Below are 144179 nucleotides of genomic sequence, written 5' to 3' on the forward strand. Positions count from 1 at the left end.
TAATCATGATTAATCTCAGTTTTGGAAGCACTGTTAAACAATAATAGAATACCAATTGAAATAGAATACCAATTGAAATTTATTATAAATATTTTTGGATTTTTTTCTACATTTTCAAATGTATTGATATCAGTTACAACACAGAATACAAAGTGTACAGTAAAAAATGTGTAAATTACATTTGTGATTTAACTCCTTGGGGGAAAATTGTATGTCTTCTGCTCTGTGGTATTACCCGCATTCTGCCATATATTTCCTATTATAGTAGTCTCGGATGACAACCCAGCACATGTTGTTCAATTTAAGAACACTTTCACTGCAGATTTGACAAAATGCAAAGAAGGTACCAATGTGAGATTTCTGAAGCACTTGACCCAAGGTTTAAAAATCTGAAGTGCCTTCCAAAATCTGAGAGGGATGGGGTGTGGAGCATGCTTTCAGAAGTCTTAAAAGAGCAACACTTGGATGCGGAAACTACAGAACCCAAACCACCAAAAAAAGAAAATCAACCTTCTGCTGGTGGCATCCAACTCAGATAATGAAAATGAACATGCATTGGTCTGTACTGCCTTGGATCACTATCGAGCAGAACCAGTCATCAGCATGGAAGTATGTCCCCTGGAATTATGGTTGAAGCATGAAGGGGCATATAAATGTTTAAAATATCTGGCACATAAACCTTGCAATATTATACTATATAATACTGATTATAACAGTGCCATGCAAACACCTGTTCTCACTTTCAAGGGACATTGTAAATAAGAAGTGGGCAACATTATCTCCCTTAAATGTAAATAAATGTTTGGCTGAGTTATTGGCTGAACAAGAAGTAGGACTGAGTGGACTCGACAGCACTAAAGTTTTACATTGTGAAGTTTATGTAACAAAAATAATTCTACATTTTGTAAATTGCACTTTCACAATAAATAGATTGCATTACTGTACTTATATGAGGTGAATTGAAAAGTACTATTTATTTTATCTTTTTTACAGTGCAAATATTTAATCAAAATAATATAAAGTGAGCACTGTACATTTTGTATTCTGTGTTGTAATTGAAATAAATATATTTGAAAATATAGAAAACATCCCAAAATATTTAAATGGCATTATATTATTAACACAGTGATTAAAACTGTGATTAATCATGATTAATCTCATAATTTATTGTGATTATTTTTTTAAATAATTTGAAAGCCCTACTTCTAAGAACTCTACCCCCCCTCTGGCAAAAAGCTAAGGTGCTTGCTTGTCTCTAAACACTTGACTTGCCCCATTGACTTCAGGCTTAAATGATTTTCTGGATTGAATCAGAATGCTGACTACCTTGCATCCTCAACTGTAAACTCTGCAGGGAAGACACCATATCTACTATCTGTTCCCACAGCACCTAGAACAATGAAGCCAAAATCCTGATTGAGTCATGTGGGCACTACAAATAATACATCCAGTATTATTGCAAAGGGAGGGAGACAGGTCCCCCTGCCTAAGGATGGTTGAATCATATTTGTCAGATAATTTATATGGTCTCCATTAATTTTTTCAAATAATATTAGATTATTTCCCCCCATTATTCATCCAGCTCTACCCATGAATCGGGAGGGGTTTAGATAGATACTTCGGCTATGAAGTAGCTCTCCTGAATCATTTTCACCCTTCAACTCTGCTTTCTCTTGGCTGTGTCAGTGAGATGGGCAAAGCTCCTCCTACCCCACAGTAATGTTTCAAACTATGCCCAGGGGTATTCTTCACTTTTCAGCAGGGTTTGGCAGTAATAAAGCATTACTCATTTCTCTGCTTTATTTCTTTGAGACACAAGAGCAAACATACAGTAAGTGATAGCTCTGTTCAGATGTTACTGTATAAAATAAGTGAGCATGGCTTGCATACATTATCCCATCACAGAGAAGGAATAATTTGCTTGGGATGCCATGAGAATGTAAATTAACTACAAATTTTGCTTTTACCAGGCTTCTTCCTATAATTCACCCCAATAATTTGGAATAAATTGCTATTTATTTTGATATGCTGTCCTCACACTTGGGACTTTTTTAATGTGGAAGCAAAGATATTTTTTAATTATTAGAATTATTAAATTTAAAAAACACTCTTGTAAGAGATTACAATTTATCCTTCTTCAAAGATAATGAACCAACTTTTACAGAGGAGTCATTTTCTACCCTACCCCAATGTCTACCATGAAGGAAGATGATGATTTTCTTAACTATCATAACACCTGGAACATCATGAGTAAAACTGGGAAATTTCTCCTGGAGAGCAAAAAGGCAAGTTGAGTAAGTCAAAGAGGTGTTATAAACCCCAAGGAAAACAACACACTTTACTTTTGCAGTATTCCCAGCAGAAGTCTGGGAAATCTTACATGTCCTTCCTCCATGATCCATCATTATAACTTAGCTATTCACAAATCCTCAGCGGGTCATCATATTTTACACTTGCTAACAGTAAACACAACCAGGGACTTCTAATTACTGTAGATAGTCTCAGAAACTTTCCACTTTGATAAGCACACCGAAAAGTATGGGAAGCTAATGTTTCACATTGTCATTACATTTTGCTAATGTATATTAGCATAACTGTCACTTTTCTGGAAATCTGGCTATAGCGTAAAAATTCTTTTTTGTATATAGATAGCACTTAGCTTGTAACAACCTGGGAGATGCTCACTTGTTTCCTGTATAGCACGTTGGTTTGCTGTGCTTTTGCTTATTACATTGTTTAATCAAAGTGGTTCATACTGCAGGGTCTGTGAATATATACTGTAAATATCATCAGAGAAAGTGATTCATATTTACTTCAGTTGTTGCCAGGAACAAACCTGGGTTATATTAATTAGCAATTGAAGTCTCTATATGTTAGAATTTGTTGCGTATACTAATGGACCATCATATAGGAAAACACAATAGAATGTAAAGATCCAGTTGAATCTGATTTTGATATTTATTTCCAGTAATTGGATAGAAATTTTTTTAAAATATTTTTATTTTTATTTTATTTTTTTAATTTGGTATAATTTACACTAATACAGTTTAAGGCCCTGATCCTGCAAACACATAAGTGCTTAACTGTATACACACGAGTATTCCCAATTATTATTATTATTTCTTATTTATTACATAGGAGACTACAGACTACTGTACTTACTAAATATAAATCTTAGGAAAACCGATGAATAAAAATTAGTATAAACATATTCCTTACTAGTATCATTTAATTTGATCTGAACTGTTATCCATGGAGCATATTAGGAATAGAACTAACTTTGGTACATTCTATATGTATAATATGTAAAAATAGTGATCACAATTTAAACTCTTGAGAGTTTATCATTTGCAGATAAAATTAACTTTACTGTCATGTTCAAAGCATTCCTATAGCTAGTCTTTGGATTATTGTAGAATGCCTCAGTAACATTCCACAAATAATTGCATGATAGTAATCACATTTTAAAGGCAACCACTGTGAAACAGATTAATTTAATTATTACTTATTAGCTATTTTAGAATTATGTTCGTGAGTTTTAAAAAATTAAACATTGACTTCAATGGAGTTCTGCAAAATTACCAAACTGAGTGTATGATCCCATGTCATCTTGTGTTTCTAATACACCACAGAGCACACTGTTGATAGTTAAATTAATAATAACATACACGCATGAGAGCTTCAATAGGTTTTGCAAGCATACTGTCTCTGGGCCAGATTCTGCCAATCTTTGGGTACCTCCCTGCCAGTGAACTAATGTACCAGTGAACTAATGAATAAGCTCTTATTCAGTGTGAATAATGGTGGCAAAATAAGTACCTCTACTTTTTCTTGTGCCCTTTTGTTCTACTGAATAACAGAATTCCCACAGTTCAGATTTTGCTACTTGTGATGCAGAGGTTTATATCTGAGTATAGGAATTGAGAGACGTATGGCGAACGTGAGACCTAGTCAGCAATTAGGAATGATTGATTCAGATTTGGTTTATCAATTAAGTGAGAGAGGAGTTTTAATCTTTTTTATTTTAATCTGGAGGTTTCACTAGAATATTATAACTCCTATAGCCATGCCAGCGACAGCTGACTTGAACCCGTAAACTTTGGTGCTTTGATCTATTAGTTCAGCTACTTCAATAAGTTGTCTTTTCAATAAATACATCCAGGTTCTGACTTTTTTCCTCATCATCACCATAGTTATCCCTATTCTGCATGATCTAATATGTACAAGCGTATCTGCACACAATCTAATATCTGTTTTGAGTAGCTATACATAATTCACTATGAGTAGAGAGGTTGTGAGGTATCCTACAGTTAAATGACTTAGTGTTGTAAGCATTTCTCTATTCCTGATGGAAAGAAGCAGTGGTAAACCTCCACGTCTGGATTACCGTCTGAAAACGTCTGGATTACCTTGCCAAAAGGATCTAAGCTTCTTCCTTGTTTGTATTTTTATCCTATGTCCCTTTCTTGGATTGATTCGCTGCCTCATGTCACTGTACTGTGCTGACAGCAATTCTTGTAGAGAGTTGAATGGCAAGATTATCTTCAAATCCTCCCTTCCCCCTACCTCCAGCCCCTGCCTGTCATTGTATCTTCCTGAGTAAGCAAAAGTGAATGTGGTCAGAATGGTGTGGGACTGTGTTTTTTCCATTCTCAAGGGCAGCACCTTTCTCATCAGCAAATCCATACTAGCTCCTAGAGTTCCACACATTAAACTGCTTTTCAGTAATGAGGTTAGTTTCTCACTGTTGAAGCATCAAACCAGAAAGGCTAAATTACAACATCAGGTTAAAAAAGGCATGGAACTAGCTATTAACACTGCCATAGTAATGAATAATAATTATAAGAAATAATCAAATACTTATCAATGTTTTAAATGTGATTGTTTGTACTTATATAGCTTGTAAGGGCTGTTGGATACTTGTATACCTGGATACTTTGAGGTGTCTTGGACCAAATGTGTCCTATAAGAAATAGTTAAGGTACAAACAAACACATATATGCATATTATTATAATCCTAACCAAAGCCAATTTTATCGACCGTCGACTAAGTATAAAAGCCTTCTCATGTCACCCACATGTTACCAAAGCACAACTCTACACCCCACACCTCAGTCATGGTCCTGGGTCTAACATTCCTAGGTTCACTATACGGAACTACACATGATTGGAAAATAAAATCTGTCCATCAGTCGTACAAGGGAGTATGCAGACTAAGGGACAGAAGGGGCATGACTGTATGGATGGGAAAGTAAGGTAGCCAAGTAGCAGTGTTTAGCCCGCTGTGTCATCTTCAGTCCATGCATTATGTTTTTCCACAACGATGGGTAAACATCCTCCCCATAAAAAAAACCCAACAACAAAAAGCAGGGGAATGTAGTGTGAAGAGGTCCTGAGACATAAGCCCTTGTATCAGAGGCCTGGTATGAGGCAGCAACTGCTCACAGAGTCTGTCAAGAACAGGGCTGATATTGCAGAAATACATATTCCTAAGAAGTGCTAAGGAGAGCGTACTCACACAAACACATCCCGATATCAGTTGGTACCAGAACATCCTGATATCAAGGATGGTACAAAAACATTCCCCAAGGATAACAGGAACACACTGACCCCTCCTAAAAAATAAGGTCAGGTTGACAGTACATAATAGAGATTTTTTGATCAAACCAAGATGTACAAGGTGATAACTAGCCATGTTAGGGGGCAGTGACTAATGATGTCAGAGGCAGCACTAACTTGTTTGTATCGGAGTATAAAGATGTACCTCAGAGGGAGTATCTTTGTCCATCCTAGGGGGGAATGGAAAGTCCTGACATTCACTGAGCTGTATCCATTGTCACAGCACATACGTCTTAATATCCTCGCAGAGTCTGCCAGGTGCTATTACCATGCTTTGTCGACAATATACCTAGCCTGGCGCCTTCATACCTTAACGGATCTTCTGGTCATTGGGCGGTTCGCTCAAGGTCTGCTGTGCCGGCTGGCTGTGCCAGCTGCCTGTGCGGAGCTGAGGATGCACACAGGGAGAACACACATATGCAGCCAAACATCTAACTGCAGGCACATCTACATTCATTATTTTGCGGTCATATTCTCAAATTATTACTGCTTCTCTTTGAAGGGACGGTGGTAAGATATGCATGAGGATGGAAAGCTAGATGATCAATGTTGACTTCAGCACTCCTGTGAGAATTCTCATAGCAGTGTTCAATTGCACATCAAGAAGTTTCATATATATTCTATATGGGTGAGCAATATTCAGCTGCTGAGAAGATGAGGCCCAAGTTGGCTGTCCACGAAGTGCGAGCATCTGCTCCTCAACTATTCCCCATGTTGGTGATCATCTTTATTTTGGCAGCTGTCTTCATCAGGTGTTGGCAGTATGTGAAGCTATGATCCAGAAGTACTCCAAGTTATTTTGAGAAATCCTTGTGCGTGTGTTTGGTGTTGCAGAAAGTGACATTCAGGTGCTTCTTTGCATGTTGGTTGCTCAGACATACACAAATGTTTCCGAGGGTTCAGTCAGAGTTGCCATCACCGGTAGTATTCCTCCAGTTTTTTCCAATCTTCGGTAAGGTTGCTTTCCATGTTGGTTAGAGTGCTCACTTCAGTGGTGAGCATGAAATCATCCTCATATCCATATTTATGTGACTGGGTGGAGGGCATGTTGCTGATATAAATATTTCAGAGTGATGGTTCCAAGACAGATCCCTGTGGGAGCCTGTTGTTCAGTAGATGAGGTCGCTGACTGGTTTCTTTAAGGGTCTGCAAAGTTTGCATGTGGTGAGCATAGTTGTCAGTCGGCACAGTGTTGTTCTGCAGAGGACTATTTTCAACACTTCCAGAAGCAGGCTATCCTGCCAAACTATGTCACATGCTGAGGACAGAGCCACAAAGGCCACTGTTGTTTTGAGCTTGCTTGATATCTGGCCAAGATGTAGATCATCAGTGCAATTATCTCATAGCATGTGCTTCGTCTGAGTCTAAATCCAGATTATTCTTTAGGGCTGTAGTCCTCAAAGATGGATATAAAACTGTGGAGTAGCATCCTTTCCAAAAGTTTGCACATTATGCATAGGAATTATTTTTGGCTAGTAGATTTTGGGGGTTCATCAGCTGCTTTTCCCAGTTTCAGGATGGCAGTTTGTGCATTTGGCCAAGGGCACTAAGGTTGGTAAAGAAATACATTAGCCAGTCACAGACATGCTGACCTATGTAAAACTTTAGTGCCATCAGGGCCTGCAGACTTGCCAAGGATTCATGAAGGCTACTGAAGTCTCTAATCCGTATTGAAGTTTGGCTGTGATTTGGTAGAACTAATGTGGGTCAGGGTGACTTTTGGTGGCTTATAGATATTGGTGATCATAAACTAGCCAATTCTCAATGAGATGGCATAAGGCATTGAAAGGTACAAGTCCACAAAGTCTAGCTCTTGACTCATGAATGTCGCCAACCCATGGTTTGGGTGGTGTTGGCTTGCCACTGAGTGGTATCCTGGAATGCAACCTATTGATGCTATTTCATTATCTGTAAATGAGTCTCTTGTAGCAGAACGACATCAAGCTGTTTTGCATAGCAGCTTGGTCAAGTAATCACATTTTGCAGGAGAGAGGCCTTGTACATTGAGTTGGCATACACGTAGGTATGAGCTTATGTTTCAATGTTTGCCATGAAAAAGAGGAAGATGGCAACCTATATGTGGGCATCCCTATTAAGCGTTTTGATGCGACCAAATGTTGATTGATGGCCTTGTGGTCTAAAAAGTGAAATGGCCCTCTTCAGGGCAAACTATATGTTTAATTTTTTAAAAATCCAAACCCAGTTGCTATTTTTATTTGATCGTGATTCCCATGTTTTATTTGAGTTTTACCTGATTCATTTATTTCCATTGTCTTGTCCTTTTGATTTCTTTTGACAGTAGGCATTTCAATTATTAAATTCCTTGTTTTCTTTTAAGCCTGTCAGTTGTCTTAATCATTCTGTTTTGTTGCTTCTTTCTTTTCATCTGACTTATATTTCATGTCAATATCCAGGCCCTGATTTTAAAATGTATAACATGTTTACTTCAATTTCCTGCCTTTTTTTCCCTTCACTGTGCACTGATTCTCACTATTGGCCCCTGTTATTGCCTGTTGGTTATTAGAGAACCATTCTTGTACAGTATATTTTAATGTGATTTTGTTTTAGTCCTTTTTTAGGTCAAAATATTTTAGTTCTAGCAAATATGATGTATATGTATATATATAGCACATATATATGTATGTCCCTTTCAAAAGTGCCATATTCCACTCTTTGCATGTAAAACTTAAAGACATGGGAGTTTTGTGCAAAAGTACAGGGCAGAACATGGCTCAAAGGCAGTATTTTAGAGTGTTTATAATATCGCATCCTCTCTTTGACAAAAAAACAAACAACCAACCAAACAAAAAAGAACTCTGTGCTTCAAACACAGGTATAAAACCCCCATAACCAAAGTTTATACAAAATCATGCCTATGAAAAACATTGCTTTCTAAATCCAGATGTTTAGCTGGTTTTTCTCCTGAAGCATGTGGTTTGATAGTATTTATTCACTTCATTCCTATCTAATGAAACTGTAGGTATGAAATAATAGTTATTATTCATAATAATGCCCAATCCTCTTTTGAATCTTGCTAAGCTCTTTGCTGCAATAATATCTTGTGGCACTGAGTTCCAAAGGTTAACTATGTTGATTCTGTGTGGAGATCTATACACAGATCATTGGCAGGATATGACCTATACACAACTCCTAGTTCTTTCATTGTGGAAGAAGTGGCTGTGGAATTTGTCACTGACCGAAGAATGCATGAGGCCATGAAGAAATGTGTCCACGGGAGCAGGGAAAAAGTTCAGAGCCTGTCCTTCTCTCTTTCTTGTTCTCTTCATGGACATTTACATGGAGAAAAGGCAGAATTATGGGTGGAATTTTTAGAAGTTCCCAATTGCAGCCTAGCTCTGTTCCCATTCAAATCAATGGGCGTTTTGCCATTGACTTCAATGGAAGATGAGTTAGTCCAATGCTGAAAACTTTTGAAAATCCCAAACTAATACATAGGTATTTGAATGCTTTCTGATATGCTGATGTTTAATTTAACAGAAATTTCTGATGAATCTTTAAAATGTATTGTATGTTGCTGTAAAAATTTCATTTTGCTGAAGAATTTAGCAGTGGTCTTGTAGAATAATGTACAAGTGTCACACAGAGCACATGTATGCACAGCCGGAGAATGCAGGAAATGTGTTCAGGAAAGATCTGCAGGGGTACACAGCAGAAGAGGAATTCTCCTGTTCTCAGATTGCAGACACTGTCATTCATCTCACTCTTGTTCTTCCAGTTCGTCCTACTCAAAATATAACAAACCTATGGGCTTGTTGAACAGATCTGCATAGTCACCAATAGATCATAGAAACATAGAAGATTAGGGTTGGAAGAGACCTCAGGTGGTCACCTAGTCCAACCCCCTGCTCAAAGCAGGACCAACCCCAACTAAATCATCCCAGCCAGGGCTTTGTCAAGCCAAGCCTTAAAAACCTCTAAGGATGGTGATTCCATCTCCCTAGGTAACCCATTCCAGTGCTTCACCACCCTTTTAGTGAAATAGTGTTTCCTAATATCCAACCTAGACCTCCCCCACTGCAACTTGAGACCATTGCTCCTTGAGCTGTAGCTTACAAAAGCTTATGCTCAAATAAATTTGTTAGTCTCTAAGGTGCTACAAATCCTCCTTTTCTTTTTGCTCCTTGTTCTGTCCTCTGCCACCACTGAGAACAGCCTAGCTCCATCCTCTTTGGAACCCCCCTTCAGGTAGTTGAAGGCTGCTATCAAAGCCCCCCTCACTCTTCTCTTCTGCAGACTTAATGAGCCCAGGTCCCTTAGCCACTCTGTATAACTCATGTGCCCTAGCCCCCTAATCATTTTCGTTGCCCTCTGCTGGACTCTCTCCAATTTGTCCACATCCTTTCTATAGTGGGGGGCCCAAAACTGGATGCAATGCTCTAGATTTGGCCTCACCAGTGCCAAATATTGTCTTTTGACAATAATCACTTCCCTTGATCTGCTGGCAATGCTCCTACTAATGCAGCCCAATATGCTATTAGCCTTCTTGGCAACAAGGGTACACTGCTGACTCATATACAGCTTCTCATCCACTAATCCCTTACAGGTTTCAGAGTAACAGCCGTGTTAGTCTGTCTTTGCAAAAAGAAAAGGAGTACTTGTGGCACCTTAGAGACTAACCAATTTATTTGAGCATGAGCTTTCGTGAGCCACAGCTCACTTCATCAGATGCATACCGTGGAAACTGCAGTGGACATTATATACACACAGAGACCATGAAACAATACCCCCTCCCACCCCACTGTCCTGCTGGTAATAGCTTATCTAAAGTGACCATCAAGTTGGGCCATTTCCAGCACAAATCCAGGTTTTCTCACCCTCCACCCCCCCCACACACACAAACTCACTCTCCTGCTGGTAATAGCTCATCCAAAGTGACCACTCTCTTCACAATGTGTATGATAATCAAGGTGGGTCATTTCCAGCACAAATCCAGGTTCTCTCACTCCCTCACCCCCCTCCAAAAACCACACACACAAACTCACTCTCCTGCTGGTAATAGCTTATCAAAAGTGACCACTCTCCCTACAATGTGGATGATAATCAAGGTGGGCCATTTCCAGCACAAATCCAGGTTTTCTCACCCCCCCCACCCCCATACACACACAAACTCACTCTCCTGCTGGTAATAGCTTATCTAAAGTGATCATTAAGTTGGGCCATTTCCAGCACAAATCCAGGTTTTCTCACCCTCCCCCCCCCCCCACACACAAACTCACTCTCCTGCCTTGATTATCATACACATTGTGAAGAGAGTGGTCACTTTGGATGGGCTATTACCAGCAGTAGAGTGAGTTTGTGTGGGGGGGGGGCGGAGGGTGAGAAAACCTGGATTTGTGCTGGAAATGGCCCAACTTAATGATCACTTTAGATAAGCTATTACCAGCAGGAGGGTGAGTTTGTGTGTGTATGGGGGTGGGGGGGTGAGAAAACCTGGATTTGTGCTGGAAATGGCCCACCTTAGTTATCATGCACATTGTAGGGAGAGTGGTCACTTTTGATAAGCTATTACCAGCAGGAGAGTGAGTTTGTGTGTGTGGTTTTTGGAGGGTGGTGAGGGAGTGAGAGAACCTGGATTTGTGCTGGAAATGACCCACCTTGATTATCATACACATTGTGAAGAGAGTGGTCACTTTGGATGAGCTATCACCAGCAGGAGAGGAGTTTGTGTGGGGGGGGGGGAGGGGTGGAGGGTGAGAAAACCTGGATTTGTGCTGGAAATGGCCCAACTTGATGATCACTTTAGATAAGCTATTACCAGCAGGACAGTGGGGTGGGAGGGGGTATTGTTTCATGGTCTCTGTGTGTATATAATGTCCACTGCAGTTTCCACGGTATGCATCTGATGAAGTGAGCTGTAGCTCACGAAAGCTCATGCTCAGATAAATTGGTTAGTCTCTAGGGTGCCACAAGTACTCCTTTTCTTAATCCCTTACACTTTCTTTAGTCTATGCCCAGAGGCGCTTGGCATTGGAATACAGAAAGTCTGTGATGTGGTGTGGAACACTGTGGTGTGCAACACTGGACACCCATATCTAGCTCCTTATGCAAGAGAACTGCAATAATCTCACTCCATTCAGAGCACTCTATGCCTGCAGAGGAGGCTCCCTTTCTGCCTGCAGAGGGGGCTCCCATTCTGAGTCTAATATTTTACAGGATCCATATCTAGCATAAAACACATCTGAAATTCAAAAGTACCATGCTGCTTCTGCTATGGGGTGCTTTTTGATATTTGAAGAAGGTGAACTTTTTATTTTGAATTGTATTTGATCAGTGATATTAGGATATGCATCTGAATAGCACATGCTTTCAGTATGGTCTTTAAGCTCAAGCAGGCTAGTTTTCGCAGTTAGATTTTTTATATGAAATACTGTATATGCGGCGGTAGAGAAGTATGGACACATTTCATAGAATCATAGAATCATAGAATATAAGGGTTGGAAGGGACCCCAGAAGGTCATCTAGTCCAACCCCCTGCTCGAAGCAGGACCAATTCCCAGTTAAATCATCCCAGCCAGGGCTTTGTCAAGCCTGACCTTAAAAACCTCTAAGGAAGGAGATTCTACCACCTCCCTAGGTAATGCATTCCAGTGTTTCACCACCCTCTTAGTGAAAAAGTTTTTCCTAATATCCAATCTAAACCTCCCCCACTGCAGCTTGAGACCATTATTCCTTGTTCTGTCACCTGATACCATTGAGAACAGTCTAGAGCCATCCTCTTTGGAACCCCCTTTCAGGTAGTTGAAAGCAGCTATCAAATCCCCCCTCATTCTTCTCTTCTGCAGGCTAAACAATCCCAGCTCCCTCAGCCTCTCCTCATAACTCATGTGTTCCAGACCCCTAATCATTTTTGTTGCCCTTCGCTGGACTCTCTCCAATTTATCCACATCCTTCTTGTAGTGTGGGGCCCAAAACTGGACACAGTACTCCAGATGAGGCCTCACCAATGTCGAATAGAGGGGAACGATCACGTACCTCGATCTGCTCGCTATGCCCCTACTTATGCATCCCAAAATGCCATTGGCCTTCTTGGCAACAAGGGCACACTGCTGACTCATATCCAGCTTCTCGTCCACTGTCACCCCTAGGTCCTTTTCTACAGAACTGCTGCCTAGCCATTCGGTCCCTAGTCTGTAGCTGTGCATTGGGTTCTTCCGTCCTAAGTGCAGGACCCTGCACTTATCCTTATGGAACCTCATCAGATTTCTTTTGGCCCAATCCTCCAATTTGTCTAGGTCCTTCTGTATCCTATCCCTCCCCTCCAGCGTATCTACCACTCCTCCCAGTTTAGTATCATTCGCAAATTTGCTGAGAGTGCAATCCACACCATCCTCCAGATCATTTATGAAGATATTGAACAAAACCGGCCCCAGGACCGACCCTTGGGGCACTCCACTTGATACCGGCTGCCAACTAGACATGGAGCCATTGATAACTACCCGTTGAGCCCGACAATCTAGCCAGCTTTCTACCCACCTTGTAGTGCATTCATCCAGCCCATACTTCCTTAACTTGCTGACAAGAATACTGTGGGAGACCGTGTCAAAAGCTTTGCTAAAGTCAAGAAACAATACATCCACTGCTTTCCCTTCATCCACAGAACCAGTAATCTCATCATAGAAGGCGATTAGATTAGTCAGGCATGACCTTCCCTTGGTGAATCCATGCTGGCTGTTCCTGATCACTTTCCTCTCATACAAGTGCTTCAGGATTGATTCTTTGAGGACCTGCTCCATGATTTTTCCAGGGACTGAAGTGAGGCTGACTGGCCTGTAGTTCCCAGGATCCTCCTTCTTCCCTTTTTTAAAGATTGGCACTACATTAGCCTTTTTCCAGTCATCCGGGACTTCCCCGGTTCGCCACGAGTTTTCAAAGATAACTTTCAGGAGGACTAATGCAACTGGCTGTTACATTTTCTGGTTCTGCTGTTGAAGTTCATGTTCTCATACAAGCAATATTAAGGCAAGAAAAAGGCATATAGGTTTGCTCTGGAATAAAAAATCTATTTATTTTCCTTCATCCCTAATCACATAGGCCACTTTGCAAACCCACTACTCACACCAGTGAGAAGTTACTTGTGCAAATAGTGCCATTAGGATGAATGAATGAGGCCACTTTGATAAATAACTGCTCACCAGTGTAAATAAAGGGTTCACAGTCTAGCGCATACACTATTTTCTTTAAATGGAGAGCTGAAATCTGGTGGTCTTTGTCTTTTTCAAATTCAGTTTATTTATTTATTTTTTCTATTTCAGGTGTCCCTGCCTATTTCTTGTACATTTAATTTTTGTAATCAATCATCCATTCTCCTATTTGACTTCCGTTTATTTGTTTTGTTTCCATTCTCTTGTTCTTTGCTGTCTTTTAACACTGTGTTTGGCTACTCAGTGTAGTTGCCAAATTTGAATTTTGAAAAAAACAGAAATAAAGTTTCTTAAGGTTTCAGGAAGTACTGGTACCCGAAGGATTTGTACTGCATGCCCAGGAAACCACTGGAGACCACACTAACCCTTCTTAGAGTCCTTTATAAGAGAAAGATGAGTCTGAGGGTAGTATAATGCCTCCTAGAGAAGATGATATTATCATCATTATTGTTATTTTCTCCTAGCACAGGTCTTTTTTATAGAGGAAAGATAGTCTTGTTATTAAGACACGGCACAGAGAATCAGGAGGCCGGACTTCTATTTCCTTGTCTTCCACAGCCAGTCTTGTCTTTGGGTGAGTCAGTCAGACCTAATTTTCAAATGTGTTCAATAAATATGCGTGCCTTCATTTTTGGATATTCAACCTGAGATCCCAAAATGGAGGCATCCAAGAATAATGGACACTTTTGAAAGAAGTGAGCCTTAATGTCTGTGCCTCCAGTTTTCTCATCAGTAACATGCGGATGATGATAATAATAACAACAACCAAGTTCACAGAGATGTTGTGAACCTAAATAACTGTCTGTAAAGCACTCTGAGGGTATGTCTACTCTGCAATTAAATACCTTTAGCTGGCCCGTGCCAGCTGAGTTGGGTTTGCAGAGCTCAGGCTAAGGGGCTGTTTCATTGTGCTGTAGATGTTCAGGCTCCAGCTGCAGCCTGAGCTCTGGAATCCTCCCACCCAGCAGGGTCCTGGAGCCCAGGGTCCAGCCCAAGCCCGATGTCTACACCGCAGTTAAACAGCCCTTTAGCTCAAGCCCCATGAGCCTGAGTCAGCTGGCACAGCCCAGCCACAGGCACAAAAGATTATTATTTTCTGGACATGAAGATCACAGGTGCCAAATGTTGTCATTTTCACTTAAAGTTGTGAAAACCTGTGCTTTTGTCTCAAACATTTTATGAAGCAAAACTAATGTGTCTCACATAGTTTGAGAACTCCTTTCTTTTTGGCTGATTGTGTTCAGCAAAAAGGAATTGTTGATCATGAATTACTGACATATTTCAGGATCTAAAATGTTTAACCTTCATAGAAACAAACATTTCTTGATAACTTTTATCATTATTGGTGCTGGAATGAGTTAACACCTTGATTCCTATAATCAATTTTTTGGACAATTTATATTCATAAATACAATCTGTTGTAGACAAATAGAGGTTAGAGAAATTCAAACAAACTGTTTGAACCTCTTCATTAAAATGATGTAAGATCCCAGTCAGGTTCTGGTATACAGTGTTAGCATTAACCCCAGATTAATTTCTCCCTATGATGTGATTGGAGAAGATGGACATGGTCCATTAGATGTCCGAATTACAAATTGGCATGCATACGTTGGCATGGTGAACAGTTTGTGCTAACAGAGGCTCAAGGTTAGAATAGCAGAGGTGTCACACCGTTGCAACTTAAGATTGTAGTGCATTAGCAGAACCAATTGAGAACCTTAGCTAGCTCATACTCCACTTGTCAGCATTATTATCAGTACAATTTTATGTCCAACATCTCCATCAGTAAAGCTCACAACTAGTTTGCACATTAATTGACACTATAGATATATGCAGTGTAGTTATAGCCATGTCGGTCCCAAGATATTAGAGAAACAAGGTGGGTGAGGTAATATCTTTTGTTGGACCTATTTCTATTGGTGAGAGAGACATGCTTTCAAGTTTACACAGAGCTCTTATTCCTTTCTGGGAAAGGAACTCGCAGCATCACAACAAAATGCAAGGTGGAACAGATTGTTTAGCATAAATAGTTAGTACATAGTTTAAGAGACCATTCAAGGTAGAGTGGCCCATTAACACCTCTGCAGTCATAGGACAAAGGGAGGGGATCAGTGGGTTACAGATTGTTGTTAACCACCCTGAACACACCAAGAAATCTACAGCCAGGCACGCAGATACCACAGAATATGCTCTGAGGAGAAAGTCCAGGATTCACACCTTAACATACTCAAAACTGCCTTCACCAAACAAGGACACTCCACCAGAGAAGTAGATTGCATCGTAGAATAGGCTCACCAAATACCTTGCGAGAACTTGCTTCGTTATAGAAATAACACCCCGCCCCCTGACCACACACCCCAGTTGTCACATACCACCTCATGGGGTATCATCACTCCATTCAGAGCACTCTATTCCTGCAGAGGAGGCTCCCTTTCTGCCTGCAGAGGGGGGCTCCCGTTCTGAGTCTAATATTTTATAGGATTCACATGGAGTATCATCAGACAACTACAACTCATGCCCTATGGAGACCCTATCCTGAAAGAAATTTTCTGGCCCTCAGCCTCACCAAGCTCATCATCAGAAGCAAGCTTCGCACAGAGCAGGACACACCAACTCAAAGCAGACCCAGACCCTGCCAGAACAACAGATGTAAAACCTACAGACTTATCTCCACTGCTACAATGATCAACACTCCCCACAACAAATCTTTCAAGATCAGTGGATCCTACACATGCCAATCACAACACGTGGTAAACCTCATCCAATAATGACTATGTGGGTGAAACCAGACAATCACTACGCTCTTGAATGGACTCACAGAGGAAAATGATAAAAGATAAACACACTCTATCATCTGTGGGTGAACACTTTTCACAAAACGATCACTCTATATATGACTTCTCAGTCCTCATCCTCAAAGGAAACCTGCACAACACCTTCAAAAGATAAGCCTGGGAGTTTAAAGTCATTACTCTGCTAGAGACTGAACAGAGACACTGGATGTATGACTTATAACAATCTGTAACCCCCTTTTTTTTGACCTATGACCGCAGAGGTGTTAACAGGGCACTCTATCTTGAATGGTCCTTTACAATATGTGCTAACTACTGATGCTAAACCATCTGTTCCACCTTTGTGGGAATACCGTTCCCAGACCTGAAAAAGGGCTGTGTGTGGCTCAAAAGCTCTCATCTCTCAGGCCTTGTCTACACTACAGAGTTTTGTCGATGCAAGTTATGCCGACATACAGCCACTACTATAATTAAACCACAGTTGCACGAGCACACTATGCTCCTTGTGTCAGTGGAGTGCATCCACAATAGTAGTTCTTGCATTAATACAGAGAGCAGGGCAGCATGGGTAGCTATCCCACTGTGCAGGGTGCTTTGGGTTTGCAATGCCTCTTGGGGGCAGGTACAGCATCACATGATGAAGGTTTCTCAGTCCCATCACTCACAATAGATATAATAAATCAGAAGCTGGTGAAGGTGACATAATAAATAAAGAAAACTTGGAGAGAGTTTTGTGACCAAGTACTAAAGTGCTTATAATTTTGTAAAGTAAGAAGCAGCAAAAGTCAAGCAGTTGAACCGTGTGATAGAGTGTGCAGAGAGGGCTGGAGGCCGTTGCACAGACTTCAGGGACTGAACAGGTTATACTAATAATTTGTAATCATCATTTGAGACAGTGAGTTGTAAAGTGAAGTCCTTGTCTTGGTCTGTTTGCAAGTGCTGTTTCTGTTTTTTGGTATGTTGACTCCATTCCTCAGTCTACCCACTTTTTCTCTGTACTCTATCTTGTACAAACTGTCCAACTCTGTGACTTCTAATTCTTCCCAGCAGCCTATTGACAAAGTGGTTTGCTCTCTGTTTGTGTGTCAAAAACACTCATATATGTCATTGCAGGCTCAATAATTACACAGGGAGCCTTACACCGTGATGGGAAATGATGCCAACTTTATTCTCTTTTGTAGCAATTTCATTTGTACTTAGTTATGGGAAATTACAACTCAGGAGAAGGGAGTGGGTAAGTGGAAGTAAAAATGCCCATTAACTTATTTTTTGACAGATGATATGAGATTATTAATACTATACAGGTAGCCAAACCAATTAGCTTTCGCTTGTTTCTATATTTTTTACATTTGTTAAGGGAAAAAAGCTAACTATGATTTTTTTTTTCTTGAACTGAGATCCCCTGGGAATCACAGACCAAAATCAATGGGCTAATTCGTAGCAAGTTTGGGTTATAAAAATTTAAATCTGATTTTCAGGTTGAAGCTTCCTATCATGAACAAGAATGTGATAGATAGGAATTGGATGTGAAGTACTGATGAGTTAGCAGTGTGTCAGCACATAAAAATCACCTCTCTTCTGCAGATATCTGATGTATTACTTGAAAAAAAAAGTTAACTTCATAAAACAAGCTTTTTGTCAGGATTATGTTTCATAAGCAAAATAGAAAAAAAGTTTTGGATTTGGATTTGAAACAATTCTCCAAACTTTCTGTGGCTCTCCTGTCTCTAATCAAGTCACTTAGTTATAGTTAGGGATACTGATTTTTGGTTTAACCAATAAACACCAATTTATTGGTGAACACCCCTAGGACAAAAAAAATCAGTGTTTAGCCAATAAACACTGGAAAAACAACAGAAATGGTTGCTTAATTTTGTTAACTTCACCTCTTTCTCAGTGCAGTTTGTTTATATAGGTGATATCTCTACTCCCTAGCTTGTATCTAAGGCTATGTCTACACTGCACTTTTGTCAGTAAAACTTTTGTCAGTCAGGGGTGTAAAAAACTCACGCAACAGACAAAAGTTGTACCAGTGAAAAGTGCCAATGTGGAGAGCACTTTCCCACCGACAAAGTTACCGCCACTTGTTAGGGGTAGTTTTATTTTGCCGGCAGGAGAGCTCTCTCCCGCTGGCATAGAGCAGCTACACAGGAGACTTTACACAGCTGTGCTGTAGTGTAGACCTAGCGTAAATGCTTGTCTATATGGAGCAGTCATGCGGACTACAAGGGTATGATTTCTAAAGCGCACTAATGTGTTGTGCTTTAATTAGTCTGTATAGACCCAGCTGGTGCTCGCTAAAGGTTTCATAGAGTGCTTTAACATAATGCTATTTGAAACAGTATTACAATAAAGCATAGTAGGAACAAATGCAGTAAACACTAAACCAGGGGTTCAATAACAAGGATACAACATTTAAACCAACATGTATGTCATTTTTGTACATACAATACAAATTAAAGTAGATCCTATTTAGATACATATTTTGGGAAGTACCCAAGAAAATCTTCTCATTACAATATCAAAGAGAGAGCCCTGAGCACCTCCCCTCCCATTTTTGGACACCTACATAAAACTCAAAAAATGCTAAAAATAAAACGTGAAAAATGAAATTAATGAACCCTGGAAAACAGAAGTCCTAACTACAGCACTTGCGATTAAATAATGACAATGTTCTATAGCCTCATCCAAGAAAACTACATAAACACATACTTAAATCCATCCCTATCCAGCAAAACACTAAGCATGCTTTGTTCTTTGTTGAATAGGGATGGACTTAAATACATTCTTAAATGCTTCGCTGAATCTGAGCCTATATTCAGAGGATCAGATCCTCCAATAGTATAAATTGACATAGATGCATTGGCTTTAATAGATCACATCAGCTAAGGAAATGACCCAGACAGTTTTAGAGGGATAAGGTGGGTGAGATAATATCTTTTATTGGACCAACTTCTGTTGATGAGAGAGACAAACTTAGCTTAAATGATTAGGGGTTTTGAACGGGTCCCATATGAGGAGAGCTTAAAGAGGCTAGGACTTTTCAGCTTGGAAAAGAAGAGACTAAGGGGGGATATGATAGAAGTATATAAAATCAGGAGTGGTGTGGAGAAAGTGAATAAGGAAAAGTTAATTACTTGTTCCCATAATACAAGAACTCGGGGCCACCAAATGAAATTAATGGGCAGCAGGTTTAAAACAAATAAAAGGAAGTTCTTCTTCACTCAGCTCACAATCAACCTGTGGAACTCCTTGCCTGAGGAGGTTGTGAAGGCTAGGACTATAACAGGGTTTAAAAGAGAACTGGATACATTCATGGGGGTTGAGTCCATTAATGGCTATTAGCCAGGATGGGTAAGGAATGGTGTCCCTAGCCTCTGTTTGTCAGAGGGTGGAGATGGATGGCAGGAAAGAGATCACTTGATCATTACCTGTTAGGTTCACTCCCTCTGGGGCACCTGGAATTGGTTACCGTCGGCAGACAGGATACTGGGCTGAATGAACCTTTGGTCTGACCCAGTATGGCCATTCTTATGTTCTTATGTCTATAGTTACATGTAGCCCACTTACAAAATCGTCATGGACTCCCATAATATGACTGGATATGAGTCAACAGTGTTCCGTTGTTGCCAAGAAGGCCAATGGCATTTTGGGATGTATAAGTAGGGGCATTGCCAGCAGATCGAGGGACGTGATCGTTCCCCTCTATTTGACAGTGGTGTGGCCTCATCTGGAGTACTGTGTCCAGTTTTGGGCTCCACGCTACAAGAAGGATGTGGAAAAATTGGAAAGCGTCTAGCGGAGGGCAACAAAAATTATTAGGGGACTGGAACACATGTTTTATGAGGAGACGCTGAGGGAACTGGGATTGTTTAGTCTGCGGAAGAGAAGAATGAGGGGGGATTTGATAGCTGCTTTCAACTACCTGAAAGGGGTTTCCAAAGAAGATGGATCTAGACTGTTCTCAGTGGTAGCAGATAACAGAACGAGGAGTAATGGTCTCAAGTTGCAGTGAGGGAGGTTTAGGTTGGATATTAGGAAAAACTTTTTCACTAGGAGGGTGGTGAAACACTGGAATGCGTTGCCTAGGGAGGTGGTGGAATCTCCTTCCTTAGAAGTTTTTAAGGTCAGGCTTGACAAAGCCCTGGCTGGGATGATTTAGTTGGGGATTGGTCCTGCTTTGAGCAGGGGGTTGGACTTGATGACCACCTGAGGTCCCTTCCAACCCTGATATTCTATGATCCTACGATAATGCTTTTGAAAAACCAAGGACCCAACTGATGATCTGAAAATACTGTAAAAAAGTTTGGCCAAATACACAGAGATTAACTGAGTCCAACCATTCTGCAAAGCCGTCTTCTGACAAAGTGTTTCCACCATTACCAATAGTAGACCCTCCTTATCTAGAGAAGAGAGCAAAGAATCATTCAGATTTTAATTATTAATCATATACTATAATGATAGGTGCTATAGTAAACTCTAAAATATATTTAATTGCTCATAATTTTTTTTCATCCAGCCACCTATATTTGGTTTTCAGCTTATTATTATTTTGTTATTTTTTACTTAAGGCGTTTGAGTTTAGATTTGTGCTGAAACCACACCTCCTAAATTGAAATACATCTCCATTGGGACTGCCACTACCTAACATTTGTGTATTAGAATTTTGGCACATTTTTGCAGTGTGAAAGAATCCTGAGACCCTCCTATGACATTTTGGGGTTCACCCAGGCCAGTAAAGGGAGTCAACGTCTGCTTTGTAACCCTGGGTGCCTTGTGGCTGTGTAGCTTTTGTTCAGATTTCTGACCCCAGCAGCCTACCAGCAGGCCACAATCCTCACACTAGCTTTGCCCAACTTGATACTCCTTGCAGAATGACCTTTGCACCCTTCCAGCCCTGAATTTGCCCCAAAATTGTCATCCTGCTGGCTCCAGTCCTCTCACTGGACCCTCAACCGAAAAAGTATTAGGTTTGCTGCCTCTACAGAGACAGTATAACATTCCAACCTGTTAGCTTACTGGAAGCACACTCTTTACTGAACTGACCCAGAACTGGTGATTTAAAATGAAAGCAAAACTAGTTTAGACAGAAGAGCATGGATTAAGTGGTGCCAAGTCAAAGAGCACAAGTCTAAAAAGATGGGTACAAGCAAATAAAAGTGAAAACATGCATTTAAAAGTCTAAAATTTAATGTAGTGAGATATAGTTTTTGTTTAAAATAGTTTCCCTCACCGCCAGTCTCCTTTCCAGCATTTTACTGGCTGGCCTGGCCTGGACCCATCACCGAGATCAAATTGCTTGGTTTCTTTGTCTCCTTAAAGTGAAAGACAACCTAGGGGTTCACTCTCCCTCTCTTTTATAGTTCGATGAACCTTTGAAATATATTCTTCTGAAGGGTACCCCTAGAGAAATTTAATTAGTTCATGCTGAGTAAAGGAGTCATAAGGTTTGGCAGATAAGGGTCTAGGGTCACATTTCCCTTTAGCATTTCAACCTGGAACTGACCTCACTTGCAGTAACGGTGTTTAAAAAGTATCCTTTGTCCTTTTTACCATTTACCATAAGGTGTCACCAGTATAAGCAGGTATTCCTATTGTTGAGCCAAAGCCCATGGAAAGACTCCCATTAACTGCAGTCTGTTTTGGTTCAAGCCCTTGGGAAGTAGAATTGGAGCTGAGTTTATAATTGACCTATCCAAGATCACTTAGGGAGTCTTTTGGACCCAAGGATAGAATCTCTCAGATGTGCTTCCTCTGTGCAGCTTTGATTGTCAGATTTCACCTTAAAAATAACAACAACAAAAAGAGAGCTACCAGAAAACTAAATCCTAGATACCATTGGAGTATAAAATTCTTACGTGAAATTCAGCCCTGTGTAGAAGTTCAGCAGGCCTACACATGCCTTAATTACTACTTAATCTCTAATTTGAGGATTTAAGATAGGCCTTGTGATAGCCCACTGAATAGACCTGAATTTCACAATTAGTGCTTCTTAATTTTCCATATTAAACTCATAAATTAAACATATACAAGAGCAGATTTTATTTTATATTGGTGATCGTTCTCTTCCAATTGGCATGTCATCACATGGGAACAAAATCAGGTGATTCTGTCTCATCCAGACTTAAATATGTTTCCAGTCTAATGAGTTTAAAAAGATGCCATTAGATCAGGGATCGGCAACCTTTGGCACGCGGCCCGCCAGGATAAGCCTCCTGTTGGGCTGGGCTGGTTTGTCCGCAGGTTCAGCCGATCGCAGCTCCCACTGGCTGTGGTTTGATGCTCCAGGCCAATGGGGGCTTTGGGAAGTGGCGCGGGCCAGGGGTTGTGCTGGCCGCCACTTCCCACAGCCCCCATTGGCCTGGAGTGCTGAACCGCAGCCAGTGGGAGCCACGATTGGCCGAACCTGTGGATGCGGCAGGTAAACAAACCAGCCTGGCCCGACAGGGGGCTTACCCTGCTGGGCCACGTTCCAATCCCTGCATTAGATCAGGTTGCCGATCCCTGCATTAGATATTGTTATTAATATGCCGCAAAGGAACTGCTTATTTTTGTTTATGGTTTTGTCTTTTAATACTTTTTTTTAATATACCAAAATAGAAACAAAGTATAAACTTGCCACTGTCCCAAGCATGTCATTTATTATTTGCACAAGCTGAAATGTAAAATATGAGAAACTCCAGCCAAATCTAGTGGTTTGGTTGGCTGAACTTTGATGAAATGCAATGGTACTTATTTTGCTTTCAAAAGTTGTTATTTACAGAATGAAAATGTTATGGTTCTCTCTCTCTCTACTGTGAGAGGAGGACATTTTGCATACTGCTTTCACAGTTGTAGTTATCCTTTACAATTAATACTTTTAATAAAATGTAAAATCACTGTTTTCATAGAGACATTATTATTATGCCAATAGTACTATTCAAGGATCAGATCTCCAATAAGTGTGTTAAATAAGGCCATTGGGAGAAGAAATGGAGGCCAAATTGCTGCTGTATGTCAAGTGAAATCACCTGGGTGACCTTGTAAGAATGGCTAAGACCATGTTCCAGACCCTATGACTTGCTGGAGAGCAGGGCTATATTTAGGCATTATTAATGTAAGGTTTTAATAAAGTTGTCTGACAATGGCCAATTTCTCTTCTGAGTCACTCAAAAATATCATTTCTATAATTACTAAAGCACACAGGACTCTGTGCTTAAAAATGACCTCTTGTTTGTTTTCAGTGAAAAAGAGTAGTGGCAGGGAATCAATTTTAATCAATATTTTCAGTGGAATAGAATAGAGAATTCACCAGAATGACTTCTGTCCTCTCCCTTCTATCCTTACAGGTCACAATTCTGCCTTCATAAATGCAAGCACAACTCCAAATCAGTTCAGCTGGAGTTGCATGAGTGTAAATGAATGCAGAATTGGGCTCATAGGATCAAACCCTGCTCACAATGAAGTCGAGGAGATGTTTGCCATTGGAGCAGCGAACAGCAGAGCAGCTAAGTTTTTAAGGTCAGGCTTGACAAAGCCCTGGCTGGGATGATTTAATTGGGGATCGGTCCTGCTTTGAGCAGGGGGTTGGACTAGATGATCTCCCGAAGTCCCTTCCAACCCTGATATTCTATGATTCAATGATTCCAAAAGATACCCAGAAAGGCCTCGATTCTGGAAGGTGGTGAGCAACACCTGAAAACATCAAGCACCCTCCACTACCATTGAATTCAATGATAGAACCTTTTAAAATCAAGTGCTAAAGCCCCTATCTTGTGATTAGATGAGTGCCCTGAATTCTCCTGGAGCTCAATAACCATTGAGGATGCTGAACACATCTTGGGGCATGCGCTTGGCCTCTTCTTTAACACAAATGCTCCCCTTACTTAAAGAAATGCTTTAAAAGGGTGTTAACAGGGGATGGATCACTTGATGGTTACCTGTTCTGTTCACTGTTGGAAGACAGGCTACTGGGCTAGACGGACCATTGGTCTGACCCAGTATGGCCATTCTGATGCTGATGCACCCTAAAACAGGCTATTTTAAAAGTAGTATTCTGATTTAAACCAAATGAAAGAGTAGCAAATATTTAGCGTCATAATTCTGTTTTCCTAAATGGTTTGTGAATAATGGTAGTGCTCTAGGCTATTAAAATGCCCTTTCTGCCCAACCACCCAACAAATGCTTTAGGGAGACCCAAATTTTTACTGAATAGGAAACTTCTATAATCCATTCAAGTGTACAGGTGGCATCTTTCTTTGAGTATCCAGGACCCATGACCTCGGGGAGATGTGCTGTGTCATAGACTTGAATGATAGAAAGGACAATATTCCTCCTTCAAACTCTAATTGGAACCATTCTGTGCAGCTAAAGAATTGAGCAACTCTTTATTATTCTATTGAATGGCCTTTTTACATTTACAAATCATTTATCAGACTCATCCCCAAATGAAAAATGGTAATAATAGCAAAGATATTTGGCACAATACATTTGGCTTGTTATCCAAAGGTTTTGTGTGGAGGCACCAAAGTACAAGAGATGATGTCATACCCTGGAGCGGGTGCAAAAGGGGAATCATTCTTTAGTTCTGGCTGACTTCCCAGGTTTTTTCTCAGTCCTGTTCTACCGGAATCTGCCACAGCGGTTTCTGTCACAGTTGTAAAATACTTTTGGAGAAACATAAAGTTTTTATGAGAAGAAGGATAAAAGAGATGACTTATTCTAGGGCTGGGGATTAATATTTTGCACTTGTGGGTTGACTTTGAGGATTAAAATAAAGAGAAAGAAAGAGAGAGTCCTTTATTTCTCCTTGCAGCTATTCTGAAGAAACAGTAGCAGCTGTACAAGCTTTTCCTTACAAAATGAAAGACAGTGAGGTGCTCAACTTGGGGATGGTGAGTTTATTGGTGTATATGCCATAGTGCTGCTGATTTTCTTAAAGGAAAAATTAAAAAGAAAGTTTAAGAAAATACTATTTATTTTATTTCCAATTCAGTCAGTGGGAACTGGAGACCCTAGAGTCCTCTAAGACACTGAGTACAACGACCAATGCTTTTATAACTTTTTTTTTTTTAGCAGGCAGGTCTGTCTTAGAGACAGAATACTTTCTGCCAGGTGTTTGCCCTTTTCATATAATATTTACTTAGAGCCACCTAATTCAAAATGTCACTGAGGTTTGAGCATCTTCTGAAGAATGGGAACTAAGATACTAAAACTGCATGCTGTCAAAACCATCTTAGGTAGTCTGGTTCATCAAGTAAATACAGTAAGTAGAATTGAATTTGGAGGATTTTTTTATTTTATGATGAACAAGGAACGATTATACTTGACTTTTTTTTAAGGGAGGTAAGTCTCCTAGTTCTTGAAGTTTATTAAAGCTTTAAGCTGTCAGGTTATTACTGTCATTTTCAAAGGAAGGAAAGAGCTACTGAGGTAAAATTAATTTATTGAATGGAATTGTTTTGCCCCAGGGGAATAACATCACCATTTAATTTAATTTCCCCATCATATTGTCTCATTTGCAGAGGAAAAAATAACTTTCCCTTTTAACAAGTAAAGGACATTATGCTGAATGGTGTACTTGTCCTTATAGCTTTTTCTTTTTCTTGTTCGCATTCTCCCTGTACGTTCTACTTCCTGTATTTTGGAAAATACTGAATTACCAGAGTTCAGCCATAGGGCCTAATCCAAAGCCCTTTGAAATCAACGAGCAGCTTTCCATTGACTTCTGTGGGTTTTGAATCAGGCCAAAGGAGGAGAGGATGAAATAAAAAACAAAATATGCTAAATATTAGAAAGCATAGCTGGACCTCTTGCCAGGCAATCCAAGATGCTTTCAGCATCCCAGGCAACCTGAGCTTCTTCATCCATGATTAAATTAGCAGGTGGCAAACCACTCCTTACCATAAGCTTTCGTGAGCTACAGCTCACTTCATCAGATGAAGAGAGCTGTAGCTCACGAAAGCTTATGCTCAGATAAATTGGTTAGTCTGTAAGGTGCCACAAGTACTCCTTTTCTTTTTGCAAATACAGACTAACACGGCTGTTACTCTGAAACCACTCCTTAACAGTTCAGTAGGACGAGACTTAGTTGCCACAATAGTGGAGATACTATGTCAAACCAACATACTGTCAGGCCCAATCTGCTGTCTCACTGAAGACGGAGACTCATAGTTATATCTTTTCTACCACCTGTTTGGTCAGATTGCAGTTAATTATATTGTATATATTTCCATATGAAGACAGCAATTTGCTTGATGGTAGAAGAATGGTTTGTATTTTTCCTGGTTGACCCAGAAGGAAACCATTTTTAAGTGGGGGAAACTACAGAAGAAAGATCTTCACTGAAAAGTTTACCCTCTTCTCAGTTCTTCTCCCTATGTTTAACCATCATGTGGTGCCTTTTGGAAGTTACTAAGAAAGTAAACAAAGTGATCATAGTCCAATCTCCTTGGTAGTCATGGGCAATGTTTCCTCTAGTTTTTGACAGGCTGTGTGTGCAAAAATATCTTCTGTGCAAATTGTTGTGCTTCTGTGCAAATTTTTGTGCCTGCAGTGTTTTGCCATGTGTGCAGGGTTTAGGCTCTGTGTGCATGCGGACACACGCACAGCTTAGAGGGAACAGTGGTCATGGGTATAATTTATAGCAGAGGAAATTAATTCAAGGAGAGAATGTACAACAGGAAAGAAGATATGAATGTTTGGGTAAAAGGTTTATGGTGCAATCATATGTATATTAGGAAACTGGTGAGGGGTTGTGTGTGTTTTGTTATAGAAGTTGATGCGCTAGCTATAGTTATGTGACCCACACCAGGTTCAAATGTAACGCGCTGGTTATCTGAAAATCTTTTAATTTGGATCCAGAAGGCTGAGCAGTGTTAGACACCTGCTGCAGAGCACTGCCTGCACAGGGTTACTATAAAGTTAAGGTGAAACACTGAGATCCAGGATAAATTAATCAGCCTTTAACACTTGAACTTGTAAAGAATTCAATCAGGCTGAAGTCAAGAGAAAATATATCTACTTGGAACAGAAAACTAATTGCTATAGAGATTTTTTGTGCCTAATAGCTGCGTATTCAAAGGGTACCTGCAACAAGCATTACAGACCCTTTCAGTTTTGAAATGGGGGACTGTGATACCTGACACACTCCATCTGAGTTTCCCTAATAAAATGATGTAAAGTCTAGATATTGGGACAGCGAAGACAGGAGGGAAGTTAGGACTCAAGGGAGTTCCTCGTACGCATCAGGGAAGTTGAAAGAGAACACAGGAATTCCTTTGGGAGTCTGAATCATGAAAACAAAGGCAGCAGTGGTTCCTTTCTAACCCAGGGGAGCAGAAAGAAAGGTCAGCCTCTAGGAAACAGAGTCTGCTGAAGGTAACATATCTCCATTTGGGTAGGAAGCTTCTGGAATTTCTAAGGGGAGACCTGAAAATTGAGCCCTACCCTGTGGTCTAATCCTGTTTATTGGCTGTCTGTAGTTTGGTTTATCTGAGTAGCCAGCTCAGAGGATATTGGAAGGGCATTTGAATCTGAAATTTTTGCTTAATGTGATCTAACTCCAAAGAATGAGTCCCTTTTGGGAAGGCAGTTTTCTTTTGTATTCACAGAGAAACCTCTGGTGGTTTGTGGGGGCAGAACTGGAGCCTAGAGTACCATACATAAAATCTCTATATTTATTAGAAGTTGTCAAAAATTTCAATAAAAACATTTTTCCCTGACAAAGAGCAAGGAACAACCATTTTTACAAATATTTTCTCGAGACAATTGCCTCTTTTTTTTTCTTTTACCAACTCTAATATATAGAGAGGCCAACTATACTTCTATATGATTTCTGAAGAAGAGGACTGGCCAGCACCCAGTGTTCTCACTGCGTGATCCCAGCTGCTGAGCACTTTGGAGTATCTGATAATACATTCAAAGGTAATATAGTATAGAAGATCTTTATATAGAAAGAAATTTGTGGTTTAAGTGATGTTAGTGCGATGGTCTCCATCTTGGCTGACACCAAGGATTAAACCTGGGACCTCCAGAGTGGAAAAAACATAAGAGTTAAAACTTTCAAAAGCACTGATTTAGGAGCCTCTCTTGAAAAATGGTTCTCTGAGTCTCTATAACCTAAATTGTAAGTGAGGGCTATTACAGATCAATAGCCTCTGTTGATTGGGCACAAAGAGGGGACATGTAACATTCACAAACCAATTGAGTACATTAGCACAGAGCTGAGTCAGAACACCTAAGTTCTAATTCTGACACTGACTCCTTCTTTGCCTTGAGCAAACTTTAACCTCTGACCTTCACAGGCTTTATTACCCCATCAGTAAAATGGGAATAATAATAATACATGCTTAACTACCTCACAAGGGGTTTTGAAGATTTATTAGTTAAAAAGCTTGATTCATTTCCTGGATTGTTCTGGTGTGGCCCCGTCTGTGGCTCCTCTGTGGTAGAAAGAAAACTCAGTTGTTGCCTGCCTAGGAGAGTGAATATAGCCAGCCAGGATGGGTGTATGATTTGGGCACATTTCCTAGGTAGCTTCTACTGGCATGATTATAATACCTGGGATATACTTGACTTTTTTTTTTTTTTTTTTTTTTTTTTTGAAGGGAGGTAAGTCTCCTAGTTCTTGAAGTATATTAAAGCTTTAAACTGTCAGGTCATTACTGTCATTTTCAAGGAAGGAAAGAGCTAATGATGTAAAATTAATGTATTGAATGGAATTGTTTTGCCAGGGTTCTCATAGAGTTTTGTCTGGGACTAAAAGTTTCCTCTTTGTAGGCCCTCCTTCCCCTCTGGAGCAGAGAATCAGTGCTTTCCTGCCTTCCCTCCCACAGTGGGGAATGCCGTACTGGTACGGTGCCCTTTTACATGCAAGTGCACCCAATGTCCATGGGAATACATCGTGCCCAAGACTGACAACGTGTTTTGCAGGCCAAAGGTGCTATCATAAATCCTGTATAATAAAAAAAAGTTAGCATAGGTTCTATCCAGTGTTAATAAAAACAAAATTATGTCAAGTGTATCAGGATAGAGCCACCTTACAAAGCTAGGGAGAAGACCCAGAGGCAGGTATTTGCGTGTGAAAGAAAAGAGGACTAAGTCACAGAGCACCTAGAAGTGAAGCACCTCCTAGAAATATACCTTAGAGAAGAAAGAAAGAAAAAAAAAGATTCCAGGCTCATAGATAGCAAATCTCAATATTTATCACATCAGGGAAGACCAGATGGATGAAATATCTTTTAGAAAGCTAAGCTGAAAATTTTAGAGGGGGGAATAGTGGGAGCTGATACTTATTTGGAGACAGCAGGAGGAAAATAGCTACAAGTGTACAATGAGACTAGTTGCTGGTTATTGCTGAAATGAAATGGCTGAATAAACAGCACTAAAGCTTCAGTTACAAATTCCATTGTGCTTAAATGAACAACTGAAGCTTCAGAGAAATTGAGTTCAAGTAAAGGATCCCAGTCAATGGAGAGAATCCCATCTGTGTATATTAGAAGATCACCAGAACCAGAAAGAAGGAAAAGATTACCATTTGCACATTACATTAAACTGCATTGTATCAAATTGTCTCCATCCTACCCTAAAGAAAACTGACCCTTTACACAGCTTGCTACTTACTGATTGATTTGTTAGTTTGTTTTTATAACGTGGATTGAGGTAAACTAGAGCCTTGAATAAGCACCCCTTCTTTGATTGTTGTCTGAGTCCAAAAAATAAATAAATGAGGTTTTGTACAGACTCCTTTTGAAATAGACTACTGAGAGTATTAGTATATATCACTGCTTGAGAGGGTTTTTTTTTTCTTATTGCTAAAACTGTTTTCTGTGAGTAAGACAAGAGATGCTCAACTTGGCTGAACCAAGAATTTGGTTTCATAAGAAGAAGGAGGTTCTATAAGGGTAAACCTCCAAATGTTCTGTAAATTGACTTCTATTGGGCTTTGGTTCTTGCCATTCTTGTTCTCCTCAAGGGTCCTGCTATCCCCACAAGTGGAATAGTGACTGGGATTGGCCTGGTAGCTCTTTATCTAGTTATCTATTTAAATTTTCCTCTTCTCTGACACCATTATTTTTAATTCGCCAATCAATAATGAGAAAATGCCCTGGTTAAATTACTTCTTTCTCTTGTCTCTATGTGGAAAAAACTTATACCTAGAGGTGGTTGGGAATTTTCTGTTAAAATGTTTTTTCCTCATAGAAAATGTTTTTCACAGTATTGACATTTTCTAGGGAAAAACATTGATTTGGCTTAAAAATCTTTTGCTTTCCATTGGAAAAACTGAAATATGTAATTGAGTCAGGTTAACTTGAATCAAAACATTTTGTTTTTTTCAGACTGCATCAAATTGTTTCATTTTTTTTCAACTTCACATTAAACTGTGTCCCCCTAAGCCACCTTGATGCCTCTTTAGAGTTTCAGTTCAAGCACCTCATGCCCCATTCCTGCTATGATCTGGGTTCCCTCACTAAACCATAACTCTCATGATGCTGATACATACATCAGTGTTTCTGAAACAATTTTTTTCTGAACTTTATATTCCACAAAACAATTCAATATTTAAACTTTTTGTTCCAATTTGGGATAAAAACACTTATCAGAATAATTGGAATTTCCCAAAGTAGGACATTTTATTTTCCATTACAAAAGATGACAACAACAATAACAACAATTATTAAAGGGAAGACGTATGCATGGAACTAGGAGAGAGAAGCACAGGTTGCAGAAGGGAAGAGTTTGGAGGAGGCACCAGGAAGTCAGTCTGTAGGCACATGGCTTGAATGTTAGCAGTTGAAGAACTGTAAGTATTTCTCTTAATAAAGAAGCACTTTAGTTTTACAAGCATGGAACCCTTTCATTTTATTACTCAGCACATGGTACATGAAACAGTGCTCCATAAGGATGCAGCTAATTTATAGAGGAGGTTGCACAAACCGCCCAGTTTAATATGCTCATACATTTAGAAGAAACTTCCCTCATTACAAATGTCTCGTAGGGCCATAATTAGGCACTTACTTCTTTGGTTAATTTTTGTGTGTGTGTGCATCCATTCCTGCTCAGACAATACAAATGTTAGTAAGGCTGCTGTCCTAGGCAGGATAATGTCAGGGATTTAAACAAAAAAATTATAGTTTGCCTTGTGATTATACTCTCTTTATCAAGCAATTGAAAAGCTGGTAGGTTTCATTTGTGGCTTTAAGCATTTGTCAGCAATCAAATCCATGTCTAGTGGGGGAAATTAATAAAGAATTTCTACTGTGGACTCAAGCTGCCACTGCATTGAAGCAAACCTGTTAAATCATTGAGAACCAAATGTGCAATTGTTAGTTTCACAGTATCAGATGTTTTTCTCACTTTCTTTCACTCCTTATTCTGTAGTATGATTCTTTCAATACCTAGGAAATTAATTTGATGTACCATTTTTTCCCTAATTTATATGTTCTTGACATAGTATCTACTTTAATTATCAAAGGCCTTTTTAGAATTCTGATGTCATTAAAAATTACAAATGGAATTGTACTCACTCTTATTTACTCCCACACATGAAGAGATGGAATATTCAGTGCACAAACACAAAAATATTGCCCCTCATTAACTGTAACAGAGAAGAAAGATGGTCTTGTGGTTAAAACATTAGACTGGGACACAAAAGTTCTGGATTTGGATCCTGCCTCTACCAGAGACTTCCTGTGTGATCTTAGGCAAGCCTTCTACAAGAGAATTTTCAGAGAGGGCCCTATCACTGTTTTCTAGCTGCAGCAGATTAGGAGAAATGTTCAAAGCCAAATATGGGCAGTGCTGGATTTCTGAATATTTACCTCTGATCTCATTGCTCAAGCTGTGACATCAGCTGCACACGCAGGCACTCAGAAGGCAGCTGCTGCAGTAGGCGCTGGGATTCAACTACACTGTGCTCACTAAAAGTTTCTCTCCAAAACATTGAGCAAGAAGATAGGCGTAGATTGTGTGGTGATCAATGCTCAAACTGGGGGTGGGGGAGAATGGTGTTACTTTCCCATTTCCACCCACAAACTGAGCTCCACCTACTAATGGTATAGTCAAACATGGCCACATATTCTGGTGTGTTTCTCAGGCTTAACTCATCCTCAGTGTAGTTCAGATCCATGCGTGGATAAGGGCAGATTAAGGATATAGATCAAATAGGCACATGTCTTAGATCAGCAGTTCTCAAACTGTGGGTCAGGACCCCAAAGTAGGTTGTGATCCCATTTTAATGGGGTCACCAGAGCTGGCTTAGACTTGCTAGGGCTCGGGGCTGAAGCCCAAGTCCCACTGTCCAGGGCAGAAGCCCGAAGGATTCAGCCATGGCCAGCAGGGCTCAGGTTACAGGTCCCCTGGCTGGGGCTGAAGCCCTTGGGCTTTGTCTTTAACCCCTACCCTGCCAAGGGCAATGGGGCTCAGCCTTTGGCTTTGGCTCCCCACCCAGGGCAGTGGGAATCAGGCGGACTCAGGCTTTGGTCCCCCCTCTTGGGTTCGTGGATTAATTTTTGTTGTCAGAAGAGGGTCGCGGTGCAATGAAGTTTGAGAACCCCTGCCTTAGATCCTGGGTCCCTGAGTCATGCAATAGTGATAGAACCTAAGCTTTCACCAAAAAAAAAAAAAAAAAGCCCTGATCTACACTACAAACTGCTGTCGATATAACTACATCAATGTGGATTTTCACATATGCCTGAGTGACACAGTTATATTGACCTAATCCCTAGTGTAGACCGCACGATGTTGATGGCAGGGCTTCTCCCGTCAACATAGCTACCACTTCTTGGGAAGGTGGAGTAGCTATGCTGATGAGAGAAGCTCCCCCAGCAGCATAGATAACATCTGCACTAAGCACTGCAGCGCTGTAAGTGTATACAAGCCCTGAGTCTCGTGATTATGGAGAAAAGCTTTCAAATGTGACCTGACTGAAGCCAATGCACTAATGTCTGCCTGATCCAGAAGACGGAGGAACAGCTATTAAAGCCAGGGAGAGAGCCACCTGGCCCATACCCACCACTGTATCAGACGAGGCTCCCGCTGCTTGATCTTGTTTTTTCTTGATGAGGGCTCAGATGTCCTCTGGGCTCCACTCCTCTCCTGTGGCTGCATAGTTCAGATTGTAGGGAGAAAAAGTAGTGGTTCTCCCCCAAGCACCATCCTTCATGGCACCAAAATTAAATGTCACTCCCAGTAGATTACACATTTAAATGATCATTCATCGATATTAGGCATCTGAATTATAATCCTCAATAGAGAAGTAAAGGCCAGCTCCCAGTAGTTATTTTGGTCTCTCTGAAGACTCATGCAGATGTCACTGCATCAGCTACACTTGGTTCTCATTTTCAAGTTTATTTTCACAACCATAATGGTCGGGGCTTGTTTTTATAAAAACTGAGAGCTGAGATTCTGGAACAAGATGACAGGTTTCAGAGTAGCAGCCGTGTTAGTCTGTATTCGCAAAAAGAAAAGGAGTACTTGTGGCACCTTAGAGACTAACAAATTTATTTGAGCATAAGCTTTCGTGGACTTTCCACTGAAATGCATCCGATGTAGCTGACGAAAGCTCATGCTCAAATAAATTTGTTAGTCTCTAAGGTGCCACAAGTACTCCTTTTCTTGGAACAAGATGGCAACCTAAAATTAAAAATGTACCAGATCAAAACCCTGGAGTGACCCAGTCCAATTCCAGTGACTGCTCAGTGATAGGAGGAACCCACAGAGACTCAGGAAATATACAAGGTAGCAGTAATAAAAATACCGCTCTTGTGGTCACCCAAATCGTATTATCTCTGCTCTACCTAGCTGCAGAAGAAATTGTAGAAACAGACAGTATGCCAAATAAGGGACTACTGTAGTGTGCCTTGATACAAAAAGTATACATTTTAAATAAGAGATCTTATTAAAGCTGCTACAGGCTAGAACCTCTTAGAGATCTTGTTAAGAGCTATCCACTCACAACAGCAGCTCAGGCCAGTGAACATCACACTGCTCCAAGGGGCACGGTCACCTATGCTAAGGTAAGTTCTGGTCGATAATTTGCACGTAGGACACAGGAAGTAGAAGTACTGACAACTTGCTGCAGGCACATAGAGATAGGGAGTTTCAAAACTGATGTCAGCGTTATATATATGGATCCTGGGTGGTAATGGCCCTTCTCTACTTGTTCCTCAGTCTAGAGTGACAACCACCCTTCAAAGTTGGCCAGCTAGCACTTTTAAAAGTGGGCTCACCCAGTGTACTCTCATTTATCTAAGGCAGCAGTTCTCAGACTGTGGGTTGGGACCCCAAAGTGGTTCATGACCCCATTTTAATGGTGTCACCAGGACTGGCTTAGACTTGCTGGAGCCTGGGGCCAAAGCCCAAGCCCCAAAACGCAGGGCCAAAGGTGAAGCCCGAGGGCTTCAGCCCTGGGCACTGGGGCTCGGATTACAAGCCCCCTGCCTGGGACTGAAGCCCTTGGGCTTTGACCTTGGCTCCCCCACCCGGGCTTGGGTGGGCTCAGGCTTTGGTCCCCCCTCCTGGGGTCGTGTAGTAATTTTTGTTGTCATAGGGGGGTAGCGGTGCAATGAAGTTTGAGAACTCCTAATCTTAGGCAACATTAGCTTGTTTGTAAGAGTGATGTTGAAACATTGTCACTTAGTCAGTTTGATGAACTTAACCTCACTACCAAATTTAGGGCCAACCTACCCGAGGATTTGTGTAGCTGTGTAGGTCCATTCATGTGGATTCCTTCATTGAGTCAAGGTCTTAACAAAGTACGTAATGGACAGAGTTTTAAAATTAATTGTGAAGCCGTAAGTGACACTCAGTGAATATCGAACCCCATATTATACCCGCACTGTCTGTGGCAGCACCTGAGCTGTGCTGGCTTGGTGAGGAGAACGTTTGAAGCCTGTGTGGGGTGGAGAAGCTGATCTTTTCAGAGAGAAGCAGTGTTTAAAGAGCAGCTGCTCTTCCCCCCTCCCTCCACCCTTTGATCAGGGCATTTTAAATACATTTCAAAACTTGGCACTAAAGAGAAAATGAGACTTTTCTTTGAAATGCTGGAATTTTCTGAGAAAAATATCCACCCTTTCCCCAAGCTATAGACACTTCAAACAGGCTGAACAAGGAGTCAGAACTCCTTGGGTTGGAGAAGCTGCTATCTTGAAAGTTGCTACAGGCTAGAACCTCTTAGAGGGTCCTATAGCCTAGGTTGTAGGTTTATATTCAGTTAAAATAAGCTAAATAGAAAAAAAATCAACGAATAAACTTTAAAGAGTAAGGCAAAATTCTTCTCTTAGATCCAGACAGCTGCACTCTGATTTTTTTATTCTGCTCTCCCTACATGTTCAGATCTCCCATTGATGTTAAAAGGGGAACCAAAAGAAGAGCAGAATACCAAAGTTGAGTTGAATCTGAGAGAAGGATTTTGCCCTTACTAATGAGGAGCTATGTTATATATGGGATTCTGACTCAGAAACATTTTTGTGATACATGTAAAATATATATATATATATATATATATATATAATTGGGTTAAAAATATATGTGAAAGGAAATTCTTACCATGTGGTAGGATGGTGGCTCTAATGTAACTGGAAGCTTAGTTAAAGCAATGCAGTGTAAATCAGGAAGATGTCTGTGTTCTCTTCCAAGGTCTGCTACTCACTTGATGTGTGGTCTTAAGGAAAATCTGTAGATTAGAAATTTAGTTTCCCTCTCTGTAAAATGGGGATTTTTATTTCTTGGCTTTAGAGGATTGTTGTGGAACTAACTCGTGCTGTAGGACTGCAAAGTAGTACTATTGTCTACATGTCATTAGAGTTGGGGATACCAACCACTCAGTATGAGATGGACCAAAAATATGATACCTGACCCAACCTGTTGTGGAATTAATTAAAAAACCCCAGCTGACCCTTGGACAATGATTACTCAAGTGCCTCAAATTGTAACACATATCCTGCTCTGATTGTTGCTTTGTCCTGTTTAGACGTCTGCTGATGAAACAGTTTGTGCATAAGGTCATATAACACTTCTATAACAAGTTGGGGGGGGGGGGGAATACAGGAGAGTGGAGGGGAGAGAAGAAAATGGCAACTCACTCTTTTGTGTCTGTAATGGATTGCACAAAAGGCACTTGCACAGTTGTTTAGTAGTTATCTACAAGTTGTGTTAAGCAGGTGTATGCAATGGTTTAGGAGTATCTAGATATTCCTTACATAGATTGAATGGTTTAACGGTGTGTTCTCTCTCTCTCTTTTCTTCACCTCCCCTTTTCTTTCTTTCACTCTGAGAAAAAGCAGGTATGAATTTAAGAATAAAAGACAAATGAGTAAATGAACTGAAGGGTTCAGTGGTAAGAATTAAATTAAGTTTCCCTCCCATGCGGCCTGATACAAATCCCCGTGAAATCAAAAACAAAAAAAACCCTCCAACTGACTTAAATGGGATTTCGAAGAGACCAAAGTGAGAGTCCAGGGAAGGTTCAACACAGAAGGGCCCAAGAGCTGGTGTTTTCTGACTTTGCTGACTCTGAAAGCCATTCCTGGTGGAAAGCCTCTGGGACATCAGTTTCTTTTAAAGAGCTATTTTTCTTTCCCAAAATATGAATGTTGAGCCAAAAGCTTTCTGCTTGCAGGAGCTCTCCATATCCTGAGCCTACCTCATGCAATCAAAACCAGGACCAGAGACCTGTTGAGAGTGAAGTTCCTGCTGCACATGCGTTCTGACGTGTGATAATACCAAATGAGAATCCCATATTTATGCAAAATATTAACTTTTTTTTTATTAGAGGGATGCTTTATTAATCTTAATAAATCCCAGTTTCTCGGTTGCTTTCTGACTGCCTCTCAAGTAAAACAAGGATTGACTGCTCAGTAACACTGTTTATGTCATGCTTGACTAGTTTAAGGTGAGACTTTGAGTAGTTTTATTGCTTTTGTTTATATAGGTAAACCCAAACTGAGCATTTGAAATGATTGATGAAGTGCAGTCCCACTTGAAGTGTTTGTCATCACTCATGTGCTGAAGTGACATTTCTTTATGTATTTTGGCATAAACATATGCAACTACTGGCAAAGCATTTGACCCTAGGGTTTGACTATTTGTCATTCTCTTCTTCCACCCACCACCGTCACCCGCAAAGTCCGACAAGTTACTGTACATTCTATCTGCATACACGTTGCTAACTATTCAAGAGCCAGTAAAATAGTCCTGTGGCTGAGATTGCATAAATTGCTGAATGTGCAGTCTTCATTTCACAAGCTAGGTACTATGCAGTTATATAAATAAAGTTGAGATGTGTGTAAATGTCAAGAGCGACAGCCATATTGAACTACAATAGCTTTCCAGTAGAACCTGAAGCCTAGTCTATATCTATAGAATAAAGCAAAACAACATGCATGGAATTTAGCAAATCAAATGCTGGCAGAGATTAAGTAAAATACGTTAAATGTAACCAATAATTCACATTATGTGGACAGAGATAAATGGATGGTTGCTTAACCTCCAGGCTTAGGGTTCAGACTGTGTGTTGTCTTGTTGGAAAACAGCTGATTATTTATTGAGGAAAATGTCAGGGAAAAAATTAAACTGTAAAGTAATTTTCCCTAGAAAGTAATCCATGTCATTTATAGAATACATCAACATTTTTTTTAATCCCAGGGTCATAAAAACACAATTATCTCCTTAAAACCTATTGGGCTAAATATCTAACTTTTTATATCATCTACATACCTATATTTGTCTTCATGTATTTGTCTTATGGATAGTTAAATATATACTCTGGATGACAAATATGGTTTATAGCAAATCAGTCCAATTCCATGCACAAATAACATACATTATGAAAAAAAGTATATTACATGGTATTAATTTATAAAACTAGGGTTTTTTTCTCCCAGATTTCTGAATCTAAAGTTAGGCCCCGCACTCCATATTTAGATATTTCAGAAAATGACCTTATTTTCAGAGATGCTGGAACCCTCAGCTTGCATTTATAGCTGGCCATGTAGCTCTACTATTGCTGTGCCACTTTATTGACAGGACTGAGAAATATCTAGGTTTTCTACAACCCTGAATTTCTTTTATTTGTTTCAGATATGAAATGAGGTCTCTCGTTTTAATAACATTTTTCCCATCTGTATATATGTCAATATTACATGGATATATGTGCAATATTGGTAGGAAATCCAAAAGTTATGTGGTGTAAAGTCAAGCATTAACTAGTATATACTGGTCATATGGCTATGCACTAGCCTTTCTCTGTGTCAAAATTTAAAAAGAGAGAGAGAGAGAAGATAAAAGCATAAAGTAATAGATTTGTTTATCTGCATTCCTTTGTCCTGGTCAGTAATGATGATTGTTGTATTTAATTTCAATGTCTAGCTATTGCATTGGGATTTTGTGTCTCTCTTTGGGTTTCTCTGGTATTATTTTTTATCTTTTTTTTAAAAAAAAATCAATAAGAAAACTTTAAAAAGTTTTTGATTTTCTCATTATCAGATCTTTATATAGCTTTACTACATAGTAGATGCAGGGTAACAGTGGTGCAGATCAAATCTTTGCTCTTCTTTATACCAAACTACCTGCGCCTGTTTTGGAATGTTAGATGTTATTAGCATGACCAGATGTCCCAATTTTATGTCCCAATCGGGACAGTCCCGATATTTGGGGCTTTGTCTTATATAAGTGCCAATTATCCCCCACTCCCTGTCCCAATTTTTCACCCTTGCTATCTGGTCACCCTAGATGTTATTATTTTGTGTTTGTCTTCTTTCTAGAATATCAAAATATTTGTGGGTTTAGGGGGATGGTTTAATTTTTTCCCAATTTTAACTTGTGGCGTGTCAGTGCTTTGGAATATGTACTACATATTGGATATGCAACAAGTCATGTGTAAAACAAATACAGTACCACTTTAAGCACATGCCTCACTTGATAAAAGAATGTATTCCAATTACATTAATCCATCAATGGTTCATTTCCTCGGATAACTGGCTACTTACATGCATCTTTATTTGTATCCACTAAATACATAGCCTAGAGTTACCAGTATCTGTGTTAAGGCTAACGATTTCATCCTATGTTAACATTTCTAAGTTAGGACCACTTTCAAAGAAAGTCTTAAGAGGGTAAGATCAGTAAAAAATGGGAATTGAGCACTGGCTGATTTCCTGAATCAAGTTACTGATCATGGGCCCAATTCTGCAAGGTACTGAGTGCCTCTTATGAGGAATTTTTGTAATTTTAGTGTAATGTGATATTTGGGTGATCACTGGGCCTCCGTTAAACCACACTTTAAAACATTCATGTTTTTTGGTTATTTGTTGATGACTAAACACCTTTAAAATATTACTGCTGTGGCATTTAATTATTGTCTTTTGTATCTGGTTGTAATGGCGTTGGCATCCACCTCTTCGTGAGCACCCCTTCTCTGGCCAATATGTGCCTGCCATCCATCCATTTTAAATAGGGCAGCACCTGCCTCTCGCAGGAGCCCCCTTTCTGGTTGGGTGTGAACCTGCTTTTCTTTTAGGTCTTACAGCACAGATGAAAATGCAGATGCACTTTCTGCAAAGAGTCAATCAAAACGGGAAGAGAATGTTTTAAAAATGATCCTAAGAACACATTAGTGAGTCACAGAAATAGTAATTCAGTCCACCATTTAAAATATAACATACCTGTCCCATTCTTCTATGGAATGATAACTGTTATCATGTATTGCATGGTATGGCCAAGCACACGCTAAGTTCTTGACAATTACATTGAAGGGTTAACATACAAATATTTCAATGAGTTTTCTTCCTTAACACATAACTAAGTGTGTTTTAATATATAGAAGCCTCTTGTATCAGAGTCCAGTTGAGTGGTTGTCACTTCTTTCAGGTGCTGGCTCACTCTTGAAGAACCAGACAGCTACCACGTCCTACTTTTTGTTACGAGGTAAGGAAAGAAACACAACCTTTGATCTGGAAATCCATCTATGACCAGAAATATGGCAATGCTAATAACAATTGCCTCTTTTCTTGAGTGTACAACATTTTTCCTTGCACAGTTTTATGAACCTAACAAGCATATCAATCAAGTGCTTGAAAGTGAAGCAACACACTGTACTGAAGTATGTGATGGATGCTGAGGTTAAGAATATGTTGGCAGTCCTCAGCGGATGACAAGGTTGTTTTTGTTTCTCAGTTACCTTCTTTATATTCTGGTTAACATCTTGTAGACACAAAGTATGCTCAGAGAAGCAACTAAGGTTTACAAATAGGAGGAAAAATATTTAAATGTAAGACCTCACCACTCAAATGCTTTTCAGTTCTTGGATTTTAAAATGTATAGCTGATGACAAGAAAAAACGTCTAACAAATTTAAAAGTAAATTAAATTTATTTTTCCCCACATACTTCAAACCTGTCCCTACTACTTCTACTACTAAATAAGAGCTGGCAACTTGACCTTTTTGATGTCCTCCTTATGGCTGGCCAGCTGCTACCCTTCCTTCTTCACAATTCTTAGGGTGATTGGTTAATTCGTTCCTTCCATTCATATTCTCTATACGGAGGGGCTCACTCCACTCCAAATCCTACTGGAGTTATCTTGAGATGCACACACAATCATCCCACCTCTCCCTCACTTAACGTCCTGCAGCAATGGGACTAAAGAAACACTCTTTAGAGATTCCCAGAGTGCACTGGCCCTAACAGACATAAAGTTTCCCTATGGTCTCATATTCTTAGCCCGACAGTTTTAATAGGTAGTGGCAGTAACAGGGCCGTAAATTATTTACTTCCACTACAGGTGACAAAGGGGGGTATGGTCTGGCCTCCCACTTCTCTGAAGCACTGAGGAAATGAAGAGCAGGTAATTTAAAAAATCATCTTTGAAGCAGAAATAGAATCAGAATCATCATGGAGAAATCCACATTTTCATAGAATAGACCTTTCCCTGAAAAGCTTTGCTACATGTAAGGTGCTTTGGTAATTCCATTGCAAATTATATATGTAGATCACAAGCAGTCACATATTGTATTCTGCTTTTATATTGATGTAGTAAACTTAGCAGAAATCAAAATTTAGAAGAAATATTTCCTGAACTAAAATTTGCTTTAGGCTCTTAACCTTGCTGTTCCTCAACTCTCCCATCAGTAAAATGGAGATAATAATACTTTGTAAAGTATATTTAGATCTACAGATAAGATCTTGTATAACAGTTAAGTATTATTATAACCTATAGTATTGATTTCTATATGGCAAGCAGGTTAACCACAGACCGCGTTAAAGGGTACTAAGCTATTCATGGAGGACTCAAAAACCCCTCAAGATCTTATGCTGATGGGCATCTGATCATCCCCATCTATAAATCCCTTGAGAAAAAGGTGCTGTTAACTAATAATGGAACAATTCATATGATTGGTTCAGTTTCATATAGTGTTTGTCATGGAAAGGACCTCCGGTAAACCTAGAAATATTAAGCACAAGAACAATGCAGGGACAGCAGTGAAGCTGATTTAGTGGATAGGGGGGAATGTAGTGAACATAATATACCTGGACTTCAGCAAGGCCTTTGACACAGTCCCATGTGACATTCTGATAAGTAAGCTGAAGAAATGTGGGCTTGACACCATTAAGTGGATTCATAACTAGTTAAGCAACCCCAAATAAAGAGAAACTATTAATTGAATGATGTCAGATTGGAAGGAGGTCTCAAGTGGGGTTTCACAGGGATCTTTTCTGGGTCCGGTGTTGTTTAAAATCTTTATTAATTACCTGGATGTAGGTATAGAGAGCATACTGTGACAGGGTTGGGCCAGATGGCTATGGAGAGTAATAGAAGGCAGATATATTAGCCCCAGGCTAAGTAGGTCCCTTTTCCCTGGGTAAGGTAACAGGGAAGGTTCCAGAACAATCAGGAACCTTCTGGAGACAATTAAGACAGACAGGCTGATTAGAACACCTGCAGCCAATCAAGAAGCTGCTAGAATCAAGGCAGGCTAATCAGGGCACCTGGGTTTAAAAAGGAGCTCACTTCAGTTTGTGGTGCGCGTGTAAGGAGCTGGGAGCAAGAGGCGCTAGAAGCTGAGAGTGAGAACGCAGACTGTTGGAGGACTGAGGTGTACAAGCATTATCAGACACCAGGAGGAAGGACCTATGGTGAGGATAAAGAAGGTGTTGGGAGGAGGCCATGGGGAAGTAGCCCAGGGAGTTGAAGCTGTCACACAGCTGTTCCAGGAGGCACTCTAGACAGCTGCATTCCACAGGGCCCTGGGCTGGAACCCGGAGTAGAGGGCAGGCCTGGGTTCCCCCCAAACCTCCCAACTCCTGGTCAGACACAGGAGGAGTTGACCTGGACTGAGGGTTCATGAAAACGGCCAAACTGAGGGCTACCGTGAAACTCCAAGGCGATCAAATCTGCCAATAAGCACAAGACCCCCCAAGGTAGAGGAGGAACTTTGTCACAATACTGATCAAGTTTTCGGATGACACAAAGCTGTGAGGGTTGCTAATATTTCGGAGGATAGAACTAAAATTCAGAGGGATCTTGATAACTTTGAGAACGGGGCTTTCAGCAACAAAAAAGAAATTCAACAAAGACAAATGTAAGGTACTACACTTAGGGAAGAAAAACCAAATGTACAAATACAGAATGGGAGAAAGCTGGCTTGGCAGCAGCACTGGTGAGAAGGATTTGGGAGCTATGGTAGATCACAACCTCAACATGAGTCAGCAATGCATTGCTGTTGCAAAAAAAAAAAAGCAAATACATTTTTAGAGGCATAGCATGCAAGTGATAGAAGGTGATAGTACTGCTCTACTCAGCACTGGTTAGACCTCTGCTGAAGTACTGTGTCCAGTTTTGGTCATCAGTGTGTAGAAAGGATGTAGAGGAACTGCAAAGGATCCAGAGGTGAGAAACAAAGATGATACAAAGCCATACAAACCCAGTTCCTTCAACCTTTGCATGTTTAGTTTGGAAAAGAGGAGATTAAGTGTGGGGATGTGATAGCGGTCTTCAAATACTGGAAAGGTTGCCATAAAAAAGATGGAGAAAAGTTGTTCTCTCTTGCCACAGAGGGCACGACAAGAAGCAATAGGTTCAAATTACAGCAGGTTTAGATTAAATCTCAGGAAAAACTTCTTAACGGTAAGAACAGCAGGACAATGGAACAGACTGCCTCAGGAGGTTGTGGAAGCTTCTTCACTGGAGGTTTTCAAAAGGAGGCTGCACCCTGCATCTGGGCAGCAGCGGTGGGAATGACTAGATGACCCCCACGGTCCTTTCTAACCCTACGATTCTATGATCTAGTCTGCTCTGTATAATACAGGCCAGAGCACAACCATAAGAATGACTCTATAGCCTAGAAATTAGAGCACTCACCCAGAATGTGGGAGACCCAGGATCCAGTCCCTCTGCTCTAGTGACTCTTTAATTATTTATTCACACTGCAACAGCGTCAACAGGTAAAACTGAATATCTCATAGCCTCCTGGCAGCCTGGACTTAATTACCTATCTCCATGAGAGGGGTTGGGCTTAGCACACATCAAAGTCATCTGCATCTCCCACTGGCTAGCTTACGTGGCTCCCTGCGTAGCACACTGGCTTTTGTGAATCACAATCTAAGGTACCCATCTCTCCCATTCATTGCGTAGGAGTGTAGGTGCATAACTTAGACTCTATGAACCAGTGATTTTCTAGGCATCTAAAATGAAGGTTCTGGGATATTCAGCATCACAATGCCTAACTCCTTTTTTGAATCCAGGCCTTCCTGCTTACCTAAAGCACGCTTTTCTAATGAATGCTAAGAACTTGCATAACTGAAGCTGTACCTTTGTACTGTCCTTCCCCATATTTTAATAACATAATTAGTGTATAAGATTATAAATTCTGAGAACTTACTGATTTTGGCTTTTAAATCTCACATATTTTCCTGCAGTGAAGTCAGACAGTCTCTCCTGTTTAGGTTTGTATGTTTCTTTGGGATATTTATTACGAAGGGACGAGGACATAGTATTTGATTTCCCCAACATTTATTGCAAACTAAATTTTAGACCTAATAAACGAATCATATGGAAAACCAGGATTAGTGTCAAACTAAAGAAAATTTTCACAAGACTTAGATAATGGAGAATGTGGTTCTGGTGCTATGATTCTTAAGCAGCTAGGTAGACATCCACGACACCCTTCCTATATTATATTGTATTGTATATTTACATATGTGATGTAATTAATTTTAGGGTGTAGATCAGCAGTGTTTGAGTTAGATATGCATCTCTTTAGCTCAGCATACCACAATGACACCAAAGACAATCTAATCTGTTTCAATTAACAAGAAAATCAAAAATACCTGTCCTGTTAGTCAGGGCCAGATTAACCTTTTGTGGGTCCAGTGCCAAACATATATGTGGGCCCCCATGGGAGCAGTGGAGCCTGGCATGGGGGAGTCAGTCCCCAGAGCAAGGGGCCAGCCAGAGGCAATGGAGCATGGCCAGCCCAGTGTGAGGGCACTTTTACAAACTGGCAGTTGCCAGACACACAAATGGCCCACCCAGCCCTGTGCTTCCAGCATGCCCCTTCCCCTCAGGGGTGGGTCCATGCCGTGCCACACAGCCACCCCACCCAACACCGGAACACCCCCCGACTCCCTATGGCCAGCGCTCCCCCAGACCTGCTATGGCGGCACCAGACCTGCCCAGACCATGCCACAAATGCACAGTGCTCTGCACAACACCACCTCTGCCCAGTGACTCCCCCCCACCCCCTCCGGCCCACATCCCCACCACAATGGCCCAGAACCCCCACTCCCTAGTGCCCCAACACACACAGATCTTTCCTACCCCCTCACAGTCCAGCACTTCCCCCCCACCCCTGGCCCTCCAGAGACCCATTCCCCCATTCTCTGCCTCCTGGCCACACTCACCAGCCCTGCTGGGAGGTGGCTGTGTCGGGCTTAGCCGCCCACGCAGTCAAGGCTGGTCCCAGGGCAGGGTATTGCTCCAGCCCCTCGGCAGTGGCACGATCAGCCAGGCCTGGGCCTGCCCCAGCCAGGGTCCCTCAGGACCCACTTGCCTGGAGGGGCCCAGTCAAGCCCCCCACACTGTCCCCTCTACAACTGGCCAGGATTGGCCAGGTCTCTGCACCAGTCCCAGGCGGCTGAGATCTGGGGAGACAGGCAAGGCCCCACAGGTGGAGGGGAAGCAGACACTGCCTGGAGCCGGAGGTTCGCTGGGGTCTGGCCAGGAGGCAGAGAGAAGCCGACGGGTGGGGCCACGGGGTGGAGAGGAGCCCTTGGCTGGCTGGTGGGCAGGCCGAGAGGAGCAAGTGGTGGAAGGGGGGTGGGAGCCAGCAGGCTGGCAGGGTCTTGGGGTGCAGTGCAAGCAGAGCAGGCTGGGACCACTTCTGAACATGGGCCCGGCTCCATGGTGCCACTGGTGCCATTTTAAACCCGGTACTGCTGTTAGCCCAATACAACAACATCTGAGTGGTTTTGAAAATTGCATAATTCAGATTCTCTCTTTCGGTCATAACAAATATATTACTTTTCAGTGTACTTTAAGCCATACTTTGGAACCAACGTTGTCAGGACACATCAGCACTAGGAGCAGTTGAAACTGATGATATGGTGTGGAACAGCTGGGCTATCAGAAATAAAACACAGTCCTCCCTTCATCTGCATTTCTAAGGCACTAAAGCCATGCTTTAGTCAGCACTGTTGCCCCTCTAGATCTTCCATTGCCAAAAAGAGGAAGCGTACTGTCATTTCACTTACATTTTAAAATGGCTTTAAAACTCTAGCCATAACCACAGCTTTTTATTTGGCTCTCAGTTTTATACCCACATCTCTATTGTTCAGTAAATACACAATTCTAACCGTTTCCCTTATTTTTATTTATATATTCTATTTTGTAATAGCAATAAAACACTCCAGGCAGCACATTTCTAAGGGATTATTATGTTTCTCAAGTGGTTGAAGTCACTTGGCCTTCAGTCTCATGTCTTATAACACCACCCAAGGCTTTCTATAATCACCCAAATGCAATGGTCTGTCGTGTCTTATTGCTCAATTAAATGCTAGTGCTAGGGGGTCACTAAACTATAGTGATGAATGCCACTTCCTCCAGTATTATTGCCTGAGAGTGAGGTGCGTTGTTTCATCTTTCTTGAACAACTTGTGTATGAATGCACTGTGTAAGTCATTGGTAAACTGAGTCCTTAGAACTACCACAGTTTATTGCTCTTTCACCTTGTGGGTCTTGGAATGAAAACCCATGCATTGCTGGATTTATTAAAGGAATTTGAAATAAGTTGAAAATTACAGCTAAAGATGTCATTTTTTTCTACATATTGTAATCTTTCCTTTTGTTGTTTTTTCTTTGCAATACCCTCTCTGAGCTGTAGACAACAGAGATATAAATGGGTCTTTCCTTGACCTTATGATTGGTCACCTTTTTAATTATTGGATACCTTTCTGAATCTCGCTTATTCCTCCTTCAAGGTTGCCTCTGCAATTATTATACAAAATTGAGGTTATTCAAAATAATATATAGATTTTTTTAGCATTTCCTCTCCATTGATGTCTTCATTGTCCTTTCTACTCTTTTGTTGATGAAGCACAATTAAAAGCACTCTATGCTTATTCAGTTTTGCTCATATTCTCTGTTGATTGCTGTGTCTTTGAACTCCATTCTTGATTCAGTACACTATACTACCATTAGAACTGAGAAAATAATGGATTTTTTGGTTCACGGGCAAAAAAATAACAGAACACAATTGTTTCAAGTCAACCCAAAAATGAACGCTTTTTCCAACTTTTGGCAAATCAAAAAGTTTTTAAAAAAGCAATTTTGTTTATATTTTGAGCATTTTTAATGCGTTTGCATTTTTCAATAAAATCAAAGGAAATTTCTGAATGAAAGGTCATTTTGAATTGAAAAATTGAAACATTTCATTTGGGAAATGTTAAAATGAAAGGGAGTGTTGTTAAATGAACAATTTGGTGAAACACAAATATGAATTCCTGTATTGGGAATAGGAAATGAAAAGGCTGATCTTTTGATCGACTTGAAACAACTGATTAAGGAACTCTGATAGGCCCCTAAGTTTAATACAATTAAACCTAATGATAGGCCCCTAAGTCCATATTTAGGTACTTAAATAAGTGGCATGGCTCTCAGAGATGCTTTATGCTTGTAGCTCCCATTGACTTTAATGGAACTTGAGGGTGCTTAGCATTTCTGAACATTTAAGTTTTTGGATATGGATTTAGAGGCTTATTTTCAGGCACTCAGATGTGAACATCTTGACCATTGTGTTTGCATACCTGTATAACAACAAGAACATATGACCTGAAGCAAGAAGTAAGAGAGCCTTTGCCAAAATAGCACTTCAGAGATAAAATTCTAGCTCTGAGGGGCTAGGGTTTCACCTAACCAAAGTACACAGTATTGCCTAAAATCACAGAACTGGGTACATACCATGGGTTAAAACTTCATAGATTCCAAGGCCAGAAGGGACCATTGTGATCATCTAGTCTGATTTCCAATATAGCACAGACCATGGAACTTTCCCAAAAGAATGCACCATGACCCTTGGTAAATTGTTCCAATAGTTAATTCTCTCACTGTTAAAAAATTACACCTTATTTTCATTCTGTTTGTCTAACATCGAGCCACTGGATCATGTTATACTTTTCTCCGCTAGATTGACAAGCCCACTATTAAATATTTGTTCCCCATGTAGATACTTAAGAGTGTGATCAAATCACGCTTAACCTTCTCTTTGTTAAGCTAAATAGATTGAGCTCTTTGAGTTTATCACTGTCAAGGCTGAATCCCCACTTTGAGTGCAGAAGGTGGGGGCCTGCAAGGATTCTAAAAATTAATACGTGCCACTCCACGCTTGTATTAAACTTCCAAGGTTACAGCTTTTCTCTGACCTTGGCTTGGTACCACCACCCAAATGCAAAAAAGAACCTTAGTACCCAGGAAGGAGCACTTGGGAATCCCTCCCTGTGGGGTATCCTCAAGCCCTTTCACGCCCCACCCCTTCTGGGGAAGAGTTGAGAAAGAAAACAAAGGAAACTAGCTGTGGCTACCAGCTAATCAAACAATATGCACAAACCTCTTAGGACACCAAAAATCCAATCCTGTTCTTAAAAAAGGTAAATTTTATTAAAAACAAAAAGGAAAAAATTACATCTGGAACTTAGGCTTTTGCTAGATTTTAAAAGAGCAATTCCAAAAATTAAGCACACAAACTTGCTTTCTTGGGGGTTCAGCTTAAAGGTTACAAGCAAACAAAAGCATCTGGGGTTAGCACAGAGGAAATCCACAAGCCAAAATAAATAAAAAAAACCCCACCTAATTGCGTCTATTTAAACATGCCCTGTCCAATAATTTCTGCTAGGTATGGAAGATGAATTTATATACCTGGTTCAAGCCTTACACAGCATTCCTGCTGCCCTCTGTTCCCCTCTTTCCTGGAGAGACACAACACACAAACAAAGGGAAGTTTTTTTCCCCATTTAAAAAAGTTCTAGCCTTCCATTGGCTCTTTTGGTCAGGTGCCCACTCCTTTTCCTTTACCTGGGAAACGTTGGTAACCTTTTACAGGTAAAGCAAGCAGAGAACAGCCACCAAGAGGGACTTTACAGCTAACTGACTGGCTGGGTGTCCATAAAAGGAAGCTACCCCACCCCCTTCATTTATCACAATCACTATAAGGCATGTTTTCTAATCCTTTAATCAGTCTCATTGCTCATCTCTGAGCCCTCTGCAATTTATCAACATCCTTCTTGAATTGTGGACATCAGAATTGGACACAGTATTCCAGCCATGGTCACACCAGTGTCAAATACAGAGGCAAAATAACCTCTCTACTCCTATTCGAGATTCCCTCGTTTATGCATCCAAGGATCACATTAGCCCTTTTAGACAAAGCGTCGCTCTGGAAACTCATGTTCAACAGATTATCCACTTTAAACCCTAAGTTTTTTTTCAGAGTCACTGCTTCCCAGGATAGAGTCCTGCATCAGGTAAGTATGGCCTACATTCTTTGTTCTTAGATGCATACATTCACATGTATCTTTACTAAAATGCATATTGTTTTCATTGCATGTTGTTTGCATGACCAACACTAGACCAATTCTAGAGATTCTAATAGTCTTACACAAATATCTAAGCATTATAAGACAATTGGATGTTACATGGTATAAATATCTAATAGGACTAGCATAGTTATGAACCATCTATCCCAATGGTTAAGAGACCAGTAAATATCTTGAGAATGGCCTGATGAATTGAGGATGATTAAACTGATTTTCCAGCCACCGCTATTACAAACATCGTATTAGAATATTAGGCAACATTCTTCGTAGAAGATACAGATAATTCACTATTATTATGGGATTTTGTGGCAAACATGCAAAATGCTAAATGAGTGCAAAGAATATGTTTGAGTGTTTTAGTTTTGATAATAATCCAAAAAAGCTCATCTATTCATCATTAAACTTGATGCCCTGAAGTTCTTGGCTTTTGTTGGTTTGCATTACAAATTTAATTTTGTTTATATGCAATTACAATTTATGTGGGGTGAATAATTACAAAACAGAAAAGCAGAAAATATAGCCACATGGTGAACCTCAACTGAAAGCTCAGACTGTCTTCTTAAGAGACCTTCCCATTTAAATTGAAATAATAGCACTGGAGAGCCAGATTAAATGGAGGTAGGTGATTGTATAAGTTTCCCTACACATATCTTCCATTGCATATTAATCCTGAAGTTTCTTGGCCCTCTTACAAAAGGAGACTTGAAGATGTGTAGAATTGTTGAAAAATGTGTGGAAATCTAGGAGGACAAATATTCACTGGAATGAATATTTATGTTACATTTATTTTCTTGTTTACCTGCTTTGCAATTTAAATCTAGGTCTCTAAACTGAAAGGGTGATAACCTATTGTGCCACCTAGCCATCTAGTCCCATTCATGTTTAAATTTGGATGAGTTTCTCCCGCCTGCCCCCCAGGCCTTTGGAAAATCTTCAGTACTCTATGTGATTCATCAGATGTGATTTTGGATAAATAGTCCATTAGCCATGTTCTAGAATGTCTATGGCTTATAAAACCCTTTGTTCCTTGTTGATCTTCAGAGGCTTTTATAAGGGAACGTGAAAGGAAGAAAGACCTATTTAATACAGGTTTCTGTGCTGTCTCCTGCCTTTTGCTGTAAAGAATTTGGCTGTAACCATCATTCAGCCACCAATGTTTCAATTAGATCCTAGATAGCAAAGCACAGATTTAAATGCTTATTACTTAAACTGGAAATCATATTTTATTAGCAGTATGCAGAGGATGGAAATTTCATTTCAAGAAGGATTTCAAGATTTTGAAATACGGCTTTGTTCTGAGTCAGAATGAAACATGAAAATTGAGATGTTCACTATGAAGGAAAATTCTGGGAGACAAAATCATTTGGGGTCCATCAAAATGTTTTGTTTTGGCAAAATTGGAGCATTTCATTTCAATTTTGACTTTATTTTGTAATATAGTATATAATACAAATTAAAAAATGAAATGAAAAGTTGTTTGAAAATTAAAAATTGAAACATTTTGTTCTGAAAATGTTGAAATAGGATATTTTGACATTGTTAGGACCTTTTCCCCCCATTTTCTTCTGAAATGAAATTTTGTGAGGCATTTTGCGAAACATTTAGATTTTGATTCAACTATATATTCCAGCAGAATATGGTTCCATTGAAGTTTCTTTGATTAGCTCTATATTTTAGAAAATGAGAGCTTAAGCCTGACACAGTGTAGTTACCTCATTGTAGGCTAAGTACACAAAACATGTATGGTTTTCATACTCGGTGACTATATCTGAATGGTCTTGCATTTTGCTGACCATTCGGATATAGTGTTCCTTTCTTCAAAAAGTCCAAGAGAAGCACATTTTATACTATGTTTTTAAATTGTAGTTCAATGGATTGGGTGCCAGCTGCATCTAAGGTACTGAAATGTACTGTAAACATCTAATGTACATCTAAGGTAATGAAATATACTATAAGCATTTTGAAATTGAAATGTAGTTACACTGACATTTACAATATATTTTCATACATATAACACAACAAAAGAATAATGACAGTCTCACCCCACAGATAGCAGTTGGTGAAAGCAGCACCTGTATAGAAAGGTGAAAATAAAATTGTGTTAACCGATATAGAATCATAGAATCATAGAATATCAGGGTTGGAAGGGACCCCAGAAGGTCATCTAGTCCAACCCCCTGCTCGAAGCAGGACCAATTCCCAGTTAAATCATCCCAGCCAGGGCTTTGTCAAGCCTGACCTTAAAAACCTCTAAGGAAGGAGATTCTACCACCTCCCTAGGTAACGCATTCCAGTGTTTCACCACCCTCATAGTGAAAAAGTTTTTCCTAATATCCAATCTAAACCTCCCCCACTGCAACTTGAGACCATTACTCCTCGTTCTGTCATCTGCTACCATTGAGAACAGTCTAGAGCCATCCTCTTTGGAACCCCCTTTCAGGTAGTTGAAAGCAGCTATCAAATCCCCCCTCATTCTTCTCTTCTGCAGACTAAACAATCCCAGCTCCCTCAGCCTCTCCTCATAAGTCATGTGTTCCAGACCCCTAATCATTTTTGTTGCCCTTCGCTGGACTCTCTCCAATTTATCCACATCCTTCTTGAAGTGTGGGGCCCAAAACTGGACACAGTACTCCAGATGAGGCCTCACCAATGTCGAATAGAGGGGAACGATCACGTCCCTCGATTTGCTCACTATGCCCCTACTTATACATCCCAAAATGCCATTGGCCTTCTTGGCAACAAGGGCACACTGCTGACTCATATCCAGCTTCTCGTCCACTCGTCCTAGGTCCTTTTCCGCAGAACTGCTGCCTAGCCATTCGGCCCCTAGTCTGTAGCGGTGCATTGGATTCTTCTGTCCTAAGTGCAGGACCCTGCACTTATCCTTATTGAACCTCATCAGATTTCTTTTGGCCCAATCCTCCAATTTGTCTAGGTCCTTCTGTATCCTATCCCTCCCCTCCAGCGTATCTACCACTCCTCCCAGTTTAGTATCATCTGCAAATTTGCTGAGAGTGCAATCTACACCATCCTCCAGATCATTTATGAAGATATTGAACAAAACCGGCCCCAGGACCGACCCCTGGGGCACTCCACTTGACACCGGCTGCCAACTAGACATGGATATATGCATATGCATAGGATACCATTTTGTCTTCTGACAATATTTCTCCCACTACAACAGGTCTGAGTTTATCCCACAAAGTACATACCTGAGGTGTCCAAGCTTGGTGTCACTGAGTACCTGTGGGTATCTCAACTGGGAGACAAAAGGGATTCCTTTACTTGTATATGTGCATCCTATTGCCTGTGTTTGTATCTTCTTTCTTATATAAATTGAAATCGCTTGGAATAAGATGTCTGTTAAAAAATGGCACATTTTAGGACTTTATGTCCCAATTTTTTCAAGTTTCAGAACAGTCCATAGCACAGCACAGTTTTAGTGTTATATTCCCTTCTTGATATGCACATGCTACTCCCAGGAGCATCACTGGAAATGGCACACATAATGTAGAAGAGAGAATAAATCCATTTTGATACTTACTACAAAAACACAGACCTCCTAAATTAGTTGGACACTAGCAGCTTTAAGGCAAAGATACTAAATTATCAGGAAAGTTTTCTGCTGTGAATTCCCATTGTTTATTTTGATTAAATTGGTGGTATAGGTTTTAGTGTCTACTTCTTAGAGATCATGTATATTTACAATATCCACAATTCCAAACTTTGAGGAATTTTCAATCTGTTTTGTAGAAATCAAAACAATAATGTGGAAAGATATTTAGAGGAATAGATAAATTCTTCTATCAAAGTACTACTTGGAACTAGTAGCTCAGTTGTTTTCATTATGGTAAGGACTTAATTTAAAAAAATAATTTCTAGGCCCATTTTTACAGAAAGAATATGTTTTAAATGCACACAAAGGTGCAATTATACAAGGCAATAGGTAGAAACTCATTCATAAAAGCAGCTGACATGACTAATTCAATTGGAAAGGGAAGTGTACTGGGCGTGCAATTGTGCGCCATGGTAGACATGACATTGCAATGATGGGCTTCATAGGGCATGCGTACACTGCCTCTGGGAGCGAGCGTCCCAGCCTGGATCCACAGATTCGCACTAGCAAGGCCTCCACTAGCACTCTAAAAATAGCTGTGTAGATGTTGTGTCTCAGGCTCCCAAGCCTCCCTCTCACCCAAGTCTCAGAGCCACAGCCAGTGTGAGTTTGTGGACCCGAGCTGGGAGACTCAAGTGCAGTGGGACGCGTCCTTAAAGGGCTTGGTCCTACACACTGAAGTGTTTTTCAATGCAAGGTAGAAAATGGTGACTAGATCAGGAATAACAGGAGAACCCATTCCTGAATTCATAAGTGTGAAGCCCAGTGACCAAGTTACTCCTCTTTAATCAGGCATAATGATCCAAGAAAAGATACAGCTAAGTTATTTCCTGAGTATGCTGAGACTTGTGATAGACTCACATCTTAGCCAAGCCCATTTTCCACCCAGACCCTGTCCTCTTTTAAAATATGCACTTGAGAGTAAAGGAATCAGGACAAAAGGATACTGAGATTTATTCAACACATACTGACAACAGATAGTGCTTACTTTTGATTACAAAAGAAGGCAATGTATTTTTACAGGTTCTGTGCTGCATGCTACACAGGGACTTGCAGGATTAAGGCGTAAGAGAGGAATGGTGTAGTAGATCGATAGTAGATAAAGGTCTAAGTGCAGGACTGAAAAAGAGGAACTCTTGAATTCTAGTCCCTGTCTTGCCTGAAGCCACAAAGACAGTCCATGGTAGTCACTTTGGCCTGAAATTATTAAAGTCCACATGTACTTAGGCACCTGGATCATTCATTCCATGTTCACTGGCAGAACCTAGGCTTTGTGCCCCTGGCCACAGGGAATCTTTCAAGTACAGGACCACGGTTGCACAATGTGCACATCATCTATTCCATTGCAGAGCCCATAGTTGGAACCCCAAAATGACTGAAGGAGGGGGCACGACTACAATTAGGACATAGGTGGATTCAGTCCACTTGTTAGTCCCTCTCTTGTGTTAATTCTTTATTTAGAATTTAGGTGAGCAGAAACTGTGGTAATAGATGCCTGAGAAGAACATGGATAGACAGACTGATTGTTTAGGCAGACTCCAGCAGCAGGAAACTATTGACCACTGACTGGTAATTAGAGCTGTCTTCTCTAGGTGGAATCCCCATTCAGGTGCAGCTGCCTACCCATACAAATGTAAGGCTTATACCATGTTAAGGTTGTTATTCAGAAGTATGTACAAGTACAAATTCCTGACTTGTCTGAACACCCATGCTTATGCAACACTGAGCATACATGTTGAACTTTCTGCCTCAGTCTCTTTATGCGTATTGTCAGATAATAATACTACTTCGTATCTAACACACAAGGCTTTTGCAAACATTAATGAAGATGGACATCACTATAAATATTAAACTTGGCTCAACTGCCAATGCAAAATGTTATTTTTTAAGAACCTCTTAAAATACTGATTGTTGAATTATTAACAAGTAAGGTTATAGAATGATTATACCTGCACATATGTATTTTCTGGGACAGAAATGATAAAAAAAGATATTTTCTGGGATGTCCCAGATGAAATGCAAGCACAGATGATGACCTTTAAGAGTGTTAGCATGTCAGAAATCTCTCAAAAATCTCTATCTCTCAAAGTCTCAATCTTTCATTGCCAACATAACTGGATCATACAGACCCTGGAAAAGATATACTGGGAAGCAAGCTCAGCGGAGAATAGCCAACGTACAATGTTATGCCAATATGAAAATATATGGCACTGAGGACCATTTCAATGCACCAAGGCCTAGTCCAAGGCAATGGTGCACCAAGCATTGCTTCAAAGTCCTGATCTTTGGTGTACTTCATGAGATTCAAAACATCTCAAGACCTTACAGTTATTATGTTAAATTTGAGAGCGTTGCATCTATAATGGTCACTTTGTGTTAAAAGTATCTGGTGCCTGCACAACTGCTCAGATTTCTGGATGGTAAAACTGATTATTCCTGCTGACAAGGCAGGGAGCGTGTCTGAAGATGGTCTGCCAGAAAACCCCCTTTAACCTCAGAATACACCCATCAGAAAATATGACAGCGCTCCTACTAGGGACTTGTGGTAGCAATGACATCTTATACCACGCTGAAGTCTGCCTGAAAAAGGAACACTGAGAGAAATAATATGAAAAGCAAGTATTATTAGCAGGGAAATTAATGCTGAGAGGTAACAGGTGCCTAATTGAGCATTCAGGCAATCTCCTCATTTTTATATCTTCTCTTTGTGTTGTTTTGTTTTGCTAAGTGCCAAAAGAGAGCTAATGATACTGATAAAAATCAGTTAAAATCCTGAGGAATTCCCATGAATAAACAAGAAACAGCCAAAAGACTGACTAGCTGAGACTGCTCACAGGAACAGGTTTCAGAGTAACAGCCGTGTTAGTCTGTATTCGCAAAAAGAAAAGGAGTACTTGTGGCACCTCAGAGACTAACCAATTTATTTGAGCATGAGCTTTCGTGAGCTCCTTATTCAGCAGCAGCTGAAAAGGAGGTGAAGGCACCAGCAGGCTGTACCTCTTCAACTGTAATTTCAGAATGTTTCACTGCTCTTTAGCTTTGCAAGTGTCTGGCCAGTGACATCCAAGAGGACAGAGACCCAGGAGTGAGAATCCTATGAAATCATGTATTCAAGCACATAGAATTATAAGGTAAGTACTTTCCCCTTCTCTGCATTGTTTTAAGGCCAAATCCATACTCAGAATGAATTGGGTGTATTTAGGTTCACCTGGCTTTACTCCCAGGGCAGTGTTAGCAGGAGAATAGCTGTGTTAAATCTGGCTGGAATTTAGCTATCAGTCTCTTATTTCTCATTCCCTTTTACTTGCCTTCCCAACGCCCAAAAGTACAGTTTTGGGGAGATAAAGACATACTTATTGACTTTAGCAATACTTCCACTGTGGACATAGTGCTAAGAAACAAGATATACACCTAGACATTCTGTTCAGTATTTTGGGCTTGAAACAATATTTTATAAAGCTGGAACAAGGGGTTTCAGTCCATTCAAAATATCAGTTTCCATGTGCTTTCTTCAACATCCCAAGTTTTGCATTCTTTTCAGAGCACCCTTTATTTGGCATGTAATGGTATGAGAGCAGTTGAAATCTTTACATTATCCAAGTAATGTGTCAATTAATGAAGGCATTTTATCCAGATTACAAAGATTTGTCTGAAGTGGCCACTGCGTTGTTAAGGCTGTATTGTGGACATCTTCATAATTAATGGAAAAATCATTAGGAATTCAGTCTTTATTAACCCCTGTAGCTGCAGGGGCCCATTTCATCTTAATTGCATTCATTTGGCACTGGCAGTATTATACAGCATAATCACTAATAAATGATCTTTTAATTTGTACCAATCAACAGAGCTTGCTTTCATGCCAATATTCCTGTTTCTTTGATGTTGACCTGTCTTGATTTTTGATCATTTGGATTTAAGATGATTTACTGGAAAATCGATATCAATACCAGATCTGCCACATTCATACATCTGCGGTGAAGTTTAGTTTGAGTGATTTTGATTGAAATAAGTAGTGCTTGATTATCCATTCACATTTTATAAAATAATCAGGTTGTGAAATCTAATCCTGTATTCTTATTCAAAAGCGAATAATTAGAAAATGTAGGGAATCTTCAGACTTGGGACAGCCTTAGGGGTAACACTTCAGATTCTACTAATTAACCAACTTTGTCTGTAATCTCCTAAAGGTTTTCTCCAATAGTGTAATGTGCTATTACCCATTAGCAAGGCCAATGGGGCTTTGGCTACACTTGTTAATAGGAAAAACTGTGACAGTTTCTCTCATTATCCCCCTGACAGCACTGTCTCTGCAGTGTAAAATGACCATCATTGTTCTGTTGGTCAGCTACCCAGAAACCAAGCTACTGTAGAGAAATACTCTACAGCTAATTGAAAATGACTGAAACATCCCTTTATCAACCAGTCACCTCTCCTTATTTGTGGAAAATATAAGATCTGGGGTGGGAGGAAGGGAGGAATTGAACCAGAATTACTGATTTAGCTAAAAACAAACAAGTAAACAAAACAAAAAAAAAAAACAGCCTTGAAGCTAGTATTTCAAACTCTTGGTTATGTATAAAAAATACATCATATCTTCCCCAATATTATATCACTTTGAGTACTGAATGAATTTCTGAGAATTTATAAGTCAATTTTCTAATTAGTTTTCATTCAAATTAATTTAGGCCTACACACAAATGTTGTACTGCTTTAATTATATTGGTATAGTTAAAGCAATACAACTTTACTGCTGTGGACATAGTTATACCATGATAAAAGTATGTATGTTAGTACATTTTTGGGAATAAACTATACTGGTATAACTGTATCCACAGTAGGGGTGGTAGCGGTGGCATAACTATTTTGGTACAAAATCACATCCCTAACTAAAATAGTTATATTGATATAAAATCTGTGTGTAGACCAGGCGTTAAAAAATGTGTCCATTATGAGTATCCCATGTCAGGCCATTTTTTGTCCCAAATTCTTTCTTTATAACAGAATAACAGGCTCTTCAGTCGATAACTCATTGAAATCTTGTGTACAAACTACCTTTGGCAAAGTTTTTCCATTATTCTTTGTAACTGGAGGGTTCTCCTTCAGCAGATACTGAAGAAAAATCTTCTTCATAGAATTCCATGGAGAACTGTCCATTTTCAAAATGGATGACATATTGTTTAGTTCACAGTGGGACTGAGGCCACAATCTGCAGTTAGCAAAAAAGGCTACTTCCTCTGTTTACCTACCCCTCACAGTGTTCCTTTTTGCCTTCAGTCAGCATGGATAGCTGTCATTTTCCCTGAAGTCAATATGGCTTCACTTTCATTGAAAACAGCAAGCTTATTGGCCATTTTGAAATGCGGCATTTTAACCATATGCAGCTTTTGACTTCAGCCCCATGGAGAAAAATGGGAGCTAGTGGTCATCTTGAAAGGGTGAATCTTTGTGAGTTTCTCTGAAGGGAATATTATTCAGTCCCTGCTGACAGATAAACTTTCAACTGTGAAAAACAACAGCAAAAAATGACCATAAATATTTATTTTTTAAGACTATCTGTTGTACCTGATCTATCAACATGGAGGACTTTAGGGGGAGGAGCTGTGTGTTTGTGTGCGTGTGTGTGAGCGCACAGGGAAATTTAGGGGGTGTAGGATGGAGGGATAAACAAGCGTATGTTCAGGGTATGTAGCAAGTGCAGGAAGGGGAACATTTGTTCGTGCATGGTTGCATGTGTGTGTCAAAGGAGTGTGAAGGACAAGAGGGAGGAGGTAACTTGGGTGAACACTCTGTCTGCTTTGGACTCCTCTGGTAATAAAAAGCAGCTGTAAATGCATCTTTACTGAACAATATGCTGCTGCAGAATACAATAAACCTCCCAGAGCACACTGGTGAAGCTGGTCCTGAAATGCTAGCCTTAAAAGTTAACTTGTTTAAAAAATGATTTAAGGTTAATACTGCATGTCTTCAAATCACTAGAAATATCACATTCTCTTTGGGTTTCTTGTTCAGGGTTCATGTATGAAATTTTAAATATTTTTGAAAAATACAAGAAAATTCCCAGCCAAGAATTATTTTTTAAATTAAATTAAGGTTGAGAGTATGTGTTAGTAATTTAAGGTAAATTACATTAAAGAGATGTTGTAATGATCCTGAAAAAAGCATTCTAAACCCAGGAAATTCAGGGTTATGGTTAAACAGGAAATCCAAACTTCTTAAAATATGCACAGTTAGGACACCCAAACATCTGTAACTCTGCTCTGTATTAACACCATGAGGGAGAAAAAATGAAGAAGTCTCTCTTTAAAAATCAGTTCAATCTTCTGAAACTACAAACACTAAATTGCATTCAACTTAACCGTATGATTATTAAATGGTGTTACTCCAGGGCAAATTCAAGATTATTTGGGTATCCTAACTATGCATTTCTTTAGCTTAACATGTTTGGATTTCTTGTATGTTTAACCTTAATTCTGAATTTTCTAGGTTTATAACGCTTGTTTTTTTATTATTACAGCACCCCTATAATATAATTTGCCCTAACTACTGACTGTGCTCTCAACCTTAAATCTGTCCTAATCTAGTTTTTGGCTGGGACTCTTTTCAAGAGACAATTGTTTATAAGAATACTTCACTCTTTACAGAACTTATGTTTGGAAGTACCATCTGCCAAATGTGTAATCGGTAGTGTAATCCTGCACAAAGGTTATGTGAAAGGTATGCAAGGCCAAATATATATTCCCCCCATAAAGTGTAATGAAGACCCCCATCTGCTCTGTGAATCATCGAGCTATGATACTACTCTCTGTTTCCTTATCTCTTTTTAATTGTTTTGTTTTGTAGACCAGGCTTGTCACAGGTTGACTGTCTCCTTCAAGAGGACGCACTGGCCTGTGCACCTGGATAGATTACCTGCTGCCCAAATGAGGTTTAAGGAGAGGCACCTCGTTCTTAATAAATAAGGAATCTGCCAAAGGGTAGTTGGCTCCAGAAACAAGAATGGCTTCTATGGGCCACAGAGAACTGTTACTGCTCTCACCGCTCTTGAGGGAGATCTATCTAGATAGAGATAGACAGACAGACAGTCAGATCTCTCAAGTGGTAATCCTTACAATTGCTGAAAGTGTGCGTTGATTGAGGGGAAGGATTTGGGCCTGAAAGCCAGAGCCAGAGGGCTGAAGAAGGCTGAGGGCCAGGGTGAGTATGCTTCATGGAAGTAGAAAAGACTCCAGGCAAGAAGGGCTTAGAGAGGCCTCCCAAGGTAGGGAAGAATTGTAGAGACCAAACCCGGAGGAGAAAAGTAGCCCCAGGATTGAACATTGTTTTGTGTTTTATGCCAATATATTAGACTGTGGGAGAAGGGGAAGTACCGGACAGAAATGAAGCCTATGTAGAGTTTTATTTAAGGAGCCCATGAAGGGGGAAATGGAGGCAGGGCCTTAGCAGAGCCACACCTGGCTTCAGGAGCATGGCAGGACAGGGGCACCCATTTACAATGCCTTTAAGCACTTCAAAAAAAGGCTTTGCCCTGATATGTCACTTTGTGCTTGCTGTACAGTGCTATGGATATTTATGGTGCTATATAAAGCTAGATCCTTCACATTTCTGAGTGGTTCCTTTGAAATGCTGAATGCTCTCAATTCCAGTTTATGGGAGGGTCTAAAGGGCTGGGGGGCAAAGAAGGATTTACTCTGCCTCCTCACTCACTTCCTCACCTTAGAGTTGAGGGTGCTCAGTGCTTTCCAGTTGACACTCACCATCTCACCAGAGTAAGCCCTAAATGATTATCGAGATAAATAATGACTGCTGAAATGTATAGCCATTTTATGTACCAGTTAATGTTAGCAGTGTAAGAAGCTACTGAGAAAACTAAAGACATTTTGTCCATCAATACATGCCTCTTTTTCCATTACTCCAGTTCCCTCAGGAGAACATCTACTGTAGATCTCTTCAGAATGACCCCAATGTTTTTCCCTCAACATCCTTATTTGCCAGTCTGGGTTTTTTTACACATTTATTATTCTCATCATGGATGAGTACTTATGTCTGTTCTGAATTTGTTCTCCTTTAATTTCCATTTATGTTCCTCTTGCCCTATCTTCTTGTGCTGGCCTGAAAGTAGCAGTTCATGTTGACATTATCTGTTCCATTTAAAATTTTAAATACTTTAATTAAATCTCCTCTTAAGTGATTTTTCTTTCTAGACTTCATAGATTTAGATGTTCTGGCTGGTCCTCAGAGCTTATACTTTCAACCTTGACACCTTTTCAAGAACACCAATATCATATCAGCAGTATATATTGGGAGTAACATTCTGTTGTTTGAATATTGTCTGTAGCTTTCTTAATGTATTGCTGCCAGGAAAACTGTCTAGGATACCACTGTCTTTGGAATCACTTTTTAGAAGGCCCTTGTCAAATCACCCTGAATTAGTTCAATATTATCTGTCTTTTACATGTGCATTGTATTTCTGAGTGCAATGGTTATTAATCTATAGTTAGTGATGTTGGTTCTTTATAGCCATGTTGTCACCCATTTCTGTGCATGGAGCAAATATTTTAGAATTTAACGTGATGATTATTCATTGCTGTTTTTCACTTCCCTAGATATGGAGGTATCCTGCCACATGTTATTGTTATAGATGCCAGTAGATTCTAAATATGGGGTTCTTAGGCTTATGCTAATACTTCACAAACTCCACATGACACAGGCAATTCAAATCAAGGCCCCACTATAACCCATAGAAAGGAAACCAAAATTACAGAAACATTTTTACATTTTACACAAAACAGTATTATTTCTGCAGAATGTCATTTGCAGAAATAGTGTAATGAAACAAGCTGGCTCATTATTGGGCATGGTGTTATCCCAAGTTTAACATCCATTCAGCAGATGACTCCATAATAGAAGTGGGTGAGTAGTTGATCAGTTTTGGTTCAAACAGCAAACTGAAAAATCAGAAAAAAAAATTGGTTTGCTTCTGAAAATGTCCAGAATTTGTCAGCAAATTGGAAAAGTCTGTTCAGAACAGTTCATTACGGTTAGCTTTAAGAAACTGTGTGAATTTGTCCCCTCCAATTTATAACCTTTACCCCAGGGGATAGGGCATTTACTTGGGATGTGAGGGACCCCATGTTTCATTCCTTACTCTGGAGTAGGCATTTGAACTCCAGTCTCCCACCTGCTAAGTCAGTTCTCTAACCATCAGGCTACAGACTATTTTACTCTCAGTTCCTCCTGCTGAAGCTGTTCCACTCTGAAGAAATACATAAATATTCACTGAGCCAAAGACTCTATAGCCTGGTGATTAAGACACTCATCAGGGCACTCAGAGTTGTGGATTTAAATCCCACCTCCAAATCAGGCAGATAATCTGTTAGAATCCATGTCTCTCCTACCCCAGGCTCGTGGTTAGGTGGCACACCTGGGAGGAGGGGAAAGGTTTGACTTCAAATCACCGTTCTGTTGGGGGTTTCAAACCTGAGTCTCCCATATCCAGCTGTTCAAATCACTAGGCTAGAAGTGATATGATGTCTGTGTTTTCTGAAGCTGGCCCTTTTTCCCAGACAAAATTAATTGGGCCAGATACATGAATATTTTCAGGTCATCTGAAACTTTATTTTTCGCCAAATAAACAATTCAGTGCAGAATTTCACCCAGTTCTATTCCATAGCCACCAGAGTCAGAGGAAGCCGGAGGCTGCGTGAAAGCAAGCTGAAGGCAGCAGCCTGGAGCTGCCTGCTGGGGGAATGCTAGATAGCAGGTCGGCTAGGACTGAAAGGCCTGACATCTGGACAGACACACACCTGTTGCTGGCAGGAGGCAAGCAATCGCTGCAGCAGCATGTGTGTAGTAATGAAGTCAGCATGGGGCTTCAGTCTGCAGTAAAGACTTTGGAAGTGTTACATTTGGACTCTGTTACTTGTACACTGTTGGATTCAACTGCCTCTAGAGACTGGCTTGAGAACTGGTGGGTTTGTTTTGTTTGGCTTGTTATTAAAGCAAGTGTGTTATAGCAATTGTTTTGGTATAACCATTAAATCTTTAAATCAAGCTAGGGTGTTTGTGTCTCTTATTTCTGGCAACTCCAATAAAGAAGTTCTTTTCTTATATGATGTGTGCAAATGTTCTATGGTATTCCTGCCATTGTACAAAGCACTGGTGAGACCTCATTTGGCATACCGTGTACAATTCTGGTCACTCATGTTGAAGAAAAATGAATTCAGACTGGAACAGGTGCAGAGAGAGGCTACTACAATGATCGGGGAATGGAGAGCCTATCCTACAAAAGAACACTGAAAGAGCTTGGCTTGTTTAGCCTAGCCAAATGAAGGCTGAGAAGGCTAAAAGGATACAACTGCTCCCTATAAATTCATCAGGGAGCTGAACGCCAGGGAGGGAGAAGAGCTATTTAAGCTAAATGACAATGTTGGCACAAGAACAAATGGGTATAAACTGGACATGAATAAATTTAGGCTGGCTGTTAGAAGAAGGTTTCTAACCATCAGAGGAGTGAGGATCTGGAACAGCCTCCCAATAGTAGTGGGGACAAAAAAACAAACTGATTTTAAGATGGAGCGAGATAAAGTTATCAAAAATATTATATGACATGATGCTCCAGAACATCCCTTTGAGGCCCATGTCCTGTGTTATAAATAAAGTAGGTTCACAAAACAAACAAAATGAGGAAAATATCACTGTATGGTCATTTTGTTATTTAGAGCATGTTAGCCTCATTGTTCATATTATCATCAAATTTCTGGCTTTAATAGTGAGGACTATTGCTACAGATCCCTCTTGTGACATTCTAAAGCAACGGGAAGCTTAGTGGATTTGTTTAAATATTAGGACAGGGTAATTTTTTGAGGTCTCTTAAAACTGGGATTTAAAGAGAGAATATCTGAGCAAAAGGTTTCCCATCTTCTAACAAACCTCCCGCGTGTGCTCTTGGGCACCCTTTTTGGCATTGTGCTGTCACTGCATTTGATTTGCTACCTGGATGTGATGTTATGTGCCATATTGTCACAATTTAGGAAGGAGCAGTAAATTGAAGTCAAGTCCTCATTGGAATGAAACTTCCATTTTAAGGAGAAATTCAGATCTATTCAGTTTGACCTTGGAACTTGAATTAAATCTTTAGAAACTCAACTTTCTCCAGGGAAGTATGAGGTTTGTGTGAGTGTGGATATATTAAAAGCTTGCACAGCTCCGGTACAGTATGTATGCCGGGGTGGTTAATTTCTAATTTAAAGGACAATGAGAAAATCAAAGGGTTTCACCTGTACTAATTTTCACTGACTTAATTTCTTATACTCAGAACTGATTTATAATCATTTAACATTCCATTAAAACAGTATTAAAGTTCAGTTATGACTGTTGCTAAACCACATTTTTATGTTGGATTTTAACTTGATTTTTGAACTGATTTTCTGTAGTTTGAGGTGGTATAAAAAGCACATAAACCTAGGTTAAACTCCAATTTTGTTTTGTAATAAGCCACATTTTTATGTGTGGGTCGGTGTACACATTCTCAACAAATCATTCAGAAAGAAAAATCGATTGGATGTGGTTATTGAGGATGAGGATGGCATTTTCTTGCTTCAAAATTGATGCATATAATACATAAGGGGACATCATTGATTCAGCCATAAAACAAATCTATTTAAATTGTCAAGTTAGGGAGTTAGCTATTCAAGAACTCAGTATGTCACCACACAATATTGAGAGAGCAATACCACCAACAAGATAGCAAATCCAGTATCCAACTGTCTGCCCCACCTACAACAGAAAATGACCATTCCAAATCCTATCCTTTGGAGCTAACGCAGTGGATGTGAAAATGAAGTTTCCCACTGAGAGGCAGCACCTGAGACGTACAAAGTGTTATGCCCCTTTCCCTGGACATCGATGAGTTTGATAAATGCGATCACATCTTCATTAAATCTACATGCAGGATATCAATACAAAGTTGGGATGCTTGTTTGTAGAAGTAAAGGAATCCTTTTGACATGCTGTTAAGATGTTGATGACTCATTTTGGTTTAACTTCAGGAGATGCCAAGAAATATTGCTAAACTAACCCAAGCATCGCTAATGCAGAAATGATAGGTCTACTGCGACCTATGTGTCAGAGTGAAATGTAAGCAAAATAAAAATCCTCAGTACATACAATTCCTTGCTTTGTAGTACAGTCTGTTTGGGGTTTTTTAATACTTAATTGCATTATACATCTGTTTGTCCAGGAAAAAAAGAAGGAGGCAGCCCTCTCACTCAAGTACGAGGAGCCAAAGAAGTCCCTCCACCTGAACATGGCGAATGCATGAGGGGTAATGCTCTGTAAATCTAGTTAATTTGTGTCCTTGAATGTATGAGTAAGATGTGCATTTCTGCTTAATGGAGATGAGCTTGTTATGTGCCCAAGTGGAGTGAAAGAATGTCCTTGATAGAGCAGTGCTGACACTTTAGTGGTGTAAAATGCCCTTGTATTTTTAGCAGTTGGATGGGAAAGTAACATTGCATGGTCTATTGGGATGGGAGAGGGTGTTTTCTGTTCTGTTATCTCTTTTTTTTGCTTTTTAGAGACCACTTCATAGAGTTCCCCCTCTCAAAATAGCAAAAAATTACTGGATTTAACAGCCCTGGGGAGCAGTGTTCTTTGCTTAACCACAGAACGTTACAGCACAAGCAACAGCTGCACCTGTGCACTCCAACCTTGTTCTAGAACGACAGCCTCCAGTGTGTGAGAGTTCAGCTGTTGTGGCTCCCTCTGCCGAGACTACCAACAAGAGAATCTTAATGCTAATTATGATAGCGTTTTTCTAATGGGGGATAGTTTCGCATTCAGGACTGAACTGAGACCCTAAGTTAAGGTGGGTGAGGTAATATCTTTATTGGACCAATTTCTATTGGTGAGAGAGACAAGTTTGCAAGCTACACAGAGCTCTTCCTCAGGTCTGGGAAAGGTACGCAGGCCAGGTCTACACTACACACTTACTTCAGTATAACTACGTCACTCAGGGGTGTGAAAAAAACACCTTACCCCCCCCCCCCCCGCCCTGTAGACAGTGCTATGTCGGCTCTCTCCTATCGGCTTAGAGCGTCTTCACTGGAAGCGTAGTGTACGCTTGCCCAGCTAAATACAAGATGAACAGATTGTTTAGCATAGGTAGTTAACACATATTCTAAGGGACCATTCAAGGTAAAGTGGTCTGTTAACACCCCTGCAGTCATAGGACAAAACGGGGGTGGAGGGTGGGAGGGTGTCACAGATTGTTGGATTTATGGCTTATTGCAGTGTCTTTATTAAGACCATGATTTTTAGTGTCTAGCAAAGTCATGAATTTAAGCTCCAAGTCTCACCTTTTGACACAGCTGCAACAACACTGCATACGCTAAGATAAGGCATTCAGGTAGGAGTCACTGCCAACAGGGCTGGATCTGAACCAGCAGCCTAGAAGTGAAAGGCTTTGATGAATCTTCTTGAGCTAACCTGTCTGCCAAAATTATCTTTTAAAAAAGTACAGATCAAAAGTGATTTTCATGATTGTGCTTTTTCATGACTGTGTAAGGATATGTGGGATGCCATGGGACAAGACTATAAGGACTATAAGGTGGATAGAAAGCTGGCTAGATTGTCGGGCTCAACGGGTAGTGATCAATGGCTCCATGTCTAGTTGGCAGCCGGTATCAAGTGGAGAGCCCCAGGGGTCGGTCCTGGGGCCGGTTTTGTTCAATATCTTCATAAATGATCTGGAGGATGGTGTGGATTGCACTCTCAGCAAGTTTGCAGATGACACTAAACTGGGAGGAGTGGTAGATATGCTGGAGGGTAGGGATAGGATACAGAGGGACCTAGACAAATTAGAGGCTTGGGCCAAAAGAAATCTGATGAGGTTCAACAAGGACAAGTGCAGAATCCTGCACTTAGGATGGAAGAATCCAATGCACCGCTACAGACTAGGGACCGAATGGCTCGGCAGCAGTTCTGCAGAAAAGGACCTAGGGGTACAGTGGACGAGAAGCTGGATATGAGTCAACAGTGTGCCCTTGTTGCCAAGAAGGCCAATGGCATTTTGGGATGTATAAGTAGGGGCATTGCCAGCAGATCGAGGGACGTGTTTGTCCCCCTCTATTCGACATTGGTGAGGCCTCATCTGGAGTACTGTGTCCAGTTTTGGGCCCCACACTACAAGAAGGATGTGGAAAAATTGGAAAGAGTCCAGCGGAGGGCAACAAAAATGATTAGAGGACTGGAACACATGAGTTATGAGGAGAGGCTGAGGGAACTGGGGATGTTTAGTCTTCAGAAGAGAAGAATGAGGGGGGATTTGATAGCTGCTTTCAACTACCTGAAAAGGGGTTCCAAAGAGGATGGGTCTAGACTGTTCTCAGTGGTAGCAGATGACAGAACAAGGAGTAATGGTCTCAAGTTGCAGCGGGAGAGATTTAGGTTGGATATTAGGAAAAACTTTTTCACTATGAGGGTGGTGAAACACTGGAATGCGTTACCTAGGGAGGTGGTGGAATCTCCTTCCCTAGAAGTTTTTAAGGTCAGGCTTGACAAAGCCCTGGCTGGGATGATTTAGTCAGGGATCGGTCCTGCTTTGAGCAGGGGGTTGGACTAGATGACCTCCTGAGGTCCCTTCCAACCCTGATATTCTATGATTCTAAGAGAGTTACTACAGAAATTAACTGTGATTGTTGTAATGCATGGTAATAACCACAGCAGCATCATAGATGAAGGGTCCAGGATGGTAGTAAGTGGTACACATCTCTTCTAAGACAACCTTTTTAATTTGATCACTTTTCCATATGTAGTTAACGTTTTCTTTTTCTGCTGATTCATTCATTTCCCCACAAATCTTCATCCGTGTGCTGAGAAGTGTTGTCTTACACAGAGGAGAAGGAAAGAAAGATATAATCAAGGTATAAGTCTCATCTTTTAGAAGGTAAAAATAGTTGCTGATTGTTAAATCATTTGCAGAAGAAGGAGGGAATCACGGAAATGAGCAATGATTTTATTATTTTTTCTTATAAATAGGATCCTTTATTCATTGAAACAAATGTTAACACCAGAGTACAGATAACAAATTTATATACAATTAAAGAATACTGGAAAAATGTAAAGTAACCTGGAATCCTTTATTTAAACTGATAAAAAAAAATCATGTTGTCACATTACAAAAAGTCTTGACATGTCTTGTGTGTGACTGAAAATATAAAACACTATGGGAAAGACAACTAATAAAAAGGACTGCATTCTCCTTGCCCTCAAAGCCGTCACAGAAAGAAATTACAAAAAAAAAGAAAAGAAAGAAAAGAAAACTGCATAATTTGATGGGGCAGGGGAAGGGAAAGAAAATAGCAGAGATTCTGATAGGTCATTTTTTTTTCATACATGAGCATTTAGTCTACAGTAATCTACCAGGACTGTCAAATTTGATTGAAAGATAATGCAAGTTTTTTTTCTTGCCACAATTTATAGCCTGTATCCATTAGGAATAATTATGGTTGCATGATTTTGCTAGCTGTTATCTCTACAAGTGTTACTAATGGTTTTATCAATTACTCCCTGTCCAATAACTGCATGGTTGTAACCTAATTTAAAGACACTCTATCACCGGGCTGATTTGTGTAGTAGTAAATGACAGCATTTGAGACACCAGCCAAACGACTCACTTCAGTGACTTAGTTAGTCTCTAATAATTAACAATTAGTAGGTACCTTGGAAAAGCTCATCAGACTAAAGCTCCCATGTTTCTCTCTGTTATCTAAATACCAAAAGTTACAGAGACTTTGTCTTTTGTATTTAGAAAATCTACTTCCTCTGTGGATTTTGGGACATTTAGGTAATAAAGGTTAACATTAGTGGAATAAAACAGAAATGAACTCTGGGATGCAGAGGTGTAATACTACACATACTAGAGAGGAAAAGGTTTGCTCTTTGTGGTTCTGCTGTTAGTGACACAGTTCAAAAGCAAAACCAATGTGCTAAAAGAGGAACAGTGCTGGCAAAATTAGCTATTTTCTTGAACTTTAGAGCTAAAATGCTGGATGTGCAAAAAGAAGCACTTCATTACAGATCATTACTGAGGTTTTATGTCCATCTCTCTCAGAAAAGCTATAGCTTGCTCAGAACAGACTGGAAAGAAGGCTGAAATCTATTTTAAATGAATGTAAAAGATTATATTCCTCAAAGGATGTTATCTCTGAGGATTTAAAAGATTTTTTTCCATTAAAAATCTCTCTTCCAAAATAAGACTTTGAACTTTAGATTTAAAGTAAGATCCAGTATTCTGCATGTAGCTATATCGTTATAGGCACAGAAACATTTAAAATAATAGTGAGTGAACCAGGGTTGAGGTTTTTGCAGTGCACAGCCCTTCTGCACAGTCCATTAGTATATTTGAATTTAGCCTGATGGGGCAAAATTGCCTGGAATAATTCATCATTTGGGTTACTGTGTCAGATCTTAGCACGTCAACCCTTACAAATTAACCAGAATCCAGAAGTAACAATCTTTTCTTAGTAGCCTTGAGGGTTGCATGTTTATAAAATGCTGCACTTTACCTACTCAACAGTATGATGACATTTTCAGGCTTACATACAAAACCGATATCTGCTGAGAAGCTTTCATAGCATTCTTAGGAACATAGGAACTGTCATACCACATTAGATAGTGATCCATCTAACCTAGTCCTCTGTATCTGACAGTAGCCAATCCTCTCTGCTTCAGCGGAAGGTGCAAGAAACCCTGTAGTGGAGAACTGTAGAAAAATCTGCCCATATCGGAAGTTACTTCCTAAACCCCTTTAATTAGTGGTTGGTTTATGGCTGAGGAGCTAAAACTATAAATCACTTGTAGTACAATGGTGAAAGTTGTCATTATCCATAAAATATTTGTTTTTATTTGTATTAACTTCTTGGTCTCAAAGATATCTGGTCGCAATGAGTTCCCTGGGTTATTTTTCTTTCCACAATGTAAAGGTGTTTTAATCAGATTTAAGTCAAATGAAATTTCACCATATGTCCCCTTGTTTTTCATATTGTCAGAATGAGCAAATGAGAGTTCCTGATTTACTTTTTCTATACCATTCATTATTTTATACACTTCTACTTCTTATTCATCTCCTTTCTACATTAAACAATTCCGGTCTTTTTACTCCCTGCTCACGTGGAAACTTTTCATTTTAATCATTTTCTTTGCCTGTTTCTGAACCTCCTCTATTTGTTCTGTACCCTTCTTGAGATGGACTGAATGCAGCATTCTAGGTGAGAACATGCCATTCATTTATGTAATGTCATAATAATATTGTTGGGTATTATTTCCTACTTGGCAAGAGCTGCCGTAATATAAATATTAAATAATAATGTTGAATTTGACAAAATTTGTCTCTCTCATTTTTACTTATGGTGGTAATGAGGTTCTGAAATAGTAATAGCATAAACCTTTGCCCACTCAATGAACTGCTAAGACAACTCCATGTCTGGAATAGTAAAGATCCTGTTCTTCAAAATGTAGTTTTAACCCCACCCGCCGTTCCTGGCTCATCTGCATATTCTTTTGAAAACCACTCATTGAGTATCTGTAGCCCAAATGATGTCATCAGGCACAGCATGAAGCCACTAGAAGTGGGACAATTATAATTTTTGTAGCTGATTAATCATCATGAAAAAGTAACAGTCAATTGACTCAATCATACATCCATGGTGATTAATCACACTGCACTTGTGTTTTTTACAAGTATTTTACCGACAGTGCAGATGTTGGTTGATTTTTCTCCTTTAGCCTTTTACTTGGTCACAGATGTTAAGTAATCGCCTTGTCCTGGTACTTGACTTACCCTAATCTATGCTGCTATCGGCCCTTAAAAGCAACTGTGTCTTTATTACAAGGAAAATATTAAGCTATTATCACATGTTTTTTTACAGGTTAATCAATATCTGAAATAGCCATAATTATGATCTGTAATCACAGATGCTTTTAATAATCACACTGTTTCCCTATTTGTTCCCTGTCAAACACTGATGGCATGATTACTACTAAAATATTAACAGAGACGGATAGTTTGTTACTTTTAGTATTATACCACTTAGATTATATTTAAAGTTAGAGAGTTTAATCTAAATTCATAAAAATACTCACCTGGCTGTAGTTAATTTATAGCATACAGACATGACTGAAAACAAATGGAAAGTTCCTTAGTTATTCACATGAACTTATAGGTTGTTGTCTTTAACCTCCATTAGAATATTGATAGGAATTGATGACCTTTAATAGCAGTTGAAGATGTCTTAATCAATTGCTAAAATACTAGGAGAGGAGAATACAGTTTTAGTTAGGCTGTGTTGGGACAGATTCTCCGCTGGTGCAAGTAGTCATAGCTCTACTGACTTCAATGGAACTATGACAATTTATACCAGCTGAAGGTCTGTTCTGTAATTAGTAGATTATGCTGCTTCCTACCTTATACAGAAATGTTTTATAAAAATATTTTTGTAGGAGTGCAAGTAGCTTTATACATTATTCTAAAATATTGGTATTAATGGACTCTGATACGTTGATCACTCTGATATCCCCAGTATCGCAAATGGACGGACTCTATCCTGAAGGGCAAATAAAGTGTTACCTCAACTATCATGTTTCACTCTTCAAAAAAACCCACCGCTCTCTGTTTTATTTAGCAGAAGCATAGTGCCATCCTCTTTCCCCACCTCTAGATCACTGCTAAGATCAATGCACACACTGGAAATTGCTTTCATGAAAAGATTATATAGCTGCATTGAACTCCATACTTGACTACAGTCTTGATACTGTTAATAAAGAGCCTAAGGTTGGGTATAATTGTTAATACACTAATTCTAGAAATCCACTCAAATGTCACTTATAATCAGGATTTTCAACTGTGCTAGGACCCCTGGGGAAACCTTTGAAGCTGTGAATGGTGTACATGATGACAGGGATGAACATAAGAAGGTAGAAAGCCACCGATGCTGTTTGGCTTAGTTGTTTAAAACTATCACGTACATAGAAGCTTAAAAATACTGGCAGCTAGCAAAGCAAAGTGTGGGACAGAAAAAGGAACAGGGAGCAGAAGAGGGAGCTTATACTAACCCTAGTCCTTACAAAGTGATTGGGGTAGAGGGGAAGAAAGTGTATTGGTTGTAATTTATAGTGGAAGAATCAACGCAGAGGAGCATTTCATTTGAGAAGATACCCATGACATGAAACTACTTAAAACAATTAATGAAAAAAGACTAATTATTCAATTAGGAGAATAAATGAATCTTCTTATATGGGATACGCAAAAAGAGGGATGATTACAAAATCTTTTAAAGGGAAATAAGCATAACAAAGCATCTAAATATAATATTTCAAAAAAACCTCTGAATAATAAGTCAATGATTATATTTTAATTGGGTTTTGCTATATTATAGCTGAGGACACTTATTATCTTGTTTCCATTGTATTCCTCATTTCAATATTCATAACATCTTGAATTTTATCTTTGTATACTTTCTGCCAGTGTTTTTTGCACTTTATTTATGATTACCACTTGGGCTAGTGTGAAGTGAATACATATCTCTCAATAATGAACTGTGGGAGTGTTTGGATTTTTCAGTATCATCAGGCCTGCTATGTTAAAAAAAAAAAAGCTCTTAATGAATCTTTTACAGCTACAAGTAGTATGACATTGATAATAGCTCTACAAGTAAGGGCAATTTAGTGGGAAATGCTTTTTCACAGTTTCTGAAAAGGAAAAAGTGTCAAGGTCAAAGCATGGTGATGGTAAACAGATTTTTTTTCACCAAAACTAAATTTTTCTCAGTTCTGTCTTGGTAGAATCACTATTAGTTCTTTGTATTATCATAGTGCCCAGGAGCCCTAGTCATGGATCAAGACCCCAGGAGTGTGCTAGGCATTGTACAAACACAGAACAAAAAGAGGGTCCCTGGCCCAAGGAGCTTACAATGTAAGGACAAGATGAGAGACAACAGATAGATAGACGGGGGAGTACAAGGAAAGAATGAGACAATATTGATCAGCATGATAAACAGTGGTCTTACCACAGCAGCAGCCTAGCCATTGCCCATTTTTTCATAGGCATTGTGAATGAGAGATGATAGGTAGGATGGGGATAGTCTGTGAAGGAACCTAAAAGTGAAGACAATTAACATATGTTTGATGTGATAGCGAAAAGGAAGCCAGTGGAGAGATGCAAAGAGAGGGATGATATGGTCAAAGCTACTGGCAAGGAAAATGACCTCTGCAGTAGCAAGGACTAAGTTGCATTAGTCAAGGCCAGAGAGAAGGATGTTGCAGTACTCAAGACATAAAATGAGAAGAGCCTGGACAAAAGGTTTAACTGTGTGGATGGATAGGAAAGGGGAGGAGGGGCTTTCACTCTCAGCTTTTGCCTTGGGCCCCAAAAAACTTCTGTGCGACCCTGGTCAAGTGAATGACCTAAAGGAGACTATTGTCGATAGGATCCTGGCTTAATTTGTTGTAGAAATTGGAAGGCGTGTAGTGAATGAGACAGGAAAAGAAAAGGATGGTTTCATGGTAAAGGCAATTGAATGCTGCCCTGGAGAATTGGATTCTATCCCTGTCTGTGCCACAGAGTTCTGGTGTGATATTGGGCAAGTCACTTAAACTAAACTTTTCACAACTGATCCCTGAGTGCATGTTTATCAGTTTTAGGTGCCTGACTTGATACCCTGAGGTATAATTTTTAGAAGTGCTGAGCACTCACAACTACAGCTGAAGTTAATGGAAGCTATGCTTTGGACACATGAAGTGCTATATAATGCTAATTTGTCTGAAAAATCTGGTCCCAGATGTCTCAGAGGGGTACATAAAATTAGTGGATACTTTTTAGTTTAATTTCTCTGTGCTTCAGTTTCCCATCTGTAAAATGGGGATAATAATACACCCTCATCTCACAGCGGTGTTGAGAAAATAAGTTTATTAATGTTTGTGAAGCTCTCAGATACTATAGTGATGAGTGTCATAGAAAAGCCCATAACAAAATGAATCATTTTCTCTTCAGAGCAGGCTTTGAATAGTGTGCAGTAAATAGGGCCACAAATTGAACAATGAGGAGAAAACAAAATGTTGAATAACAGCTCATTAACTGAGCACCATCCATCCTGTGCACTGAATCAGGCAGGAAGCCTGTGGACAAAATAATATGTGGTCATGTAATGAAAGACTTTATCATAATGCATAGGCACAAGGGTTGCACAGGCAATCTTTAATTCTGGCATTTCCTAAGTTTTGAGTGCTTGAGTTTGCAACCAAATAATGTTCTTTTAACATTGTGTGTGTCTGTATGTCATATATGTGTTGCTCAGTGAATAAGCTCTCTGACCCATATTAACCAAATTCTGCACTGGAGTCAACTGACAGCTTTTGTTCAGAATCTATTCAAAGAACTTTTCTAGATGTAATTTGTAGTCAAACACAAATGTTTCTTTTGGGGATGTTAACTGATTAAAAATCATTGCAATTAATCATGAGATTTAAAAAAGTCATAATCCTAGTTTTAATCGCACTGTAAAATCTACAAATCGAAGCATGAAGGGGCATATGAATGTTTAATATGTCTGACACATAAATACCTTGCCATGCTGGCTACAATAGTGCCATGCGGACACCTGTTCTCACTTTCAAGTGATATTGTAAATAAGAAGAAGGCAGCAGTATCTCCTGTAAATGTAAACAAACTTGTTTGTCAGAGTGATTGACTGAACAAGAAGTAGGACTAAGTGGACTTGTAGGCTCTAAAGTTTTACATTGTTTTGTTTTTGAGAGAAGTTATGTGAAAAAAATCTATATTTCTAAGTTGCACTTGCATGATAAAGATTGCACTACAGTACTTATATGAGGTGAATTGAAAAATAGTATTTCTTTTGGTTATATTTTTACATTGCAAATATTTGTAATAAAAAATACTGTAAAGTGAACACTGTATACTTTGTTTTCTGTGTTGTGATTGAAATAAATATATTTGAAAATGTAGAAAAACATCCAAAAATATTTATAATAAATTTAAATTGGTGTTCTGTTATTGTTTAATAGTGTTATTAAAGCTGCAGTTAATTGTGACTATTTTTTAAATCTAGTTAACTTGTTTTGCGTTAATCGCTTGAGTTAACTGTGATTAATTGACAGCCCTAATTTCTTTTTATAATTTTAACTGTATTATATTTAATATTATGCAGTGTTCCAAGTACCTCTGTTGGGATTGTTTTTACATTCATTACGGTTTATGTATTTATTTAAACTTATTTTAATACTAGCTAAAAAACCATTAGAAGTAGTTACATTTCTATGAGTTGTATTCCTAAATAAGATTAGTAGGCTAACCATTCATTTAAGGCTGGGAATTATTTGGTGAGGAAGTTTTGCAACAATTTTTAGTCCTGGCCCCTTACCTCAGGTTGTGGTCCTTAGTATTAACTCCTCTTCTGGAGACATGGAGCTCTTTTCTGCATTAATAGGAACATCTGCCACTCTGACTACTGCTCCTGTATTAGGACTGGTCAAAAAAGACCACATAATTTTTTAGAAAATGTTTTACTGATTTTTTTGTACCAGAAATGTTGGTGAAATTTTTCAAAAATCAAAAAATTCAGTCTGCTCTATCACTGGTCAAAAACCAAAATTGAAGTTTTTTGTTGAAAATCTCCAAGTTTCCCCCCCCCATGTCAAAATTCAATTTTTCAACAACAAAAAAAGTAGCCACTAAATTGAAATTCAGAAAACGTTGACCAGCTCTGTCCTGTACCTCTCCATTGCGTATAGAATTGCTCTGCTGCTTCAGCTGAATAAAAAGAGCTGTGGTTACGGGGATCTTTCTTGCTATACTGTGTACCAAATAAGAAATGGTAAGTTAAATGTGAAGCTTAATTACATTGTAAAATAAATTGTGCCAGCCTGTGTAGTTAAAGCGAAGTCTAAACTTATGATATTCTTATTTACAAGTCAGTCTTTATTCACAACATCTATGTTAGACCTATAATGGCACAGGTACAACATTACAGATGCTCAGAGAGCAGTTACCCTTAGGACATGGTGATATACTATAACTTAATGAATAAAATACATATAATGCCAAGTAAAGGAAAATGGAAACAGTTCCTCGGCTGTATAAATTGGTGTATTCAAAAAGGCAATAACTTTGAGGAGTGGAGGTCTCTGATCTCATAGCTTGGGCTGCCTGTTTTGCCCTTATAAAATTATAAATAGGAATCTTATAGACTCTTAAACACATTCATACATTTCAAGACCAGACAGGACCATTGTGATCATCTAGTGTGACCTCCTGCATAACACAGGCCATAGAACTTTCCCAAAATAATTCCCATAGCATATCTTTTAGAAAAATATTCAATCTTGATTTAAAAATGGTCAGAGATGGAGAATCCACCATGACCCTCGGTAAATTATTTCAATGGTTAATTACTCTAACTGTTAAAAAGTATGAATTTGTCTAGCTTCAACTTTCAGCCATTGTACCATATTACACCTTTCTCTACTACATTGAAGAGCACATTATTAAATATTTGTTCCCTATGTAGATCCTTATAGACTGTAATCAAGTCACCCCTTAGCCTTCTCTTTGTTCAGCTAAATAGGTTGAGCTCCTTGAATCTAACACTGTAAGGAATGTTTTCTAATCCTCATGGCTCTTCTCTGAACCCTCTCCAAATTATCAACATCCTTCTTGAATTGTGGGCAGCAGAAGTAGATGCAGTACTCCAGCGGTGGTCGCACCAGTGCGAAATACAGAGGTATATCAAACTCTCCACTCCTACTCAAGGTTCCCCTGTTTGTGCATCCCAGGATCACATTAGCTCTTTTGGCCACAGTGTCACACTGATTATACCTCATGACCCCCCAGATCTGTTTTCAGAGTCCCTGCTTCACAGGATAGAATCCCCCATCCCTTCATTCTTTGTTCCTAGATGTGTACATTTAGGCATATTAAAATGAATATTGTTTGCTTGTGCCCAGTTTACCAACTGATCCAGATCTCTCTGAATCAGTGACCTGTTGTCTTCATTATTTACCACTCCCCCAACGTAAGTGTCTGAAATTTTGTTATCAGTGATGATTTTGTATTTTCTTCCAGATATTTGGTAAAAATGTTTTAATGTAAGGCCAAGAGCCGAGTCCCATAGGATGCCCCTGGAAACACACCAACTCAATGATTATTCCCCATTTACATTTTCGTCTTGAGACCTATCATTCAGCCACTTTTTAATCTATTTAATGTGTGCCATGTTCATTTTGTATCATTCTAGTTTTTAAGCAAATGTCATGTGATACCCAGTCAAACCCATTACAGAAGTGTAAATATATTATATCAACACTATTACCTGTATCAACCAAACTTGTAATCTCATAAAAAAAAAAGTAGCAAGTTCATTTGATAGGATCTTTTTTTCCATAAACCCATGCTGATTTGCAATAATTAGATTGCCCTCCTTTAATTTTTTATTAATCAAGTCCTGTATTCGCTGTCTCACTATCTTGTTTGGGATTGATGTCAGGTTGACATGCCTATAATTACCTGGTTTATTCCAATTGCCCTTTTTAAAAACTGGCACAGCATTAGTTTTCTTCCAATCTTTTGCAACTTGCCCAGTGCTCCAAGACTTACTGAAAATCAGCTTTAAGAATCCAACAAGCTCCTCAGCCAGCTATTTTAAAACTCTTGGCTACAAGTTATCTGGACCTGCTGTTTTAAAAATGTCTAATTTTTGTAACTTCTGTTTAACATCCTCCCGAGATACTAGCAGAATGGAAAGAGTGTTATCACCATATGATGAGACTCTATCATCTGTTTTTCCCCAAATGTAGAACAGAAATATTTATGGAACACATCTGCCTTTTCTTCATTATTATTGATAATGCTATCATTTCCACCTAGTAATAAACCAATACCATTGTCAGGATTCTTTTTCTTCCTAGTATATTTTAAAATTTCCTTCTCATTGTCCTTAATTCTTCACTTAACAAATTTCTACTATTCCTAACTCCAGATATATTCATTATTATCAACTTCCCCTTTCTTCCATTTGTTACATGTTATTTTTTAATTTTTTTATAACAGCCTTCACTTCTCCACTAAAGCATGGCCTTTAACCAGCATGGCCTTCTTCCTCAATTGTGGGATTCTGGCATTTTGGGCATCTAATAAGATGTTCTGAAGTGATGCGCAATTGTCACATTTTTCTGATTAAATTCTTCCTCCCAGCTGATTTTGCTCATAATTGTTTTCAGCTTTATGAAATTGGTCCTATTAAAGCACCAAGTATATATATTACTGGTCTGGACTTTATTCTGCCTGTGCATTATAAGTGTGATCAAGTCCTGATTACCTGTACCTAAGCTATAATAAATTTTCCCCAGGTATACTAATAATACTGATTCCCCAGATGAATTACTTTTTCTATTGGCAAAAAGAAAAGGAGTACTTGTGGCACCTTAGAGACTAACCAATTTAGTTGAGCATAAGCTTTCATGAAAAGTACTCCTTTTCTTTTTGCGAATACAGACTAACATGGCTGCTACTCTGAAACCTTTTTTTATTGGAAAAATAAAGCAGACACAGAATCTGATTCTCATGTGCACTAAGGCCACTTTATACTGCTGTGGTGCAAAATGGCCTTAAGTGTGCAAAAATTTAATTTACATCAACTTTATGGCCACTTTACACTGCCGGAGTGGTCTAAAGGAGCCTCTGTGTAAATGAGAACAATTAAACTACCTCTATCTCCAAGGACAAAGATTCATAATGGCTCTTGCTGACCTTCCTGAGCACAAGATGTAAGCTCAGCTAACAGGGGAAACACAACCAATACCATTTTGCTAATCCCAGCCAACTCAAAATGCATCACAAAAAGCTGCCCAAAATTCCCACAGGCATCCAGATAGTAGCAAAGAGTCTGTGTTCAAATCCAATTTTTTTCCTTGTACAGAAAATTCCATGCAAAATGCTTAATTTTCTCAAAAGGGGAAAATATGTTGAGTATTTTCACTTGTGCTATGAATAATTCACATGCAGCTCTACTAGGGATGTTCAGCCAGGTAGATCAAAGCACTGGACATACCCTATGAAAGAGTCTTTGGCAGATACAGCCAAAGACATTGGCAGCTTGTTCTTTTTGTCATGTTGAAAGGAATAATTATTTATTGTTATTCAAACAAAGCAATTAAGGATGCTTTGTAATGATATCATCCAATAATTTTCCATTTCATGTTAGTCCCATCCCTTTTCAGCATGTGCACAATGAGAACTGTTCCATTCTTTTCAAGGTTCTTTTGATATCTGTAAAACTAGGCTCCACTCCAGCAAAGACTTACTCACATATTTAAGCACTTGAGTATCTTGTCATCGATGGGACCACTCACACGCTTAAAGTTAAGCACAGATGTCTTTGCAGGATTGGGAGCTTACTTATTTGATGACCCTCTATGGCCCACATCATTTGTGTTTTCTGAGAGGCAGATTAAAATGTCCTTTTTAACCAAAACTTCAACAACAAATACTCAGGTTTGGGTTTGAATTACAGGAAGTTATACCAGTTGACCATAAGGGACCTTTCTGGCCTTTAAACCTATAGAGAGAGACTCTCGTGGAAGCCAGATCAGAAGTCAGTTTTGTAATTAGTATTTGTTATATTGTTTTTATTCTTTAGATCTCACTGAATTACATATCTGAATAAATGAATTAAGTTCTTATCCTAAAAGTACTGGTAAATATCCTAGTAGGTTCAAATACTCATTTCATTTTACTTTTTGGTTCCTAATACTTAAAACAACAACAAAATGCAGAAATTTAGCAGCATTTTCAAAATATAGAATACAAAGTTGGCTGTGGAATTAATATTCTTATTTTATTTTTATTAGATTTTTGCTGTGCTTGCTGGGAAGACCAGGAAAAAAATCTGCCTGTCATTCAGTTTAATTTCTTATGTTTAGGGATCTACAGCATACTCTGTAAAACTAATCAATAGAAAGGATTTATGAGGTCTTGAAATAGAGCAGTCTAAAGGAGGACATTATAGTTGTTTTAGTCATTAAAGATTTCCACCACTGAATTTAGTATAAAGGAAACCTACTTTTTTTTTTTTTTTTTTTTTTTTTACTTTAATGCTGAAACAGGGCATTTATCAAGCACACAGACTGGAGAGACAATTGTGTTTAGAACTTCTGTAACATGTCTTTATTTGTTGCTCGCCATTCATTGTTAGCTGTAGTGAAGCAAACCAAAACATCCAGGGGTGAAATCCTGACTCCATTGAAGTCAATGGGAGTTTTTCCATTAACTTCAATGGGGCTAAGATTTCACCCAGTACGGGAAGCATTACATAAAAACGTAGAAAATTCTACATGTCGGAATAAGTACTATGACTCAGTATCCATCCTGAACTCAACTGTTATGACTTTTCAGGATAGACCCTGGGTTCAAAAAATCTTTCTGAATGGGCATCAAGAGTATAAGTCTGATACCATTATAATTATTAGAATCCAGTTATTACTCTTCTCCATTTATTCTCTATGTAATATTTTCACCTCTACTTTCATTCTCTTATATTTTTGGACATTGTAAATAGTTGCTTAGTGACTGAGTTTTCAGAAAGTGTCTGTACTTTAAGGTGCTGAGACTCCTATATCTTATACTGAGACTTTCACTTAGGGTACCTTTATTTGCAGGAACCCTTGAAGAAATTCCAAGAATTTGTGTTTTTTTGTGTTTTAGATGACAAATGAACAATTACTGTGTTTTAAAAAGCAAATAAAATGACATACGGAACACAAGCTTGCTATCTATATTAAAAGTATACTGTGCATCTCTGTTACCTTAGGATATAATAGCATTAAGCATCTTTATAAGAAAACACTCAATTTATACAATACACAAAATCCATGTAATTTATTAATCAAGCCTTAGATCACACTATAGAGATATGTGAATCTTATTGAAGTCATTCAAAATGAGCAAAAGGAATTTATTTAATGCATAGCTATAATCTAAAATGAACTCAGAAAACCAGTCCATCCATGTAAGTTGGTGGAATTTACCTAACACAATTGATAGGAACAATTTTTCCCCTCTTTGATTTGATGAGTTATTTATTTTGTTGTCATGGGTAATATGCAGACATAACTATTTTACTTTATAGCTGCCATTGTTTCCCTTGTACTTACCAAGTCCCTCTTACAAAATACTGTGGTGTACTTCACGGTAAATTAGTAATTGAGTCAGTCACCACTGAACCATTCATGATTTAAAATAAAAATTTCCTAAGGTCCTGATTAGCAAACAGCTCCCTTCCCCTTCATTCACTTCAGGGAGGACAAAGGCAACATCAGCATAACTGTAACTACCATTATGGGATCCCTGAATGGCAAACACTCAATGATGAAAGGCTCTAAGGCTGATGTCACTTGGCTGTAAAGCACCTTGAATCCTGGCTTATATGATATTAAAGGTGCAAATCATATCAATGAGTTTCTTTTCAAAGCTATAGGGAAGACTTTATAGTTTGATGTTGACAAGCAATTGTTAACTTCAGATCGCTTCAGCATACCAAACAGATGGGAGACTAAGGGTTGCGGGGGCGGGTTGTTTTTTTTAAATATATATATATATATATTCTCCAACAACCAGCTATGTGAGATTTCAAAATTTTTCCAGCTTAACTCCCTTTTAAATTCTCCTTGAACCCAAACCCATTGGTTCATATTCAGGAGATTCTCTTGGACATAACAAAAGGGTAATCATAGAGTGGACAAATAAACTATGTATTTTATTACTATAGTTCAGAATCAACAAGGGGTGGTGATCCACTTTTGTGGTGATTGGGCCTACAAATTTACCTTAACTGTGAGCTCAGCTGTAAAAAATGAGTGTAAGTTCATAAAATGTTGATGGAAAAAGGTGCAAAGTGAGACAGACTGAATTATTCCACACCAAAAGGCTTCCTGACATAACTCAAGAACTCTGTTAAGATCTGGTAAACAAGAAAAGTGTGGAACTGAAAATAAGTGAGCCAAAATTGGTGTGTTGGAAATTACAGCTAATTGGCAAACAAAATAATGAGGAAATGGGCTGTCCCACCCATCATTTCCTTTTGGGTGTGTCAAAAAAAAAAAGACTTGGCTAGGGTAACTAGCAGAGGAGAAAAGCTGTGGCTGCAATGCTGGCTGATTGAAAGATGACAGACTGGCTGTTGGACCGATTTTCACCAATATGGCTGCTACCCACACTGTCTCCTGTGACCCCAGTCCTTTGTCCTAATCTTTAAAGATGTCCTGACCAGAGAGAGGGAGCCAGATGGAACCACCACCACCACCACGAACTCAGGCTAACTCCCGAACACAACCTGGGATGTTAGACTTTGTCTTTTCCTCCTCCCCTGCTTATGTGTTCTCTCACTTCCCCACCGGTGGTTTTCCAGCAGTGAGGTTGCAAGTGAGAGTCAACATCAAGCATGGAAGATGAATTTTCTATCTGTTTGCTATTCTTTTCTCTCCCCTTTTGTGTGTGTTTGTCTGTTTTGTCTTCATTGGAAATGGGTTTGGGCTTTAACAACAGCTTCAGTCCATTTCAACTAACTTCTCTTTTCCCCAAAAGAACAATTATCATCTTTAACAGCATCCAGGAGAGTGACAAACAAGATTTTTTTCCCCTTTAAAAACTTCCTACAGATAAAGGGAACAAGGAACGTTGTTAAAATAAAAGCTTTACTTAATACCTTACATTTCAAATACTTTAACTGTTTTCCCTTCTTTTCTCTATCTCTAATAAAGAATTAAAAGGATTTTAATCGTGTTTGCCATGGTACTAAGCAGGCTCAGGTCTCTGTATATCAAACCCCAAACCTTGTTTAACACTATTTAATGTTGGACAGTGACAGGGTCATGTTAACACCTTTGACTCTTTGAGCCTATATATTCTATCTAAATTAATACAACACGGATAACAACTGAGTTCTTCTAATGCAGCAGCCATTTTGACAATAATTTTTAAAAAGCAATAGATCTTGCTTGTAGCCCAAACATTGGTTACGGTTGTAAAGAGCAAATATTTTGGGACTAAGTAACTGATTCTATGTTTCAGACTTCGATTCAAATATGATGCACAGTTTTTGTATTGCTCTTCTCTATTTACCAATTTTCATATTTCCATCAGGGAAGAATGATCCTTGATTTGAATAAACAATCAACATTTTCTATGCTTATTTGCACATCTCCAACCATAATGAAGCAAGGTATTTTCACGCAGGGGAGAAATATGCAAGTCTTTCTCAAAGATGATGGGGAGTTAGAGTGATGCAAATGAGTATTATTTGGGGCAATAGGATGAAACTAAGTATGAAGCCCCATCAGCCATGTTGTGAAAGTGGGATTTGATCCTAGGTTCCCCACAGTGAGGGTGATGGCCAAACAGGAGAAACTGGCTTCTCTACCTTCACAGAGTTCTGGTTGGCTAAAGAGCTGGCAGGAAATCCCACCCCTTCTCCCTGCAGCTAGTTCTATAGCAATTAAAAAGAACTATGTCGGCTGCTAGAGAAGGCATGTGGTGACTCCGGCAGTGGTAGCTGCTGCTGGGACACACCAGGCCAAGACACTGAGCTGCAGCCTAAGGGATTGGCCCAGGGAGCAGCCTAAGCAGCAGCCTGCACCATGTGCAAGAATTCGCCAGAGTCCAAAGGGAAGAAGGTGAGGGAGGGGGTCTGTATTGGTTGAGAAGGGTAACTGTTGCTGTTAAAGCTGTTTTTTTTTTTTTTTTTACTGAAAAAGGTGCTGGGAGATTTCAGTGTGAATTCTTACCTTTCCAAAAGCTGTAAAAGGGTTCTCCACCCCAAACTGGGAGTTTGGAACAGAGTATCAAGAAGGAGAGCCCCTAGTCAAATAAAAGGAAACAATTCCAGACAGGTTTCAGAGTAACAGCCGTGTTAGTCTGTATTCGCAAAAAGAAAAGGAGTACTTGTGGCACCTTAGAGACTAACCAATTTATTTGAGCATAAGCTTTCGTGAGCTACAGCTCACTTCATCAAATGCATACTGTGGAAACTGCAGAAGACATTATATACACAGAGACCATGAAACAATACCTCCTATTACTAGCAGGAGAGTGAGTTTGTGCGTGTGTGTGTTTTGGGGGGGGGTGAGAAAACCTGGATTTGTGCTGGAAATGGCCCACCTTGATTTTCATACACATTGTAAGGAGAGTGGTCACTTTGGATAAGCTAGTACCAGCAGGAGAGTGAGTTTGTGTGTGTGTGTGGTTTTTGGAAAAAAAGGGGGGGGGGGTGAGAAAACCTGGATATTTGCTGGAAATGGCCCACCTTGATTATCATACACATTGTAAAGAAAGTGATCACTTTAGATAAGCTACTACCAGCAGGAGAGTGGGGTGGGAGGAGGTATTGTTTCATGGTCTCTGTGTATATAATGTCTTCTGCAGTTTCCACAGTATGCATCCGATGAAGTGAGCTGTAGCTCACGAAAGCTGATGCTCAAATAAATTGGTTAGTCTCTAAGGTGCCACAAGTACTCCTTTTCTTTTTGCGAATTCCAGACAGTGAGATACAGTGGACTGAGGAATATGCTTCCATAGAGTGGTGGAATCTCTATAACTTGTGACATTTAAAACTAGTGGAAAACACTTGAAAACTTCTCAGGCCAGGAATATGTTTTTGGATGTGTTTCTATTTTGGACGGTCCCTAACATAATGGGGCCTGGATCCATGATGGGCTTTCTGGACATTACTGTGCTATAAACAATAACAGTTCTGTAGGCGCAATCCTGTACTATTATTGGAAAAGATCCACCATGGTGACTTTCACATATCCTTTTGCATGGCAGAATATTTTTGGGGTGAAGGGGTAAGGTAAGTCAGGGGTCAGGAAACTGTCGTCTTCTCATATGACAGCAGGAGAGGAAATATATGTGCTAAGCACTTTGGTTGCCCTCAAATTCCATAACAAATAAGTTGTGGTGATTATAGTTAGAAGGATTACATTTTTATCAGTAAACATCAATTTCACTGTGTATGCACAAACCAATAAGGAGAAATATTTCCATCAATAATAATCAAACTTTACAAATAGGCAAAATAAGAAAAAATTTGCTTAAGAACTTATCAGAATTTAATTTGAGGATATTTACTTTGTATATGTTTGTGTGATATTGACAATTTGTGTTCTATCAGTTACGAAGCTTTAACTCTTTGAATTTCAATGTCTATGGTCATTAAATATTTATTGTCTGACTCACCGCGTATTTTCCCACAACTGAGAACATTTAAATCAATAATTAAAAAAATCTTAAAATAAACATTGATATTATCTGTCAAAATTATTTTAAAAAATCAAATTCTGTCATACCTAATTATTGTGTTTCAGTTTCCTAGTGCTTGGCAGCTAGATAAACTTTGGGTATTCTGTAGATACAGTGCTGTTACCCTTGAAGATTTTAAGGATTGGAAGAGAACAGAGAGCCTCCCCTACATGTTATCTCTAGTGAAAACAATGAAAGTAGTCACCATACACCCTTCAAAAACCTTGAGGGAGGCACTCACAAAGTAAAGGGAGATAGACTCTGATGGGGTCAAGCTACCTTCAACCTCCTGGAGGCAACATAAGTAACTAGAGAAGATCGTTGGGGCCTGAAGAAAGAGAGTGCTACGGTATTCCCCTTGAACATTTGGGTGAAACTCAAACCCACAATCAAATGGGCAGGTGCCAGCCTTGAGCCTGTAAGGTTACTGAAACTCTGTAAGGTCAAGTTCATGTAGCCCATTAACCAAATGCTGCAGAGTTTGCTTATCCGTAAATTTTGCATCCTTCAAACAGCAGGAGAGTCTTTATCAGTCCTACGCTGTATCCCAACCTTCTCACTCAAAGGTTAAAAAGAACTTATTGATTACACTGTGAAGTGTGCCAATGACATTTCTAAGCTTGTGTAGTACAAATCTATAGATAGCTATGGAGTGTTCATGCTTGATCAAGTTCTTATTATTATTGGGTGAAGTTCAAACCTTAACAGTTGAAAGGTGCTTCTTGCATTTATCTTACTCCACAAAATATTTTTTTGTGATTTTTGTGTTTAATGTCCTCTGCAAAACACAAGACAAATCACAAATAAACCTCCATAAATTACCAAAGGTGAAATCCCAGCCCCATTGAAATCAATAGCAGTTTTGATATTGGCTTCAAGGGGCTAGGAGTTCACACCAATTCCATGATGTAGAAAAGAAGTTTGTTTGCAAGCTAAAACTGATAGAGGTAGTTGTGTCAGAGCTACTCCTGGCATCATTATAGGTAGAGTGACACTGATGGTTATGTCTGTCTGTCTGTCTGTCTGTCTGACACTTCCCAGTATAAGCCCTAATTTGCAGTTGCCTATAACTGCGCAAACTTCATGCTTCAGGCTGGAATTTGGTATGTGTGGGCTCTGCCTCAGGTTCAAATTTAAAAAAAATAGCAGCAGAAACAGTTCAGCCACTTCCAAGAGCTAGGTGAAGTAGTTTTGCCAACGTTAATATTTTTCCGACCAATTATTTGAATAGCTGTAACAGCTCCATGCTTTGCAGCAGGAATATGAAATTTTTTATGGAAGTAACCCTGGTGTCAGAAGAGTGTTTTTACTTTCCTTGTGAACATCCATTCAGATTTGGCCAATTCATAATCCTCTGAAAATAGCCATCTGCACATGTGCAGCAGGACGTTTTCAACACTTGTTCCTTGATTTTCTGAAGAGTCTTGGCACATTTTTTCAGAAATGTCTTATGTCCTTTGCAGATTAAGTTAATTAACTTTCAAAGTGCCTAATTTACTTATATCTTTTGAAAAATTTACCCTTCATCTCCACTGTGCACACTCCCAGTTCTCATTGAGTAGCCAGCCAGCTTCCTTGCTTGCTTACCTTCTACCATGCAAATACTGTCCAGTCTAGAGCAAAATGCACCAAGCTGGGAGCCAAGAAACAATATGCTTAAATCTTAACATGGACTAGTTTTAATATTTCTCTGTGCTTCAAACCCCTTGTTAATTACAAAGTCACTCTGGCCAAGCTAGGGATAGAACTTGGGTCTCTAAAATGGCAGACCCAAGTCTCAAATGGTTAGCTTGCTACCTTTCAAAATCAATGTGCCAAACCTATTCTATTTTAGATGGGTACTTATGTGTCTCTCATCAATAAAATGTCCAAGCACCTCACAATCATCTATGGATGTTATTGTCTCAACACCCCTGTGAAGTAGGGAAGCCATATTGAACTGGTTGGGAAATTGTTTTCCCATCTCATGAAAATTCTTAGAATTTAAAAAAAATTGTTTGGGGTCAATCAAATTGGTTAATTTCAATCACTCTGAAATATTTTGTTTTATTTTATCCTTTTTAATTTTTAAACATTGTTTACTAACATTTGCTTAAATTTCAAAACAAAACATTTCACACTGAAAAAAATAGACATTTTAATTTAAAAAATGTCAAAATGGGATCTTTAGACATATTCAAAACTTTTTTCCAAAAAGTTTTACAAAACAAGAAAATAATCAAAACTGGATCTATCACTGTGAACAGTTTTTGGTTATGATGAATTGACATTTTTTGATACAAATGTTTTATCAAAAAAAATTCTGACCTGTTCTATCTATATCCCCATTTTAGAGAGCTAGGGAACTGAGACAAAAGGCTAATTAAGTGACTTGTCTAAGGTCACACAAGACAGATGTGGATAAATCAAATATCAAACCCAGGTCTTCTACAGTCCAGGCCAGTTCTTTTGCTATTAGACCACCCTTCCAATTTTTCTATTTTGCTATACTAGTTATATCCACTAACCCGTACTCCCCTCCCTGAAACCAGGAATCCTCAAACTCAACATTCCACTACTGTCTTACAGAGTTCTTCAAGCATTGGTCCATGTGGATCCTATTGTAGGTTTGTGCATTCCATGTGTGCAAGTTTGGACATTTTTAGCCAGGTGTGTCATAAATATAAAATGGAAGGGTAAACTCCTTTGAAATCCCTCCTGGCCAGGGGAAAGCTCCTCTCACCTGTAAAGGGTTAAGAAGCTAAAGGTAACCTCGCTGGCACCTGACCAAAATGACCAATGAGGAGACAAGATACTTTCAAAAGCTGGGAGGAGGGAGAGAAACAAAGGGTCTGTGTCTGTCTGTAGTCGTCTTGGCCGGGGATAGACCAGGAATGGAGTCTTAGAACTTTTAGTAAGTAATCTAGCTAGGTATGTGTTAGATTATGATTTCTTTAAATGGCTGAGAAAAGCATTGTGCTGAATAGAATAACTATTTCTGTCTGTGTATCTTTTTTGTAACTTAAGGTTTTGCCTAGAGGGGTTCTCTATGTTTTTGAATCTAATTACCCTGTAAGATATCTACCATCCTGATTTTACAGGGGGGATTTCTTTATTTCTATTTACTTCTATTTTTTATTAAAAGTCTTCTTGTAAAAAACTGAATGCTTTTTCATTGTTCTCAGATCCAAGGGTTTGGGTCTGTGGTCACCTATGCAAATTGGTGAGGCTTTTTATCCAACATTTCCCAGGAAAGGGGGGGTGCAAGTGTTGGGAGGATTGTTCATTGTTCTTAAGATCCAAGGGGCTGGGTCTGTAGTCACCTAGGCAAATTGGTGAGGCTTTTTACCAAACCTTGTCCAGGAAGTGGGGTGCAGGGTTTTGGGAAGTATTTTGGGGGGAAAGACGCGTCCAAACAGCTCTTCCCCAGTAACCAGTATTAGTTTGGTGGTGGTAGCGGCCAGTCCAAGGACAACGGGGGGAATATTTTGTACCTTGGGGAAGTTTTGACCTAAGCTGGTAAAGATAAGCTTAGGAGGTTTTTTCATGCAGGTCCCCACATCTGTACCCTAGAGTTCAGAGTGGGGGAGGAACCTTGACATGGTGGCAGAGGTGGGATTAACCTGAAATCATTTTGAGATCCAGTTGAGATTTTTTTGAACTAGAAATACAGATTTTAAAAAGGAAATTTTTTTTTTCCTTTGGAAAGCAAGTCCGGAAAGCAGCTTGGTTTTTCTCTGCTTTGTGGCCAAGCACAGACAAAAGGGGATTATCTTTGTGAATTGCAGGTTTTCTTTGCCTGGAGGCAGGGTACTTAACTCCTGCAGGGAAATTCACAGTCTTCCAACCCAGAGTTTTGTTTTTTTTTTCTTCCTAAAAGTAAATGGGGGGGGGGTGTGCTCTACCCATTTGCCTGGAGACAAAAGTGGCAGGGTTTTTTTTTTTTAGGATTTTGATTTTTTTGTTTTACAAGGAGCACAGGTTTGAAAAGGAATTTTTTTTTCTTTGGGCTGGGTAAGCAGGTTTCCAAGTAGTTGGAGGTTTTTTGCTTTAATTTGGGCCCAGAGCAGAGACAAGGGAATTGTCTTTTTCTGTAGGCTGACAATCACTATCAGAGAATAGGTATTCTATTGCAGCACAGCAAAATTTTACAGCCAAGTTTTGTTTGTTTATTTCTAAACCTCAGGTGTAAAGTTAGTTAAAAACAGAGAGGTTAGAATGGCAAAATCCGCGGCTCGACTACAGCTCGAATTAGCCAAATTTCAGGCTGAGGAAAGACAAAGGGAACATGAAAGACAGATAGAACTCATGCGGCTGAAGAAGGAACAAGAAAGGGAGGCAGAACAACACCAAGCGGCTGCTCACAGGAGAGCTATGGAAGCGAGGGACAAAGAACTGGAGGAGAAGGAAAAAGAGAGGAAGTATGTGGGGGAGATGGAGAAGATAAAGGCTCAGCAGAATATCCCAACAAACCCTAGTAATCCTTCTCCAAGTACCACTTCCCATCCCAGAAAGTTCCCCACCTACAAGGCAGGCGATGATACTGAGGCCTTCCTAGAAAACTTCGAAAGGGCCTGCCTTGGGTACAACATCTCTACTGACCAATACATGGTAGAGCTGAGGCCGCAGCTCAGTGGACCCTTAGCTGAGGTGGCAGCTGAAATGCCTAAAGAACACATGAACAAGTATGAACTGTTTAAATCCAAGGCGAGAGTCAGAATGGGGATAACACCCGAGCAGTCTCGTCGGAGGTTCAGAGCCCTAAGGTGGAAACCAGACATGTCATTTACCCGACATGCCTACCACATTGTGAAACATTGGGATGCCTGGATATCAGGAGCAAGTGTTGACTCTCCAGTAAATTTGCCCTTCCTAATGCAAATGGAACAATTCTTAGAGGGTGTTCCTGAGGAAATAGAAAGATACATCCTAGATGGGAAACCCAAAACTGTAATCGAGGCAGGAGAGATTGGAGCCAGATGGGTGGAGGTGGCAGAGAAGAAGAAAACTGGTCGCAGTTGGAGCGGAGACCAGAAGGGACCACCCCAGACCACACCCTATTACCGGGGGCCGCCCAAAGCCCCACCTACCTCCCAAAGAGCCCTCCAAACCCCTTATCGTCCCACCACCCCGTTCTCCAGCAACCCTCCTCGCCCCAGTGACCCGTCAGCTGGACGATGTTTTAAGTGTAACGAGCTGGGGCATGTAAAGGCCAACTGCCCCAAGAACCCCAACAGATTACAGTTCATTGCACCGGAATCACACCAGAGGTCCACAGGCCCAGATACCTCCCAGATACCCTTGGAGCGGAGGGAAACTGTGAGTGTGGGCGGGAAGAAGGTCACCGCGTGGAGGGACACCGGAGCACAAGTGTCAGCTATCCATGCTTCCTTAGTGGACCCCAATTTAATCAACCCAGAGATCCAAGTGACGATTCAACCCTTCAAGTCCAACTCTTTCAATTTGCCTACAGCCAAGTTGCCTGTCCAGTACAAGGGCTGGTCAGGAATGTGGACTTTTGCAGTCTATGATGATTATCCCATCCCCATGCTGTTGGGGGAAGACTTGGCCAATCATGTGAAGCAGGCCAAGAGGGTGGGAATGGTCACCCGCAGCCAGGCTAAACAAGCCGTGAGGCCTAGCTCTGTTCCGGAAACTTCTATCAGGACCCAGTCAGAGGTGATGGACCTGGACCCCAGGCCAATGTCTGCAACAGCAGTAGTGGATCCAGTCCCAGAGACACAGACGGAACCAGTCCCAGAACCGGAACCAGCCGAACAACCAACACCAGACCCCGTGTCAGCACTGAATCCAGTACTTGCAACCTCAACACCAGAGGGCCCCACCGAACCTGAACTGGCAGCAGCCGATAACCCGACCCAAGAGGCTCAGCCGGAGCCTGAATCCCAACATAGTGCACCAGTGGAGAGCGGTTCACAGTCAACAGAAACAGCTCCATCCCCTATATCGCTTCCAGAGGGACCAAGCCTAGGTCCGCAATCCAATGAGGAACTGATGTCCCCAGCATCAAGGGAACAGTTCCAGACCGAACAGGAAGCAGATGAAAGCCTCCAGAGAGCTTGGACGGCGGCACGGAGCAACCCACCGCCTCTCAGCTCTTCTAATCGATCCAGGTTTGTTGTAGAAAGAGGACTTTTATACAAGGAAACTCTTTCTGGTGGACACCAGGAAGACTGGCATCCTCAGAGACAGTTGGTAGTTCCAACTAAATACCGGGCCAAGCTCTTGAGCTTAGCCCATGATCACCCTAGTGGCCATGCTGGGGTGAACAGGACCAAAGACCATTTGGGGGGATCATTCCACTGGGAGGGAATGGGCAAGGATGTTTCTACCTATGTCCAGTCTTGTGAGGTGTGCCAAAGAGTGGGAAAACCCCAAGACCAGGTCATGGTCTTAAGGGCGCTCCAGGCCCATAAAATGGAAGCATCGTGGGAAGGGCCATTCACGGTCCAGGAGCACCTGGGAGCTGTTAATTATCTCATAGCATTCCCCACCTCCAACCGGAAGCCTAAGGTGTACCATATTAATTCTCTAAAGCCCTTTTATTCCAGAGAATTAAAGGTTTGTCAGTTTACAGCCCAGGGAGGAGACGACGCTGAGTGGCCTGAAGGTGTCTACTACGAAGGGAAAAGTGCTGGTGGTGTGGAAGAGGTGAACCTCTCCATGACCCTTGGGCGTATGCAGCGACAGCAGATCCAGGAGCTGTGCACTAGCTACGCACCAATGTTCTCAGCCACCTCAGGACTGACTGAACGGGCATACCACTCCATTGACACAGGTAATGCTCACCCAATTAGGGTCCAACCTTACCGGGTGTCTCCTCAAGCTAAAACTGCTATAGAACGGGAGATCCAGGATATGTTACAGATGGGTGTAATCCGCCCCTCTGAAAGTGCATGGGCATCTCCAGTGGTTCTAGTTCCCAAACCAGATGTGGAAATACGTTTTTGCGTGGACTACCGTAAGCTAAATGCTGTAACTCGCCCAGACAACTATCCAATGCCACGCACAGATGAACTATTAGAGAAACTGGGACGGGCCCAGTTCATCTCTACCTTGGACTTAACCAAGGGGTACTGGCAGGTACCGCTAGATGAATCTGCCAAGGAAAGGTCAGCCTTCATCACACATCTCGGGCTGTATGAATTTAATGTACTCCCTTTCGGGCTGCGAAATGCACCCGCCACTTTCCAAAGACTTGTAGATGGTCTCCTAGCGGGATTAGGAGAATATGCAGTCGCCTACCTTGATGACGTGGCCATATTTTCGGATTCCTGGGCAGACCACCTGGAACATCTACAAAAAGTCCTTGAGCGCATAAGGGAGGCAGGACTAACTGTTAAGGCTAAGAAGTGTCAAATAGGCCTAAACAGAGTGACTTACCTTGGACACCAGGTGGGTCAAGGAACTATCAGCCCCCTACAGGCCAAAGTGGATGCTATCCAAAAGTGGCCTGTCCCAAAGTCAAAGGAACAGGTTCAATCCTTCTTAGGCTTGGCCGGTTATTACAGACGATTTGTTCCGCACTACAGCCAAATCGCTGCCCCACTGACAGACCTAACCAAAAAGAAACAGCCAAATGCTGTTCAGTGGACCGAAAAGTGTCAGAAGGCCTTTAACCAGCTTAAAGCGACACTCATGTCTGACCCTGTACTAAGGGCCCCAGACTTTGACAAACCGTTCCTAGTAACCACAGATGCATCCGAGCGTGGTGTGGGAGCAGTTTTAATGCAGAAAGGCCCTGATCAAGAATTCCACCCTGTAGTGTTTCTCAGCAAAAAACTGTCTGAGAGGGAAAGCAACTGGTCAGTCACTGAAAAAGAATGTTACGCCATTGTCTATGCTCTGGAAAAGCTACGCCCATATGTTTGGGGACGGCGTTTCAACCTGCAAACCGACCATGCTGCACTGAAGTGGCTTCACACCGTCAAGGAAACTAACAAAAAAACTTCTTCGGTGGAGTTTAGCTCTCCAAGATTTTGATTTCGACATCCAACACATCTCAGGAGCTTCTAACAAAGTGGCTGATGCACTCTCCCGTGAAAGTTTCCCAGAGTCAACTGGTTAAAATCGTCCTTGAGATGTGGAAAATATTGTTAGTCTTTATGTACTTGGTAGTATATTTAGAGATGCATATGTCTTATTAACTCTGTTTTTCCTAGAGCTCCAGGAAGAAATCCCAGCCAGTGTTTCACCCTAGCTGAGATTTGGGGGGCGTGTCATAAATATAAAGGGAAGGGTAAACCCCTTTGAAATCCCTCCTGGCCAGGGGAAAGCTCCTCTCACCTGTAAAGGGTTAAGAAGCTAAAGGTAACCTCGCTGGCACCTGACCAAAATGACCAATGAGGAGACAAGATACTTTCAAAAGCTGGGAGGAGGGAGAGAAACAAAGGGTCTGTGTCTGTCTGTAGTCGTCTTGGCCGGGGATAGACCAGGAATGGAGTCTTAGAACTTTTAGTAAGTAATCTAGCTAGGTATGTGTTAGATTATGATTTCTTTAAATGGCTGAGAAAAGCATTGTGCTGAATAGAATAACTATTTCTGTCTGTGTATCTTTTTTATAACTTAAGGTTTTGCCTAGAGGGGTTCTCTATGTTTTTGAATCTAATTACCCTGTAAGATATCTACCATCCTGATTTTACAGGGGGGATTTCTTTATTTCTATTTACTTCTATTTTTTATTAAAAGTCTTCTTGTAAAAAACTGAATGCTTTTTCATTGTTCTCAGATCCAAGGGTTTGGGTCTGTGGTCACCTATGCAAATTGGTGAGGCTTTTTATCCAACATTTCCCAGGAAAGGGGGGGTGCAAGTGTTGGGAGGATTGTTCATTGTTCTTAAGATCCAAGGGGCTGGGTCTGTAGTCACCTAGGCAAATTGGTGAGGCTTTTTACCAAACCTTGTCCAGGAAGTGGGGTGCAGGGTTTTGGGAAGTATTTTGGGGGGAAAGACGCGTCCAAACAGCTCTTCCCCAGTAACCAGTATTAGTTTGGTGGTGGTAGCGGCCAGTCCAAGGACAACGGGGGGAATATTTTGTACCTTGGGGAAGTTTTGACCTAAGCTGGTAAAGATAAGCTTAGGAGGTTTTTTCATGCAGGTCCCCACATCTGTACCCTAGAGTTCAGAGTGGGGGAGGAACCTTGACAAGGCGTGTCCATGGAAGCTGCAGATGTGTTCTGTGTGTCCTTCTACCGTCCTCTCCTCAGCTGAGGAGAAGCCACAACCATCATTCAGTTCCTGCTTATCATCCATGGCACCAAGATGGAGCTACATATTCCCCTTCAAGAGATGTCCCTATGGGTGCTCCACTCCAGGTCAAGGTGCGTACCTGCACCTTCGATCAACGATTTTCGCAGCAGTTCCCATACAGGCCACGCACACATGGTGCCTGCCTCACGTGCTGTCAGTGCTTGAACAGTGCATGCACAGCCCAGACTCCCCAGTTTCTTCTCTACTGTCCCCAGCCAGGGATGGAGTTTAGCAGTCCTGCTAGCTTCACTCTTCGTAGCCTTTATTTAGATACAGTTCTAATAGTTAATTGGTTTTTGTGACTTATTTAGATACGTTGTAGTTATTACTTACCTCCTATAAAAAATGTTTTCTTTACCTCAGAGTTAGTGACTCCCTATATGCCTGGTTCACCTCTCGAGTGAGGAACAGGCGGAGGAGGATGTTAATGGTATTTTTTCTCCATGCTATTCTTCCCCTGTTAAGACACCTGTGACTGGGGGACATCTTAGATCCCTCTCCTCCTATTCCAGGGAATTCCCATTCTAGTATGGCCACCCTTGGATGGGACCATGCATACCCTTCCCTGGCCAATGACCACACTGGAATCCCTGGGAATCTTATAAGAGACGTTATAGCACTCGTCCTACCTCATGCAGAGAGGATCTTGGATCTCCTCCCCCAACCACAAACAATGATGCCGAGCTATGAGACAGCTCAGCTAGCAGAGGACATTGCACCTGACACCTCTCCAACTAATAAACACTCATCTGTCCAAAGAGGCTATTATGCCTCCGCCACCAACAACAGCTGATGATTTCACAAACTTCCAGGACTTGTTTAAAAGAGTTGCTGATGAGCTCAAGATTACTCTTGAGGAAGTGAACACCAACACGAACTTACCTACATTTTATAACCCACCACCTCTTCCAAAATAGCATTGCCAGCTAAACCAGCTGGCAAAAACCCGCCACCTCTTCCAAAATAGCACTGCCAGCTAAACCAGCTAAAGCCATATGGCAGACCCTGACCACTATACCCCAACCTGCAGGAGAGTGAACCACAAATATTATGTCTCCTCCAAAGGTTCTGAGTTTCTCTTTACACACCCCATCACCCAGTTCATTGGTGGTCGAGGTGGCCAACCAGAAAAATAAATAGCAACATTTCCGGTCTACCCCATCTGATAAGGATAGCAAGAGGACAGTCTTATTTGGCCACAAAGTGTATTCATCTTCCACCAAATCCCTGCCCCACTCACTCCATCTCCCTCCCCCCGTCACTCACTCTTCCCCACCCTCACTCACTTTCACTGGGCTGGGATAGGGAGTTGGGATTCGGAAGGGGGTGCAGGCTCTGGGCTGAGACTGAGAGGTTCACAGTGTGGGAGCGGGCTCTGGATTGAGCCTGGGGCAGGTGGTTGGGGTGCAGAAGGGGGTACAGGATGCCGTCTGTGGAAGGGGATTAAGAGCTGGGGCAGAGTGTTGGGGTGCATGAGGGGGTGGGGGTACTAGCTCTGGGAGGGGGTGTCAGGGCTGGGGCTTGGAGTGCACGAGGGGGTTTGGGGTGCAGGAGGCAGTATGAGGTGTTGGCTCTGAGAGGGGGCTCAGGGCTGGGGCTTCGGGTGCTGGAAGAAGACTTTACGTCACAGGAAATAATGACCAGCCTTTTGAAGAAAAAAAACACAGCCCCAGGAAAAGATGGCATTTGCTATGACTTCCTGAAAAAACCCAGTTGCCTGCTATTACTTGCCATTTTCAACAAGTGCAAAGAGTTCTGCCATATTTCCAGTTCCTGGAAAAAGTCTATAATCGTGCTTATCTACAAAAAAGGTGAGTGAGACAATCCCAGTAACTGGAGACCCACCTCTCTCTGTTTCACCATGTACAAACTATATGCCAGCTGCCCACAGCTAGGATTACAGACAGGTTGGTGAACGGAGGACCCATCAGCTCCATTTAGAAGGGCTTCATGTCATGTTAAGGCTGTTACAAACACAATTTTGTCCTTCAAACTGCCATCAGCATGGCTAGGAGGGCATGGAGGCAATGTGCCATAGTGAACATGGCTAATGCTTTGGGATCTATCCCCCGCCATAGATGCTCTGAGAGTACAGAATGCCTGAAAACTTTCTTCAACTGGTCCAGGAACTTTATGAAGGCTGCACCACCACCATGCACTCCATGGAAGGGGAGCCTCCTGAAATTCCAATCCATAGCAGCATGAAGCAAGGCTGTCCTCTCAGCCCCATTGTTTTCAACCTAGCCATGGAGCCGCTCATTCGAGTGATCTGCAGTGGTGTAGGTGGTTTTGACCTGTATGGCAACAGGATGAATATCTTAGCCTATGCAGACAATCTGGTCCTCATGGCAAATAACCCTGAGCATCTCCAACAAATGCTCAATGTCACCAGCCAGGCTGCCAATTGGATGGGACTCCGCTTCAATGCTAGGAAGTATGTATCCCTGCATATTCATGACAGTAGAAGGGATTTGATCCAGGCAATGCTGTTTTAAGATCCAGGGTGAGCCCATGATCTTCCTTGAGTATGGGCAAGTATACCAACACCTTGGCATGCCAAGGGGTTTTTGTGTCCAGCTGATGAGCCATTTGGTATGAGTTCAGGAGTTTTTGATTCAGGACAGAAAGGCTTCTACAAGACTGACATATACTGTGAAATGGAAGCTTTTTTTACTGTGGTCCATTCAATGCTACATTCAATCCAATTCTAGCTGAGTTACCGTGGGCTACTTATTGTCTCTGACATACTCAGGACTCTCAGTCAGTTCTATTAGAGTGCATTTGGCTGCTATCTTTGTGTATCATCTGCTGTGAATGGTCATTCATTTCTTTCCTCACCCCTTTGTATTTAGATTTCTAAAAGGACCAATTCATATATTTCCACCACCTAGAGGCCCTCTTCCAACCTAGGATTTGAATGTGGTGCAGCTGTCCTTAATGGATCTTCCCTTGGAGCCTGTCATCATATGCATTATATAATTACTCTAACAGAATATTTAGTGGCTATCACTTTTGCTCACAGAGTGAGCAAAATACAGGCTTTGGTCGGGGCGGGAGGGGTCCCCCATACACTGTATTCCATATGGACAGAGTTACTCCTAGGCTACATCCAAAACTTTTACCAAAAATTGTTCTGGGATTTTCATTTAAATAATTGTATGCATTTACTAGTATTTTTACTAAGTCTCACGACTCTCCCCTGGAATCTAAGCTTTGTATACTTAGTGTTCTTACAGCTATGTCCTTTTGCCTAGAACAAAACTATTTTGAAAATCATCTGTGCTTTTTGTAGTGTTTGGTAATACATCCAAGAGTTAAATAGAATCTGGTGGAACTGAACCTTCTTATGCTGGGGTGAATTTGGCCCACATATAGGCCACTAATTTAATTAAAACAAGCAGTGCTTCTGTTATACTTGATCTACAGAAATAGAAGTTAGAGGTAGGAAAGACCCCTGTGTTATCTAATCCATCTTCCTGCCAATGCAGGGTGGTCACCAGGATATCGTATATGAAATCAATAAAATTAAACCTTTTTTGATCTATGCTTTTTTGCCAAATTACAAAGTAGGCATAGAAAATAAATTTGGAGATGAAATATGAGCCTTGTGACATTAAAGCCCATATTGGGATGGAAAACTCATGATTAAATTGGAAGAAAGTGAATTTTAGGTTAGTAGACCATCAAGGCCATCTTTCAATTAGAAAACAGACTTGGTAGCATGTAGGATACTCCTTTTAGTTGTGTGGATAAAACATGATCTTTAGGTAAGAAACTGAAGTAAATACAATATTTGGGGCTTTTTTTGTTATACCTTACATGTGCTAAGTTTTTTATAAATATGTGTTGTTGGAATAATACTTCAAAGTCTGATCTTAAAATACTTAGGGTTTGGCTAGAATCAATTCTCTCATATGTGGATTAGTGAAACCTACGTACCACAAAAGTTATTTTAGTAACCGTAACTGAGGTGAAATCACCAACTAGAATGTTGACAGCAGTTCTTGACAAACATACTATTAATCAAGACAATTCTGTACCTGTAATTATGAAATAATATCGTATTCTGAAGAAGATAATAATTTACAATATGTCAAAATGAAGATAAAGAAAAAGCACTCAAGCACTCATTGCATGAAACTCGTTTAGTAATCTAAGGAATTTGCATGGTCCCACATTGAAGGTTTGTACTGTAACTTATATAAGTGAATTTATATCTTCTAAAAAGAATGTAAACCTTGTGAAAGGCAATGAATTGGCATCTCATGGGACTGAACTCATTTATTCAAATTACAGGGACATCACAGGCAGTGTAATTTTCCGTGTGCTACCTTGTCAACACATCTCAACCCTGACCTACTCGTAGCACCTCTAGAGATGAGCACATATTTCATTCTGTCCTTGACCTCTTTGCTGAGCCTGCCAATTAGTGCCATCTGAGATGGCAGTGTTTGATGTGGATACCTGGATTTAGACCACCAGTTCATATCTTTTCTGGTTGTTTCCATTAACAAGTCAATGTTTTCCATGACTTTCCATGCAGTGACATCTGACACCACAGTTATTTCCCCATACCTAGAATGTGACATAGCTATGTTGTCTCAGATACCACTGTGTGGATACTGTTCGCAAATGCTGATTATTCTTTTTTTAATGGTGGCTACTGTACATCTTTGCTCAGCCATTAGCCAACATCATGATTTGTGTTTGAATTGAACTCAGACTACAATATTACGGAGGTGGAGACCAGCTGCATAGCTCAATAGATGGGTCGTCCTGGTACCACAAAGGTGACAGGCTGCATACTCCAATATCAATCCTTATGTCTTCCAGTCCTCTGAGTATGCATTTTAATCACTGAAATCCTGAATATTTCGGTGCTTTGGATATTATGAAAATTACCTCCTTTATCAAGGCCTGCAAAAAATTATTCAAGAACAAATGATAAGATTAAGAAACCAATTGTACATTGAATTTAAAATTCCATCATGAATTTACTAAATCTCAAACTATTTAAGTTTTAATTTTCACATTTGATGTGCTTGATCTTAAATTATTCAGTAATAAAATGGACAAAAATACTAATCAGCCTAGTTAAATTAGAATATTCATAAAGTTAGGATCTATAAGAAATTTAGTATTTGCGTATATCTATATAACATAGTTCAAATAGATGAGAAATACTTTTCAATAAAATACATCATTTATGCTAGGATCAGTGTCAACCCTTTCCTTGTATGAATTTGGGATCTTTGTATTGCTGTGTGTTCAGAATAATCTTTCAGTAATAATAAATTATTTGGAAATCTCCTAAAGTTCCAGCTACAGTCATTTAGGATGGCTCTTCCTGGCCCTATTAGAACTAGGAGAAAAGCTGGAAAGTCATCTCATCTTCTAAGCAGAATTTAAATTAATAAGATTTAATCTCATCTATCAATTGCAATAGCAGGCTGTATCAGTTTGTATGAATTTGAAAGGAATCTTCAAGAACCAACATATTTTCAGTGGTGTTGTGCTGATTACCTTAAAGAGCTGCTTGACATTGACCCTGGATCTGAGGAGGGTGCTTTATATAATTTTAGCTCTTATTTGGTTCACCCTAAAGTTTCTCACAATGAGTTACAGGAGAAAGAATAGAAAAATGTGTAGAGGTATCAAAGAACAGCAAAAATAATAGAATAAATACATCCCTCCTCCCAATGAACTGTGTGGAAGAAATACTAAAGGAAAATCTAAAAAGGCAGAAGAGGCCCCAAAGCTATTTGATGGGGTAGCAGAGCCTAATAGTCTTGTTGATTTCCTTTCTGTGAGCCTGTGGAAGCCCCTTCCCATGGGCTGGGAATGTGAAACATCTTCTGTGCACTGTAAATCATTGTAATTTTCAGTCTAGTCCTTTATATGACCCATATTTGGTGGGGAGGGAGGAAGGAAATTACTTTTGTAGTGGCTTTTTTTTAAAGCGACAGCTGCTTGAAAGCCACTCTGAAATGTTGACAGAGATTACTGGGTAGAAACCAGATCAGAATGTAAATGGTGCAAAATAACAGGTCCTTTCAGCCAAAAAAGGTCCTCAATTCTGTTCAATTTCATTATCTTCAGATTATATTCAATGACACCTATGTGATCTCACTTACCCTAAGTGGGTTTCTACAGGTGTCACTGAGGGCATACTCTGAAAACAATGGGTTGCAGAGGTGTAACCAATGGTTTAATTTATCCTTCAGAATCATTATTACTGAAGCTGATATGCAAGATTGAGGGACCCAGATTGACTGTCAGAGGCCAGGTTGAGTTTGTGAGTCTGGCAATTGGAAAAGTCAGATTTTTTTACTTGAAGAGTGAGCAAATCTGAAATGGAAATCAATGAAACACAGCGACTGTGTGGTTCCCAAAGGCCATTTCTGTGAAGTCACTTTTTAATTTATTTGGATTCTGTATCAAAATAAAGTCAACTGCGCTTTAAAGTATTTAGACTATAAAGCTCAAGCACTTGATTATTGGCAGAAAGCAAAAATTACAAGGCTGAGAATGTGATGGAACTGAAATTTACTTTCGCATTCAAACTAATATTCACAAATAATTTTTTCCGTAAATTTCCTGAACTTTTTGGGTACCATGTCCACATATTGGGGTGGGGGTATCTATTGAGTGAGAGAGGTGCTTCACAATCTCTTGTGATTTGTGTGACAAATCTTGCTTGTATTATCTTTAAAAAAATCAATTTTTTCAAACAAAACAAAAAAATTCAACAGGGCTGTTAGCCACCAAATAGAATTTTTAAGTTTTCATAACACAGCTGTTACTGGATTCTAGTAGTGTCTGTTTCCTAGCTTCATTGCATAATTACACCTGCTGGGAGAGGGAAATTTGTAACTTTTTTGCCTTTAATTTGCATCATGCCAGTAACTTCTTTATTCATGTACCTACATTGATAACTTGTTGAATATTTACTTCCTGTAAACTAATTATTCAGTTGGGCTCTCACATCTTTGGAAGGCTCCAACGATGGTAGGTTGTACTTCTTTAAAGCTTACAGTATAAAGCAAAAAAGACTGCTGTCTACATTCTAATGTGTTCCAAAAATGTTTTTATCATGACATCAGCCAGTCCCTCCTTTCCATAACTGTCCATGATGGATGGAAATCCATAGGCATAATTTTTTCTTTTATTTTTTTTTCAATTACCTTCCAGTGGTAATTGAGTTTTAAAAGCAGGTTCGTTATTTCAGTAGACTGGCAGAAATGGTAAGACATTCATTGTATGTCCTAGGGCTATATAAGAACCATTTCATTGTGTTTGTACATCAGTACCATTTAGTCACCAACCTGTCTGAAAAGTTGCGTAAATCATAAAGCTGATAGTTAACACAGATAATACTTTTTAACCTACTATTTCTTGCATAGAAGTTAGACTGTATAACTGCAAAACCAACATTAAATGGAGGCCTAAATAGCGCTTAGCTCAGCTGATCAGTAGACAGTTCAAACACTAAACCAAATCCTGGACCGTGCCTACAAGGCAGTAAGAGCTATGAAAGCCCCTTCTTGCTATACTGGCTCAGTGGATGTGAGAGAAGCAGTAGATATACACATGATATATCTTGATTTTAGTAATGCTTTTGACATAATCCCACAGACATAAGCAAGCTAGGGAAATGCAGTCTAGTGACTTGGATAATGGAGTGGAGAGTATGCTTATAAAATCTGAAGATGACACCAAGATGGGAAGGGTTGCAGCACTTTGGAAGACAGGATTAAAATTCAAAATGACCTTGAAAAATTGGAGAATTGGTCTGAATTCAACAAGATGAACTTCAATAAAGATAAGTGCAAAGTACTTCACTTAGGAAGGAAAAATCAAATGCACAACTACAAAATGGGAAATAACTATCGAGGAGGTAGTACTGCTGAAAAAGGTCTGGGGGTTATAGTGGATCACAAATTGAATATGAATCAACAGTGTGATGCAAATGCAAAAAAGGCTATCATCATTCTGGGGTATATTAACAGGAGCGTTGTATGTAAGACATGGGAGGAGGTAACTGTCCTGCTGTACTTGGTACTAGTGAGGCATCAGCTGGAGTACAGTGTCCAGTTCTGAGCACCACACTTTAGGTAAAATGTGAACATATTAGAGAGAGTCCAGAGCTGAGCAACAAAAATGATAAAACGTTTAGAAAACCTGACCTGTGAGGGAAGGTTAAAAAAAGTGGGCATGTTTAATCTTGAGAAAAGACTGAGAGGATCCTGATAAGAGTCTTCAAATATGGTAAGGGCTGTTTTAAAGAGGACTGTGATCAATTGTTCTCCATGTCCACTGAAGATAGGACAAGAATTTATAAGCTCAATCTGCAGCAAGGGAGATTTAGGTTAAATATTTGGAAAATCTTTCTGATTATAAGGATAGTTAATCTCTGGAATAGGCTTCAAGAGATCTTGTGAAATCCCCAGCACTGAAGGTTTTCAAGAATAGGTTGGACAAACAGCTGTCAAGCATGATCTAGGTTTACTTGGTCCTGCCCCAGTGCCGAGGGCTGAATGTGATGATTTCTTGAGGTCCCTTCCACCAGATATTTCTATGATTCTATGCAGAGCTGCGCAGATACTGCAAAAGGTTATTCACTAACATTGTACCATAGCAACCATTAAGTCACTTCAATAGTTTTTGCTACCCCCTTATTTCGCTTTTTGTGAACATTTGTGCAAGCAAATTCTTGTTCACAGAATGTTCCCAGAAACTGTTGTGATCACTCTTGCAACTATGTATTTTCAGTATCTCCCAATGTACTTATAGCCAAATTTTGCACCCAAACATAGCCCCCACATATAGCTCCAAATTCTGCACAAACTTAGTCCCCACTGAATTCTGCTTGAATAGTAACCACACATGCACACCAAAGGGTAGAATTTGGCCCCTGGAGTCCTAAAGAGATCATACAGGTTTCGATGGCAATATAAGTACAATAATTCAATAACAACAGGAAAAAGGGAAGGGGAGAAGTATCTGCAATGTTTATGCTGTACCTGGGACTTATATAATGCAATATATACAGAATCACACTGTGAAAAGCAGATCATTGAAGCAAATTTGCTAAATTACCTTCCGCTAGTAAGTAAGCAGAGCAAGTACCCCAGCTCTGTAGCAGCCTGTAAAGATCTACCTATTTGTAATGCTGCAGAGTTAGCAACATATTTGTTAGCAGGTGTCACTGTGATGAAAAGAGCAGACGGCAGTCAGACTGTAATTATTGTGTGAACCCAATAGGCGTTACGTACTTAACTTTGGAACACAGTCCTTTAATAGTTGGCCTGATTATTAGGATCTTGCATTAATTTGTGCAGAACATTATAAAAGTTAAGCAAGTAGATACTAACCATTATACAAATGAGGATGGTTTTGCCTACTAGTCTGAACATATGGTAAGAAGCAGAATGACTGAATGCAGCACTGCAAATTTATATCCACCAAAATTGCTAAGTAACTATTTTACAGTCATCTTAATTGGCATCACTAAAACTTGGCAGCATTTTACCCAAAATGCATTAGCAGTAACTATTTATATCGTCAGCATCTACGTTTTCATGTAAAGCCTGTGAATTAATACCATTGTGAGAACAATCATTACAGTGATGATGTTTAATTTTAAAAGGTATTGTTAAGAATGAGGATTATTGTTCTGTAGATAAACACTTTAAAAACAGGTAAAATGACTGATGTTATTAGAGTGTCAAAGCAGATGGTGTTAAAGATGGGATTACAAGTGAGAAAACCCCATACAATTCTTCAGTTCATTCAGGTTGTGTACTAGCTAGCCAATGTAATTGCATAATCTTCTCAGTAATACTTTTATTCTTTCTCCCCCCCCACCCTCCCGGCTATTCCTAGTGTTTATATAACCCTCTTCAGATATGTCTACACATCACACTAAGTCCGGATTCTGACTCAGGTGTGAGCCCAATCCCCTCCTTCCATCCAAACAAGCATCAGTCTGATTCAGGTCAGCAAACACTCAGCAACTGGGTCTTTGCATCCTGAAAGGGGGGTGGGTCAGAGTCTGAGTCCCACTCTGATTCGGGTCCAAGACCTGTCATTTTGTAGTGTGGCTGCAAGCTCAAGCTGCAGACCTGAGTCAGAAGATCTGCAAAGTGCAATATGGATATGTTAGCACGACCATGAGACCCGGGCCCAGCAACTATAAACTCACATTTACAATGCAGCGTGGACACTCAAGCATGAGTTTGGAAACCCCAAATCAACAAGCCTGGCTTCCACAGACCAGGGTTTACAATGCAGTGTACACATATGCTTATTGGCTCTTATCTTAGGTTTTCGTTTATGTTTGTACAACACCCAACACAATGGGTCCCCAAACCTCATTGAGACCTCTCAGCATCACCATAATAAAAATAATAATTCTTTGCCCTCTAGAGGTGTGCTCTACTGTCTGTAGAGAAAAAATTTCCTCTCCAATCAGCAAGGTAGCTCTTAACTTCTTTGTTCTGCTCTACTTTAGTGTGTCCCTCTCCCCTTGCTATCAATGGGAAACTTGCACACATATGGAGTGCAGAATACTGAAGACAAATGCTATCATGCAGATCTGAAAAGAGAAGTTTGCCCTTAGACTGGAAAAAACAAGGGCTTCGTTTGTGACAGAGCTCACCACTTGTATGCTGCATTATATAACATGAATAATTTATGTTGCTAATAGTGCTTTTTCTGAAAGATGGGTAGAGGTGGGTAATTGCCCATGGATAATACTTTATATATCTTGTAGGAGGAACATGTCTCAACCTAAGAATATACATTAAAGCCAGGCACAACTTTCAGATATGAATGACTCAATGAATCATGAATGACTGTGATTTCCTTGGGATCTAATTTGGTTGAATACAAGTTAAAGTACATGGCAAATGAATGCAAAATCTCTGTGCAATCTTAGTGGGGTAATGCTGGGTGGATTGTGAATTTTTCCAAGTATGGTAATAACTGATTGGTATTTGAACAGTAAATTAGCAGCTAAAAGCATTTACAAATTTGTATTATACTCAAATGTGGCATTTCTCACTCAGCATGTTAATGCTGGTTTGTCTTCCATATTGACCCCAACAGCCTAAGCAAAATGAAAACACAATTAAATGACAGTGTGGTGTTCTGTGTGATAATGCACTGCCTCAGATTTGTTGTGCTATGTCAGTTATGTGATACAGCATATGACATATTATGTGGCAGGATTCAAAATGACACTACTGTACATAATCTGCTGCACCAGTATTGCAGAAAATGTTTGACAAATAATTTTGGTTCTTCGAGTAGATGCAGATGCGTATTCTACTTAGATGTGTGCGCGTTCAACACGTCAGAGCCAAGGAACTTTTCCTAATAGTACTCATTGGGGTGGTGCTTATGCTGTGTGGCCCTAGCCCTTCCCCTGGCCATATAAAGACAGAACCACCCCGACTGCCTCAGTTCCTTCTCTCTGCCCATGTCTAGAGTCACAGCTCCATGTGATATTTCTCACCTAGCACTTTTGGTCTCAGTTTCTGAAAAAAAAAAAATTCTTGTTAATTGTACGTTACGTTAAGTTTAGTATTGGTTTAGGTAGAGTAGATGGCTGCCCAGTGTGATGCCCTCACCAGGGCTCAAGCATTGTCTATCATGTGGGGGTCATTCTTAACAGTAGTCCCCAAACAAGGTGCTTACTGTTCCTTGGTGAAGGATGTGGTAAAGACTGATGCTCCATCTGCAAGCCATTCACAAAGAAGACTCAGGTGGCGAGAGACTTGCAGCTGAAGCAGCACTGGCTGGAGCTGGCTTTGACGCTCACTTTGGCACCAAGGTCCCCGTCTGATTGGCAGCTGCCTTTGGATCCAGTAAGTGATACTGCTCTGTGCTCGGGCTATGGCATTTCCCCCATGGGAAAGAGGGGTCATTCTCCCTCCTCTGGTATGGCGAGGAAGAGGTCCCATAAAACAAACTAGGACCATTCCAGGGTTCAGGGAGACTCCTCCCAGTCTTCTAAGAGGGGTGCTGATCAGCACCGTACTCCCTCCAGCCTGCAGGATGGAGTAGGTCTGTCCAGCTGCTCCCCAGTAATTTGCCTAGAGCAGCAAGAGCCCATACTTGACTCCAGTTCCAGCCATGAGGAATCCATAGAGTCTAGTACCAATGACATGGACACCAGCACTGACTGTTTTCACCAGGCTGCATCCAACCTGCTTTGCCTCTCAGTCCTGGACTTTCCACTGGTCCAGGAGTTTTCTGGAATCATGACTTCCATCTCCTAGTCCTCCATTGTGCTCTTGGTTCCTTCTGGCTGAGTTGAAAAGCTACTGGGTTCATCATTACCACAGCCCAGCCCTCAGACTCTGGAGTTGAAGTTGAAAGCAGTCCTGGGACTGAAGACCCCCTTGACACGGGTGCATCCTTTGGCACCGTCATTGTCTTGTCAGCAGATCCCTTCATTGAGTTTGGTACTGCTGTTAGCCCTGGTACCAGCATCTCTCCCAGTACTGGGTGGGAGTGTGCCTCATTTGGTACAGCTGGTGCTGATTCCCCATTCCTTTTCAGCACCAATGCTGCCCCCGTATAGGTCTTCATATGAGTCTGATCATTTGTTTGCCTCATTGGTGCTGGTTGCCCCATTGTCATTAGAGAACCTCTGGGACTCCTCAAGATCCAGGTTGAAGTTGTCCTCCCTGTTGTTGTCAGAGATCCCCTCAGATCACCATAAGTACCAAAATCCATCCTGAATCTGGGACAGGGGCTCTTGGCCTGGTGCCCACTGGCCACCAGTGTCTTATCCATATGCCAAGAACCATCCTTGGGATCCCTGGGATGCTCTTTATTCACTGAGGTTCCACTCCAGAATGAGATCACCAGTCCTGATAGTGGTTCCCACTCCCAAACCATCTGCAAGTGACCGCTGAGCCCATTCCCTCTGGGATTATTTCAGCTGGATCCTGTGGTGCAAGAGTAAGGCATATCAGGACCTCCTGAAGTGTATGGCTTCTACTTATGAATTCCTGCAGAACAATATGCATAAGCTGCTGGATATTCTCCAGTCATCAGCTCCAGGGAGAGTAGACCTCCCAATAAATAAGGCTCTTTTGGAGCCTGCAAAGACCCTCTGTAATACTCCAGCTTTATTGCCCCCTACAGCGAAAGATTCAGAGATGTGATACTTCATTCCCATGCACGGTTTTGATGGTTTCTACTCCCACCCAGCCTCTAACTCTTTAACTGTAACTGCAGCAAATAATAGGACATGATAGGGTTTAAATCCACTCCTGAGGACAAAGAGACCAAAAGAATGAACTTAATGGGGAGGAAGAATCATACCTTCTCTTGCCTGCAAATGCACATCACAAACCAGCAGGTGGTGTTCTCTAAATATGAGTGTCAATTAGGTAGCCATGTCTAAGTTTGCTGAAAAGTAGCCAGAACTCTCCGAGGAAGAGTTTATGGCATTCACTGAGGAAGGCCATATGGTGGCCAAGATCTCATTGCTGTCAGCTCTGGACATGGTGGATACCCTGGCCAGAATTATGGCATCAGCCAAGATCATGAGGAGCACCGCATTGGCTGCAGAATTCGGGCATTGAGGACTCGCTATTTGATGGCCAGGTTTTGTTTTCAGAAACACACTATGAAATCCTGAACTTCTTTAAAGACGGCCAAGACTCGTTATAGTCTTTGGGACTCTAGAGTCTGACCTTGAAGAGACGCCACTAGGAGCAGTCAGCAATTACAGCAGCAATAGCATTTTTTCAGGCAGCCCCGCTCTCCCTGCAAGGCAGCGGAACAACTCGCGTAAGGGCCACAGATCCCAGGGGAGAAGGTCCTCGGGTCCTGGGTTTAACCCGACACCTCTGCCTGTCTCCCAGAATCCAAGAAGCACCCATTTTCACTTGTGTACAGGACAGCAATCCTCTGGTGACCTAGCCTTCTCCATCCCCTCTGTTCTTGGGCAGACTAGCTTGTTTTTACTGTGTTTGGGACTTGATTAACATCGACAACTGGGACCTAACCCCATCAGATTTTGTTATACCACATAGGTCTTCTCCATCCCCCTTCCTCGCCACTCTATCCTGTCCCCCTTCAAGGATCCCCTAACAAGACACTGCTCCACAAGACACTGCTCAATCCTAGGAAGCCCTCCACCAGAGTGATCTATTCAGCCAAGTGGAAGCCATTCTCGATATGGCCGTTAGCCTGGGGAGTTCATCTGAAGCTGGCTTGTATCTTGGAGTACCTGTTACACCTTTAGTCTTTTGGTCTTGTGCTTAGTTCATTGAATGTCCACCTGCTGGTGATTTTAGCATCAGATCCACACATTCATGGAAAGTCAATATTCTCAAACCCCATGGTAGTGAAGTTATTGAAAGGAGTCACTCCTCTCCACCTAGCAGTTAAAGAGCTCATTCCTTTGTGGGAGCTTAATACTGTTTTAGCAGTTCTTAAGGGGGCTTCATTTGAGCCTCTGGCAATTTCTTCTTTCTCCCTTCTGTGACAGAAAACTGGCTTCCTTGTGACGATAATATCTGCAGGGAGGGTAGGTGAGCTGCAGGTTTTTGATGGTGGAGTTCCCTTACACGCAATTTTCTAAAGATTAAGTAAACCTTAGGCCACACCCTACATTTTTGTCCAAAGTGGTTTCTCAGTTTCACCTGAAGGAAGCTATATATTTAACAGTGTTTTTCCCTAAACCACAGTCAGCCCAAGAGGAACATCTTCACACATGGACACCAGGCAAAGTTTAGTTTGTTTACTGGTTTGTTAGTCCAACTTGTCTTTGTAATGGACAAACTAGGTTGGTTTTGATTTTGCAAAGCCTTCTCAATCCTACTAGACCAGGGTGATTCCAATCCAAGCAAATCATCAAAGTTTGGGTGTGAAATTCCAATAAAAGGTTTGTTCTGACCTAACTCTTTTAAAAAAAATTTAAAAAAATAAAAGATTTGCTTTACCCATTCTTGAAGTGCATACGTTTTTTAAAAACATGTGGTCCTACCTAGTATTCTGGGCTTTGCTGTATTATTCCTTTCTCTGGTTTCACCCTTACTAAAGGCTAATTTCTACACTCCATCACATCTATCTGATTGTCTAGTTTCTTACCAACTCAGCTATCAATTCGTATCTCATTCATCACCTGCCTGTAACTCATTTCTAAAATCCTCTCCCCAGATGACTGTTATATCACTGTCTGATGCGTTCTCCTGGATTCTAAGCTTTTCTCAACAGAAAACTATCTCATTACCATCTTGTTTACACATTTGTGGACCAAATTTTTCCTTGCTGTCATACCATCAATGAAATGACACGAGGCAGGACTTGAGACAGTATCTTTCAGCAGTAACATAATATAATTACCAAAATCACAGGATAATAGATTTAGAAATGCCTCTACTTTTTTTATTTTAGTCTTCAGTATTTTGGATCCATAGATAGTATTTTAGAGTAAAGAAAATTGCTTCCCTGAAAGCAGAATTTTCTGTGGAGACATTTTCATTCAGACTTTGGAGGGTAGGTGAAAACTGTGTGTGTATGTGTGCATAATATGTTTATGAAGGGGCCAGTCATAAATCCATAGTTAAGTTTGGGTTGAGTTTTGCACTTAAAACAAGGATTCAACCTCCATGTTAGGTAAAAAGAATAGTATGTCTCACCGTCTAAACTGCAGCACTTAGTTTTGGGGTACAGAATTAATTTTCTGAGAATTTACAAGTAAATCCACAAATTAATTTGAGTTAAAATTAATTGTAAAGTGTCATTTAAGAAATTCCATTGATTTTAAGCCCAGAAGGGACCATTATAATCATTCGTCTGACCTCCTTTGTATCACAGGGCATGAAGCTTTACTCAGCAGTTTCTGCACCAAGCTCATAATTTCTGTTTGTACTACAGCATATGTTTTAGAAAGATTTAGCACTGGATGTAACTGCCTTTTTTATTTTGTCCCAAATGATCTCCATAATGGAATAACACAGACTCATCAAACTTCTCATATAGCTAAAACTAGCTCAAAATTTGCACCACGCAGTGTCCGGGAGTGGCTCTGTCCTGCTTCCTGCCCTGTTCTGGCTGCCAGGAAGAGCAGCTGAACATGCCAGGGGAGGAGCCAGCGCAATGGGAGGACAGACACACACATACACACACAGCTAATGTGGGGTGGGGAGAGGGTGGAGAGAGCACGGGGGTCCCGAGCTGGGGGCAGGGCAGGGCGGAGACACGTGGGGAGTGTCACATGGGGAGGTCACATGTCCTTCCTTCCAGTATGGGGGGTATCAGTCGTTTGTTACTTTTGAATGATTTTTTTAAAAAGATTAATGGTCATTGTTTGCCATTATTCTTCCCAAGAGCAAGTTCCTTCTTCAGCATAGGCTGAAAAAGGATGTTCTTCAGAGAATTCCACAAGCTACTTCTCTCTTTTTTATAATGGCTGCCATCTCCTGTTGTCATTGGAGCTGAGGCCTAGGGTTGCCACCTGCCAAGGTTTTCCCAGGATCACCCCTTTTTGAGGTAGCTGTCCTGGGGAATTTATAAGGGTGCTCAGTACATACTGCCAGCTGTCCAGTGTTATGGGCTCAGGAAGATCCCAGATATCCCAGTGTTTTATACCTCAAAGGTGGTAACCCTAATGAAGCCACAGGCTGCTCATAGCAAAGATGGCCACTGCCTCCATTCATCTATTGTGGTGGTGGCAGTGGTGGTGGTTATTTAACCAGTTTGGGCCCCATAGCGCTTGGCAATTTATACATAGATATATAAACGACAGTCCCTACCCACAAAGACCCCTACCCTGAAGACCTTACCTGTTCTTCATAATGCTTCTCTCTGCATCCTGAAAGCATGGGGTGGGGGGGAACATCTTCCCAGAGGACAACTTTGCTTCACTTTTACTGAGACCAGTGATGGGTGGTGGCCATTTTGAAAAAAGCCCTTTATTAATGAAGGGTATCCTGTGCTGTCAGTCCCATTGAGAACAATGGGAGGTGGCAAGAGGCCATCTGACACTTAAAGTTAAAATAAAAATATTAACTTACGATTCTATGTATCTTCACATCATCAGAAGGATCACATAGAAATGCAGAATTAGGGCACACAGACAAACTGAACTCCACCCTGTGGTGACATTATAAGGGGAGAAAAAAACTGTAAAACTCTAAAATCTTTAAAAATCAGTGTAATCTACTTTGAGACTACAAACATCGTAATGTATTAATAATGTTTGTATGGCTATTCCATGGTGTCACTACAGGGCAGAGTTATGGTTGTTAGGGTGCTCCAACTGTGCATTTCCATACCTTAACGTGTTTGGACATTTTTAAAGTTTAACCTTAATTCTGAATTTCCTAGATTTATAGTTGTTGATTTGGGGATAATTCCAACACACTAATAATGATTTTTAACCTTAAATTACTTATAGGAGCTCTCACTCTTAACTCCATCTTAAGTTAGTTTCTGTCTGAGAAAAAAGTCAATGTGCATGCATATGTTTCAGGGAGTGTGTATAATAGCTGCATAGCTTTTATACGACACAGAAGCCCTACAGGCAGATTTAGCTTGATGAACACCCCACGTATCCTGTGAGTCAGGATAGAATTTTGCTGTGTATTGTCTTTTCCATTACTATGAGTTGGAGACGTGTGCACTATAGGAGTGTGTTTCTGAGGATAATACTTCAGAAAACTCTGCTAAGTCTGTGGTGATGGAAGAAACAGAAATGTCATATTATTATGAGAGAAGCGACATCTTGATATATTGCTCATAGCCTCATATAAGGTAAAGTCTTATTAGAAAGTAATAAAAGTGACCTCCTGCTTTTCCTCCCATAATTGTGAAATAGGTTGACTTGGAAGTTCAGAGTTGCATTTGTTTATCATTGCTTCTATGGTATATGCAATAAGAGAGCAAAACACCAAGCTCAGAGTTGGACAAATTGTAAGACAGAACACTGTCTAGAGCAATAATATAAAATGCTGATAAACATAAAAAAGACAAAAAAAGAAAAGGAGTACTTGTGGCACCTTAGAGACTAACCAATTTATTTGTTAGTCTCTAAGGTGCCACAAGTACTCCTTTTCTTTTTGCGAATACAGACTAACACGGCTGTTCCTCTGAAACCTGTCATAAAAAAGACAAATACACTTCCCCGTGGCTAGGTGTTTGTGATAGATAAGACAAATAGAGTCTACTTTATCTTCATTTATAGTATATTTGAGATTGAATAATTGTCAAGTTCCAAATGCTGCAAATGATATAAAATCTTTTGAAATGCTGTAGAACTGAAAGTCATCTTGCAATCTAAATCAGAAGTAAGAGCTCAATATGCTTGTGACCCAGATTATATTGGTAATGGCACTGCTATTGTGTTAAGAAATGGAGAGAATACTCAACAATATTACATAGTGCACATAACTGATCTTTGAACTGGCTCTTATAAGTAAACTTGAGCACTGCCCTTTTGTTGGAAGTGCTAGATTTGGGAAAGTATCCAGGAATATTAAGCTAATAATATTTTTCTTTTAAAACACACACACGCAAAAGTAACTTGGTCATTAATTTTTTTTATTTAACTTTAGAAATGTCTGGCATTTTGTCTATATGAATCAAAAATATTAATATAAATTTAATTTAATGCAATTTAACTTGAGCTTGTCCTGTGTTAGTGATGTTACTCCAGGGAGAACAAAACTGGTTGGAATGGTGAAATTAGAAAAGTTGTTTTCTGTCATATTAGTTAACATATGCAAGCTTATTTAACATGTGGACCACAAATAAGTGTAATTACATTAAAACAAGGATCTGTAGCACAGAAGCAATAAAAATAAACTAAGTTGTATTATTAATTTTTGTGTTAAGGGTTTTGAGCCATGTTGATTGGCCTGAATTTTTTGATTTTGTTATGGTACAAAGGGATTGTTTGAAGTAATTTGTCCCCAAGAGAGGCTCACAATCCCAAGCGGGATTCAATTCAGCAAAGCAAATCTAATTTTGTTTGCTTTATGCAAACCAGAAGGGGTTGTGGTTCATTCTGTTTTCACTGGAGGGGAAAGGCACACTAATGGGACCTGCTGAAATGCATGCATTGCAAACATCATACCCCTGCATATATTAAATTTTGCTATGTGATGCACTGTGTTCATCATCTCATTGTGTACACAGATATGCTTTAGAACAAAGCCGTTTAATAGTACAGGAACCTTACTACATTATGCCAACACACTGTTGTATTTATATTTAATGCTACCACCATAATTTCTTCCGTTAGATAAAGTGTGTTGATGTGTGGCATGGTGTGATTGGTTCGGTTTGTTTTTTCCCCAGCAACTTGTTAAAAATAGACAGCATGCTGAAGACATTACATGGTTAAGCTTTGAGCTATTTGAAGATTTATTATACAGAGGCCTCATAATAATTTTTAATTCCCCCCCCCCTTTTTTTTTTTACAGCTCAGAGTTAAATAGGAGACGTGCAGGATCTGATTGGGAATTATTGCTTTTTTTGGCGATTGGTCAGATCCAAGCTGGAAGATAAATGGAGAGGAATATCACCTGCGAGACAGGTAATGCTATAGACAATATCTACTGCTTTGACAATTCATTAGTCCCAGTTCCATGTGGTTCCCTTTTAGACTTTTCAGATGCAACATTCATAATGTCACATAAGTGTTATAGAATTAATCAAATCTTATATCTCACAAACCAAATGTTGCTGTTACTGAAGCCAAGTGGGATGTTGTCATTGATTTCAGTAGAATCAGATTTGGACCGAAAGAAATAATTCATAGGCGACAACAACAACAACAAATCTGATGGCACAGTTATGGGATGGCTGTATTCATATAAACGAAATTATTTATCTATTGAAATTTCATAATAGTTCTCTATTTCATATGGTGTAATGTTATTTTTTTTCCAGGATATTTCTGTTTGGAAAACAACTTCAGTACTGCAAATAGACGGATAATCTCAAAACCCTTCAATTTGTCACTAGACATTTGGCTGTGTGCCTATTTTTCTCATAATTTTCCAAAACCACATTAATTTACTGAATGACTTTTGTGAATCAATTCACACAAAATTCAGAATGATACTTGTCATGCATCAGGTAACTAACTATTAAAAGTACAGATTACTTGTAGTACTCATTGTGTGGTACAGTTTAAATTTTTGCTTTAGGTGTGTAATTTAAGTTCAAACGTAAGTTAGCGATAATGATTCTTTTCCTTCCTAATGCAAGTTCCTTAGTGAAACATGATAGGAAAATTCTTTCTAGTGGATTTGTCTTTTCTGTCTATTTTTTCTTTAATTTATCATCATACGCTTCCTTCTTAATTTCGCTTGTTTTGGAAAACAAGAGACACCTTATTTAATTGAGATTCTGTGGCATAAGAACAATATAGTTTTAATACCATGACCTAAATGATTTGGCTTAATCTCCAAACCTCTCTTCACACAGGAATTTCAATGGGTCTTCTCATGAGTGAGCACTAGTTGAGTGAGCTTAGGTACAAATCATAGGGTTATAATCTTCAAGAAATAATATAGTTAACTGTTCTGCAATTTAAAGAACGTAATTTCACCCTTGGCACTGAAAAACATATCTCAAGTTTTAAAAATCCTTCAAGGGTGCTGCTGATCATAGAAATAAGATAATAGGGCCAAGATTCTGGCTTCAGGCCCCTTGGCTGTTGCCAAAGTGGAAATAATAATAATATTAATCTAGCACTGTATGTAATCGTGTGTGTGTGTTAAAGTAAAACCAGAGAATTGCAGAGTAAGTTTTGATGTGATTGTGCTAGAATTTTTCTACTAGGCTGCCTGATAAGCATCTAAATAATTTATCTGATTTTTTTCAGAGATGCTGAGTACCTATTTAAAATTCTCTTAAATGTGGTGGGTGGTATTTTGGAAGCTGTGGTCAGAGTTGTCATGGGGGGAGGGTGTCCTAAATGGGGCAGGTTGCCTGGGCCTCCTATTTGAGACGGCTCTAAAACTAAATTAACTGAAATTTGGCCTGGCGGCTTCTGTCTAAAAATAGCAGGATCAGGGATGGCTGGACCAAACCCTGAGTAGTGCTGTGACCCCATGCACCACTTTGCAATACCTGGAGCGGGGTCCCAGGCCCAGCCTCATAGGACAACAGCTGCTGCCTCAGGTAAGTGTGGGGTGGACTCACTCTCTGAGCCCCCTTGTCCCTCTAGGCTTCCCCACAGTAATAATTTTTTGGAAGGGGTGGGGCTTAGTTTCAGATTTTTGCTGCAGGCCCCCATAAGCCTCAGAAAAAATGTGTTTTCTTTTATACTAATTGGACTATTTGCAAAGGAAATTTGGAATATTTGGAAAGAAACCACATCTAAAGAGATGTCAGTATTTTATGCCAGAAAAAAAAATCTTAAGACTTTGCAAAACTGTATTAAATTCATTAAAGTCCAATCCTGCACTTCTCCCTTAAAGTCAATGGGAATTTTGCTTGTGTCCTTCTGCAGGATTGGGCCTTTAGATTTTATCCTCAACAAAGGGTAATGATGCCCTAAGTTTGGAACTGGAAGAACTGGAGAGGGGGCGGGGGTTGGGGAAGTAACAATAATAACATTTTGCATAAGCAGCTTTGAAGTGGAATCAGTCAACTAGATCAATACTGGGCTTCTTGTTTCATATTTTGAATTTAAGTGATTTGGGTAATGATGGGTATGTCTACACAGCAATTAAACACCTGAAGCTGGCCTGGTCCTACTGACTTCAGCTCAGGCTTCAGGACTGTAAAATTTCTGGGTAGGCACTCAGGTTCTGGCTGAGTCCGGGCTTTGGCTAGAGCCCGTGAGGGGGTGAGGTCCTAGACGCTAGGTTCCAGCCCTAGCCCAAACGTCTCCACAGAAATTTTTAGCCCTGCAGCCCGAGCCCTGTGAGCCCAAGTCAGCTGACCCAGGCCAGCTGCAGCCATGCCATGGGTCTTTTATTCTAGTGTAGACATACTGCAGAAGCAAAGCTCCACTTATTGGGTAACTTTATACAGGAAAAATTGAATCATAGAAGTAGGAGATGGGAAGACACTAGATTTCCATGCAAATGTAGGATTGTTCCCTACATTACAATTATGATATAGTAGAATCTGCAAAACATCCATTTAAATTAGGTAGAGGTTAAACAAAACAGAACTTTTAAAAAAAAGTCAAACCTTGTTTACCTCATTCGTGATTCGTACTCCATTTCCTACAGCTGTAAGTAAAAAGAATGGACTTGTGGAACATGCATCAGAAATGGCCATTCCCTGGGTTTGTCAGTTATTCTGTTTGGGAATTACATGGCTTGTGTCTCCAAAGTTTACAGTTTGCATATCAGGAAGGAGCTCTGCAGTGTCATCTTGTAAATTCCTAACAAAATAAATAAACTTCAGTTTTGTAGGATTTTCTTGAAGGGAGAATGCTGAAAACGTTTTGTGAAAGTATCTTTGTGCATTGTTAGAGCTGCCAAAGGATTGGTAGTGTTTGTGTTCAGTGTACAATATACTTGCATGGATTTTATTGTGGCAATTATTGTAGTTCATTAACTTTATTACAGCTGAATTAAAATAAAACACAGCCTAACCATCTCCAAAGTAATAAAATCTCCATTGTTTATTCACAATGATAACTCTTTGCAAATCAAGCATTAGAACCATTTGAAAGGACTGGTCAGATCACTTGTAGTAAGTGGAAGGTCTGTGCTATGAAATTCTTTAGAATATAACATTACCTCATTACACAATCTATTATATTCCTGTTTTAATCATGCCTTCAGTGTAATACTTACAGTTCAAGGGCTCCAGTCTAAGCTTTGATGATAATCTTGAATACCATTGAGTTTGATTCTGCACAATGCAGGTGAAAAGATTTACACATAGCCAATACAAGATAAAAAGTGATTCGCAGCACCAGGAGCACAAGGGAGCTTGATCTTACATTAATGAGAACAAGGCTGAGGAACCAACAAGTTAGGTATAACTGGAACAGGGCCCAAGCTGGGTATCTCATAAATATGATGAGGAGCTCATTTACTCATTGTTATCCCCCACCTACACCTTCCCCCTTTTATGCCCTCTGCATTTGGTAGGTAGGGAAATGGATGTGCAGGAGAATGAGACTAACCAGCACTCAGTGACAAAGACAGTGTGCCCTTAGCCTCACTAAATAGGTGCTTAACCTTATGCCTTGTGCATATGGGGGGATTTGATAGCTGCTTTCAACTACCTGAAAGGGGGTTCCAAAGAGGATGGCTCTAGACTGTTCTCAGTGGTAGCGGATGACAGAACAAGGAGTAATGGTCTCAAGTTGCAGTGGGGGAGATTTAGGTTGGATATTAGGAAAAACTTTTTCACTAGGAGGGTGGTGAAACACTGGAATGCGTTACCTAGGGAGGTGGTGGAATCTCCTTCCTTAGAAGTTTTTAAGGTCAGGCTTGACAAAGCCCTGGCTGGGATGATTTAGTTGGGGATTGGTCCTGCTTTGAGCAGGGGGTTGGACTAGATGACCTCCTGAGGTCCCTTCCAACCCTGATATTCTATGATTCTAGGTTCTTGCAGAATCCAGTCCACCGTGTTATTGCCATAAACCCAAGTCATTTCCATTGAGGTGGGTTTATAAAAACCTTTCCTGTAGTTGTGTTCACGGGGAGTGCAGACTGGTGGCATGTAACTCTCCTCTCCTCCTAATATCCTTTGTGGGTAGCTGCATAGCACCATTCTGAGATATTCAGGAGACAGCCAACCCTATACCCTATAGACTTCAGAGGTCCAGAGAAATATGCCTGCTCCCCATTCTAAATCCACCTATCTTCAAGAGGCAAAACTTTTGTTCCTTCCTTCCCCACTCCCAAATTTGACAGTAATGGTACTACAGGCAATGCTGTGCCGTACTGCCACAGCTGACTATGCTTAACGATATTCTGGGGCTGACAGTGTGCCCTTAGCCTCACTAAATAGGTGCTTAACCTTTGTTAAGGTTAAGGTTGTTAATAGGGCTGAGGACACCTTTGTTCTGTACCCTGCTGGCCAAACGCAGGGGAGAGAGAGAGGGTGATGAATAGGTAGGCATCCTCTCCCCAGGAGATAACAGGTGGATTTGAAGTTCAGAAGGTTTACCTTGCCAGCCTGCCAACTTGCCCCTCTTCCTTTAACTTGGGTACGTTTTCTGTTTCCTTCCACAGAACAAGTTCACTGAAATGTGTAACCTTCGTTGTCGATAGCATTGTTGATGGACATATTTCTGGTATACATGCTCTTAGACTGTGATTGACATTTGGTTTGAATCCTTAGAATGGTTAGTAGGAATTACTTTGTTGATGCATCCCAGTGATCAGCTATTGCTTGACATTCATCTTCATGTCAATTCCATGTAACCACAGTGACACCAGTTGCATCAGAGCACATATCTCATTAAAGCTGGAAGCTTCTCTAAACATCCTTCCTGTGTGGGTGAATGCCAGCTCCACACCTAGTATCATCACTTGTGCACACAAATACCGGATCCAATTCTGTCAGCCTTAAGTAACACTCATATACGTAGGTTTCAGAGTAGCAGCCCTGTTAGTCTGTATTCGCAAAAAGAAAAGGAGTACTTGTGGCACCTTAGAGACTAACCAATTTTTTCGAGCATAAGCTTTTGTGAGCTACAGCTCACTTCATCGGATGCATTCAGTGGAAAAAAAAACAAAAAAAAAAACGTACGTAGTCTCATTGAAGTCCCAATGGGATGACTCACATGAGTAAATGCTGCTCCATGTGAGTGGCAAAGTCTGGCTTTAAATGAGCACATGTGTTGTTTTTTGCCTTTGACATAATTCAGCCCAATTGTCATTTCACTGCTGATTGCCAAAGGAAATTTTTCTTAATTCTAGGCTACTCCTCCATTAAAAAAATCCCAAAGTGATGCATGTTTATTATAACTACATTATATGTTTATTGTATATTTTGGCATTGTGAGTGCACTTGTGGGACAAAACCGAGAGAGGCATATCGAATTCATCTTGAATCTGTTTTTTGAGTTGCTTAAGAGTATTTTTTTAAAAGATACTTAATGCCAACAGAGGCAATACTTCAATATATAACATCTTCAAATGAGGTCTGGTACTACTAATTATCATTGTATTTTGAAAATCGGCATATCTTTCTAGCACTGAAGTATGAATCACACACACCACCTTCCTCAGCAGCTTGTTGAACCTGTGTCATTTATTCAGCTGGTATTGTGAGTTTGGGGCCATGACAGTACATCTGACCCCTTTTGGGTAAAATTTGATCTGGCATTTCATTTCAAAGGCTCAGCCACTAGTCTGTCAAATCTTCATTTTGCTAGTGCCCACTAGAACTGCTGACGCTTGTCTCTAACTCCTGGTGCTTTCATCTTTCAGTGGCAATAAACATGTCACACTGCTGAGGTGAAACACAATCTGGAATTAAATTTACTGCATATAAAATATGGTGCCCTCTTTATTGGTTCAAATACTTGTCACTCATAATTTATTTGAAAGTGTATGGCCTTCATGAAGCAAGAGTGCTGCTGGGGACAGGAGCTAGAGAAGTCAGACATACAGCAGCTTGCTAGATTTTTTTTTAAATATATTCCCCCTTTTTTTCACATTTGCCAACCCTGACTGGTATAAACACATCAAATATACTATCAACTCCTCAGCCAATGAAGAGCATGCATGTCCACTATAAACAAGCATGAGGATCTTTAGCTGTGCAGCTGGATGCTAGCTATGAAGTGGCTGGAGGAAGATAACCAGTAGTGCTCTCAAAAGAACAAGCCTAAAACAAGTGTGTAAGTGTTTGTATGTGTATGTTTGGAGGAGGAAGGGGTGGAAAGGAGCTGGATTTAGCCCTAGTCCATTTCAATCTCACTTGCCATGCCTTTCCTTCTAGCACTCAACTTTTTATGATTTATTCCAAATACTGTCTATCAGCTTTAACTAATACAGTTCTTGTATGAAGCACCTCTCTAATCTCTTCAAACACAGATGTGGAAGCGCGGCTTAGAGCATGGAGGCCAACAAAAGCACTTTGCCTGTACCAGTGATTAGCTTTGATTGACATAGAACACTTCTGCTTTCACAGGCATACTTTAACACCCATAACTGATTGTTTTAAAATGAGAAGCACTGGGTACTGCAGCTCCAGCTTTAGTAAATATGCAGTACAAATGTATTAGCAGATAACTGAGAGAATACGAAACACTTGATAGTCTTTTCTAGCTCTTTTTCTCCTTTTCAGGGAGTATTTTTCAGCATCAAGCATTCATTCATAACTGTTGAAGAAAAATGATGACACAACATATTTTGTTTAAACCTTCATTTCCTGTTTGTGCCACCATGCCAGTGGAATGTAAGGCAGAGAGCAAGCAGATTTTTAAAAAGAAAAGCTAGTTCACAGCTTATTTTTTTCTCTGTTGTAACATCATATTTTAATTTTATTAAATTAAGGGAAACAGAGGGACTGAGCAGAATAGGGCAGCTTGGAGCAACCCAGGTAAAATAAAATGCAAAGTGCGCCAGCATCTTTTCATGCATCAAACCTGTGCGGCAAAATGCATTTGCATATGCAAGTCAAGCAGTTAGATGCCTAATGCAATGCTACCTCATTCTCCTCCTTAACATCTTCCTGTAAAACTCTCTTTTGCTGTGATGCCTACAAAACAACAACAACAACAAAAACCCAACAACTGCCTACCACAGTTTGCTGAGACCATGGCCTGTCATACTATCTCATTGTTTCTTTGTACTCCCCATCTGTTTATATCCATCAGTTTTGTCTCTTTTCTTATACTTAGACTGTAAGCTTTTTGAGGCAGGCACTGTCTTTTTGTTCTCTTTACAGTGCCTAGCACAATGGGGTCCTGGTCCATGACTGGCACTCCTAGATGCTATGGTAATACAAATAATGAATAATAACTACTTTATTTCAGTGTATTCATTTGACGTATTTACAAATTTGGTGCTTAAGCATATGCATAAAAAATTAAATTACAATACATACAAATTAGGGCCAGTGACCAAAACCTAAAATAATCCCATTTCCAACAAACTACAAGTTTCCCATCAATCATTACAGCCCACTCTCCCTGCCCTCTTGCTCCCCCACTCCCAACGAAAAAAAGGATGAAAATACAAGCTTTGCAGCATGACCTGAAGGTCCATGACGTTATACTCTGGTGGACCAATTCGGGAAGCTAGTTACATTGTTTAGCCCTTTCTGATTAAGCTGGGGACCTGCTGCTGTAGCTCAACCTGAGCTCAACCTTATGGTCAAACAGGTATTTTCTGAGGTATCAAGGACTCAATCCATTTAGGATTGTATAAATTTAAACCAACATATAATACCACACTTGAAAACGAATTGGAAGAGAGGGGAGACACTGGGGCACAGATGTAATGTGATCCTAGTGAGAAACACCCATTAACAAGTGAGTAGCCACAATCTGCACCAGGTGGAATTTCCAAGTGTTCTTAAGGTGCAGCCCCATGTAAGGTGTGTTTCAAGCAATCAGTAATCCAATAATGTACATACTGTTGACAGAATAGACTGTTAGGAACTTACGCATTTTAGTCCACGATATAAAGGCCTAAATGTGCAGTTGAGTTACATGGTTTCTTAAAATGACAGACTGTAATGGCTTCTTTGCAGCCATTAAGTAATCTCTAGTGTCAAAACCCTATTGTGAGACTTCTAATGCATTCCAACAGCAAAGTCCTAACAGGGTATTACAGGCAGAAACTGGCACTGCAGCATATTCACAATGAAATGGGGGCAAAGGGGGAGATAGCTGAATTTCACATTAGTTTTTATTCCAAATCCCAAATGCTGGAGAGGCAGGAATTTGCATACCCCAAGAAAAGAATTCAAATAATTGGTGTAATCTGGAAGCCTTATATTCATTTTAATACCTTTATTGATTTTTATATGTTTTAATAGAAATGTCAATATCAGTGAATAACATGGTATTTTATTTTTGACATTATGGTGAAAACAGAGCAATCAAGTCATCAGAGCTAATTAACTTGTTACAGGTGCACATTCCCAAAAGTCTCCATCAGTTATACATGTGTGAATGAGACAGAGAAAATCAGACAGGCAGAGGGGGGCTGACAAAAGACCAAATAAATGTATGTGATTAATGTAAACACATACAAAATTTAATACCATCTGCTGAATCCATAGGTTGTTAGTTTGAGTGGGAAAGGGTTAAATGAATGCTGTCATTAGGGAGCATTTCCGTCCCTTCTTATCTGAGATCACATTGTATATCTTAAAAGTGCAGAAATGCGTCAACAAAAGAGAAAACCAATACTTGGTTTATCATGGGCACTGCTTATTCGTATCATGATTAAATTTTCATGATACTGAGCTAAATTTCAGACTAGCTCAGGACATGATTTGGCAGCTTTACATGCCATTTTTGTCCACACAGTTGAACAAAAAATGTAAAAACATATTTCAGAGGAACAGCCATGTTAGTCTGTATTTGCAAAAAGAAAAGGAGTACTTGTGGCACCTTAGAGACTAACCAATTTATTTGAGCATGAGCTTTCGTGAGCTACAGCTCACACATCTGATGAAGTGAGCTGTAGCTCACGAAAGCTCATGCTCAAATAAATTGGTTAGTCTCTAAGGTGCCACAAGTACTCCTTTTCTTTTTGTAAAAACATAAACCATCAAGCAAAAAATAAATTCTGTTATTAGCATTTACAAGAGAAAAAAACTGATAAATTTTCCAAGAATAAACATCAATTCTGTTGCATTTGAAAATGTTTGTTTCCATTCAATTTTTGGTCTCCTTATCTGATTCCAAGGATACTCTGGCCATATTACACCTTTGCACTGTGTCCAGAAGTTATTTGGGTACTACTGCCTCTTAGAAAACTAAGCCTTCTCCATGAAAACTACATACAATTTGGCTGAGGGGAGTACAGAGGCCTCAGCTCTTCCTTGCACAAAGGATTTTTTAAGTGGAAGAAATTCTCTTCGTCTCGCCTGAGTGGCGAGGCTGACATCTGGGGAAAAAGAGAATCCTATTCCTATTGTATGCTAGTGATAGAGATTCTTGTGGAGTCTTAATTGTTTTCTGTCTGTCCCTGCTATCCGACACCTTATATGGAGTGGTACATTTCAAGTCTTTTTCCAATTTTTGTCTCCTGACAGGGATCAAAAATGCCTTTTCACATATACTCTGCCACATTTAAAACCCATGGTGCATCCCCTTTTCAATAAAATTAACGAGGTCCTTTCCTTAAAGTCCCTCCAAGAGGCCCATAACTTTCATACTTACCATTCAGATTTCTAACATGTATTTTAGTGAATTGGTTTCTTTAATGAGAGACCCATTGCAATTTTTAACATGGATCATTGGCTAGCCCCTGGATTAGTGTAAATAGACATAGCTCCACTGATTTCAAGGGAACTATACTGATTGGTGTCAGCTGAGGATCTGACCCAATATCTTGAAATAGGTTTGCAATAGATTGTTTGATAGCAGAGTGCTTTTCAAAACCCTTCAAATTTATGTCCTACAAACTAAATTTCTGTTTTCTTTTCTTTTGGTCTAAAATAGTACTTGTTAGCAGAATACTGTCCATTTTCTGTTCATCTTGCCCAAGAAAACTTGCATGTGTACATGAATCTTCTCTGCAGCTAAGGAAAAAAAAACTTTGCTGGCAGTCAGAGAAGGGCAACAATAATGATTAAGGGTATGGACAGCATCCATATGAGAAGAGATTTAAAAGATTAGGACTGCTCATTTTAGGGGAATATGATAGTGGTCTGTGAAATCATGACTGGTGTGGAAAAAGTAAATAGGGAAGTGTTATTTACCCCTTCAAATAACACATGAATAAGGGGCCACCCAATGAAATTAACAGGCAGCAGGTTTAAAACAAACATGAAGAAGTAGTTCTTCACACAGTGCACAGTCAATGTGTGGAACGCATTGCCTGAGGATGTTGTGAAAGCCAAAATTATAACATAGGTCCATCAATGGCTGTTAACCAAGATAGTCAGGGATGCAACTCCATGATCTCAGTGTCCCTAAACCTCTGACTGTCAGAACTAGGACTAGACAACAGGGGATGGATCACTCGATAAATTGCCCTTTTCTGTTCATCTCTCTGACGCACCTGGCACTGGCTATTGTCAGAAGACCCAGTCAGTTCTGACCCACTATGACCTTTCTTATGGTCTTATGTAGTCTTTGTGCTCTGGGCTCAAGGACAATCAGTATTAATATGGAGAATGACATCTGACACCGATCCCTCTCTCTTCCTCCTCTATGTTATTTTACATTTTTACTATCTAAGATCATTTGATGTAGTCTTTCTCTGTTTCCCTGTACTTCCTGATGCTTGAATCTTCTCATCTTAGGTCAGTGCTGTCGGCCTGGTTTGACATGAGGGAAGTGTCATTTTTTGGAAAACAGGATTAGGAAGGTAAGTAGATCAGCAGGCTGAAAACAGAATGTTTGTGCAACTAAGATAGGTAGGGTCAGTGAGCTTAGAGACAGGAAGTCTGATCTAGCTAAGACAAGGGGAGGGAACACCCAGGGAACCATTTACAAATAACAAGATAACAATGGACAGCATAAGTTGGGAATGTAAAAATGAGATAAAAAGTATGTCAAACATGGATGTTGTGTGGACAGAGCATGCTTTACAGGGATTGGTTCCTAGAAAGTAACCAAGACAATCCCAAAATGTGTAATGCAATGAAATGTGTAAATGTATATAAATATAAAGGGAGCGGTTTTCTGTGTAACTTTGGATGTGTGATATGTGCTGTACCCGCCTCCTATATTTGAGTCTGATCAACTCAGTGTAGCTTTACTGTATGCCAAATAAAGGAACCTTAGTAACAAAAAACAGAGTCAAACTGAGTTCTTGGGGAACAGAATGGAAGAGGTCTTGGATGCTATCCTAACGCAGTGGTGCCCTAACTCGGATCAGATCCATTCATCTGGAGCAGCTAATGTATAGTTTACTACAAGTACAGCTTTACTGTCAAGGACCTCAATCCAGCCATTTAGCAATGGCATTGAAAGAGCTGAAATTTTAAAAAGTTCCCAAGGCACTGGAGGAGTAGGTCAAATCTAAGGGCAAACCCTATAGGCTCCCCAGAGAGGGACGACTGGGACTGGGTTAAAAAAACAACACCAAGAAATAGTGCTAAATTGTCTTGGAGGCTAACCCAAAAAATGCTTTGTGTCCATGATTGACAAGAAGCCCTGCTTTGGATAGGATGGATTTTCTTCAACACTTTCATCCCCTTGTCTTCACTATGGCCCATCCATTTTTCTCCTGTCTTTTCTGTCCTTGCACCTCTCTCTTCTTCCTTTCTCTTCCCTAGTCACAGTCTCCATCTCACTTCCTTTCCTTTCCAGAAGCTCTTAAGCCCTCTCCAATTCCTTTCATTGTTCATCTTGTTTTTCCTGTTCTGTGTTTTGGTTTCCCTTACCTTCTCTGCCCTTCTTTTTACAATTCATTTCTTGGGTACGTGAAGCCTGTTCCATGAGTGCCCTCTGATTTGTGAACTGAGAAATGCAATCTTGACTTCCATTATTTTAAAACAATGAGCCTGATCTTTGAGTCTGCTCTCTCTGAAGTCAGTCAGAGCAGCAGGTGCTGAACAGATCTGAAAATCAGGCCACTTCTATTTATGGGCCTAAATATGGATTCAGGAGCTTACCATTATGCACACAAGTTTAAAAATGTTGGTTACAATCTTTATTCCTGCAGTATAAGGGAAACTTGTATTGTAGGGTTCATAATTTTTTTCTAAACCAAATGTTTACCCTAACAAACCTCCAGGAGACAGTGTGGTTTAGCAGACAGAGAACTGGACTAGGATTTAGGAGACCTGAATTTTGTGCCCAGTTCTGCTTCTGGGTGACCTTGGGCAAGTCATTTCACTGCTCAGTGCCTCAGTTTCCCTATCTGTATAATGGGGATAATGATACTAACCTCCTTTGTCATGTGCTTTATGATTGACTGCTGAAAAGTGCTATATAAGAGCGAGGTATGCTAATTTACAGAATACAACAGAATCTGACCAAATAAGGAAATGCTATACATAATCCAGGAAATACTTTCCATATCAGATTCTCTGAGAAATCTTATGACTTGTACACAAATCAATTTCAAACACCTAAGCCTCTTATACTCTTCCATAACTATCTCAAAAGAATACTGAGTGAAAATTAGACACTCGATTGCAAGGAAGCCCTTTTTTCCAACCACTACCCAATTCTCCACACACCCTGGTATTATGTGCTTTGCTACATCTCAGACTGTGTTGCAAGATAAGATTTTCTATGAAGTGAGTCATAGCATGAAAAAGCTGGAGAACTCCTAATTTAGAGGCAACCTGCTGGAGGAGTTGTTATGACTGGAAACATTTGTACCTGTAGGGCAAGAGTAGACCTGCTTTAACCTCAACTGTGAAATAGAATGAAGCTTAATCATAGCGTGCAAGGGTTCAAGTTCCTCAGTGCTTTAGAATTCCTAAGAACTCTGTCATGGCTTATTTTCTCATTCCCACCCACATCCCCGAATGTACACACCTTTCCTGAGGCTTGGATATGCCTCCTGCATTTCTCCAGGTCCCCAATCCCTATGTTTCTACTTTTGTTAGGAATTCTCCTTTTACTCCTATAACACTCCCTGGCCTCTCTGTTATGTCTCACTATGGCTCTGCTTCCCAATGTTTACCTGGTAAGGAAAAGTGTAAGGCAGAGTGGAGGCTGATCAGAAGGAGAAGAGTTGACTAGGCAGAGTGGGAGGAGAAGGAATGGTCCTCTTAGATTATTGAGTGTCATGTTTTTCCAAGTTCCCTATACTTTATCTGAATGACTTAAGATAAGCCACAAAACAAAAAAGCACAAAGTAAGGTCTCCATGAGAGAGCACAATGTTTAGATAATTGTCTCCTTTAAAGATTTTGTAACATTCTGGATCAACTCTGCCTTATAAAATGATGGCTTCCCCTGGGATTCCTTAGATATTTAAAAGTGCAGTAAACATTTATATTATTATATACACCATGTGGGCAAATTTCCTCAAAGAATCAGTGGCAGCCTGCCCCCCAAAAAGGTATTGGGGCACCACTGCTGAATCATTGCTGTTGGTCATCAAGTTAATGTCGTCGTTGTCTTTTTTTTCTTAACCCTGGCTTGGTTTTATATTCACTATTTATCAGTAGTTTAGTTTGTGTCTGTGGATTTTCTCTAGAGAGGAGTGAGACAGATGTATAAAAAAAGGATTGATTTAAAAATCATTGTTTTGCCCACTATTTTGTAGCATTTGTGGCCACTGCCGCAAATTAACAGCTACTTGGAGCCACAGCTGAGAATTGGGAGCAAAGTGAGGACCAGTGAAAGATAACCACACAATGGGTGTGACTGTTCTGACTTTTTCCTTCTATACCTCATCCACAGCAGTTCCTAAAAAACACAAGTGTTGCACCACAACAATCACCATTACAGTTGGCATGAATTGTCATCCTGGTTGGCAGCAGAGGTCAGATCTGTCTGAGCATGGAGACTAAACTATCTTTTCTCCCCTGAAGGTGGTTCCACTGGGTTAGGACTGTGGTTTATGAGCTTGGCAATGTTGGAGAAATTCCATAGCTCATGCTAAAGGCAAACCTTTTCTGTTGGTACTCTGAAGACTTTATTTTCTAGAGCTGTCAGTGCAGAACTTTTCAAAGCCACTAAATTCACGTAAAATAATGTTAATTAATAATGATAAAAAGAGTGCTTTCATACAGATTTATTTTATCTTTTTTTCCCTTAGCAATAGCCATAAAAAAGCAAACTATTTTACTTGTTGAATGATGTTTATGGAAATATTATTTGAATTTAATATTTCTAGGTTTAGGAGTTAGGGTATGCTTTTTAAAACAATACTATAACCCTTTAAAAACCTTAATTCCTCTTGTGGGGTGAGAGGGGGGAATTTAGCTTTATTTTCAGAACATTCTGTGAGAATATATTTAGAATGAAATTCTCCGCAGAGCAGAGGCTCAGCACAAAGCCTATACAATTTAAGCCTTTAATAGCAGGTATAAATGGGACTTGAGTGGTAAACAGGCCTTGGGTGGATCCTGTGCCCAGGAGTAAATTTTACTAAGACTGTGCTGCCCACTATCATTACCACAACAGAGACTCAAACTAAATGTCTACCCCAAATCAAAACAAAATGGTAAGAGGACCAAAACAACAACAACAAACAAACAAAAACAAACAAACCAATGTCACCATGGATAAACAGCAGAGTAAAAGAGGCAGTTACAGACAGACAAAAAGGTATCCTTTCAAAATTGGAAGTCAAATGCTACTGAGGTAAATAAAAAGGAGCGTAAACTCTGACAAGTCAAGTGTGAAATTATAATTAGGCAGGCCAAAAAAGAATTTTAAGAGCAACTAGCAAAAGACACAAAAACTAACACCAACGTGTATTTAAGTACATCAGAAGCAGGAAGCCTGCCAGTCAGTGGGGCCACTGGACAATCAAGGTGCTAAAGGAGCAGTCAAAAAGACAAGGCTGTTGTAGAGAAGCTAAATGGATTCTTTTCATTGGTCTTCATTGCAGAGGATGTGAGGGAGATTCCCACCCCCGAACCATTCTTTTTGGTGACAAATCTGAGTAATTGTCCCTGAGTGAGGTGTCAGTAGAGGAGGTTTTTGATCAAATTGATTCATTTACCAGTAATGAGTCACCAGGATCAGATGGTATTCACCCAAGTGTTCTGAAAGAACTCAGATATGAAACTGCAGAACTACTAACTGTGGTTTTTAACCTATTATTTAAATTAGCCTCTGCACCAGATGACTGGAAGGTAACTAACGTAACACTGATTTTCAAAAAGGGCTCCAGAGGAGATCTCGGCAATTACAGGCCAAACTTTGATACTGGGCAAATTGGTTGAAACTATAGTAAAGAACAGAATTATTGAACACACAGACAAACAAGATTTGTTGGGAAAAGTCAACATGGCTTTTGTAAGGGGAAGTCATGCTTCACCAATCTATGAGAATTCTTTGGGAGTCAATAAGCATGTAGATAAGGGTGATCCAGTGAATATAGTATACTTGGATTTTCAGAAACAACTTTGACTGTTACCAAAGGCTCTTAAGCAAAGTAAGCGGTCATGGGATAATAGGGAGGGTCCTCTCATGGATGAGTAACTGGTTAAAAGATAGGAAACAAAAGGTAGGAATAAGTGGTCAGTTTTCATAATGGAGAGAGGTAAATAGTTGTGTCCCCAAAGACTCTGTACTGGGATGTATGCTGTTCAGCATATTCATAAATGATCTTGAAAAGGGAGTAAACAGTGAGGTGGCAATGTTTGCAGATGATACTAAATTACTCAAGATAGTTAAATCCAAAGCTGACTATGGAGAGTTACAGAGGGATCTCACAAAACTGGGTAAGTGGGCAACAAAATGGCAGATGAAATTCAATATTGATAAGTGCAAAGTAATGGACATTGGAAAAAATAATCCTGACTATACATACAAAATGATGGGTTCTAAATTAGCTGTTATCACTCAAGAAAGATAATCTGCAGTTATCGTGGATAGTTCTCTGAAAACATCTGCTCAATGTGCAGTGGAAGTCAAAAAGGCTAACAGAATGGTATCAATCATTAGGAAAGGGATAGATGATAAGAGAAAATATCATAATGCCACTATATAAATCCATGGTATGCCCATACCTTGAGTATGGCATGCAGTTCTGATCTCTGAATCTCAAAAAAGATATTTTAGAATTGGAAAAGGTACAGAGAAAAAAACAAAAATGATACGGGGTGTGGAACAGCTTCTGTACGAGAACAGATTTAAAAGATGGACTGTTCAGCCTGGAAAAGAGACGACTAACAGGATATATTAGAGGTGTATAAAATCATGAAAGGTATGGAGAAAGTGAATAGGGAACTGTTATTTTCCCCTTCACATGAGACAAGAACCAGGGATCACCCAATGAAATTAATAGGAAGTAGGTTTAAAACAAACAAAAGGAAGTACTTCTTCACACAATGCACAGTCAACCTGTAGAACTCATTGTCAGGGGTTGTTGTGAAAGTTAAAAGCATAACTGGGTTAAAAAAAATTAGATATGTTCTTGGTGGATAGGTAGAGCAATGGCTATTAGCCAAGATGGTCAGGGATGCAACCCCATGCTCTGGGTGTCCCTAAACCTCCAAGGACCAGAAGCTGTGAGTGGATGACAGGGCACAGATCACTCAAAATTGTCCTGTTCTGTTTGTTCTATCTGAAGCAACTGACTGTTGTCAAAAGACAGAATACTGGGATAGATGGTCCATTGGTCTGATCCAGTTAAGGCCAGTCTTCTTATTTTCTTTAAAATGCCAGATCTCAGGCATGTGATTACATAAGGCGCTCAGCTTTCATTTTTTTAAAACGTAATTTTCTAGCCCTCCGAGATGTAGAGAAAAGTTTATCAAAGTAAGGCCTAAAAGTTCAAAAACCAGAAGGCAAAAAGAACCCCCAAATATTATATTTAAAATCTTAATTTTGAAATCAATGTCATGATTTTGGGGCTTGACTTATGAGTTTTGAACATTTATGGTTGGCAATATTATACAGAGCGGTTCCCCCTCCCTTGTCCCAATTTCCTTGAGGACTAAATGGTAGCAAAGGAGTGGTCCCCCTCACAACTTCCTGATCCAGTTGGGGTTTCTATGTCCTTTGGGTACATGTGTGACATTCCCCAGGGTACAATTTTGACTGTTTGGACAGCTCTGTCCCCTCAATTTTCCAACCTGGGATGCCTTTTACACTGCTTTGCTATGAGAACAATCACTCCTGACATGTTCACACACAGCCTCTCGCATATATATTACTCCCAGCTGAGTTATAGGAGTGCTCTTGGTTAGCCATTCCTGAATTATATTGCAGAATGACAACAGCAAATTCCCATCTTCATCACGCCTGGAAAAGGAAGAAAAAGAAGAGCTCAGTGTATATGGGGATGCTTGTCTCTTTCTTCAACTGAAGTTGATCCAGTAAAAGATATTACCTCACTCATCTTGCCTGTCTACTATCTTGGAACGAGCGTGGCTACAAGGCTACAACAACCCTGCATAACTGTAAAGGTGACATTTTGTTGCCTTAACATCACTTCCCATAAGCTTACTTATGGTGCATGAAAAATGAACAAAAAGTACAAATTAGAAGGCATGATGTTCAGGGTTGCTGAAAGGCTTCACCAATAGTATATTATTTCTGTTCTGTGGAACTTTCAAGACATTGACATAATGGCTAGATCTGAACTTTTCTTCCTTCCTTTCTTTTTTTTTTCAGTGATGGCTGCCAAATTTCATAAGTCATATACTGTTCTACTCCATAATTAGTTTGGAAGCCTGCAATTGTTTGCGTTTAAGCCAGCAGATAAAGGCTGCCAAACCCCTTGAGCAGAAAAGTTGTGTTAATGGCTATATATTATTGCTTGCTGATTTATTTAATCTCTTTTGATCAAATTGTGAATCTCAAACAAAACAAAGAAAACCAGTGCAATTTTCTTTCATAGCAACTAGTAAATGGCTTTAGTGGACAGGCTGGACACACAGACAAAAGAGATTTTGTAATTGAAAGGCTGCTGCAACAGTCTTGAAGGTCAGTGATGATGCAATGAAAAATATGCAGTGGGGATTTATTATGTACAGTCATGACAGTGAACAAATTCAAAATTTAGTAAAATGCAAAATGATTTTATTTGTGTTCTGCACTGTGAACTTATGGAGCATTGTTCTCATTGCAAAAGGGGAAATGTACTGACTTTATTTTTTGTGACTGCATTACATTGCACTATGTCTAGCATACGATTAATGTGGCTCAATTTGTTCCTTGATATGGTTTGTTTTATTGTGGGGAAGGAGGGAGTTAGACATTACAGGCAAGAAAAGGGGAAACACATGTATTAAAGAAAAAAGTTAAGCGTACATTTGTCAACAGTACACTCAGTTTATTGGAGCATTTAAGTGGAAGCACCTTTTATGTGCAATAAAGAAAATGTTTAGAATGATCACATTTTATTAATTGTCTCTGTGCACTGTCTGTATAATGCTGCAATTCAAATGTTATGTTGCCTCTTTTATAGAGGATGTTTTTTACAATAGGTGTAAATGGAAGATAATTCAAAACTATGATATAGGAAGCAGTTGGTTTGACTGCAGTTATCTTGTCCCAGAGGAATCATGGTGTTGTACATTTTGGTATCCCTTTTTATTTCTAAAAAACCTCAGTCCAGATGCAGCTATTAAAAATACTTTTTACTAGCCTTAGAGCAAAAGCACTAGATTTTTACAACCAGTATTACAGTTTGCTCTTATTCTTTGTATCGTTGCTCCTGATGGGAGGGTTCCATCCTAATCCAGCGATTCACTTAAGCAAGTCTTTAACTACAAGTGTGAAAATAGCCTTGTCGGGTATATCTACACCCCAGCTGGGAACAAGCCTTCCAGCCCAGGAAGACAGACTCATGCTAGCATGCTAAAAATAGCAGAGTGGACATTGCGGCTCCGCGGAGACTTGGGCTAGCCATCCAAGCTCAGACCCAAGGGGTCGGGTAGGCTTGAGAGCCCAAGTTCCCCCCCAAGTCACAACACTGCCATCAACACTAGTTTGAGCCCTGCCTACCGAGTCTGCGAGGCTCGTTCCCAGCTGCAGTGAAGGTATAACTGTTGATTTCAGTGGGACTACTCCTGTGCGTAAAGAATAAAGAGCTGCTTTAAAGGTTTGGGCAACAGACTTCCAACAGGGAATGGAAGACTAGGTGGTACTGTTTTTATTGTACACAATCAGAATCATCCTCACTCTCTCACTGTTTTTTTTTACATGCTTGGTGCTGTGTGAATCACAGAGGAAAACATGGTCCCTCACGCCCTACTAGAGCTGACTGCAGGATGACAATTCCATTTTCAGGAGACATTTAAGATTTCAAATTTTGTGTTTGTTCCTCACTGGAACAAAATCGAAACCCTTTTGTCTAGGACCATGGGTCTTGAAGCCTGCTCCACAGGAATCTTAGACACTAGGTAGTGCCGACCTGCCACCCAGTGACCCTCAAGCATAGAAGCTGAACTCTGACAGAGGACTCCAGTCCTGGGATCTGATCTGTGGAATGTTGGAGGACCGTATTGGTTCCCAGTTCTTATTTAAACCAAGCACAGGAACAAGAAGTTGTCCATGCCACTGGGTTCCACCTGCTTAGGACTGCCTCCCTTGCACTACCTGTTCCTACTGCCTGACTATGATCTCATAGTAACTTCACGCAGTCTGCCTTCTGAAATCTGAGTTTTGCTTTGCCCGCTGGCCTGTCTCAGACCCTGATTGCCTAGTGTCTGACCTGGCCTGGCTTCTAACTCCTGTTCTAACCACTATGTCAGACTGCCCATGTCCTGATCATGACACCTTTCAGAATTCCCACAGAAATGGGATAGTGTCCAAATCTGAGTTTTTCAGACTTGGTTGGTGTCATGGGTGTAGGTGAGGGTAGCCTGGTGGCCAGGGCACTGACTTTGGAGGCCTTCTTTCTCTCTTCAAACCTTCCCAACCAGAGCTTCGTTAAAACAGATGCGCCTCTGCAAAACATTTTGACTTCAATGAAACTTTATTCAGACAAAAATGTTCCAACCCACTTCACTCCCTACCTGAGTGAGGTTGTTGTGTGAAAGCTAGAAAATTATAGGTATGGACATCTCTGGCTCCCCTATTCAAAAAAACATATGCTTAACCTTAAGAACATGCTTAATTCCCAATAATTTTAATGCTTGAATGCATTGCTGAATCAGGGCCCGGATGACCAGATGAAGATTGTCACAGGCTTTCTGTGTGTGTGTTTTTGTTGTTTTTAAGGAGTTGTATAACTTAGATTTGGGATGGACTGACATTAGCAGGCTTGGGAAAATAAATGTTTTCAGGAGGAATTCTGATTATGGGGATAAGGGGGAAGAGTACAAGATACTGTATACATATAGTAGTCACTGTTATCATAAAGCTCAGATATTTAATCTTTCATAGGGTAGAAAAAGACCCTCCAGGCATTTGCCTTTGTAAGTAAGATATTATATCTATTAAAAATCCTGTTTGAAAATAAAATGTTAGAAAGCTGCTTCCTCACATAAGTAGAGCAACCAGGGCTTAGTCGCTGAGAATTTATATCCCAGAGCCCTCCAGAACCCTCCCCCATTTGGGACTCCAGGCTTCAGCTGTAGGGTGGGGGAGGGGGTTCAGGGGCTTCAGTCCCATGGGGGGAGAAGGAAGCGCTGCAGCTATGGGCTTCAGCCCTGCGGTGGGGGAGGAGGGGCATGCTGGGGCCCATGGGAGGTGCCAGGGCTCGGGGCTTTTGCCCCACTGGTGGCACCAGGGCTCCCACGGGTTTGAAAATATTTACCAGCGCTCCACTCCAGACCACTCTGGCTGAATTTAAGCCCCCAGGGTGACCAGACATCCTCATATGGAACTTTACCGCCCTTCCCTCCCCAAAAAAGTGTCCCAATTTTTCTCACTTACTATCTGATCACCCTACGCATTAGGCAAATTAAATTATTAATACAAATTGAAGGACATAGCACAATATCAATCCAAATTAATAAACTTTATTTTTTCCTTAAAAAGAACCATAAAAGGTTGTTTTGTTTTAAAATATACATAATAATCCATACTAGTGATAGAGATCAGACCCTGGCTAGCTTCAGCAACTTTTATGTGATAGGGTTGCCATGTGTCCGGTCAGCACCGTCAACCAGGCCATTAAAAGTCCGGTTGGCAATACTGCAGGGCTAAGGCAGACTAGTCCCTACCTATCCTGGCATTGTGCTGCACCCTGGAAGCGGCCAGTAGGTCCGGCTCCTAGGTGGGGGGCTACAGGGCTCTGTGCGCTGCCCCCACCCCGAGCACCGGCTCCACACTCCCATTCGCCAGGAACTGCAGCCCAAATGGGAGCTGGGGCAGGGGGCGGTGCCTGCAAGCGAGAGCAGCATGTGGGGCCTTCTACCCCCTCCCTGCCCCCCACCCCCAGGAGCCAGACCTGCTGCTGGCTGCCTTTGGGGCGCAGCATGGTACCAGGACAGGCAGGGAGCCTACTTTAGCCCTGCTGTGCCACTGACCGGGAGCCACCTGAGGTAAGCCCGTGCCCCAACCCCGAGTCCCAATCTCCTGCTCCAGCCCTGAGCCCCCCCCCAAACCCAGAGCCCCCTCCCGCACCCTGAACCCCTCATTTCTGGCCTCACTCTGGAGCCCACACCCCCAGTTAGAGCACTGACCCCCCTCCCGCATCCCATCCCCCTGTCCCAGCCCACTGAAAGTGAATGAGGATGGGGGAGAGTAAGCCACTGAGGGAGGGCGAATATAATGAGTGGAGGTGGGGCCTTGGGGAAGGCGCGGAGCTAGGGTGTTCAGTTTTGTGCGATTAGAAAGTTGGCAACCCTATTTAGGTGGCCAATAGACATTAAGTTCTTTTCTTGAGGTGACACAGAGAAGGTAACTTTAAAAATTTGGGGCAGCATGGTCCACCACTGACAGTAAGGGAAGGCTGGGAAGGAGGATGGGCCCAGCGTAGATATTTGCAATACATGAGAAGTAAAGATATAGGCCCTGATTATGGAACTTGCTCTGTACAGGTAGAACCCAGTCATTGGGGCTCCACACAGGCACAGAAGCCCACCTGGGGGGAACTAATTGCAGGATTAGGCTCATAGTTGCCATGAGCACTTTTAATCCTGCCTAATTCTGCAACTGCTGAAGTGGGTGCAACTTTGTTCCATCACACATCCAACATGCAGCAGGCAACTGATAGCAGATGCTGGATCTATTTTTTATAGGAATATGTATCTACCAAATGGATGTAAATTCTAGAGCATTTTCAAACAGCATTTCAAACAATCCTGGCATGAAGAATGCCTGTTGATTGCATTATGATTTAACAGCGTTCACTGAGGCTGTCTTATATTTTGAGGTTCTTAATTTTTTTTAATTTGTTCATTAGAAATACTAAATGAATTAGACAACATGTGCAAACAAGATTATTTCATTTGTGATTATGTCTGTGTGAGAATTAGTCATTTTACTTGAACAATTAAAGCTTCTCCATATGATGCTGTTCTTAGCATTGATTTTTTTTCCCAGTACACTCTGTACTAAGCAATTTGAAGAAAACAAATTAAGGAAGAGGATTTATTGGAAAGCTTCACAAAATCCCAGAGATGATTTTTTTCCCCTGCCAAACTCAGGTGGATCTGTGTGAGGTTTACAAAAAATAAAGAGAGAAAGAAAGGAGAGGGAAAATAGAAAAGAGCGCAGTCTAAACTCTAGAACAAATTTAATTAGTAGAATCTTAGAGATTCAGGAGAGCTGTATGCCAGTAATCAAATTCTGGGAAACAACCCCCCCGACCCCATCCCGCAAGCTCTCATATTTACACTTCCAAATTTGCTGCCATTTCACATTCATTTTTTTTATGAAGTTTGAGCTTTAACATAAAATAAAAATGTACTACAAAATTCCCACTACTCCAAGCTATGGAAAAATCTAAACTATGTCAAGTGCGGCAAAGTAACTGGCTTCTGAAACTATTCAGTAATGTTCAACATGAGCGATGGCATTGTGATCTCATTTCTAGGGTCCTGAGAAAGGAGACTCTGAAAAAGTGCACTGTTTTACCCATTCACTGTTGGCCTCCGCTGCAGCTTTTGGAATATTGACATACTTTGTCTGGGACACATGAAAACATTTTGAGGTGTATTGTGCTCAGTGAGTCTGGAACATCAGGCAGCACGAAAGTGGTCAAGACCCTTTTTGTAGTAGTGGTCTTAAGTATCAAAGAGAGTGGTAGGGGAGAACCAGGAATTGACACTTAAAAGGAGCTCTGCTTAAAAGTTTAGACCAGGGTGGGCAAACTACAGCCTGCGGGCTGGATCCGGCCCCTCAGGGTTTTGGATACGGCCCGTGGGATTGCCATCCCCATGGCACTGCAGGGCTAAGGCAGGTTCCCTGCCTGCCCTGGCCCGACACCACTCTTAGAAGCAGCTGGCACCATGTCCCTGCGGCCCCTGAGAGGAGGAGGGGGGCAGAGGGCTCTGCATGCTGCCCTCACCTGCAGGCACCACCCCCTGCAGCTCCCATTGGCCAGGAAGGCAGCACATGGAGGCGAGGGCAGCACATGGAGCTCTATGCCCCCCCTCTCCCAGAGGCTGCAGGGACGTGGGGTTGGCCGCTTCCAAGAGCGGCGGGGGGCCAGGGCAGGCAGGAAGCCTGCCTTAGCCCCACTGCGTGCTGCTGCCATCCTGGAGCCGCTCAAGGTAAGTGGCGCTGGGCCTGAGCCCACACCCCGAACCCTTTCTGCACCCCACACCGCAACCCCCTATCTTGAGCCCCTGCTGCATCCCTCCTGCACCCCAACGCCCTGCCCTGAGCCCCTTCCCGCACATCGCACCCCCTCACACCCCGCACTCCCTCCCACCCTCCAACCCCTAGCCCCAGCCCTACATTCATGGCCCTGCATGCAATTTCCCCACCCAGATGTGGCCCTCGGGCTAAAAAGATTGCCCACCCCTGGTTTAGACCAAGTTTTACAAAAATAGGTGCCTCAGATTAGGCTCATAAATGCATATTTAGGTACCTAAATAAGTGGTTTGATTTTCACAAGTGATCAACCCCCAGCAGTTCCCACTGAAGTCAGTGTGGAGATTTCTTATTCCTAAACCCTATCCGCAGGAATGATCTGCTCCCTAGTTCAGATGAAATGCTCAGGACCAGTGTTGTTACAGATCCAAATTAGTATGGAAGCATAGACCAAAGACATAAGAATTCCGAAACTAGAAAGGGACTCTAGTGGGAGAGGGTGGATGAGGATTTTTACATGCAGAGCACAACTTTCTGTATATGTAATTTTCACAAATATTTTAATGGTTCAAAAATTTGCAGATTTGAAATTCACATAACCAATGGTAAAGTATGAAAAGTTGAGGTTTTGCTTATCTTTAGATGAAACCACAGATGTTAGTAGCCTGGAATGAATGTGTGGGGAGTCACCAGACTGGCCTTTACATATGTGTTAAATGTCCCCAGTTAACTGCCAATAACTCGAGGTAAAAAAAAATCTAGTATAGACATGCCAATAAAGACCGATAGTAGTGGTCAGACAAAAATGTGGCCATTGTGGAAGAACCTACCCCAGAGTTCCAAGCACCACAAGACCACCAGATGTTCTGTGCTCCATTTACTAGAAAATGGTCACTTTTGGGGTATGCATTTTGTGTATGGATGTATTTGTAAATATGTGTGTGTATAATTTATGGATCCCTATTTAAGATTCTTATCATTTATCAAGATGCTATTGAGACTCGATTTCTCATTTTGCAGACAAAAGGTTAACCTTTGATTGAATTTATTAACTCAATTAAATGAGAAATAATCCAGAATAAAAAAAAGCATAATGTCTGAATTAATCCAAAAATGTATGGTGATGCTTTAACTACTACACTGTAACCTCACATTCCATGATGATGAGTTTAGTATGAATAAATAGATCAGAGATTTTCTCCAGGAGACACCAAACCTCTCACAGGAGAGTCACATCCATCTCTTTCCAGTCCTGGAGAGCTGCCAATCACACACTCACTCCTTTCTACTCTGCTGCTCCTATTGCCAGGTTTTTGTTCGCTAGCCTTTCACAGAAACTCAGAACTACGAATAGAACCATGTTTTTCTGACTCCCAGTACAGTACCCCCTTTATTGGGCAATGCTGTTTCAAGGTTTTACATAACTCACCCAGCCTACATCTTGGACATGTTCTTTAACTACACCACCTCTACCATTCCATTACACCAATGAGGTCAGCCTGTATGCCCTACACATTTGCTACTCCCACAGCTATTTCCATGCCTTCTCCTACATTCATGCATGAAATGATTTCCCAATTTCAGTCCACAAAGTCCCTACTCTCTCTTCAGTGAAACCCTATCTAAAGACTTAACTTTTTCTGTGTTGTCAACAAGAAGTGAGTCCATATAATAATATTAGATATATAATATTAATAATAGAGAATATTATTACCACATATATATATATATATATATTAATAATAGACAATATTATATACACACACACAAGATTATTTCTTTTGTCTGGGCTGCCATTGGGTTCTGTCTACTGTTTGTCGCATGTAGATTGTAAACTGTTTGACAGAAATTGTCTGTAATTTGTATCATAAAGTCCCAAGCATATTGTTGACACTTAGATGATTTGGCCATTCACTACTGTCCTCAGACACAACCAAGCAACTCCTGTAGCAGTTTTGCATGCGTGTCTGAGGGTGATTTAGGCTTAGCATATAGAATCGTATCTTCTATTGTGAAGGCAGATTTGGATGATGTATAGTTAGCATATTTTAAATAGTTTAATCACTTTGCTGTTATGTTTACTCTCAAGTAAGTCTAACCTAATATCAACAATAGCTGATGAAGAATGCTACCTATAGTTGGAGAATGAAATATCCTTCTGACACAATCCACTAATTCTTCAATTATGCCTTTTTAGTAAATCCTGTTTTTTCTAGTCATCAAGCAGTGGCTAAAAGCCTCTGAGCTTTTATCTTTATCCTTTTTTCTGTGGGACCTATTTACTGACTTTCAACACTGGTAAAAAGAAACTCCTACCTAACAGATGCACCACATTCAATTGTCCAATCAATACAAACCCTCTTGGCTGATCATTTGGTTTAATCCAGAAAAAAAGATGCCATGCTTGACATAAATCTCTTTGCTTTACTTGAAAGAATCCCTTACTGAATAAACTATAGTCTCAGTTCGGTCGACAGATAGAGCTCAGTGATCTTAGTCACCTACTGGTGGTTTGCATTATGTGTCCACTTGTACAGTGATGTAATTCAGATGCAAATGAAATACATTTTAAAAACTACATTTTCCCTTCTAATACAAAATTACTAAGGAAGGGTAGAAATGTCCTTGTGTCCATAAGTGCACTTTCAATTGCAGTAATTCCACAAGCATTGTACATATACATGCATATATTCTTTAACAGCTCTAGTAGAATAATCAGTAAGATCATAAGCCTTTTTATTATTGTTGGTATTGAGATTGGGGTGCTTTGGTTAAACAAACAAGTCTAGTCTTTTTAGAATGACAACTCAAGCCATTGTAAGCCCTTATTTTGTTTTCATATTGCAAATTTGACGTGTTGCAAAATAATATTGAGCAAGATTTACAGCAAATAGATGCTTCACCAATATTTTTGCTCATGCCAGGCTGAGCCACCAAACCTTATCACCAAATCAGTAGCTCAGTGTCAGGTTTGTAAGGTACATGGTCTATCTTTAAAAAACAAACAAATACCACATCCACCCTGCATGATACTGAAAGTCCATTTTCAATAGCCCAGTGATGTTTAACATAGGCTAATACTCAACATGCAAGACATTAATCTCAACATTCATGGAAAATGTCATTGTTCAGTCAAGAAAATAAAGGTATGAGATTTTCATGGTATCCCAAATTAATTTTGAAATGTACAAAAGAGAGAAAATGCCATTAAATCCTACAGTATATTTTTTCAGGAGGTTGAGGGAGGAGGTATATACTGTATGGTAACCATAGCTGCAAAGTTGCAAGCTGGCTAAGTATTTGATGCATCCCATTTAAACCAAAATTGTGCTTGAATTTGCCAGTAATGTGTTCGGAATTCTTCCAATTGATACTGTGAGGGTGAGGTAAGAGGGTGTTGTCATAACATATCTGCCCAACCACGGACAGTCCTGAAAGATAAAGTGTACCTATTTTGACCTGGAGGCAGCATGCCATAATTTTTAACTAATCCGTTTCCTCCTTAGTAAAAATAGAAATAAAAATATATTGTGCACACTTCATTGCTGGAACCTTTGACCTCAGCTGCCTGTCTAGCTGAGACTGTGATGAATGCTTTGTGTCTGTTCATTTTTAATTGCTCATAAATTGTTATCCCATGAAACACAAAACTAGCCTTGTCCTCATTTTAGTAAGGGTTGGAGGTCAGCCTAACAGTGATACAATTAAGGAGTGTCTGTGTGTGTGGGTGTGGGAGTGAGGAGGGCAGCAGGGTTACAGAAGGTTGTGGTAGTGAAAGATGTGATATTCCTTTACTAGGGAAATACAAAGCAAGTTCCACACTTTCAGACAAAAGTCTTTAATGTTTGATAGTATGAGGAAAAGCACTCTGGGGACATTTGGAAGGACAATAATGTAGAAGTGATTTTTCATATCTGTATACTGTTTGTATATGATAGTGTTGATCTCCTCTATGCTATGGCAGGCTTAGTTCTTCGTGCCATGGATGCAAGTTTTGCCCATGGATGCATATTCATACTCACTGATTTCAACAGGGAGCAAAGCATACACAAATCTGGATCCAGAATTAGGCCCTATAGGTTTTTTTTTCCATCCACTAATCCATTCTCTTTTAGCTCTTTTTATTTTGTGCTGTAGATTCAGCTACTCTTCAGTAATATCTTTCATGGCTGGGCTTTAGTGACTGAATTAAGACATTAGGTGATATGGTAAAACCCCATGCAGCAGATGATGGACCTACTTTTGACTGCTCTATAAAAGAATCTAACTCAAATGTAGATGTTGTCAAGTTGTCCTGCAGTGACTCAAGAGCATGAGTACCAACCTCAGGGTAGACTGTTAAGAACCAGGTCATACACCTCAAATTGGCTGTGAGTTCTGTATTTAGATTTCACCAACCAATTATCAAATGTAAATTCCTCAGGTCCTGTAATACCATAAACATGGAGTCACAGACAGTCCCCTTGGGTACTCCAATCTGTCTTGCCACTCAGGTGAGCTTACCTTTGTGATGGATAGTCCCTTACACCAAAGATCACAGCAATATGCAGGTTACTCCCAATCCTAAAGGACTAGTCACTTAACTCAGGTCAATTGCATTTTAGATCTCATACCAAAGACAATGTTTGTAGCCAATCCTATAATAGACTATCTAAAGATTTATTACATTGGAAAAGGAAAAGACAGTTATTTACAAGGGTAAAGCAGGTGAATATATATACCCACAAATAAGTTCCAATCTTAAGTTTCAAAAAATAATAGAAACTTCTATAATAAGCAAGATCTATATATCCTTTAGCGCTAACCCAGGTTAAGCACTGGGGATCTTTTTTTGTGCTTAGTAATCCTTGCCCCACAGAGTCCAAGCCGCATAAAGACACAGTTCCTCCTTGTTAGGGCTTTTTATTCCCTTCCTCCCTTGTACTTTGAGCTGCAAACTCAGCTGATGGAAGAAATTCACTTGCATCACTCCTCTTCATTGTGGTGGGGGAGCAATCAACAAAGTTTTTTGTCCTCTTTGATGTTCCACAATAGTTCATCTGGTGTCGATGGGTCTTCCTTGTGGGGCAGGACATGACATCTTCTGTATGAGATCAGCACTTTACACTAATTAATGTCTCTGTCCTGTCTGGTGATTTACAGAGTCACACAGGCTTATAAAACAGACATTTAAAATGACTTTACAATATGGGACACAGATGTTATAAGTGAGATTAATGCATGCAGCAACTCACAAGCACTCAATAAAATCTAAACACGAATCACATTTTTATACCTCTAATATCTATTTTAACAATGCTAACACACAGGTGAACCAGACTGATTCCAGATTTGCATTTGTCAGCATTCAGGTGAAGCCTGAGGACCTTGGCATGAGCTGGCACTTGGTTTGCCAGTGTCACAAAGCCCATCACAAAGCTACTTATCTCTGGTTAAGCCTTCCTCAAATGTGGTGCATTTCCTTTGTATTATTGGAAATATGACTACTCTCAATTTAAACCTTGTATAGTATACCATGAAAATATGCAACTTCAAAATGCTTACTAAGAAGTAATATTAAGTAATTAACTTGATACCACTGTGTGGTCTAGATTGCCCAGATATAAACCTTTTAACTGAAATGCCTGAATAAAGAAGGTTTAATGAGTTTGCTTTGATTTTGCCCTACATAGCTGTACTGTGTATGTAAAATACCATTGGATTATTAATATTTATGTACATCTTCCAGTGGTTAACAGTACTTTATCTTGCTTATGCCAAACTGATGTTGGACAGCATCATGGAAATTCACCATTTTCCTTGGAGTTACCTCAGGTAAATTGCTACAAATCCCCTATTTAGTAGTGCTCAGTGATTTACCTTTTATAGGACATTGGAAGAGCAGTGAAAGCCCCAAGTTTTCTCTAGAAGTTTGGCTAGCATGGGCTCTATGAAACAACA

This window comes from Caretta caretta, chromosome 3 (genome assembly GCF_965140235.1).
Source record: "Caretta caretta isolate rCarCar2 chromosome 3, rCarCar1.hap1, whole genome shotgun sequence".
Lineage (NCBI taxonomy): Eukaryota > Metazoa > Chordata > Testudines > Cheloniidae > Caretta > Caretta caretta.